The 104,711-nt window shown below is 41.7% G+C and overlaps 2 protein-coding genes, 2 long non-coding RNA genes and 1 pseudogene across 6 annotated transcripts; 2 read left to right on the top strand and 3 right to left on the bottom strand.

Annotated features, from left to right (window-relative positions):
• The first annotated feature begins 16,103 nt into the window (after window positions 1–16,103).
• On the top strand, window positions 16,104–95,734 carry LOC118971097 (uncharacterized). The gene is made up of 3 exons (XR_012133006.1): window positions 16,104–16,769; window positions 59,376–59,522; window positions 95,435–95,734. It is a non-coding gene; the product is annotated as an uncharacterized lncRNA (long non-coding RNA).
• LOC108384444 (uncharacterized) lies at window positions 16,767–23,338 on the bottom strand. Its single transcript, XR_005059364.2, has 3 exons — window positions 21,626–23,338; window positions 21,322–21,359; window positions 16,767–16,906 (listed from the first exon to the last, which is right to left on the bottom strand). It is a non-coding gene; the product is annotated as an uncharacterized lncRNA (long non-coding RNA).
• Window positions 39,628–58,987, bottom strand: PLEKHS1 (pleckstrin homology domain containing S1). Its single transcript, XM_073240061.1, is given in 11 exon segments — window positions 39,628–41,468; window positions 44,069–44,143; window positions 44,145–44,258; window positions 44,743–44,849; window positions 47,011–47,136; window positions 48,917–49,033; window positions 49,920–49,992; window positions 51,340–51,474; window positions 52,100–52,206; window positions 52,318–52,500; window positions 58,982–58,987. Coding segments are annotated over 11 exon segments (1,161 nt in total). The 3' UTR covers window positions 39,628–41,350.
• LOC140850643 (U4 spliceosomal RNA) lies at window positions 61,038–61,162 on the top strand (annotated as a pseudogene).
• CASP7 (caspase 7) lies at window positions 70,701–101,372 on the bottom strand. Of its 3 annotated transcripts, none has more exons than XM_017641426.3 (7): window positions 101,172–101,372; window positions 95,137–95,246; window positions 79,717–79,850; window positions 79,109–79,237; window positions 76,377–76,552; window positions 75,876–76,005; window positions 70,701–72,268 (listed from the first exon to the last, which is right to left on the bottom strand). In XM_017641426.3, exons 2-7 carry the CDS (start codon window positions 95,244–95,246, stop codon window positions 72,039–72,041), a joined length of 909 nt encoding a protein of 302 aa, XP_017496915.2. In that variant the 5' UTR covers window positions 101,172–101,372; the 3' UTR covers window positions 70,701–72,038. The 3 variants fall into 3 exon arrangements, with proteins under 3 accessions (XP_017496915.2, XP_036866966.2, XP_073096494.1); XM_037011071.2 differs by lacking the exon at window positions 101,172–101,372 and adding an exon at window positions 100,453–100,576; XM_073240393.1 differs by lacking the exon at window positions 95,137–95,246.
• Between the last annotated feature and the right edge of the window lie 3,339 nt (window positions 101,373–104,711).

Raw genomic sequence — 104,711 nt, forward strand, 5'->3', positions numbered from 1 at the left:
TGCATATTCTTTCATTACCTCTAGCAAAGAAATGAGATGGGAGATTTCTAAATTTCTTATTAAACGTTTTCTTGGGACATTATTTTCAGTGATGATTTCATGAACTTTATTTTCATATGTTTGAAATTCACTTTGTTATGGAGATAAAGGTTGTGGGGGTCACATTTAGGGAAGGAAAAACTTTAAAGGGCACAGTAGTATTAAAGCTAGTTTATGTTCTCAGTTGACTTCAGTTATACATTTAAGATACTTTAACTTGTTTGGGCTTGAATTTTTTTTTTTTTTTGAGAGGGCATCTCATATTTATTGATCAAATGGTTGTTAACAACAGTAAAATTCTGTATAGGGGACTCAATGCACAATCATTAATCCACCCCAAACCTAATTCTCAACAGTCTCCAATCTTCTGAAGCATAATGAACAAGTTCTTACATGGTGAACAAATTCTTACATAGTGAATAAGTTCTTACATGGTGAACAGTACAAGGGCAGTCATCACAGAAACTTTGGGTTTTGATCACGCATTATGAACTATAAACAATCAGGTCAAATATGAATATTCGTTTGATTTTTATACTTGATTTATATGTGAATCCCACATTTCTCCCTTATTATTATTATTTTTTAATAAAATGCTGAAGTGGTAGGTAGATGCAAGATAAAGGTAGAAAACATAGTTTAGTGCTGTAAGAGAGCAAACGTAGATGAACAGGTGTGTGCCTGTAGAAGACTAAGTGTTAATCCAAGCTAGACAAGGGGCAATAAAACATCCATGGGTGCAAGAGATTTCTCTCAAAATGGGGGGGGGTGAGGTTCTAAGCCTCACCTCTGTTGATCCCCAATTTCTCACCTGATGGCCCCCCTGCAACTGTGCCTGTCTTAGGTTGTTCCTCCCTTGAGGAATCTTACCCGTCTCTGGCTAACCAGTCATCTTGTCATCTTCCGTGGCCATACAGGGAAATGTAAAGTTGGTAAGTGAGAGAGAAGCAATATTGTTTAAAAAGGTTAGCTTTTTACTTCTTTGCAGATTTATGCCCTGTGGCTTTTCTGCCCAGCATTTGTCTTGAGGTATCTTTACCACTTGGAAGAATTATGATACTTGGTAAATTTGATATGAGGCACGAATTCTATTTAAGGGTTGTAATTAGGAAGGAAGAAGAAAAGCTATAGAAGTAGCAGACGGAAGAAAACATGGGAAGATTGATTATTTCTTTGACATATCTTCTTGTAGAGTAACTTAAGCATGTATAGGTTTTAAACTACTAATTAAATTGTGCACACACATTAACATAATAGGAATACAGTTACATAACCAAGGCAGACCTATGATTACCAGCCATCTCCAGTGAAACCAAGAAAACCAGTTAGGCACCCTAGGCATTTGTGAAAACTTATCTATGATATGATGGATATTGTCCAACTGAACTTGAACAGTCTGAGAGAAATCAGACAAATTAAAACAACCCATTCCTGGGAACTGTTCACATCCCGTATGTTCTTTTAACAGTAGATAGTCTGTAGTCGTAAGATTTTGGAGCGCTACAACTTCCACTTCTCCTAATTCTTGGTTGAGTTCCAACAGTATAGATCCAGTCAAATTTGTTGTTTTACAGTATGCACAGGCCAGCTTAGATATCTCCTTCTTCATTCCCATGGCAAGTCCAGGAACCGGTGGGATGAATACAGCTACAACTGCAGCAGCACCTGGATCTTTGTTGAGGTTTTTTAATGATCATCTTCTGGTATGACTCTTTCAGAGAGTGCTGATGTTGGAAGTTCTTCATATCGTATCTTAGTTCATTTTCTGGGCAGCCAAATTAGGCTTTGATCCTCTGTATAAACAGAAACAAACCCTTTGCCCTCACTTTGATATGCCCTTTATACCATTGTGTAGAACTCATTGGAGGTCACCACATAGGAACTGCTGTTTTTTTTTGTTGTTGTTGTTTGTTTGTTTGTTTATTTTTTAAGAGAAAGGAATATTATCAGAAAAATGTACCTCCATAGCCAATCATCTGACACCCTTTAAATGATCAAAATTAAGGATATTTAAAGCATGAATTAATCATTGATTTAGTTAGTTTTATCCTATCAGGGAGTGACGCCCATTTTTTTCATTCTTTTTTTTTGTTATCATTAATCTACACTTACATGAAGAATATTATGTTTGCTAGGCTCTCCCCTATACCAGGTTCCCCCTATAAACCCCTTTACAGTCACTGTCCATCAGCATAGCAAAATGTTGTAGAATCACTACTTGTCTTCTCCGTGTTATACAGCCCTCCCATTTCTCCCACCCCCCCCATTATGCATGCTAATCTTAATACCCGCCTTTCTCTTCCCACCCCTTATCCCTCCCTACTCACCCATCCTCCCCAGTCCCTTTCCCTTTGGTACCTGTTAGTCCGTTTTTGGGTTCTATGATTCCGCTGCTGTTTTGTTCCTTCAGTTTTTCCTTTGTTCTTATACTCCACAGATGAGTGAAATCATTTGGTATTTCTCTTTCTCTGCTTGGCTTATTTCATTGAGCATAATACCCTCCAGCTCCATCCATGTTGCTGCAAATGGTAGGATTTGCCCTCTTCTTATGGCTGAGTAATATTCCATTGTGTATATGTACCACATCTTTATCCATTCATCTACTGACGGACATTAGGTTGCTTCCAATTCTTGGCTATTGTAAATAGTGCTGCGATAAACATAGGGGTGCATCTGTCTTTTTCAAACTTGATTGCTGCATTCTTAGAGTAAATTCCTAGGAGTGGAATTCCTGGGTCAAATGGTAAGTCTGTTTTGAGCATTTTGAAGAACCTCCATACTGCTTTCCACAATGGTTGAACTAATTTACATTCCCACCAGCAGAGTAGGAGGGTTCCGCTTTCTCCACAACCTCACCAACATTTGTTGTTGTTGGTCTTTTGGATGGCAGCCATCCTTACTGGTGTGAGGTGATACCTCATTGTAGTTTTAATTTGCATTTCTCTGATAATTAGCTATGTGGAGCATCTTTTCATGTGTCTGTTGGCCATCTGAATTTCTTTTTTGGAGAACTGTCGGTTCAGTGCCTCTGCCCATTTTTAAATTGGATTATTTGTTTTTTGTTTGTTGAGGCATGTGAGCTCTTTATATATGTTGGATGTCAAGCCTTTATTGGATCTGTCATTTACAAATATATTCTCCCATACTGTCGGGTTCCTTTTTGTTCTATTGATCGTGTCTTTCGCTGTACAGAAGCTTTTCAGCTTAATGTAGTCCCACTTGCTCATTTTTGCTGTTGTTTTCCTTGCCCGGGGAGATATGTTCAAGAAGAGGTCACTCATGTTTATGTCTAAGAGGTTTTTGCCTATGTTTTTTTCCAAGAGTTTAATGGTTTCATGACTTACATTCAGGTCTTTGATCCATTTTGAGTTTACCTTTGTATATGGGGTTAGACAATGGTCCAGTTTCATTCTCCTACATGTAGCTGTCCAGTTTTGCCAGCACCATCTGTTGAAGAGACTGTCATTTTGCCATTGTATGTCCATGGCTCCTTTATCAAATATTAATTGACCATATATGTTTGGGTTAATTTCTGGAGTCTCTAATCTGTTCCACTGGTCTGTGGCTCTGTTCTTGTGCCAGTACCAAATTGTCTTGATTACTATGGCTTTGTAGTAGAGCTTGAAGTAGGGGAGTGAGATCCCCCCCCACTTTATTCTTCTTTCTCAGGATTGCTTTGGCTATTCGGGGTCTTTGGTGTTTCCATATGAATTTTTGAATTATTTGTTCCAATTCATTGAAGAATGTTGCTGGTAATTTCATAGGGATTGCATCAAATATGTATATTGCTTTAGGCAGGATGGCCATTTTGACGATATTAATTCTTCCTAGCCATGAGCAGGGGATGAGTTTCCATTTGTTAGTGTCCCCTTTAATTTCTCTTAAGAGTGACTTGTAGTTTTCAAAGTATAGGTCTTTCACTTCTTTGGTTAGGTTTATTCCTAGGTATTTTATTCTTTTTGATGCAATTGTGAATGGAATTGTTTTCCTGATTTCTCTTTCTATAGGTTCATTGTTAGTGTATAGGAAGGCTACAGATTTCTGTGTGTTAATTTTGTATCCTGCAACTTTGCTGTATTCCAATATCAGTTCTAGTAGTTTTGGGGTGGAGTCGTTAGGGTTTTTTATGTATAGTATCATGTCATCTGCAAATAGTGACAGTTCAACTTCGTCTTTACCAATCTCGATTCCTTGTATTTCTTTGTTTTGTCTGATTGCTGTGGCTAGGACCTCCACTACTAACAGTGGGGAGAGTGGGCATCCCTGTCTAGTTCCTGATCTCAGAGGAAAAGCTTTCAGCTTCTCAGTGTTCAGTATAATGTTGGCTGTGGGTTTATCATAAATGGCCTTTATTATGTTGAGGTACTTGCCCTCTATTCCCATTTTTCTGAGAGTTTTTATCATGAATGGATGTTGAATTTTGTCAAATGCTTTTTCAGCATCTATGGAGATGATCATGTGGTTTTTGTCTTTCTTTTTGTTGATGTGGTGGATGATGTTGATGGATTTTCGAATGTTGTACCATCCTTGCATCCCTGGGATGAATCCCCACTTGGTCATGGTGTATGATCCTTTTGATATACTTTTGAATTCGGTTTGCTAATATTTTATTGAGTATTTTTGCATCTACATTTATCAGGGATATTGGTCTGTAATTTTCTTTTTTGGTGGGGTCTTTGCCTGGTTTTGGTATTAGGGTGATGTTGGCTTCATAGAATGAGTTTGGGAGTATTCCCTCCTCTTCTATTTTTTGGAAAACTTTAAGGAGAATGGGTACTATGTCTTCTCTGTGTGTCTGATAAAATTCCGAGGTAAATCTGTCTGGCCCAGGGGTTTTGTTCTTGGGTAGTTTTTTGATTCCCGTTTCAATTTCTTTGCTTGTAATTGGTTTGTTTAACTTTTGTGTTTCTTCCTTGGTCAGTCTTGGAAGGCTGTATTTTTCTAGAAAGTTGTCCATTTCTTCTAGGTTTTCCAGCTTGTTGGCATATAGGTTTCATCGTAGTCTTTAATAATTCTTTGTATTTCTGTGGAGTCTGTCATGATTTTTCTATTCTTGTTTCTGATTCTGTTGATGTGTGTTGATTCTCTTTTTCTCTTAATAAGTTAGACTAGAGGCTTATCTATTTTGTTTATTTTCTCAAAGAACCAGTTCTTGGTTTCATTGATTTTTGCTATTGTTTTATTCTTCTCAATTTTGTTTGTTTCTTCTCTGATCTTTATTATGTCCCTCCTTCTGCTGACTTTAGGCCTCATTTGTTCTTCTTTTTCCAGTTTCAATAATTGTGATGTTAAACTATTCATTTGGGATTGTTCTTCCTTCTTCAAGTGTGTCTGGATCGCTATATACTTTCCTCTTAAGACTGCTTTCGCTGTGTCCCACAGAAGTTGGGGCTTTGTGTTGTTGTTGTCATTTGTTTCTATATATTCCTTGATCTCTATTTTAATTTGTTCATTGATCCATTGATTATTTAGAAGCATGTTGTTAAGCCTCCATGTGTTTTTGAGCCTTTTTGTTTTCTTTGTAGAATTGATTTCTACTTTTATACCTTTGTGGTCTGAAAAATTGGTTGGTAGAATTTCAATCTTTTGGAATTTACTGAGGCTCTTTTTGTGAGCTAGTATGTGGTCTATTCTGGAGAATGTTCCATGTGCACTTGAGAAGAATGTATATCCTGTTGCTTTTGGATGTAGAGTTCTATAGATATCTATTAGGTCCACCTGTTCTACTGTGTTGTTCAGTGCCTCCATGTCCTTACTTATTTTCTGCCCTGTGGATCTATCCTTTGGGGTGAGTGGTGTGTTGAAGTCTCCTAAAATGAATGCATTGCAGCCTATTCTCCCCTTTAGTTCTGTTAGTATTTGTTTCACATATGCTGGTGCTCCTGTGTTGGGTGTATATATATTTAGAATGGTTATATCCTCTTGTTGGACTGAGCCCTTTATCATTATGTAGTGTCCTTCTTTATCTCTTGTTACTTTCTTTGTTTTGAAGTCTATTTTGTCTGATATAAGTACTGCAACCCCTGCTTTCTTCTTACTGTTGTTTGCCTGAAATATGTTTTTCCATCCCTTGACCTTTAGTCTGTGCATGTCTTTGGGTTTGATGTGAGTTTCTTGTAAGCAGCATATAGATGGGTCTTGTTTTTTTATCCATTCTATTACTCTGTGTCTTTTGATTGGTGCATTAAGTCCATTTACATTTCAGGTGACTATTGAAAGATATGTACTTATTGCCATTGCAGGCTTTACATTCGTGGTTACCAAAGGTTCAAGGTTAGCTTCTTTAGTATCTTACTGCCTAACTTAGCTCGCTTATTGAGCTGTTATATACACTGTCTGGAGATTCTTTTCTTCTCTCCCTTCTTATTCCTCCTCCTCCATTCTTCATGGGTGTTGGGTATTTTGTTCTGTGCTCTTTTTAGGAGTGCTCCCATCTAGAGCAGTCCCTGTAAGATGCCCTGTAGAGGTGGTTTGTGGGAAGCAAATTCCCTCAGCTTTTGCTTGTCTGGGAATTGTTTAACCCCACCATCATATGTAAATGATAGTCGTGCTGGGCACAGTATCCTTGGTTCAAGGCCCTTCTGTTTTATTGCATTAAATATATCATGCCATTGTCTTCTGGCCTGTAGGGTTTCTGTCGAGAAGTCTGATGTTAGCCTGATGGGTTTTCCTTTATAGGTGACCTTTTTCTCTCTAGCTGCCTTTAAAACTCTTTCCTTGTCCTTGATCCTTACCATTTTAATTATTATGTGTCTTGGTGTTTTCCTCCTTGGATCCTTTCTGTTGGGGGTTCTGTGTATTTCCATGGTCTGTTTGATTATTTCCTCCCCCATTTTGGGGAAGTTTTCACCAATTATTTCTTCAAAGACACTTTCTATCCCTTTTTCTCTCTCTTCTTCTTCTGGTACCCCTATAATATGGATATTGTTCTTTTTGGATTGGTCACACAGTTCTCAATATTGTTTCATTCCTGGAGATCCTTTTATCTCTCTCTGTGTCAGCTTCTATGCGTTCCTGTTCTCTGGTTTCAATTCCATCAATGGCCTCTTTCATCTTATCCATTCTGCTTATAAATCCTTCCAGAGTTTGTTTCACTTCTGTAATCTCCTTCCTGGCATCTGTGATCTCCCTCCGTACTTTATCCCATTTCTCTTGCATATTTCTCTGCATCTCCATCAGCATGTTTGTGATTTTTATTTTGTATTCTTTTTCAGGAAGACTGGTTAGGTCTGTCTCCTTCTGTGGTGTTGCCTCTGTGATCTTGGTTTGCCTGAAATTTTGCCTTTTCATGGTGATAGGAATAGTTTGCAGAGCTGGGATGAGTGACGGCTGGAAGAACTTCCCTTCTTGTTGGTTTGTGGCCTTCCTCTCCTGGGAGAACAGCGACCACTAGTGGCTTGTGCTGGGTAGGTGTGTGCTGACCGGGCTCTGCTTCTGCCCGGCTGCTATGGAGTGTATCTCCGCTGTTGCTGTGGGCGTGGCCTGGCTTGGGCTGCCCCTTTGCGAGGCACTGGGTTCTCGCAGGTGTGGATGTGGTGTGGATGTTGTCCTGTGTCCACTGGTCTTTATTCTAGGAAGAGTTATCTTTGTTATATTTTCATAGATATATGTGGTTTTGGGAGGAGATTCCCGCTGCCCATCTTGGCCTGAATCTCCTGGGCTTGATATTTTAAGCTTTATAAGTTAAAAGTTATGATTACAAAAACTTTATAAAGTCCACAATTATAGGTATTTTTAATATAGGGAAGATGACCAAGTCATTTAGCGTCACATTTATTATTTGAGTAATAGTTTTTTCCTAGAATTGTCATTTTTCCTTGGTAAAAGGATTGTTCATAATTAATTTAGGTATGTTATTTAAGAGCAGTGTCGGCCTTTTTAATTATCTGATGCAAAAACATCTTTCTACACAAACAGCACCATTTATAGCTGCTTGGAGTGATTGTTTTGGTTTTATTGATGCAGAATATACAAAACCTCACTTAGGGACCATCCCAAATAGTTTCATAATTAAGTCACAATCAGCCAACATTTTCTAGTCTATATTGAGAGATTCAATTTTAACGTGAAATGAAAGAAGAAATCTACCATCAAACCAAAATAAATGGGTGACATCTCTTGTACATCCTAAACATGTAGAGAAGTAGAATGAACCCAACATAGGGGACAATGTTTTACTGTATATGTATTTGAAACTTTTCAGAACGTTTCTTTACAATCTGACATTGAACATTTAGTTACCAGATGCAGTGACACTTGACAGGGTGATTTCAAGTTCTCATGACCTGTTATAATAGGCAAATCTCTACTTGATGTCAATGGCTTTTAAATCTACATTATTTATTTTATCACTTACACTATATTTATTAATGTCCCTACACATGAATCTGTTTTTTTGAATGACTAATTTAAATTAATTCTTTGTTCAGTTCATTATATTCCTATGAACATATGCATTCAGAATACCTTACTTGGTCCTGAATAACCATCAATAACTAGACTAAGGAACTGAGAAGAGGATTACCTTCAAGTACTAATCTCCAAAATGATCTGTCTTGAAAGAATATTGATACTGGCCTGTAACTTTTCTGGTTGTTTCATTCAATTCATTTGGTATTGATCTAGAAAAAAATTCCAATAAAGTTATTTGAAGGCAGCAAAATCATAAGTTAATTATTATAGATAATAGTTTAGGTATGAGAATTACTTCCAGTTAGCATGGTTGTAAGCCTTTAACTTTTTAATCATTTTAATATGCTAATTGTTTAATTTTTCCCTTCATATCTATCCCTTCCTCCAAAAAGTAGACATACTCTCTTTGTATATCATTCCCCCATGGTTTCACAGTTCTATTTTTGGTGAGCCAGAAATAATCTATAAAACATTTGTTATGGAGTATACGAAGTATAAAAAACCAAATGTAACACCAAACAGTTACTTGCTAGCTGGGCCAGACCTAGGGTGAGGCAGGAAGGGTGTCTAGGGTGCAAAACTTAACATTTAGTTACCAGATGCAGTGGCACTTGACAGGGCGATTGTTCTCATGACCTGTTACAATAGGCAATGACCCCTCATTTGCATGAACCTGGGAGTCTGTGCTTCCTTAAATCTTACACTCAGAAACCTCTCCTGCCTCACTGTAGTCCTAGGCCCTGATTCATAGCATCTAATTATGGGTTGGTTTTTTTTTTGCTGTTTTGGTGAATCCAAAGTGGTTTACTAAATGAAATGTTAAAGTTTTATTTTTGACTGTTCATGGAAGCACAAATATAATAAATATGAATTTAAAATTCCATTTTAAAATGGAATTTCCAGATCATTAACATAGTGCTAATTAGTACCAGTTTTCTGAAGCACCAGAGCCCAGACTCCTCTGCCATCCTTCCCTCAGGGCACTGCAAACCCTTTCACGCAGGGCCCTATCTTCATTTTATGATCTAGTGTCTTTGTCAGTGTCGGGTCCAGAGACAGTTCTAATAAACGGTGAATGCTTGAATGAACCTTGAATAAACAGTGAAAAATTCACCTATGTTCTAAGAATCTGGCTTCCAAAGTTCTGCATGTTTTCATTAGGTGAAAATACTTTCATTCCAGAAGAACCTCTAAAAATAGAAACATAATGAAACTACTCAATTGATTCTTTTGATATGTTAAAACGTCTTTCACCCAAGTCCAGTTCAGTGTAGAAACAATTCAGAGAATAAACATTTTTTGGTCAAGATCTATCACTTAAGTCTGTCACTAAGCTCAGTTATTGAACATGCGAATCCTCCCTGGAGGAACTTATATTCGACCAGTCGCATTTGTTGATTAACTGCCATATGCTCCACACTGTTCTTGGTGTGGTGGGGAAATTAAGGATGATTCAATCCAGCAAGCATTTATTGAGTGATTATTCTGAATAGGGTGAAGAGGATACACACATTATCCTCTTGTTAGGGGATTCATGCTTAAAAAAAATAATCTCAAACATCAGAGAATTAATATCTGGAGGGAAAGACATGTCCCTAGGTACCATTAAGTGAAGTTGTGATAAGTGGCAAAATAGCAAAGTGCCATGGAGCACTTAAAAGAGAGAAATTAATCCTAATAAAAGTCCATAGAGAAAATGACTTTCCATGGTCCTTAAAAGATTAATAGACGTTTCATAGACTGGAGAGCAATGCAAGAGTCAGCAAAGTCTACAGGTGTGACAGAATAAGACGTGGGAGAGGAAATCTGAGGAATTGGTGTGCTGGTATGAAGCTTAGGCTAGTCAGTGAGGCAAGGTGGCAGAGCTTTGGTATCCATACTAAGGAGTTTGGAGGTTATTCTGAAGAAAATGAAGAGTTTTTGGAGATTTGGGAGAAGTGAATGTATATTTATGTGTTGGAAATGAAGTAAAAGTACAGAAGATGATAGCTGATAGATGAAATATACAGTGATAGATACTGATATACAAGCATAAACACATATATTTATAAACAGTATGTACTGTATATGTATTATAGCTTGACAGGAGAACTGGGCCAAGGCTGGACCTTGGGAATCTCATAATTAACAGGGCATCTGTGAGGTTGAAGTTTAAGACAGGGTCCTTGCCTTAGAGAAGCCTAGAAATTCCTTTGGGGTTTGATTAAAAGCTAATATATGTAAAATATGGCATAATTTGTGTGGTTTTAACCTTGAGAAAGGAGAGATTAGGGTAGGTTGGAGTTGTAGGAACTAGTTGGTGAAACTAATTTAGAAACATCAAACAGTAAACAAATTTCATGAATGATCAACTGAACTGGTCTTGAAAAAGCTCATTTAATTTAAATCAGATTTGGCTTACATAAGTGCTGTTCTTAGGTTTGGCACTGTGTTTTGTGGTTTAAATCCCCATATAGCTATTGTAGATTACACAGGGATTTAAAAACACCTCAGAACACTATTTGCTTTGTCCTAAATATGATAGATGTTTTTTCAATGAAGAAATTTCACAAAGTCAAATTACATTATCCGTATAAGTTCTTCTGTTATTTCAAAGTGGAAAACAAGACCTGAAGATCATAAAATGGCATCAAAGCAGTGCTTTAATGCACAATTAGATAATGTTATTAAACTGTTTGTTTAAAAGAACTGTTATAGACTTCCTGTTGAGGCTCTGGGCTCTGATTACATATCACATGGGATAAGCAGATAAAACTGTAAATGAACTAAAAGCAACAGTGTCTGGAAGAGGAATAAAGGGCAAATGCCCTTCTTTTGCTAAATCAGCCTATCTTTTATCCATGAAAGATTGCTGAATTCTGGTTTGTTATTCTTTTTTAAAAAATACCTCTATTGAGATATAATTTACATAACAAATAATTCACCCATTTTCAGTGTAACAATTCAATGGTACTATATTATTTACAGAGTTGTGCACCATCATTAAAATCAATTTTAGTTTTATCACCCCAAAGGAAACCCCATATGCATTAGCAGTTCCTCCCCAGTCTTTTCCCCTCCCCACCAGCATCTACCGCCTCAGCATAGGCAACAACTAATGTTCCTGTCTCTGTAGATTCACCTATTCTGGACATTTCACATAAACGGAACATAATACATGATTTTTTTGTGACTGGCTTTTTGACTTTATATAACGTTTTCAAGTTTCATCCATGTTGTAGCTTGTATTAGCATTTCATTCCTTCTCATGGCCAAAAAACATTCCATTGTATGAAAATAGCACATTTTGTTCATCCATTCATCTATTGGTGGATATGTGGATTGCTTCCACTTTCTGCTATTCTGAATAATGCTACTCCTGACATTTTGTACAAGTTTTTGGGTAAACATCTATTTTCATTTCTTTTGGGTATTACCTAGAAGTGGCATTGCTGGGCCATATGGTAATTGTGTTTAAACTTTTTGAGGACCCATCAGATTATTTTCCAAAGTGCTCCTCCATATTACATTCCCACGAACAATACAGGAGGATTCCAACTCTCCACATTGCTCACCAACGTTTATCATCTACCTTTTTGATTACAGCCATCTTGGTTGGTGTGAAGTGGTATCTCAAGTGGCATCTCATTTATCCACCTTTCCCTAATGTCTGATAATGTTGAGCATCTTTTCACTAAATCTGTTTTGAAAGAAGTCACTGTACAGAAAGCTCACTTACATGGATGTACAAAAATGTATTATTTAAACCTAAGCAAAACAATCCATTTTATAGACTCTGCCCTTGATTTGCCAGAAAATGATACATTTGATAATGACATGCCTACAACTTTGGTCTAATGAAAATTTGGACCAAACTTGAATTAATAACAGGATAAATTTAAAATGCAGAACTGCATTCCAAGTATCACGAAGTGGTTATATACCATACAGATAAAACAAACTTAAGGCCTCAGCTTGCAGAAAGGAAGCAAAATAATCTTCAGAGGTACGAGTTGGAAAGGAAGACTTGAGATAGGAGGGTTTTAAATATCAGGTTAGAAAACAACAGCTGACCTGACATGAGCAATGCCATTTATAAAATGGCCTGCAATGTTGATGTGAATATATACAAATTTAAATCTTTACCCAGTTTAAAAATTTTTTAATTGCAGCATCGTATTTAAGATCTTCCCTGAAAGTTGGATAATGAAAGAATAACTTACTTGTGTCCCATTTAATCCTAAATCCTACAGTTATATAATTCCTGGTTAACATCAAGCTTTTTTTTAAGTACATAATAAAGCATAGTGTTTTAAACAATTCAGCTATTCACATGCCATGGGAACAGATAATCAGCCAAGAAACTTATCTTTTTGTTTTAAAGCTGTTGAGTTTTATAAAAGAACTTTATACTTATTCCAGATTGTCCTAGTAATTTATTCATCTGTATTAAAATTTTTAACAAGTTTCTGACAAAGAACAGGTGTGATAAGTTGGAAGTCATTAGAAGTTCAGCCTAAAGTTCTTTTTGCCACCATCTGAAATCGCTGGACAAGAGGAAACAGATGGGTTTGGTTACATCATCCTTGCAGTGCCAAATAAACAGTTTAAACAAATAAAACGTTAAATGTCCTTTTGCTACATGTCTTCTTCTAGGCTAGGAATGGTGCTGGATGTTAACCACGCTAGTCTTTTCAGCTGCTCAATATTTAATGATAGAAACTTGATCTTTTAAAAATACATGGTATAAAACAGTTTATTTGAATCGTCACTGGATAACTCAGTTTATTCATTACAGGAGGCTAATTATGTGTAAGACACTGACTGTGCTGAGCAGAGGAAGGGGCTTAGATTCCTCAGGGAAATATTCAGGGGCCAGGTAGCATTTGAAGTGGGGTTGTAAACACAAGTACGATCGGGATACACATACGAAGATAAAACTAAGCATGGCAATAATCTAAAAAAATAATAATCAAATATAGTTATGAGTAGAAGCTTCCTGTCAAAGAATAGGTGAATAGCATCTATATATCCAAGAAATATTTAATAGTTCACAAAAGTAGTTTGGGTAATAACTGGAAATAACTAGTTCAAAAACAACCAGAAGGCAAAGATGCATACCTTTACAGGGCCACTGGAAGATACAGAGTAAACAAGAAATCAATGTAAGGGAAATGGATGGTGTGGGCAGAGGCAGTGTCTAAGCTGGGAGTTGAAAGATAGAAGTACAGCCCAATTAAAGCTGTTGCCCTCCTGGCATTCAGTCACGTTCAAAGGAACAACCTGACCAAGACATACTGGAAACCTTTGAATCTTTTTTTGCAACCTCAGAAAATGTCAAAAAGGGAGTCTCATTTCCCGTGTATATTACCAAGTTAAATATTATTGTAAAGTGAGAAAATTTGTAAGCTAAAATGTGAATGGAATTTCACTCAAATTGATGGATAGATCATGCTTATTTTTCTCCTCTCCATGCTAAGAGTCATTAACATGGTAGTAAAGATGTTAAAAGAAATAGATTCACAAGAACAATCTTATCAGTGGATGAGTGATTTCAATAAATTTCTAGAAGACAGAAAAAAGTAAATTAGAATGACAATAGATGATATGGAGAATCTGGAGTGAATTGAAGCTGTGTATGTGTGTGCATATGTGTGCATAATTATGTAAGTGGAAACACATGATATTGTTAACTTGAGACAAACTAAAAGCTATACAAGAGAGCAACTGTAAGGTTAGTACACTACTCGGCTCTGCAATAAACAATATTTACATACTTGTGATGATGTAAGTGGTGGTTAATGATTTCATCAAAATCAGTGATATAATGCCATGAAAGATTAGAGTAAGGGGAAATGTGAGAAAGAATGCTTGACTCAATTCCCTGCTGAAAACTCTCCCATTGCTTACAATTGCTTAGTGAAATTCCTCAGCATGGTTTACAGATCTTTTCTCTGCTCCTTGTCTGCCCCCTGGTCGCACATTCACCTACTTTCCCCTTCTTTAACCACTAGCCTTCTTTCTCTTCTTTAGGTAAGTCAAGGTCTTTCCCTACCCAGAGCCTTTGCCTTGATCTTTCCTCGTCATAAAGTGTTCCTTTGGCAGAAAATAAGTTGATCCCTGATACCCATTCTCCTCTTCTTCCTCAATAATGGGACTTTAGTCCAGTGCCTGGCTGCCCAGAAGGGAAACCAGCATTTTAAGTGGTTTCTTTTGCAGCTGGGTGTGTCTGTGTGACTAAGTTCCGGCTAAAAGTATGAGAGCAGAAGAGATAGACAACTGCTGAGTCAGGGAGAAGAGATGTGCCCTTCTTCTTCCACCCTGGGGTTGGGAAGGTAGATGTGGTGGAGTCATCTTAGACCTTACAGATGAGGAGCAAGAAAATAGAAGGAACTTACACCCCTGGATGGCCTACCCTCAGGCTGTTATATAAGGCAAAATAGACTTCACTTGTTCAAACCGCTGTTATAGGGTCTGTTACATGCATCCAACCCATATCGTAACTACTACAGCTCTTGCTCTAGATCTTCACTATGCGGCTCAACTCACATGGCATTTCAGAGAAACTTTTCTTGACCACCTGTGAATGAAGTGAAGGTTCCTGAGGCCAGGATTCTCACCTGGCCCTGGTTGGCTGGCTCACTACACACATGTGGGCAATACGTTGTTATTGACTCTACATAAAGAGCTCTGCCCAGTGCTCTAGGCAACACAGTGGCACAGCTGCAAGGCTGCAAAAGAACAGAGACGAGACTGGAGTGTTGGCAGTACCGAGAATAGAGGATGAGACGGCTGCGGGGGTAGAGCCGCCCAGATGCAGAGACTGGATCGCTGCATGCAGATTGGCTCTGAGAGGATGGGATTCTAGTGATTGACTTGCCAGTGCGGGAATAAAGTCAGGTATAACCCTTTTACCCCAAGAACGTTCCACTGTCATTCTTTGGTTTCACTGAATCCATAGTGAACTTGTCCAAGGCTGAAACCCACTGGCAAGGTACCACCCTACCTGAAGTTAGTCTGTTTAATCTCTATTACCTTGTTTTATTTTCTGTGTAGCAAGTAGTATATTAAATTGTTTTATTTGGTTGTTTGCTTTGTAATTGCCCTTCTCTTAGAATTTAAGGTTCATGAATGCAGTAATCTTTCTGTTTTTCCCATTTCCTAGGACAGTGCCTGGAACACAGTAGATGAATAATACATATTTGTTGAATGATTGACTATATCACACTGCCAGTCAATAGATAAAACAGATAAATCAATGAAAAGTGTTATATCCATGTTATTTGGAAATACAGAGATAAATTAAGAGAAACAACATCTGAAATGTTCTTAAATGGTTACTTCTGGGGACCGGGGCTGAAGTGGGAACATGGCATGATGTTGCTTTTATTATAAATCCTTTAACACTGTTTGATTTTTTAACTTGTGCATATATCACTTTGGAAAATATCAAATTTAAAAATAAACAACTCAGTAAAACACTGTGCAATTGAAATTGAAGTGATGTGGTAGAAGAATGCTTAATGATGTGGAAAAAATATCCACAAAATGAAAATAAAAACAGTAGGTTACATAACATGTCAGAATGTAAAGCAGAACCCATTTTTGTGTATGTGTGAAGCACACATGTGGGTTAAAAAGATGCTATATTATAGTCAGTGTATATGACAAATTCCTAACTTTAGATATAAATGGGTATTCAATTTTTATTAATAGACTCCTTTTTTCCTGATTGACAATGTTGAATGAGTGTTTAAAGACTGGGTTTGAAGGGACCCTGTGTCGTCTTCCTTCCCAGGGCTTGACCAAGCCCTTCCTATAGGCCATTTAACGATGGGGTTTATCTTTATCCTAAGGGCAGTGAGGAGCCACTGAAGTAAGTGAAGCAGACAGTGTGGTAAGATTGCTTTAGGGTTTCTCTCCCTAAACTGTGGAAATGTTTTGAGAGGCAAGCCCTGAAACAGAAGCAAGAGCTGGGAAGCAGTTAGGCAACAAGGCAGGAAACGCTGGGTTCCTGAAGCAGGAAAGCGGCGGCAGGGTTAGAGCGAAGGGGGCAGGGTCAGAAACGACGCGACAGTGTCAGCCGGACTAGTCGAGAGGCTGTGTGTCCGCAACTGTAAGCTGCGTGAAGATGAGGACCTCTTTGATGTCATTTACTGTTCCATCCCAGGTGTACCCAGCACAGTTTCTGATGCATGTTGACACTCAGTAAATATCTGTGATCTGAAGAAGAGGAAAGAATCAGTATGGCTACTCAGAAGCCTGCCCGGGTTACGTGGGTGAAGGATGGGCTGTTCGCTGAGCGGTAACGTGAATGGCAGCGTGGCAGAGGGAGACGGGTGAGTAGTCTGGACTCCTGGGGTTGTGGATCCCCAGGGCTCTTTCACACGAAGGCAGTCAGTGAGCAGTGGGAACACCAGGGCGGCAAGATCTTGGCTTGAGATAGATTTGAGGGTCACCAGCATAAAGATGGTACCTTGGGTAGGAAAGGGAATAATATTTCATTAGGAGAGTGATATGGCGAGAGGAGAAGGTAGGACAGATCCTCTGAACACTTCCCAAAGTCAAGGATGGGGCCTGGAGGAGAATAAAAGGGAGCTCCCAGAGAGGTAGGAGGGGAAAACTGGGGTCACAAAAGGAGGGAGAGAGTTGGCAGTGAGGAATGCAGCTGGTAGAGCATTAAGGTCGCTTCTGAAAAACACCTATTGTATTTAGAACAGAGACAAAAAGGTTGTTGATGGTCCCTGGAAGAGATTTAGAATATACAGGGGAACTGGAGGCAGGGGGACCGTTTTACTTTGCTAAGGAGACTGATGGAGTGATTTACCACCTTTCCCTCCCTTTTAGTTCTTCCCCTTTAATTTTACTGCATCTCTGAACTTATACCCTATACCCGCTGCTCAGTTGTCACTTTCTTATCCAGGTTCCAATGACTAGCTTGGCAGCAGGGAAGTTTTCCACGTGGTCGCACTGGTAATCAGTGCACTCCTGGTGAGCTGACGTGGACTTGTTTGTGGTGGTTCAGGAAGTGGCTCCTACAACACTGGGCCTCCAAATACTGGGCCTTTCCTACTTAATGATGACATCCACAGTTTGTGTGTGTCTTTTTTTTCATCTTTCCTAAAATAAACATGCAGACACCACACACATACACAGAGAATTCAGAAAAGGATAGATTTTATGACATTAAAAATTATGGCACCTTCACAGTCTTGATCATTGATTGGCATTTGGGTTGTGTCAAATTTTCTTGGAAAAGGATATTTCCAGCACATGATTATTTTCTGAACACAGCTTTCCCCACCCCCTCTTTCTTCCCTCAAGTCATTATTTTTCTTTTTATCACAGCTCCATAATATTTTTCCTTTTCCTTTATAATTAACCAGCCCTATTTCTTGCTCTTACTTAAACACTGCGAAATCTCTCTCTTTCATCTTCCCATCTTGCATTTCATGATTTTTCTCTTTGTAATAACTCTTGGAAGCAATAAGTGATTTGGCAAATTACAGAGGAATATTAAGGGCATGATTGCTTTGTGGTAGAGTATACTGTGTTCAAACAAAATGTTTCTAATTTTTGTTTTGTCATCAAAACATTCCAAAAAGCACCTTTACTGGGCACATTCTAGGTGGTGGGTACCACGTATGCCCCTGAAGATATCAAATGCAAATACAGTCCCTAGCAGCTATTCACAGCTAATAAGTTTGTGAGTAAGTGAGAAACCTCAAGCAGCCACTGATACTGACAGGAGGTTTGGGGGATAGGATGAGATGAGATTAGTCCCCACACTTGGAAAACCTTGTGATAAAGCTCTGACAGCATTCTACAGGGGATGCTGCTCCCTCCCACAGCAGCCCAGACAGGAGCAGGTAAAGTGATGGATGGCAGGTCTTGAGTAACTTTGAGAGATGAATGTGAGTGGGTGACACCCCACCCGCATCCCCCGCTCCACTATGTCTCTTTGATGATGACAACCTTTTGATTGGAAATCCCACCACCCAGAGGAAGAGGGGAATTTTGCCAGTTCCAATTAAATGTGGTGAAATTATCCAAGTGAGCTGGGAACACTAACACAGCTTCATGACGTTCCAAGAGGTGAGGTGTGGTTAGCTCTGCGAAAAAAGCCATCAGTATCGTCATAAACCCGTGATTAATTTAGGACCCTGAGAAGAGATATTGCTCACACAGTAGGTGTAGTAATGAAAATTTTTGGTTTAGGGTCTGGAGACTATAGTTCAGGCCTGGTTCTGCCACTAGTTTTGTGATGGGCAAACTGATTCACTTTCCTGAATTACTGAAACTAGGTCTCAGTTTCCTCTACTACAGTGAGAGAGCTGATTGATCTCTAGGTCATACCTCAATAATTCTGTGAGTCTTAGCTCAGTTGCTTTTTTTTTTTTAGAGTGTTTCAGGCTTTTCCAGGGCTTGGACATGATGGTGTTTATCAAACTAATTATCACAGCGGCTATATCCTAGAACATGAAAATATGTCAGATGAGAAAATGCTTTGAGCCAATTTACTTTGATTAGTACTCAATATTTATTTAATTTTTCTAGTATATGAACAGCAAAAATTCTGCCAGCTTAGGTTTGGGGCCTTGAAGGTAGAGCAATGACCCATTCAGTACCTCATTGTGATATTAACTGAAAAACAGTTCTATCAATTGTAAAATGAGGCGATCAACAGCTACAGAGCAGCCTGACAGGTAGTGAATCAAACAGTGAGTGAGCAAAGCGGGTTCACTCGTTAGCACTCTCAGCAGTAGAGCGAACACACCAGAGCGAACTAAGCCAAGGGGTAGATTATTCATTTTGATAAACAACATGTTGATACAAATAATTGGTAGGACCTATAAATTACATCAATTGCCAAACAATGGCTTATAGTTCAGAACCACAGTTCCCAGATTTACTTAGTGATGCAATGCTTTGGCAGGCTTTGGCAGATCTGCGGCACCCCTGGGTGAGTCTGTGGGTTAATGGTACACTGCAGCATCTGCTCCCCTTCTGCACACAGAATAAATGAGTGGTCCAAGAGGTATCAATGAAGAGGATCTATTTGAAGGTCTGAGGTGGCACTGGGGTGAACTAGAAGTTGAAATATAGAGTAGTTGAGGGAGGCTGAGGAAGACCTGCTCATTTCGTGCTCATAGGAGAGAACTTTTGCATCCCATTTCCTTCCATGTATTCAGGATTCCCTCTCTAGGTTTAAGACAGCCAGGTTCCCGGATGGAAATGGGCTCATTCCCTACAAGGCAAAGTAAGATGGAGGTTCGGCTCCTAATCGGAGTGCAAGAGGACACAGCCATTTTGGAGAAAAGAGGAGCTTTTTAAAGTTCCATTCGCTTCTCTCTCTCTCTCTCTCTCTCTCTGCAGACCTCTTTATTAGCCACAGTGAGGATGGATACAAACACTGCCAGGATTCAAACCCCACTGTTAGTCATGCAGCCGTTCTTGCAACTCCTTTCCTCCCATCCCTACAGCTAAATGTTCAAAAGACAATAAGCATTTCCCTCTGTTTATCCCTAACGGGGTCCATGGAAACATTTTTCTCATCATTTCCTGGCTTGGTGAGAGAGGATATTGTCAACCAGCTGCCATTTTACTGATCAGATTACAGTGTCAAGACTAACAGCAGGGCAGCTGGTTTGCTTCACCGATAAAAGAATGAAAGACCTTGCTTGTAAATAGCTATGTCTGTATTAGCAGCCTCTTAAATTAGCCCTGCTCCCCTCACATTCCCCAACTGTTACTTCAGAAGTTCTGCTCCATTCCTGAGTTGTGAGTTACCGAGGCGACCTCATCTCACTGACAGTCCTGCAGGTTTTCCTTGAGGCATGTCTTGGTTAGCACCTGTGTGTGATGCCTTTGAATTTGGTGGGATGTGTGGCTCTGTAGACAGTTCTATGCCTGTTCCTAAGTGTGTGTGTGTGTGTGTGTGTGTGTGTGTGTGTGTGTGTGTGTGTGTGTGTGTGTGTGTGTGTGTGTGTGTGTGTGTGTGTGTGTGTGTGTGTGTGTGTGTGTGTGTGTGTGTGTGTGTGTGTGTGTGTGTGTGTGTGTGTGTGTGTGTGTGTGTGTGTGTGTGTGTGTGTGTGTAGTGGGGTGGGGGAGGAATGTTCCCTTGCTGGGATCTGAGCTACTGAATTTCTCCACCACTTTACATCTTGCCCTTCATAATCACCTTAAAAATAAGAAAAGTAATTGATTCTCAAGATGCCAAGACTCCAGAGATCGTGGCCTTATGGCTTTTCTGAAGTTCGGACTCTCACCTCTGAGTTCTGCTGGCAGTTGTTACTCACTTACTGCATCTTCTAAAAATAGTCACCTGACAGACTTTGCAACAGCTTCTGGAAAAGGAGTTTGGATGAGAGGAGAAAAGAAGATAGTGCTTAAATGAGCCACAAAAGAAGGGGAAAGGGGAGGGAGAGAAGAGGAAGCGGGGCAGGGAGAGGGGAAGCAGGAGAGGGACAACTGGAAGGCGGAGGAAGAGAAGGCAACCAGAGGATGAAATGAAGGCACTTTTTGAAACAAAGCATTTGCCTTCATCTCTTCCCGAGGTATCCAGAAACTTCCCACTGTGTAATGTTCGGGTCACTTGCAGAAGGGCTTTTTAGCTCCTCATGGGTAGCCTTCTGAACTTACACCGAAATTACTCCAGATGACAGCTTAATAGGTGGGTGGGAACAGCTGAAGCAGCCCTGCTCTGCGCTAGGGGTTCTCAGAGGCCCATCTGGGGGCCTTTCTCATCATAATCACCTAAGGCAAATGCCTGGACCTAAATCAGTATCTCCAGTGGTGGGGTCTGGGAATTTGCAATCTTCAGGGCTTTTCACTTTGTATTTTAGAAGGGCCCCAGATGATTCTTAATGTCAACAAAAATTTGTGACTCACTGCTTTAATCCATAGGACTCAGAGCTCTGCTTTTCTCCCTGTAAAAGATAAAATTTAACAGTTTTTTAGCACTGGAATCCTCAGCCAAGAAATGTGGGTGTTGCCTAGCTCTAAGCATCCTGAAACATTAAAAAAATATGTGTGTACAAATATTGAAAGAGAAAAGAGTTGCCACATTGCTATGACACAGTAGCTATCATAAAAGATGCCAGCATTAATAGGTCACTTTGAAGAATATGCATTAGGATCCTCATCGGCTGGTAGCTTAAGAATGTAAGTATGTATAAAGAAAAAGATGACTCACCGCAAGCACGGTTTGAATAGGAAGTGGCTTTGTTAGGGATCCCTCAGCAGACTGCCCTGCAGTGAATGTCTAGCACAGATAACCTCTGTCCACACTGGAAACATGCTCCACTGCTTTGGAGGGCACAGGGCTCGTTACCCAACAGCTTTTGGGTTGTGGGGCCAGGAAAGGCAGCTGACTTTTAATTGTACTGTACTAATATCTGAGGCAGAAAAACATCGGGATCTAGCATCTAGCCAGATGGCTGGCTTATCCCATAATGCAAACCCACGCTGCCGAGATTTCTCCGCTGTGGGCTCAATATGCAGAAGCTTCCGGAAGATGATCATAAATGACCCAGAGAGGGGAGGGGAGCAAGGATCATGGGGAGAGGACCATTTAGCTAATGGTGTGGTGAAAGATAAAACATGGAGGGCACCCAAAAACCTGGTATCTGAGAATAACCCGAGGCAGCAAACAAATGAGCGACAAACAAAAAAATCCCTTTGCTTTCCATTTTATATTCCATGTTGACCCATCTGTTAACTGCATTTTTCTTGGACAGGAGTAGAATGGAGAGATTCCTATATGTGTTTAAATGTGAACCTATCAAATCGTTAAACTTAAATTCATCAAAAATGGCATCTTTTTAAATAAACAGTGAGACTGAGGAACTGAACATTTATTTCAAGAAGAAAATGGTCAGCACCGGTTCATTTCTGGTATCTGACATTAAAGTTTTTGGATGGTCAATATTCCATGGATTAAATGAACATTTCGTGGAACAATGAATTGGATAGAAAATAGTGCTGTGTTTTATTTGTAAAGGTTTATGTTGACAAATTTGGGAGTTTTCGATTTTTACTCAATCCTAATAGGTTTGGACAAATACTGCCTATTTGCTTTCATGGAAGACCTACATTAGTACTTGGATTCGGTTTTTGCTGACCAAATCCAAAGAGCATTTTTGCTTTCACGGAAAAAGGCCCCAAGTGAGAAGAGCCTTCAGCTGTCGTGGGTTTTGCAGCGAGCCCAGCGAGGCCGCGCACGCCCTGGGCGGGGAGCCGCCCCCGCCCAGCTCCTATCCGGGGGCCTCACTCAGCATCTCAGCGCCAAGTCGCCACAGCTGTGAACTGGGTCTGGGAGCCTCTGCACTTTATCTTCACCTATTTTGTGCATTCGTTAGCAAGTCGTGTCCTAAGGTATCAGAAAAGCCTAAGAGAGGTTATGTTTGGTGTCTGGGAGGGATCAAAAAATTTCCCATATAAATTAATGGTAGTTGCTTTTCACGTAACGCCATTGCAGTTTATGAAAAATTTCATAGAACACTCTACTTTTGGAGAGTGGAGGGAACCTATATGTAAAACATTTACGACCACTTTGGAGGAAACTAAATATGCAGCCAGCAATTGGCACAGGACCCCAAGTTATCATACATACATACCGATTTCTTACTAGTCGTGCTGATCACTCTTCACGCAGTCTGGGAAGGAAATACACAGATAAGGAATATAAATCAATGATGTCTGTAAAACATTATCAAAAGGGATGCAAAAGGAGAAAATGACCACAATGAATGGAAAAGATGGAAAACTTGGTCATAAAATAGTTATTCAATTTCAGAGCTATTAACTACATACAGGAAATCACTGCTTAAGATTTGTAATATTCTTTACTACATCAAGTTTTTATCCATTTACTTCTTTTATTTTCCTATCCTATTAGGCTCTAAAGTAACTGATTATTTGTTACTTTTGTATTTCAGAAAATACAAATGTATTTCGTACACATATAATTTTATACAAATATACAATACATGTGTATATTGTACAAATATATAATTATGTTTGCATATATTTATACAAAATAAAACATATTTGTATTTCCAAATATCATCACTCATTTGGATTTTTCATCCAAGAGCTTAAAGCATTCTTTAGCTCATTTATATTTTCAAAATGTCACTAGTGCTCTCAGTCTCTTCTCTACCCAAGCTCGGTGACTTGGAGCCCCTTCTTTCCGGAGGACATTACAAGGAGAGGCAGAGAGGCACTTTGTACTCCTGGAAAAGGGGTGGCAAAGGAGCAGACACAAGGGGAGGGACACTACCCAGATCCAAACAAAAACAGCCTCTCATGACTAGCTGCAGTCTGGCCTCCTTAGAAAGGGAATCAAAATTGCATGGAAAATCTAAAGAAAGGAGGTTAGCATAGTCCTGGAGTCAAACAGCCTGGGTGGAAATTCTTGCCCTTACTAGCATATAATTTAATCTAACCAAGCCTCAGTTTCTTCTGCTGCAAAGTGGCTAATATTTAGTCCTCACTTCGTGGGGTGACTATGAATAGGAAATGAGAAGATGCAAACCTGCTAGGCACTTAGCGCTCCCTAGAGGCTGTTTGCTGGGGCCTTAAGCACACTAGAATGTTTGCTCTGGTCCACTTTCCAGAAAGTTATCTCTAAGCTTTCTTCTGGAGGAATCCTGGTGTGGCAGCCTCCCAGGCCTTTCTGATGCAGCTTTGACCCCCTTCCAATGGGTCTTGGAGTACATTACAGTTTGTACAGAATTTAGAGTGCACTTTGCATTTTTGTAGCATCTGTTTTAGTTGCAGTAGTTGGAGCTCACCTTTCAGAAAACTCCAATTACAACTTCCTGTAGTCCCCTAATGATTTAAGCATGGTTTCATTATTCCCTTGCCTACATTGAAACTTTTCTGTTTTCATCCTGGCCACTCTCAGAAGTCAACAAGCTCTTCTGCCGTCTGTCCTTAGTAGCTTGGCATTTGGCTTCTGGAAAAACTGAGCATGATGAACAAACACAGAGATTTCAATTCTAAATTATTTATAAAATTTTAGGACTAATTCTAGTGCAGATGTCTTGGAGGTCATTAACATTTGCAGTTTTCTATTCATAAAAGAATCATCCATCTATCCCCAAACTTTGACTGAGCTCCCAGTTTTTCTGGTTTGGGTTTATTTTATCTGAGGACAAAATCCATGGGCCTGAGCTCATTTGCATGTTAGCTTTAGACGGTCATTCCATCTACATCTGATATTTAGCTTTTTTGCAGTTAGCTTTTGGCTCCTAAAAACCATTACTGGGGATTAGCACAGTCCCTAGACTGGAGAAACTAAGTCTTCCTGACCCCCAAGAACACAGACATATTAGCTGTTCAGCTAACATTCCTCCGCTGGGCACGCGCTAACACACACATGCTGGGTCTTCGCTAGGGGGATATGACTTCCAGTTCTCATTGTCTTACTGTCTCTCCTACCCCAGATATTTCTTGTCATGAACAGAGTCACATAGCTGAAACTGATATTTCACAGTGTAAACTTCAAGGGCTGGGATGCTTGAAATCACTACATTTTTACATGAGAATTACCCACACAGATGTCCTTCTGTTCTTAACCACAGGTGGATTGGAATCCAATAAAAGTGACATGCTTCCTATATACCTTAGAATGAGGAAGTAGAGAGGGAACTTCACTTAGAGCAGCTGAGTCTTCCCTGTGATGACAGGAACAAGTGTGGCTGTTCTGTATTTTAAAAGCTACGGTTGAATCCTGTAGCATCCTTTCTACAGTTTTGTTCTGATTCCAAATTCTGACTGTACAAACGAAAGCCACGCCCTTCGTGGATGAAAACAAATGGTGGACAGTAATCTCCCTCCCGCTTGTCTAGTGGTCTGTTTTTTAAGAATCCCTGTCCCACTCATCTCACTTACCCAAACTGTGACTAAAGTGTGCAGATGCCATGAAAGCACTTAGTGAGACTCCGGTAAATGAGTGTGTTCCCTTCCAACAACCAGGTCCGGACAAGCTGGGGAAGCTCCTGGAGGCAGGCTCCCCAAATGCCACTACTTCTGCTTTGGTGTGCTCCTCAGACTTGTAACCTGTGTCCTTCCATCTTAGGGGACCTGCAGGGAGCTGGGGGGCAGAGATGGACTGCATACCTTCTAGTCCTTCTCAATGGCAGCCTTCTTCATCGGGTCTTCTAGGAACCTTTCAACACTTCTTACTAATTCATCCAATGAATTAAGGAGTTAGGACTCCTAGGTTAACATTCTTGTTCTGCTACTGAGTTACCTTGGGCAAGTCTTTTGACTTTCTGGGGTCTTTTAACCTCACTGTGTAGAAGAGCATGTTAGATCAGATGGCCTCACACTTGCCTTCCAAATCCAGCACTCTATGTCTTACAAAGACACTTTAAGTGGCTGCTATGAATGAGACATACAGGAGCCTGTGAGGAGGGACACCCGAAGGGACAGCCCTTCAGTGACTGTAGGGCAGTTGGGGCCTGAAGGCACACAAACAAGAGTCAGGTTTATCAGTCCAGGGCTATATGTTGTGAAATGTCCAAGCAGCTGACTGTGGAGGCTCACAATTTTGATTGCAAAGCTTCAAAATAATACTGAATATAGTTTGTAAACAAATCTGTGAGCTCTTGGGAGGCCAAATACCATCAACAGTCTTTTGCAATTTGTTGGAGTAGAGACAGACATCTGCAAATTGTGGGTATTTATACAGATGAAATGCAATACTCTAAGGGGATTAGACTGTGTCTCCGTTAAAATGCAATGTCCAGTTACCATATTATAAATTTAATTCCAACCACAATCTTTATTAAGCCTTTTGGGGCAAGAGGACTAGATGATATAAACATTTTAAAACTCGGCTGCTTTCCAGAAGCTTGTGCTCTAAAATACATCAGTTCTCTTTCCAGTGGCTGAGAAAAGATATCCTATTTCAGTCACATTTAAGTAACTTTAATTGAACTATTAACTCCTTATTAGTTAGTTCTTGAGACAGCAAGAAAAAAAAATCAACCCATGTACAGGTATTTAGAAGACTGACTACATTTCTGGTGCATATTCTTAACCATACTTGATAACGCATCAGGGTCTTCATGAGGCCACAGCCCTTAGTGTGAGGCTGTGTACATGGATGGCCTCAAAAAATTACTGCTGAGGGATTGACCTTGAAATTCCCATATAAAACCGACTTTAATTAAAGAAAATAATTAACACTGTACACTCAAAAATTTTATAAGTGGTTTGCATTTCCATTATTTTCCCTTACGAATGAAGAAACTGAGGCTCATGGAGATTAACTTGCCCAAGATCACATTGTCAGGGCCTCAGGATTCCTCTACCTCTAATTTAAAATCCTGTGGTTCCTTCTGGAGTCTTGACAGTTTAGAATATAGATAAATGCAGACATATAGATAGATAGATAGCTGTATCTCCCAATAACTTTGCATATTTTGGAGGCAAAGAAGTTCTTGAGAAAGAAAAATTTTTAATCTAGGATTTTTCCCTCCCTATCTCTTCTCCCATTTTCCAGGCATTCACAAACCTTACCTTGCTTGCACTGAGCTTTCCAAATGTCTACCTAAGTATAGGTTTCAGAAAAAGCCAAAGAACATAACCTTGAGAATCATTTTGAAGAAGTTCTTCCATCCTAACAAATTCCTCTTGGTGCCCAGTGTGCATTGGCTGAGCTTCTGAACCCAGGCTGGCATCAGGCCTGGTTTTTTTATTTCCCTCTACTGCTACCTGCTGGTAGTAGAGCTGCAATGGCATCTTCCAGAACACAGACCATGTGATGATTCATGTTTTCTAGGGTCAGATTCTCTGTTCAGACCTAAATCAATGATTCCCAACTCTGGCCGCAGGTTAGAATCATACGGGATGCTTCCAAAATTATTGATGCTCAAGCTCAACACTGAGATTCTGATTCAGTTTGGTCTGGAGAGGAACCCATGCATTTGATGTATTTTGGAAAGCTCACCAGAGAATTCTATTCAGCCATGATAGAGAACCACTGACTCACTTAATCAAATCTCACTAGTACAGATAATAAGGAGGTTAATGTAACCATGAAAAATATACATTCAATTTTGTCACATCTATACCAGTTCTCCAATTTATTTCATACTTTGAATACAACTCATTTAAATTCTATGGGATTTTTACGGATTAAGAATAATTGAAATCAATTATTTTCTCTGCAAATTTTCAGGATTTTCCTCATGACTAAACAGGAATCCAGCCTAAAATACATCAGCTTTATTATTTCATCACATTTCATATTTTAAGCTATTATATAAACAAATACTAAAAGTAAAATGGGTGATGAAAAATGTATAATTCAGAAAGAGGTAGGCTTGCATTTCAAATTAATGTTCCTATAAACTTAGCATTCCTTTACCACATGAGTTCATGTTAGAACTAAGAAATCAGAGGCTTTCTTACTATTTTAGGCAGGCAGATTGAAAAGGCAATTTATTTGAGACTGAATTTTCTTCCTGTTCAGTCATGAAGAAACCTGAAAATCTGCAGAAAGAAAAGATAATACAAGCTTTAAACACACACACGCTCACCACATACATCATGTGTAGAGCCTCTGTATTTTCATAAATTACATGTAAGTGGAAATAGGGTTTGATTTTCTTGGAAGTGAATTTGACATATAATCCAAGAACATCTATTAGAATAAGTGAATGTTTATTCAGGAGTTCCGTAGGCCTGCGGATCAGGAAGTGTCCCCTCAACCCTAGCCAACCCCCGTCTCAAACAACCCAAAAGAAGGGGTGGCATGCTTATTCTATAGATCTTCATTCTTGTTGGGATGCTTTATATCTTGTTAGCACAGAATGTCAGGAAGTGTTAGGACAACCTGTACCTGCGACACCTTAACCCCTCGACCTGCTGGAAACCACAGCTTGGGCATTTTCTCCTTTACTGTGTGAACTTTCTGGAAAAAAACCAAAACCAACCAACAAAAAACCCCCTTGGTATCTTTGGGCCTTTAGACCTTTTCTTAGTTTTAAAAACATGAAGAACATATAAAAATTCACAACTTGTGAAGGAGTGTTTTCCCAGTCTGATGGGAGAGAATTGTCACGGTTAGCTTCCACGGCAATTTCCACTGGGAAAAAAAAATTTTTTTATGTAATGGAACATAAGTCATTCCTTAACAAGATGAATCTGAAATTTTCACAGAAACTTAAAAGATTTCCAATAAATACAGCTCTTACAAAAAACAAGGAAATGTGAAAGGCAGAGTCAATTCAGTTGTTTTTAGTCTTACTGCCTGATTTCAACCTGATTTAAGTTCTGAAAATATTGTGCAATTATTTATTTTCATAGTTAAAGAGATGAGTTACAAAATGAGGGAGATGTGATCTTGGAATAATTTGAAAACAACTCACCAGCCCAGTCGCTCACCCTTGTTTCATCTCGAGGATTAGATTATAGTCCTATGCGTTTCTCGATATTATCATTTTGGATGTAGCCAAGATTCCAGTTCTGATCATTCCAAACAGATCTACGGGAGGTAATGTGATTTTAAAATATCTGTTAAAATCACTTTGTACATGGAAGGAAATAATTTCAATGCCCTTTGGTATTGAAAAGCAGACAGCCAGTTCTAAATTCCTGAGATTAGTGTCAATATCAACCAAAATGCTATCACTAAGGTGAATTGTTCCACCTGGTTCTATTTAAAACGAAATGGGGGTACTCACAGAGATCCAGTCCACTTGATTCAAACGCCATCAAATTGCTTGTGAAGGAAGGCTCATTATTTGGAGGGTAGATGTAGGTTTAAAATGAGAAGGGGGATGAGGACCCCATGAACTTATCACTTACCTAAGTTTCACAGTGAGTGACTGGTGAAGGTCAGACCGGCTCTGGACGTTTTCTTGGTCACCAACACCCCACTGCCTTGGGAATCCCACTGTTGGATTCACTGACAACATTACCCCCTTTTAATTCTTTCAATAAATGCAAGCATCTGCAAATTTTTAACTGACTTCTTGCTTTTCCCAAAGGTGCACTTCATCATTTGAATGTTAAATTCCAGAACTCTTTATATCCAAAAGATGTTGCTAGGAAATATCTGATCCATCCCAACTACCTTGAAAAAATGAAGCAAAATTATGCAGTGAAAAAATACTCAAGGCCTTTACAAGGCTACACATGTGGGCTTGCTACCTCTCAGGGCAAAACCAAGTTATTCAAGAGATTACGTTTGTCAGAGGGGAAAGCCAAGATTTTGCTGGCAGCCGAAACCATGATCCAGCAAGACCCAAGATGTTATTAGGAATAACAGCAAATTCACAAAAGCATTTTGAGATTGTCAGCATGTTAAGCCTATTTGAAAATTTTAAATGATTAATTTAAAATATATGTATTCAATCAGTAGCATAGGTATACTTCATTTTAGGTCAGAACACTATTCAATTTTTTAATAAGGATATAATTAAATAGTAAGCGGCATGCATACTATTTAGAAGAGGTTATTTTCAATTCAGATGTTGGCCGATAAAAATTCTCCCCATCTATAATTGGCAGGAAATACATAGTAGGTGTTAATTTTGTATGGAAAACACATCTATTATTATAATTCCTATGCTGGAGGTGATGAATTTACCAGAATGTAAGTTTTGTGAGAACAGAGATTTTTGTTTCTTTTGTTTATTGCTATAGCTCTGGTGCCCTGAATAGTACCTGGGACATAATAGGTGCTGGAAATATTTTTTGAATACATGCTATTCTTAAACAGATACAAATTGGTCAGCAAGTAGCCAGGACTGGAAATTTGGAGGATTTACCAAGATTAAAGAGCACTTAATATTTGAATCTCATTCCCACTTTCAAGTTGAGGCTGGTCATGAATTTGAAGATAAGGAAGAGATTTTGGCTTTGACATTGATTTGTGTTTTCCAAATCGTCAGCCCATGTGTTGCAGCCACGTGTTCACCCTGGCAGTTTGCAATGCCAGAGATGGCAATAGAGAGAAGTGTTATGTTTCATCCATCTGCATATGTTCAGGGTGTCTTGCACAGGGTAGGTATTCAATACACGTTATTTATAGAGTTGCATTGGACTATGGAACTTAAATTTTAAGTGTAGCTTTCTATTTTTCTTGGCAAAGGTTAATCTGGGAAAGAATCAACATAAGGACTGACACATAGACATACTGTTTTTTAGTTCTGCCACAATGATTAAGTTTGGTTTTACTTCCAGACCTGAAATGAAAAGCAGTTGCCATATGGGAGAATGCTGCACAATCCCTTTCCACCTGCTGGTCGTTATCAAATAAAGTGCTATCTGCATTATTTTTCATGTGGTGGTTCTAGTGGACTTACGTTATAGGAAGATACTTTAGTTAAGCATTTCAATATGAGGCCCCACCAAGGGCCAGGTAGGTTGACACCGATTGGCTAAGCTTGCTCAATGGACTAATCAGGACTAACCACCTAACCAGGACCCATGCCCAGCTGGGGAGACTACATGGCGAGTTTTCACATGAGGGCACCAGGGAGAGTCGGGCACTCAGGAGAGGTGACAGCCAGTGTACTTCCCACCTCCTCACACCTACTTCTGCCCCTGCATATTCTCAGAGGGCGTGCAGATCATTGTTAAAGGCCGACTTCCAACAATTTTTACTTCCTTTCCAAATGGTCATCTTCACATCTAGAGCCATGAGATCAGGAATTTCCCATCTGAGAAGAGTTGTTATTTCTGGGTATTCATTCTGGTTTTTAAAAGCTGGCATCCTGAGAAAGTCAGTTCAGGGTGTAACAGTAGAAACTTTGCCTAATGGTCACGGGATTTCCAAGTGATTGCCTCCTACCATGCGCTCTGGGTCCAGACTCCCACCGAGAGCTGGGGGCCAGCCTTGAAAGCACATTTCTGCCGTGAGGGTGGGTGAAAGGGCCGAGTGAGTCTTTGCTACTGCAAGTGAATAAAAGCAGGTGTGGATGCTTCCTACTGAGGTGGTCATCTAAAGAGTGGTTCTTTCTGAAAAGGGCCAATAAGCGAAGGTTTGATTTGTAGCCAGAATACTTCTTAACCCCTGAAGACACATAGTCATGGCTTTTGATTTTTCCATTTTGTGCAGGGCAGTGAGAAAGTGACTTCTTACATCATGTCATTTCTATATTAGAGATCTAGCTTTAAATTCTTAAACTGCTTGGAGTACAAGGACTAAAAAATATGTAATAGAACCAGAACCTCAAACCTAGAAATTCTTTGACACAGTATAGGAAGAATATATTAAAGAGCTTAAAGACAAGAACAGAGAGTTAAGGGCCTCAAAGAAAGAGATAGAAGGGAAAACCTATCAGTAGGTACATGAGATATGAGTCTTGAAATTGTAACAATAATAAAAAAAACTTAGTGCCCTTGGTTAAACATAGTGAAATAATAACAAATGGTAATCCCAGGGATGACAGAAGCCACTGGCTTTCCATATTCCTCTCCCAAGCTTCTCCAACGTGCACCAACTTTCCTACTTCGTCAGGAGCATGGAATCAGACTCTGGGGTCTACAACTTAATAACTATGTGGACCTGGGTAAATAACTTCACCTCTCATCTCTCTGCTCCTTAGTTTTCCCACTAGTAGAATGGGGGTAATCAAGCAGCTAAGCTCAGAAGACTGTTGTCAGGACTAAATGAAATAATGCTTACAAAATGCTTGGCACACTTTCAGCTGTAGAGTAAATACACAATAAATGATAGTTTTGTTATCTTTATATGCAGTGGCCTTTTCACTGTCATCATTTTAAACTCTCTCCCTTTGCTCGGTCTGCTCTCTCCCTCATCTTTCCAAAGATTATTTATTCCTCCTATTCCCCATTTAGTCCTAGTCTGTTCCAAGGGGCCTTGGGCCTTAGCTTGCATGCATGTTCTCTTCTTCTGAATTCCTGCATCATTTATTGTTTGGTAGATTCTAGCACTTAAATACATTCTTTATTAAGTTTTGCAATACTTGTTTCATGATAATCAGTCATATCTCCCTGCATAGATTTAGAATAATAGGACTGAGGGTTGAAAGTGTTCCTTAAAAGATTAGATTATCATGTCAAAAAAAGGTAATATTATTCCCATTTTACAGATGCAGTAACTGAGGCCCAAGAGGTCAATAGATGTTCGAGGCCAAGGTCAAACAGCAACTAAATGACAGCTCAGTTGGACTCCAAATACCATGCCTCATATGGACACATGGGCTTCAGAGCCAGGCCGACCTGAGTTTGAATCTGTGACCTTGGGACAATTACTTACCTTCTCTGAGCTTCATTTCCCTCATCTATAAAATGAAGGGTTTCATCTGTAAAATGATAGCAATTACCTTGACATGTTGTTGAGAAGATTAAATGGAATAATGTACATAAAGCCCCCTGTGTGGTGCCTACATTGTTGAATAGATGCTCAAACAAATTGGACCCAGCCTTTTCCTTTCTACATTCAGACTTACAAGGCAACTGCTGTAGCTTTTAAGCTCTGTGCCTGTACACAGCAGCACTGATAAAAAAATCAACACACTTTTTTATTGGCTCAGGGGCAAAATGGAGGAATTAGGGTAATGACAAATATTAGGACTCTATTATCCCAAGACTCTCCAAACTGTACAGCCCTAAGAACTTGTCTTTGTAACTAAAACCAAGTGGAGGTTTGCCATACTGTGGGCATTGTAGCTGCATTTCGGGGAAGGCTGTGCATTATGAGATGTTAACGTCATATTTCACTTCAATTTGCTATGCCTCTATTATTCTGAGCACTCTTAAAACCTAACAATACATAAGTGACCAAGCTATGGCTTTGCTTGCAAACAATCCATGGACTTGTGTGAGATAATAAATATGTTGTATTATATTAAAAGTGCTCATGGCACTGTGATTTGTTTCACTCTTATTTTCCCCTAATTCCTATATCACGAGGAATCAGTAAAGCAATTCGGATAGAGTTTTAATGATCTGGATTGTCATCTATGCTTTCAAATGCAGCAAATTGGGAGAGAAAGACTGTGGGGGGGTGGGGGAGACTGTGGATGTGAAAATGCTCTGAAGATAATGAATAATGTGCAAAGGCCTAAGACAACATAAGACCATATGAAGAGAAGCATCTTTCCTGAACTGAGGGTGACACTACTATCAACTCTATTTATATAGCTCAGTAAATAAATAGTGCATTAAAAATGTTCACAGCACTGCCTAATAAATCCACAGCCCAGCTCAAGTGTGGCTTACGTAAGCTGAGAGGAATCCTGGCAGAGCGATTTGCAATTTCACCCACTTTGTTTGGAAGTGTGAGATATTAATTAAAAGAAAAGCTGGATTACAGCATTTCTAGGCTGATTTGAGCTGGCAGCATCTTGTCAGCCATCTGTAATTGGTTAAGACCGATTTCTCCGTAAATCTCCCTCTTCTTGAGTTCAAGCCCGTAGCTCATTGCTAGAGCTTCTGATCTCCTAGCCGGGCTCTCAAGATTTGGTCATTGTTCAGATTTCGTGAAGACCTTTTTACATGGTGTTAAATTTTGTGTGACTTTTTTGTGGCAACATAATGGGTTTGCAAGACAGTTTTTCAGAAACAGGATCAGATTTGTGCATCAGGCAAGAAATATTTGATCAAGTATTACCTTCCTTTGGAACACAACAAATCCTGCCAGTCCTAAATATGACTGAGCAAAAATAGCAAATATGTTTTCTCAGCAGTTCCTATAAGACTGGCTTATAGGAGTTCCCTTTATAGTAGGGAATATAATTTCTGGCTACTTTAGCCAATATCAATAGCTAATTAGTGTAGGGAATATTGAAGTTCCTATGGTCTGGATCCTCACCTGAACCTAATCCAGGATCCTCACCTGAACCTAAACTACCTGATGATGTAACTGGCCTGCTGCTAGGCTACTGCTTCCACACCTGTAGGCAATAAGTTATTATTGACTGAGTCACTATATAAAGAGCTCTGCCCAGGGCTCTGGGTGGAGGCAGAGACGAAGGAGGATTACAGACCTGCAGACTGTTGGATGCAGATGTAATTCTAGTCCTCAACCTGTCAACAGGAGAACAAGCCAGGTAATAAACCCTTTTACCCCAGAATGTTCCACTGTCATTCCTCAGTCTCATTGAATCCATAGTGAACTTGCCTGGGGCTGAAATCCATTGGCAATACACTTAGCTATTGAAAAGTTGAGAAATATGTTATTTGTCTTGGATGATTCATTGGTATCTGTCCTTTTTTCCTGTAGCCTAGCTCTGTATATCCTGCCCTTCTAGGCACTGAATGCTGTCTGGTCTTTTCTTGCCATCCTTCTGTTCTAAAGTAAGACTAGTAGAGTCATTTATACCTTGGCATAAATGAGCCCTTACATCAGCTCCATGGTCCTTGTGGTACTTTTATTTCAAGATTTGATGGTAGTAAGAATATCATCTATAAAGGAGTTAAAAATTATGGTTAATCAGTCAATCAACTGCTGTTTACACAGGGATACTCTTACCATCTTCACATGAAGTAATGTTTAAGAAAAGGCTGCTTAACCAGTCATGGGGAAGGCTGCTCCTGTCTTTACTCCTCATCAAGTATAAATGAGGCCTATCCCTAAGGTGCAGGAACGCCTTGATATCCAACATCTCTACCCTAGTTCAGAGTATATGACTGAATTTTTTGTTTTATGTGTTTTACTGATATCATTTACATACCATAAAATTTACCTTTTATAGTTTACATATCATAATGTACCTTTTAAAAGTGTTAAATTCAGTGGTTTTTAATATATCCACAGAGTCGTACAACCATCAGCACTATGTAATTCTGAAACATTTTCACCGCCCCAAAAAGAAACCCTATATCCACGGCAGTCACTCCCATTTTCCCTTCCCCCTTCCTTTGGCAACCATTAGTCTACTTTCTATCTGTATGAATTTTCCTCTTGTCTATTCTGGATGTTTCAGAACAGAATCAAATCACATGTGACCTTTTAAGTCTGGTTTCTTTCACTTAGCACTGATTTCAAGGTTCATCCATGCTGTAGCCTGTCTCAGCACTTCATTCTTTTTTGTGGCTCAATGATACTCCATTGTATGGATGTAACACATTTCACTTATCTGCATTTCAATTGATGGACATTGCCACTTGTTGACTGTTTTAAATAATGCTGCTATGGATATTCATGTACAAGTTTTTGTGTGAACATATATTTCAATTCCACTTGGGAAATGTTTACCCCTAAGCAATTTTTAGGCTATCACCTTCCTGAGGTCATATATTTTATTTGTGTTAATATCACCAGTGCTTGGCATAGTGCCCTAAACCCAAAAGGTGCTCAGAAAGTGCTGATGGTGACAATTCAAAGGGTTTGAATTACTTGAGGATTAAGGAATTCTACAGGTCTTTGAGAACATCTTTGGACCTGCCAATTATAGTGATCGCTATGCACTGGGGGTTGGCCTGTTCTAGAAGATCAAGCGAATTCTATTAACTCTTCCAGATGTAAAATTCAGACCCCTATACACTGCAAAAAAATAATTATTATAAATATATAAAAGTCACCTTTCCTATGAAGCTTTCCCAAACCAACTAAATAGGATTAGTCTTCAAGTCTTTAACACTGAATTTGAACTTTAACAAAGGACTTAGGATATCTGGACTTGCCTTGTAGTTATCTATGTACCTGATTGTATTAACCCCACTTGATGATAAAGTTTGCAAAGTCAAGGGTTCTTTATTTCTTCCTGTCCAAAGGACCAGCCTCATATTAGCCTTTGTCACTGAAGCACTGCATTAACTGCTTGTTAACTTGAATGTTAAATGAAGCCAGATGGACACCTTAAAGAAGGGATTGCAAAATATGCTAACCAGTCATAAGAGGCTCCTCCAGAGAATTTCCTGGTCCCTGGAACAAATGGTGTGGACTTTTATGGTTCTCCTGGGCAAGAGGTCCAGAAGATGAATGGATTTTATCGAAATCGGAGCTGTATGATAAAGCTGAGTCATTTCACACATTCCTGGTTTCACTTGGAAAGCACGCTCCATGCTCGCTTCTGTCTGCATCACTGCCGCTTGTGGAGTATCTTCTTCCAGACCTCAAGTCACCTCCTCCTCCTCCATGAAGTTTTCAGTGTGACAGCGAATTTGGCTTGTGGCCTCCAAAGCCAACCTGTCTGGTTTAAATTCTGGTACTGTCACGTACAGGTCAGAGCCTAGAGCAAGTGATTTAGTTCTCTGTGCTTTAGTTTCCCCATCCAAAACGTGGAGTGAGAGATAGTCCTGGTTTTACAAGGCTGGAGTAGGATTCGGTAGCATGTTCTCACTGAATATTAGTCCTGATTAACACCCCATTCCCCCATGATTTCTTTCCTCTCTGAACTCCTATCACCACACAGTTTGGTAGCTGATTGTTCTCTAATTTTACTTAGGGAGTAACTTTACTTGGCCATCCTTTTTCTGGTGGTCTCACCTATTTAGAACATGCGTGAGAATCAAGAGACTTGCAAATGACAGTACCACCAACACCACTATCAAAATAAGGGACCACCCCAAATTAATGCCACCAAACCCCTGCACTAAACACTAATGAGCTTTAGTCATAAACTCTCCTCTGCCCGCACTCAGAGCCCATTAACTCTTAGTGTACGTGCATGTAAACAAACTATCATCTGCTTTCCCAGCTCACAGCATAAAGAAAAGCAGTCCAGGATCATTTGGAATGGGGGAAACAGTCTCCCTATCTCAGCATTCCTTAGGAAATAGTTAGGGTGTGGTGAAGAAATAATGTCCATGACCATGACCTTGAGTAGAAAGAGTTTAAAAAGGCAAGAAAGTGTTAACAGATTTTAGAAAGATTATGATTAACATACTCTCTAAACTAACTTTATAGAATAGTGCCTACTCAAATGACATCAGGTAAACAGAAGACCATAGTATGGTCATTTTTCTCTTTATCACCATGTCACAAGCTCTTGGTAAAGATTTTTAGATCTTGTATTTCTATAACAGCTGTCGCAGTCAATAGTGACTTCTTCAAAACACCTGTTAATTGTTGAGAAAACAGCTTACACTAACAATGTCCATATATTGGCTTTTAAATTGATTAGATCTGACCTTGTACCCAAAAAGAAATGCCATCAGAATCATTGCTGTGAATATTTTATTTGAATAATCAAATAGAATAATGCTTATGAATTAGTATTTAATCCCAAATTTAGTGATTCCTTCTTTCAACATGTGTTTATTGAGTACCTGTCATCAGTGATGCATTGTATCACATGCCAGGAATGTGGTGGTGAGCAAGGCATATGTGAATTGTTCCCCTCATGGGGGTTTCACATTCCAGAGCAGTGCTGTCCACTAGAATTGTGATGAGGAAAATATTCTATAGCTGTTCTGTCCAGTACTGCAGCCTCTTGTCTTATGGGGCTGCTGAACCCTTCAAATGTGTCTAGTGCAATTGAAATGCCAAATTTTATATTCTATTTAATTTGAATTAGTTTGAATTTGAAGTCACATGTGTTTGGTGGCTACTGAAGGGAGCTTGCAGCTCCAGAGTCCAGTAGTATGAGTGCAAAGTTCGAGTAAAACCCTTAGTTTTCCAGAACAACCTACCCAAACTTGAGAATGATTCCCAAGATTCTTCCAGATCCTTGATCATTAGACAAAGATTTCATGAACACTAACATTTTCAAGAGCATTTTCCAATAAAACACATTTCTTGCATATCTGTAAATTCAACTTCACTAAAGAACTCTGAGTTAATCCAGGTTCTGAATCTGAAAGCCCTCTCCCTGGGGACTGTTTATGATACTTTAAATTCTCCTTACCATCCGAAGGGAAAGTCACTTGGCATAAGCCCTGAAGAGAAAGAGTTGGAGAGGACATTGTGGTTTTTCATCTTCTTAGAATTATTAATAATAATTATCACTTTGATAAATTATATTATATATTTATAATTAAAAATAATTAATATATTATTCCCTACCTGTCTTTTCTTAGTCTCTCATTCTAGCTCTCTCTTTGCACACACACATATACATATGCACATACACACACATGTACATATATGTAAGCATACAGTGGTTCATTCTCTACGTAATGATGAATGCCTTTCTGGACTGTATGATGATATATATATGTCAGCAGCTTCAAGTCAGGATGGATATATCTGGCCCAGCACATTCATTGCATATCTTACCAGCTGCTATTTAGATTTCATTCTGAATATTTCACATCCTCAGCAGGGAGAATAAAATGGAAAGCTATAGACTCCCTCTGAGGCATATTCTAGAGGCACTGGAATAGGGGGCAGCTGGGGAGGTAGCACCTGCCAATGTCCTGCTGAAAAGTAGCGCAGGTGCAGAAAAGGTGTTGATCTGGGAGCTGGAGGTATTGCCTGGAGCTGGGGTGGCCCCGGTAAGCCTCTTCACATTTCTGGGCTCTGGTTTCTTCCCCAGCAAGACTGAAGAGCTGCAGCACATTCAAGCATGGTTGTGAGGGCCAAGAATAGCTTCTAATCCGTTCTCATTATCTCCTTCCCTCCAGGAACATGCCCAGAGCAGGGCCATCCCTTGCAGGGACAGCTGGGTCCATCACTCTTGCCCTGTGAGTGACGCTCCCAGTCTGCCTGCAGTAGAATTCCCCGGAGCGGTCAATAGAATGCAGACTCTGCTGCAGCAGGATATTCTGGAAGTAGGAAAGGGCCAGGTGCTGGCTTGCTGCCCTCACTGTGGAGTGCTGGGAGGAGCATGGACTGGGGGCCGCGAGTTCTGGGTTCCCCTCCCAGCACTTTTGTGAACCATGTAAAGGATTAACTCCTATCAAAGAGGAGGCTGAAGGGCCAGGTGGCTGCAGTTTGTCCATTTCTCTCATTTTAGCTTTTATTGGCACTGTGGTGTAGGCTTATGAACAAAAGAGGGAAGGATTTGGGGCTTCAAAGCCATATATCCGCCCACATTGTTGGTTTCCAGACAGTTTTACCTAGATGGCTTCTAATTTCCTTCAGTGAGGTGGTTTACTTTCTTACTTCTGGAGGTTTAAAATATATATATACATACATATATATATATATAATATATATATAGAAATATACATGAATATATTTATAACATATAAATACATTAATTTTCCACACTTGTATAAAAGTGACATATACTCATTGCAAAAAAAAAAAGGAATTCAAACATTACAGAAATGCCTCCTCTCATGGTCAACCCTGATCATGCTTCTCAGGGATGATTCTATTAATAATTTGATGTATGGTCTTCTAGACTTAATAAAAAGTATTGTCGGCAGCATAATTAACATTTATTGAGTGCTTAGTATATATCAAGTATAGGTGCCAGGTGACTGACAAACATCATCCATTTAAACCTTTTAATAACCCAGTGAAGTAAGGTATTTCTCTCCCTAATCACGGTTGGGGAAATTTTATAAAAATGAATACTTACACACAAATAATTTATTTCCACAAAAATGGGATGATGTTATACCTCCTGCTCTATCACTTGCTTTTTTGCATTCACAGTATGTTGTGAACATCGTTCTGTGACCGTACATGCCAAACTTTTAGCATCTGGAGACTGTTCAGTTTTATGAAGTCATCATAATTAAGCAATCTTCAAAGACTTTTTCTATTATTACAAATGATGATGCAGTGCTACAGTAAACATTTGAAAAAAATAGGTCTTTGTGTGCCGTGTATTTCTGTGGGATAAATTTCTAGAAGTAGAAACACTAGGTCAAAACGCCTGTCTCAAATCATTATGTTGTACACCTTAAACTAATATGCCACATGTCAGTTCCATTTCAAAGCTGGGGAAAAAAGCAGTCAACTCCAGTCCAGCGTGAAAAAGAAACAGTAGGTCAAACGAGAAATTGTTATACTTTCGGCATAAGCTAGGTAGCAGAAAATGACCTGTTTTTGAATGTTTCTTCAAATATAGTTGGTCGTCTGTGCTGAAAGCCTTTTCAAATCCAAGCTCAAACACAATATGAAGATCAGGCTGTTTCTCAGAGCCGGTTTTATTTATTTATTGGAATAAAGTTGATATGCAATATTATATTGGTTGCAGATGTACAACATGGTGACTCGATAATAATATACACTACTAGATGCTTACCACAAACAGAGCGGGTTTTAGATTCTTGGTTCTGTCACTAAACAGCTACGAAATTGGGTGTCATAAAGGAAATATATTATTGAACATTTGAGGCCTTGATTTTTTTCCCCACACAAGATAACAGCAGGTTAAGATATATTCTCTGAAGCCCGTGTTTGCATTAACATTCATGGATTTTGATTAGTCCTTTAGTTGTCTGCCTTCATTTCTGTATTTATGAAAAAATGATTTGATTTTGGGGGCCTTCCAGGATCCGTTAGTTAGTACATCAACTATTCAAACTTAGAACTGTTAAGTAGTTCTCTTATTACTTGCAGAGCAAACAAATCTTTGCTGGATATGACCTAAAACTGCTTCTACTAAAATACTTCCTGGGTCTTTAAGAAAACAAGGTAATTATTGAACCCAAGAGGCCACTCTGTCTCAGCGTTCTGGACTATGCGCAGGATGTGTTTGGGAAGGCTGACACGGTATCACATCTCTTTCAGGAATCGTGCCTTCCTGGAATGAGTATTTCCAATTGGACAGTCCCAAACAAAGGCGGGTTGTGTGCAGTATGACTTCACAGAACACACTGTTTTATCTGAGGAACTTACCCATCTCTGTGGTGTCTGGGCAAAGTCTGAGATAATAAGGCCTTACATTGTCACAGTGTTCCATAATCATTATCCCACCTGGGACTCTTAATATCCTCAATTCAATAGGCAGAGGGAATAGTTTAGATGCAGATGCAGAAATTCAGAGAGGTGCACTGACTTGCTCCTATCACACAGCAGTGAGTAGCAGAGTCCAGTACAGAGTCCAGGGCCCAGCCTGGCTCTGCTGAGGTGGGTCCTGCATTGCTACTCTCCAGCTCCTTTCAGCTGACCCTCCTGAATGGCCAGACTCCTCTTCAGTGTCCTCTGCAGTCCAGACTTTTCCAGGTGTAGAGGTACAACACCTTGGTATTTTAAGGGGCACCTACAGGTTATGGTATGGAATTTCTCTGAATTTGAGATCCAGCCAGTGGTTTTACTTTCTAAAACTCAAGTGGCTAAACATTATCCTTAGGATTGTTTGTTCTTGGTCTGTCCTCATGCACACCCTTTGAAGCCGGTTTTGAAGAAAATCCTGCAATGAGCTACAATATCTGGGCCAGAGAAAACCAGGATGACTTGTATTTCAGATGGAAGATGGGTTTTTATTCTCTGGCATCTACTGGCATTTTAAGGCTGATACCAGAGAGCGTGAATGGTGCCTGGATGGGCCCAGTTGTACCAAGAATTAAAAAGCGTCTTGAAGCTAGAGAATCCAAATGAGAACCCCAGCCAGGAACAGCCCCAGACAGAATTGTGCTTTTCCTGCCATCTGGCATCTCCTCCCTGCTCCCATTCATCCCTTCTCCCCTCCTTTTAAAATCACACATCTCTCTCTTCACAGTCCCTACCCATCCCCACCCCAGCCTCCCTTTTCTCTCAACTGTAGCCTAACAGGAAGGAAAGTAGGTCTGATTGGTCCAAATGCTCTGAAACTGTGGTTTCCCATCTCCCCTTTGCTTTTGTTCCACATTCTCCCATCTTCCCTTCCAGGGGCCAGCTATGTGAATTTTTAAAAAGAACTGGCCATCCATTTTAACACGAAGAAGAAGTCAGGAATGTAGGAAAGCAGGGGAATTTTTTGATCTTCCAGATAATCACATTGGTGAACCCCCAGATATCTCAATAGTATCTGTTATCCAACCAAAAGTGGGCAGGCAGAAGGAGCCCAGGAGAAGTGCTCTTGTTCCCTTCCAGGCAACTGGCTTCACAATCTAGAAAGGCTGCAGTCAGTAACACCCAGGTAGAATTCCTGGCTCTGCTCCCCAGTGAAAATTCTTTTCTTGGCTTTGGAGCTGATGCCTGGATTTTGGGGTCAGTGCATCATTTGGTAACTTTCAGAAGATTATATCAAACCTTGGTCCCAGTGTGAGTGACAAAGGAGATACTATAGTTACCAGACAGTTATTCAGGGCGCCTGAAAGCTGTCTCTTTTCCACCAAGCAAACACCTACCTAGTCTTTAAAACCCAAGCCAAACACTCCTCCGAGACACCTTTCAGGCCTCCCTTAAGCAGATTTACTGCATTCTCTATGCTCCTGTGGCCCTGGGCTGCTATCTAGGGCACACACTGTATTGTAACTAGCCCATAACATGCTTGTTTCATCCACTAATCTGGAAGCTCCTTAAGCTCAGGCTGAGGTTGTTTTTGCTACTGTAGGACAGCACAGTATCCAGCATACAGCCAGTGTTCAATAAATGGTGAGTGAGTGAATTCATGAACAAATGAGTTTTTACTTTGCCATTAACTAGTCACACATCTTAGACACTTAATCATCCTTACTGGGTTTCCCATTTAGATAGCAGGGATAACACAATTTGTCTAACCAACAAGGTGATTGTGTAATCAAAATACTCTTTGCCCATTGATTGGAAATAATTTCCCTGGGCCATATATATTCTTGCCCATTTTTCCTTGCTTTCAAAAAATCATAAATTTGCTGTTCGCTGGACTTTTGGGTCCTCGTATACCCACCCACCTCCTGGCTGACACTCCCATACATCAATATCTTATTCCTGCCTCAATCAAAGACCTTTTGGGACACAACAGTCCAAGCTCTACTGAACAGCTTTTGCCACCACAGCATTTCGAGATGAAACTGTAGTCTTCATACACCCCATTTAGAATCATGAATCCTCACATCTCCGACCTACCGTATCTGTCCTGCAGCTTCTGTGAGAGGAAGACAACTTATGATGTCAGGAGGAGAAAGGAACACATTGAGTTCCTGCCCGTGGCTTTCATCAGGGACGTTACTATGAGATAAGATACTTGTAAAAGTCATATGATGCAACTCTCTCTGGCTCTGCACATAGTTTCTGAGTAGATTTTGGCTTCCCACCTCTGAGATAGTATTTTCTAGCTCAAGATTGACCAAAACATTTGGAAAATAATATGAATGTAAGTTACTTATTAATGCCCAACCCCTCTTGGGATGTCTAGTGGATGGTAGACAATGGGATGGGAGTCACAAATGGACTAACTTGATTATATATCATGTCAGTTAGCACATTTCTCCACTGGAAATGATTCCAGAGAAGATGATCCTGAAAAGAGTTAAAATTAAGAACAGGTTCATCAAATGCTCTTGGCCTCACTGAAAGCCTAAACATCTCCCTCTTGGTCTGTAAACAAACCTCCTAAGATTTGCATGCCCATAATTTTAACAGGAAAAGCTGGGTGACATGCTATCCAGATCTGTGCGATCCAAAGTTCCAGGACCTGAAAGTCTAGCCAAAGGAGAATTTTAAAAAATATTTGAAAATGCCACCCCACAGCTCAGGGAGCTGCTTTGCTTTTAGCTCTATGACTTAACTGTGCTTGACCATCACGTCAGGGAGAAGGGGAAGCTGGTCAGATTCTGGGCTGACTGGGAGACTTTTAGGAACTCCTTTAATTTGAATCCTGAGTAATGAGGGAAGCCTGCCTTACTCTAAGGGCACATAAAGTTTTAGCAGTTAGAACTTTATTTGTTTCATATAGACAATTGCACAACAGTCAGTGAGGCCGGCTCCTTTTTGTCATCTGTGGTCGGTGCTTCCGCATTGGCAGGTGAAAGACGAGTCAGTTCCTGAACCTTGTTCCTGCAGGGGAAGCCTCCCATTCTGGGTCTCTGGAAGATTCTGTGATTCCTCTTTGCTATCAGCAGACTCATGGGATGTCTCTTCAAAAAAACTAGAATATAAGAAGTTAACATGAACCCTTTTTTAGCATGTCTATTTACAACTTTCCATGGTGTGTGAATGAGATTTAAGTAGTGAACAGCTATGTGAAAACTAACAATGTCTTGACGCATGTCCAACTGTCAGAGTCACAGCCACAGTTAGAGTCAAATCCAATAAACTTCCCTTCTAAAAATGGCTACAGGATCAAAATAACTCTTTACACGGGAAGGTTCGGGGGACAGGAGTGAGAGTGTGAGAGGCGTAGATGCAAAATAGAAAATAACGTCCCCAGAAGACAGAAAATGTCCCGAGGATGTCAGTAAATGGTTTTCTGTGGGTAGAGGAACTATTCTTACTTTTTCTTGTTTTTAGATTACTGAATAATGTGTTGAGCTTGGTCTATGGTAGTGCTTTTGTACTCATATATCAACAGTATTGTTCTATAACAATACATTAGCTAAAGTCAATTTAAAAAATATGTCAGTGTTACATACCAAGATTTCATTGACATGTAATAGTGCTCAATTCTCTTGGAGACCCGGTCTGCACTACCAGGTTCAATGGATTCACTAGAATCACTGGAAGCAGAAACATGGTCCAGCTATAGATGAGAGGAATAGATGTAAGGATGCAAGTCTATCAATAAGGCAGGTACCTTTTCATCCCTTACATGAGGGCTCAGGGCCCTGAAATAGTAACTACATCCACCATCACAGGAACATGGTGCTCATTCTGAGAGACTGAACCAGGAAACTTCTGGCTGACCCAAAGTCTGCTTTTTTCTCCTGGGTTCCCCATGTTCCTGACACAAGTGTCATATTGGACTAAACTGCTAGTTATTTTTCTGTTTCATCACACATTAAATGTTACATCGCTTAATGACATGAACTCTTTTTCCCCAACCAGTGTTACTGTAGAATCATGTCACCTGGTTGGGTCAAAGACTCTGGCATTTTGCAGAACTGACCTCAGACTTTGTTCCCAGGCAGTCAAGTTGCTTCAAGGAATGGTAAGGGTTCTAGAAAATACTGCCCTCAGGAGGCTCTCAAACTAGCTCCTTGGAATTATTTGAGTCATTTAAGGCAATGCTTGCTCAAAAACCTTAAAGGCTTTCAATTGCTTACCTAACAAATTGATCATTAACCCATCACTGGGACACTTCCTTCTGGTCCAGCCAGGTTTTCCGCCCTACACATGGTTCTCTTCTAGTATCAGTTTTCATGCTTTTTCTTCACCTGGAATGCCCCTGTTCTCTTCTGCCTCATGAGGTTGTGTTCAGGCTTTGCTTGAGGTCCCATAGCAGCTCTGACCCCTTAGCCACTGACAACCTCTCCCCTCTCTGAACTTCAATTGCAGTTTTGTACTTAATTTTTCTGGTGGGGTAGGTGTCTTTTAAAAAATATCTTCAAGCATGGTTTTATCTGCCTTACTAGACTTGGCATCTCATGAAGTATGTACCAAATGCCAGGCATGTAACCAGCGCTCAGTACAACCTGGTTGTTGGACTGTCGTGATTGGCTGGTTGCCATCGCCGTGTTCCAGAGAACACTGGCATTAAACTATTTTTGGTGAAAGAAGTGTTGTGTGGGCATATGAGCTTGGGAAATACTGCGTGTTGTATCCTGTTTGGCTATTTATGATGCCCCACTGCATACTACAGGCTCTGAGAACTCTGCAGTTACGAAGTTAGAAGCTTGTTTAACTTACTTTAATTTGTTCTTTCTAGAACTTATTTGACCCCAGAATGCTGCTTCTGTGTGGACATGTCACCACCTTGTAGAAACCCCTAGTCTGAGAAATGTTACAGCACTGTCCCTCCCAATTTTGTCTTTCTACCTTTCATTTCCATTTCTTTTCTTTCTATCACCTGTCTCAAATACAGTTGCTGGGTTAATTGTACTGGAAGATAATTCAGGTTTTGCCACTTCTCAACCCAGAAGCCATCATTGCCCCTTGTGCTGCCTAAAAACTGCAGTCTGTTTGGAATGCAAGACCCATCATGACTGGCCCTTTTTTCTGTACCCTCATGTCCCCACTATGTCAGTCACTCACTTGAGAGCCCAACTAAACTACTCAGCACATATATATATATATATATCAAATGCCACTTCATCACTGAAGCCTTCTCTGACTCCAGTGGAAAGAGAAAATCTGTCCTTTTTCTATTGCTTCCAGAGCTCTTTGACCATACCTCTTGTGTAGCATTACCATGTGGTAACTGGTAAGAGGGTGAGCAATGTGGGCAGGAGCAATACTGGGTCCTTTCTTACAGCCATAATGTCTAGTACAGTATAGAACCTAGTATACAAAAGGTACTCAGTAGGGGCTTCCAAATGATCAATATATTGGCTGGTACATTCCACACAGTTTATCATCCAAGGACCTTTCCTCATATTGTTTCTGCCCAGAATGCAGAAAGATTCCCAAATCAACTCCCAAGTCCAAATTTTACCCATTAAGTGGGGGTCGAATATCATCTCCACAGGACCTTCTCTGGCCTTCTGTCTGGAGGTCAGCTCTTCCGTCTCCCACCCCTTGTGCAATCTGGGCACTTTATAAGCATCTCTCTTTGGCGTGGACTCCAATCTGTCCTGTTCCACGGTTGGCTCCTAGTCAGGTGTCAACACTGTGAACACATTACTTTGGTCCTGATTCACCTCAGTTTTCCACTGAACCCAGCCTAGTGCCTCAGGAATAATGCATGGCAGGCACTCAGTAAACAGTTGCAGAAGGAATGAATAATCAATGGATGGAATGGTTACCTCTGAAAGAATGCGTCTAGGGCTGATACAATGACTCTCTTCCTCTGTAGCTTGAGTGCCCTCTGAGGAGAAGTCATATGGTAGATGAGCTTGCCTGAGTCCTGGAGAACTTTTTCCCAGTAAATGCTGAATAAAGAGATGAAGACAGAATTAATGTTTTTCTTCTTCTTTGCAAGAGACAAAACTAAACTACATACTTTCTGGAAAAGTCATAATAAATGAACTGGGTTGAGAAGATCAGAGGATCTTCCAAGGTCACATCCAGGGACCCGCACAACTTAGACTTGCATCTTGAGTCCCGTCACCACTGATGATGTAAAAACACAAGCCCATCTCCCACGTTTTTCTCTAACACTGAGACATGTAACTCAGAACAAGTGGTTCTCTCCAGTGAGTGATAGTCTAAGTCACACAGCTCCGCCACTGACTTTCCCACCCCCATCTTTTTTCTAGTTTTCATCCAGTGCCACCTGAGAAGGTAATTAGCTCAGATCAAGGCACTGCCCCTTTCTCGCTCGGCTCAATATTCCTCTTTTGTGTTCTGCTCATGTACTTCTATTGTTTCCATAGCAATGCAATTTGGTAGTGTTGGTCATGTGATACTATGAATTATAGGCTTCAAGGTGATCTAGGTTCAACCAATTACTGCCTTCCCTCCCCAGTAGATACTAGATACTCTACTAAAGTAGCTGCTTTGCATGGCAGAAAAATTGGTATAAGTACAATTTAATTCTTCCAAGAACAATGCCTTAGAGCAGGGGTTTTTGAATATTCTCCAGGAAGTCCTTGAAAGAAAGTGATTTTTAAAAAATAGATGTATTTAAGTTGTGTTCTTATTTTGAGCTCCAAGCTCACAGAGCCGGATCATGCTGTGTTGGGGATAAGGAGGGGTCCCCACTTAATTTCAACAAGAACAACAACAATAAAATCCAAACAAGGTAGACAGTGCTCTTAACTGGGGCTGATTGAAAAATCCCCGGATTGGAATACATGGTGTGAAAAGACAAGATGGCCAGTACCGTTATCTTTAGGGAGAAGGGGTATCATGAGTGATACACAAGAGGTATTTACTGAAAAGAGTCGCTCCCATTTCCTAGACCTTTCCTACGAACACCAAATGAGGTGTGTGGCCTGGTGAACTTGACATGCCACGAAAAGCTTTTAAAATAGTTGGAGAGCTCCCAATTAGATAAAACAGGAGGCTGTGCCATATGAAGAAATACCTGGTACCTGGGGAGAAGGGAAAGTCAATGGTCACATCTCTAAAGGACAAAATAGTACCCATGGAAGAAAAGAAACCACTCTGCCTGGTTATTAATAATATCCAAAATCGAGAAGATTGCAAACCCATAAAAGCTGACAGTACAATTACAAGTCACTTTCAAGGGGCAGATGTATGTTTTTCCTCAAAAGGACTTTATTAGAAATGAAGATGAAGTCTCCTACACATGCATACATACAGAGAAGCATGACTAATATGGATAAATGAAGGAAATTAATAGGAACTCTGATTTTGCCTCAGGAATACAGATGGATGGCAGAAGATCAAGTGGTGCTTTGGGAATCTTCTTACAGAGGCAATCTGTGCCCTGTGTGTGAAGGGCAAGAGAAGATTGCCAGCCAGGCTTGTTTAGCTGGTGGGGTCCCCACCCAACATGCCCAGATGCATGTTGAGGAGCATCTCCAAAATGAATGAATATATTTAGGGATAGGCTGGGCAACAGGAAGGATCATCTGCAGTATGAGAAACAGACCGAACATGACATAAATACTAGAGCTAAGAATTATTCGTATGGTGGGTTAGGTTTTGAGGATGTTGTCAGATACACTGTCAGATACAAGACTTTTGAAGCATCAATTGACACCTAGTTATGGCAACCTGAGAGAGAGAGGTAAGCCTCATTACCACGTCTGGAAGACTATTTCCTGGTATGGAAGAGCTGACAACCTCCAGTACTCTGCAAGGATGGCAGAGAGGGCTGGGGTCTGAAGAGGGCTTTTTATCAACCAATGAGAGTTTCTCCTACTTATTGAAAAGGAATATGGGAATCAGGGCACAGGAGATCTCTTGCCTGCAATGAAGGAACAGCCTCGTAACAGGCTTCCTGCCTCCAGTCTTTCACCACCAGCATTTATACTGCTGGCCAGCATTCTCTCACTAAAACCTGAAGAGATCTTGTCTCTTTCCTGCTTCCAAACCCTTGAGGACGCTCAGCCTCACCCTCAGAGATGTCCTGAGCTTTCCTTCAACCTATCATCTCAACTCTATGTCTCTTTGCACCCCATTCCTTTGCTCTAATCGTTTGTGTCTACTTGTGGACACACCTTGTTTTCCCCTCCTTCTTGACCTCTACTTTTGTTGTAGCCTAGAACAATCTAGAAAACATGTCAAAACTGAAGACCAATGTTTCATTTATAAAGGTCTGCCCTAAGAAAGGACTTGTGTAAATTAGCAAAGGTTCTTAAGAAGTAAATCAAAAACTTAAAGCTGCTAGTCCTTACATTAAAGAGACATTATATTGAGTATATAAGATATGTGGAAAGCATTTTTATAGAAACCACCTTAGACTTAGTTATTTAAAAAGTAGCTGTTGTGTACCTTGAATAACAATGATGGAAAACACGATAGTTTCAGCTACTATTAAAAAAAGCGACAGTTAACTTTTCACTCCTCCCACCCTAATAAATGAAATTCTGAAGTGTCTGTATTTTGGGTCTCTTGCAAAACACAGAAGAAGTATTTTTTCCTATTGTTAATAATAAAAATAACAGAAACGAACATTTTCTCACTTACTTATTCCTTGCTAATGCCAGTTGCTAAGAAGGGGGAAAAAAAGCTATCATTGTTTCTTTGTGAAAGAGGACTGCATTCAGGTGCCCTGTTATTTTATTAGTGATAATAGAGTCACCTCTGTATTCTGGGCTGCTTTTACATCCCAGCAGAATGATGACATGAAGGAGACCCAGTCTTTAATCTTCTCCCTGTTGATATGAATAAACTTGCAGCTGGCATGTGGCAATAATAGCACCTGTGCTCCTTTTGAATTAGAGAAGAATTCTTTTATTAGGTTTGGAACAGAGGGTGGGAGAAGGTACTAGGAAATAAGGACATTTTCTTAAGGAGCTTAAGTGACCCACTGGTTCTTCACCACCTCCACACTCGTACACTAGAATCAACCCTCATGCTGCTTCTGTGAGGAAAGCTCAGAAAAATGGGAAGAAAGGTAGAAAATAACAGAACTAATCATGGGGCGGGGAGCTTTGGGCTTTGGCAATGATTGCTTTTGTGCTCTTAAGTGAACGCCTTAACCTGTCAGTGCCGCTTTTGCATAGCTATCCAGGTGTGCCTCCCTTTCGGGCATGCATGTGTTTATGAAGAATGCGTTTGAACAGATTTATAGAAATCACATCTTTTCTGTTGGCACTCATGACAACTTAAAAGAAAGCTTTTGCTTTGGGGGCAACGGATCTAAGTTCTTCATCTTTGGCTTTAGCATTTGCTGTCTCCTCTGCCCGGCTTCCTCCCCCAGCCTTAGTGTCTCTGTTCAGAGATAGTCATCTGTAAAGAATCCATTAGGTCCCTTTGCTGGCATCAGGAGGCCCTTTGCTAGCATCAGGAGGCCTAGCAACTGGACTCTTTTCAGGGCTGGACAGAGCTCCTCTCTAATATACAGCTTGTACAAATGTTTGTGGATTGGGTTCTTTTCTGTGGAATGCATCTGGGGTGATGGTGACTGTTCTGGGTTGAATTGTGTCCCCCTCAAATTCATATGTTGAAGTCCCAGTCCCCATTCCTTCAGCATGTGACCTTATATGGAAATTGGGTTGGGTTGTTGCAGATCTAATGAACTAAAATGAGGTCATACTGGAGTAAGGCAGACTCAGAATCCATTATGACTAGTGTCCTTATAAAAAGGGAAAAGTTGCATCCAGACACATGCACACAGAGCCAATGCCTTGTGGAGGTTGGACTTAGGCTTCCACAGGCCAAGGAACAACCAGAAATTAGGAGAGGCAGGAACAGATCTTCCCTAGAGCCATCAGAGGAAGCATGGCCTTATGACACCTTGATTTCGGGCTCCTAGCTTCCAGAACAGTGAGATGATGCATTTCTAGGCTACCCAGTTTGTGGTGCTTTGCTATGGCAGCCCTAGGAAATGAATACTGTGACATTTTCAAGGTATTCTAACAAAGAATGCCTACCAGGATGGTGTTGAAGGTTGTAGCCATGGATTTCTGCTCAAAATATGTTTATGGCTTACCGATTTAAAATGATGTATTTGTTTTTTATTTTGCACACAGGAGACACTGTGCTATCTTACTACTTACCTGTCACAGCCAATGAGGAAGCATTCCCTCTTAGTGGTTCTGATGGGCATCGCCCCATCAGGGTAGCATTCAAACATCTTCTGAACGGATTGCATTTTTTCATGGCTACTTATGCTAATTTGTACACTGGAGTTTCTAGTAGGTATAGATATAAAGTATTAAACAGATGCAAATACAAAATTAGAAAACTGACTAATGTTTTATATTAGGATTCAAACTAAATAAAACTATAGATCTGATTGATTTAATGATTTGAAAATTGTCTTTTAATTTAAAAAAATAAATTTAGATCTGGTTCATCACTGATTAAAACTAGTTTGTTCCATCAGAAAGTTAATTCAAAACATTCTATTTCAATTGGATTCTTGGTTCCACAAATTATCACATTTTCTAATATTTTTGGTATGTAATTTCTTAAAGAGAAGATAAAAAAAACCAACCTAATATTTTTTAAAAGTCCATCTTGGGTTTATGAAATGATGCTTTCATCTGTTCTCGCTCATCCATAAGTTAAATCAAATCTTTTGTAACTAAATGCTTACTTATTAATGATTTATCAACTATAATATGTATATGCACATAACAATCTGAAGTAAGTGTTTAGCTATTTTTTACTCAAAATGTTGCCCATTTAGATTCTTTTCAGCAACAAATATTATACATGTGAAGACTGGTACTTTCAGTCAATGATTTAAACTTCAGTTTGCATGCAACTTGTTAGTATTGGTTATTATAAGCATTTTCTTGATTGAATGCGTACTGGTCAATTTCAATGGACCCTCGGCATTGATGGTCTTTGTAATAGGAAATGCTAAAGCTCTTTTCCCCACTCTTTGCCAGATTAAAAAGACGCTTTTTCCAAGAGGCCTGAAAAATGAAAACATTTTGCATGTCAGTTAAATCTTAGAGGAAGAGAAAGGATTTAAAAAATGCTCATGAGGCTGGTGGGAGGCCTGTTAAATCATAATGAATACTTACAGCAGAGAAGAAAACCTGAGGAGATGGTGATTTAATAAAGTAATCTTGTTTGCAGAATTCATTTTCATAATAAAATGTAAATTGTTTGCCTAATAAAAGAAAGCAAACAGACTCAGTTTGTTCCCTGTAAATTTCTGAAAAGAACTGCTTCAGTTGGAAAACACTGTTTCTCTCTGGAAGAGTCTTCAAATTATTCCGTTATGGAAAGAAACATCTATAATAGGTCAGGAAAACAAAGGACCCAAAGGACCAAGTGTGTGATTCTTACTCATCCACGGCCAGGACCTTCCCTCAGAGGACATTTGGAAGCTTCTTAATTCAGCTCACACCTGTCTTGCTCTGTTTCTGGAATACTTTGTTGGTTATCCAGTTGTGAGCAAAGGTATGTCTCCATTCCTGTTGAAACATTAGCCACAGGAACTAGATAATGCTGCCTTGTCCTTCAGCTTGAAAAGGAGGTTAAGTCAACAGGTTTCCAAAATGTTAACTGCTTCTTTGTAACTGTTGAAATTTTTTGGTACTTTTGATTTTTTCTTTATTTTTGAAAATGTCTACAAGAAAATGTACTATTTTCATTATTTAGGGAAACACAATTTATGTTGTTAAAATTTATTAAAAAAATAAAAGGAGCTTGGTTTTGCTTTCACATCCAGGTTGTAGTTTTAGTTTGCCTATGGCTTTATAAAACACAGCCTTTACTAAAGAAGTAGGGCTTCTTTTATTAAGTGAAATCAGGATCAGGATTAGATAGTACAGCTGACATGGCTATTATGCTACTATCCAGAAATTCTTAGGCAGCCTTTCTCACTTCAGAAATTCTTAGGCAGCCTTTCTCTCCTTTCCTCCCCTGCTCCTTCCACGGCAACTCTGCCTGCTTCATCACCCTCAAACCCCCAGAAAAAAAGAAAAAAAAAAGAAAAAGAAAACAATACAGCAAAAAGTTTTAGCTCCTTTATTTAATAGTTGTGTGACCTTGGATAAACTCCTGGATTTACTTACTGACCAAAAAATTTTAAAGCACCTTGAATCACCAAATTTTCCCCCGTTTCCTCAAATGTAAAATGGAGACAATGGCACTGACCTCATAAGTCTGTGTTGAGGATTGTGGAGTTAAGGTACGGAAACCTCTCAGTCCTGGGCCTGGCACACAGTAGATCTCATGGAAGAGAGGCTATTATTAATAATAGAGGAAAATTTAGCCTTTATTACTGACAGAATAAACTGGTCTTCAATCTGCCTATAATATAGGTGCTCTTTGGTGGTATTAAGTTTAGAGGGTTCAGCAGATATAGATATTTTATGAAAATTTGGTCTTAGAAGTCTCTGATAACATTAACATAGACTTAGCAGAAAATTAGATTAAAGTAAATGTCTGTGAAGATGTAGCCCAGTTTTGGAACCCTCAGGGTATCCCTTGTATTCACATTGGGGACCCACTCCAGGGCACAAAAGTTCTGATGGTGTTTCTTGACTATGCTGATGGTACAGTTTTCCCCAGAACTTGCACCGAGGAAAATAACCCAGTGGACAATTTGGCCATGTTCATCTGAGCTCATGAAGCAATGCACACCGGGTAGTACCCCTGAAAGCATAGCAATAGGGATTGTAGGAATAAACGCAGAGTGAAAAGGGAACCCAAACACATTAAAAGAGCATCAGTGCATTGTGGAAGAATTTCAAGTGGCCTCATATACAAGCCATTGGAGTCCCTGAAGTGACGCAGGGAGACAGAAGAAATATTTGAAGAAGTAATGCTGAACATTTTACAAATTTAAAACTATAAACCCAGAGATCCAAGCAGCTCAGGAATGCCAAACACAAGATATGTGAGGAAAACTATACCAAGGCACATCATCATCAAATTGTTCAAAACCAGTGATAAAGAAAATCCTTAAATGGAGCCAGAAAAGAAAAAAGATATAATGCATACAGAGGGAAAAACAAAGATGTTAAATTTCTCACCAGAAACGACATGAGCAAATAAACAAACAAAAATAAACAGAAACCACACAACAGGAACAACATATTTAAAGTACTGAAAGAAAAACACTGTCATTCTAGAACTCTATATGCAGTAAAAACGTCTTTCAGAAATGAAGGCATTCATCATCAGAAGGTGTGCACTACAAGATATGTTAAAAGAAGTCCTTCAGGTGAAAAAACAATGATACCAGATGGAGATCTGCATTTATAAAAATGAATAAAGACTGAACACTGAAGTGGTAACTGCAAATGTAAATATATAATTTTAAAATTATTTAAAACATTAAAAAATTCAATGGATTGTTCATACAAAAATAATAACAATGTATTTTGCAGATTATAACATATATATAAGTAAAATGTATGAAATCCAGGAAGGGAAAATGGAAGAGCACTTTTATAAAATTCTTATATGTAAATTGTATAATAAAATTTGTATTAAGCTAGATTGTAATGTGTTGAAACTGTATTCTATAAACCCTAATACAGCCACTAAAACAACAAAACAGAGTTATAATGAACAACCCAAGAAGGGAGGTAACATGGAAACATAAAAAATACTAAATGAGTTCAAAAAATGAAAAAATGAAAAACAAAGAACAAATAAGACAAATAGAAAACAAGAGCATGATAGCCTCAAACCTAACCATATCAATAATCACATTAAATGTAAATGATATAAAATAAAAAACAGAGATTGTCAAGTTGGATAAAAAAGCCAGCCTCAACTATATGCTGGCTCAACTATATAACAAATAGGTTATAAGTAAAAGATGAGAAAAAGATATACTATGATAACATCAGTCAAAAGAAAGCTGGAGGGGCTATAAGAATACCAATGCAGATTTCAAAGCAAAAATACATTACCAGGGATAAAGCAGGTCTTTTCATAATGATAAAGGGGGTTATTAATCAAGAGGATATCATAATCCTACACAGTTATGTATCTAATAACAAAGCTTCAATGTACATGAAGCAAAAGCTGACAGAACTACCCAAAGAAATAGACAAATCCACAATTATAGTAACAGATTTCAACACTCCTCTCTCAATAATTGATTGAAAAACCAGGCAGAAAATCACAAAGATATAGCAGACTTGAAAAACACTATCAACCAACTTGACCTGATTGATATTTATGGAACACTCCACTGAACAACAGCAGAATACATACTCTTCTCAAGGACACATGCAACATTTACCAAGACATTATATTCTGGACCATAAAATAAGTGTCAATAAATATGAAGTCATACAAAGTATGTTTTCAGAACATAATGGAATCAAACTGAAAATCAACAACAGAAAAACCTCCAAAAAAAAAACTGAAACAAATAACCCTTGGATCAAAGAAGAAACCCACAGATAAATTAGATAATTTTTTTGAACTGAATGAAAATGAAATCATAACATGTCAGAATATGTGGCATGCCAATAAAGCAGCACTTAATGAAAGAAGCTAGACACAAAGCCTCATATAATTTAAGATTTCATTTATATGAAATATCTAGAATAGATAAATCCATGGAAATAGAAAGCATATTAACAGTTGATGAGGGCCTAGGGGCTGGGGGAGAGTGGAAGAGAAACTGCTTAATCAGAGTAGTGGTAATGTTTGGGAACTTGATAGAAGTGATGGTCGTATAACACTGTGACTGTACTAAATGCCACTAAATTGTTTGCTTTGTTTTTCCTTAATTTGAAAAAAAATTAAAATGCTATTCCACTCTTGAGTAAAGGAATATATGATAAAAAAACACATACAAAAGTTTGTCATGAGTGTTCATGGCAGCTTATTTAAAATAGCTAAAGACTGGAAACAACCCATATGTTTATCAACAGGTGAATGGACTAACAAATTGTAATATATCCATAGAATGGGATACTACTTGGGAATAAAAAGGAATTAACTCATGATACATATAACAACATAGATGAAGCTCAAAAGAATTATGCTGAGTGAAAGAAGCTAGACAAAAAATGTGCATGATGTGTGATTCTATTTATAGAAAATTCTAGAAAATCCAAGGGAATTTTTAGAGATAGAAAGCAGATCAGTGGATGTCTGGGGAAATATGGGTGTACTGAAGGCTGGGGTCGGGGGGAACAAGAAAACTTATGGGGTGATGGATATGTTCATCATCTTGATTTTGGTGATGGTTTTACAGATGTATACAGATGTCAAAACATGAAATGACAGACTTAAAACGTCAGCATATAAGTGTATGCCAATTATACTTCAATAAAGTTTTTTAAAAAATAAAAAAATCTATTTGAAAAAAAAGTAAAACATACTCTTACCAAACCCAGCCATTCTACTCCTAGGTAAAGAAATATATGATCTTAGGAAATACTACATAGAAATGTTTATACTGGCTTTCTTCATAATAGGCAAAGACTGGAAGCAACCTAGGTGTTCATCAACAGGTAAATGAAATCAACAAATGTGGTGCATCTATATAATGGAATATTACTCAGTGAAAAAAGGGTTAAACAAGTGATGTATGCAACAACGTGAATGAATCTCAAAAGAATTATTCTGGGTGAAAGAAGCCAGACAAAATAATGCATAGTGTATGATTCGTTTATGTAAACTCTACTAAACACAAGAGAACTTAGACAGAAAACAGAACAATAGGGAGGTGGATTGGGTAGTAGAGAGAGGGGTTACTAACGGGCATAAGAAAACTTTTGGGAATGATGCATATGTTCACTATATTGATTATGATGACAGTTTCCCAGGAATACACACATACCAAAACTTAAATTGTACACTTTAAAGCAGTTTATTGTGTGTCAATTATACCACAGAAATTATTTAAAAAATATGACCAATTCAACATGCATCTGATCATGTTATGCCTGTGTTCAAAAGGGCTGGTCATATGGGGTTCAGGTCCGGCACAATATAGTGCCACATTTTTGCAGTCTCAACTACTTTCTCCTGTCCTACCTTATATCCACATTCTTCTCTGACACATTCTGTCCCTAACCCACTCATTACTTCTGCTCATGCCATCCTTTTCTGCTGAGATGGGCTCTCTTTTTCAATCCCTTTTAAAACTCTACACATCCTTTAGGGTCCAGCTCATATGACTTCTTCATAAAATGTGTCTAGATTCCCATAACTACTGGTATGTCTTTTTTCCCTTCAGACTCCAATAGCATTTTGCACTTATTTCATGATTTCTATCATAGCTGGATTGTGTGTGTTTATCTTAACTTCCCAATAAAGCTACTCAAATATATTTATCTTAATTTCCCAATGAAATTATAAACTCATTGAAAGCAATGATACTCATTAATGATCCTATATAGCCTCTTCAATATGAAGCACAATGACTTTTTAATAGGAGCTTTCAATAAACATTTAAAAATATTTGATTTTGAACTGAATTGGATAATTTGGTTTCTAAATTGTTTCATCTTAAACTTAGCAGTTCTAACCACTGGCCTCTAATGAACTATGTAAATATGAGTATGAGCATTTGAGCAATGCACCTTGAGCTACCCCCATAATAAATCCTGATAATAATTTAGGCAGTTTCTCTAAGTAAGAATGTCATATAAAATTAATGAAATAGTCTCCAGATTTCTCTGGGCTATTGTTAGTGCCGTCTCCAAGCAACAAGTGGTCCATGAAAATCATAAAATGCCAGATTTCTAGTTAAGTGAGCTCTTGCAAAACAATTAACTGGATCCAATAACCCAGCTACCTTCCTCAAATCAAGAATCATTGTTCTAGAACGCCAGTCCTTATCCGCACTAAAACCATCTTCTGTGTCCTGGCTAGCTTGATGGCAACTGTTCGTCACTTGCAATAAAAAGTCTTTTCCTTCAGAGAGTATGAACCTTGGGTACCTGGACTCTTCTGAGACTTGGCTCCCATTATGGTTGTCTGTTCTCACCTGTCAAAAAGAAGGGTTACCTGTTCTTTAGTTTCCAAACAGTGTGTTTCACTGACTACCCACTCAATCACCATGTATCAGGGTGGTGCCCACGAATGTGGGTGAGGTGGGTTATCAGCCTCCCCCTGCCCGTTCTGCTCCCAAGGCTGATAGTAGCCATGATAATATGAACACATTCAGGCAGCTAGTGCTCAAGCAGCAGTTGTGTGGGGGTGTTGCCAGGATGACCGAGACAGGGTCTTCCCTGGACTTTCTCTGCTCTTTCTCCTTAAGTGGCTCTGACAAGAGATCCCCTGGGAGAAGCAACGCTGAGGAGGAGGGACAAGAACAGGGCAGGCGCAGGGTGCCAGGGGCCAAATGTGGCTGACAAAACAGTTCTGGATGAGAGAAGGCCCAAGATAAGCCCTTATCCATGCCAGGAACCTGGTTTCTCTAGATGGAAACCTAAGAGCAAGGGCCAGGGCATGCCTCTGTTCCTAAATTGCCTCAGTCTCTGAGTGGCCCTTTCCCAGGGCTACCCGACTCTGGGGGCTGAGCGACTCTGAGAGGTGGAGTTCTTTCTGGACACCCTTGCTGGCGATCCCATGACCAGCATGGGCCTCTGTGAGAAGGGGACTCCCACAGGGTAAAAAGGGCTGCAGGGCAGGTGAGGTGTTGGTGACCAGTTTTTACCTTGAATTACCAAGACTCTCAAAATAGAAGGAAGCACTGAACAGGACAGTCCCAGGGAAAAGAGAGGAGGCGAAGGGCCCTCTGCCACCCAACTGCCCTACCGTCATTCCACGCCCCCGGTTCCTCCCTTTCTTCAGCATAAACTCATTCTTTCCTCCTAAGGCATAAATGGCTCATAGCATATATATGTATGTGTGCATATATATATATATATATATATATATATATATAATTATATATGTATGTATGTATAATTATATACATACATTCTTTAATCATATACATATAAACATATATGTATGTGTGTTTGTGTATATATATATAAATTCTTTAATTATATATATGATTTCTGTATTTTATTTTTTTTATTTTTTATTGAAGGGTAGTTGACACACAGTATTACATTAGTTTCAGGTGTACAACACAGTGATTCAACATTTATATACATGATAATTCTAGCTACCAGCTATCACCTATATGATTTTTTTTTAACAGAGATGGAAGTCCTAAGCCCACAGTTCTCAAAGTACACTTCTGGTGGTTTTTCACAAGCATGTGGAAGCTATCTGAAGATCAGAAGGGGATTTCCTGGACCCTGGACTCACCCCTTCCTGGACAAACCCCTTTCCTGACTGGAGAAAGGTATTTTGCTGTTGAGGGTCTCTTGTATAATAACAATAACAATTATGTGAACAAATATCAAACAGATAACAAGTAAAATATAATAAACTGCAGCCTCTCTGAAGTGTCTTAAAGGCATACTTTGAAGAACTGATGCCCTTAACCCCTGCTTGGTGTAACGTGCACACTTAGATCTGTGCAATGAGCTGGAATGCCTGGGAAAGGCATTGTCGGGGCCGGAAGAGCCATTCTACACAAGGAAGAGGAATAAAACCTATCTAAAACCTTGCCCACCCTCCAGAAAGCATGGGAAATTCAAAAATTTACTATCAAAGGTTTCATATCATGTCCATGAGGTTCTTGCCAGTTTCAGGGGTTTCACTGAAGCAGATTTGGGGACCAGAGGTTCTCAGCCCATCAACCTTCCCTCTATCCATGAGTGTGGGACTTGGCCACCCCTCCCATGGGGCATTTAGCCTAGTGAGTGATGGAGCTCAAAGATCAGATCAGAGGACTGTGCAGGAGGGATTAGCTGAGGGTGAGTTTTTCAAGCAGTGTGTTTACAGCAAGATCTTTGTTAAAATGCTAAAGTCTTTTTGTTCTTGATATAATAATTATTTCAAAAGCCTTTACAGTTTATAAAATGTGTTTGCAAGCATTATCATGCTTGGGTGTCTCAGTACTGTCCTCTGACATAGCTTGTTTTACAAACGTAAAACTGCATGTGATAGAGGGAGAGCCCTATGCCGTGTATTAGGTTGCTCAGCAGAGCCGCACACGGCACCTCAGGGGTGCTTGAGGACACTCACAGCAACACGTGTGCGCCCTGCACATTGTGGATGACAAAGAGAGCTTTGGAGGACGTTTTTGGCCTTCCAATGTCTGTGAAAGTCTCTAAAGTCACGTAGGGACTACTTGTGTCACTTTTCCTCACCCACCAAAAAAATGAGATGACAGATGAAGCAAAGCAGTAGGGTGTAGTGGATTAGACTTAACTCTGGAATCTGGATTTAAATTCCATCTCCATCAGTGATGAGAGACGTGATTTGGGGTACATGATAACACCTTTCTATACTTCTGTTCCTTCATCTGTAAAATGGAAGTGGTGTCAATATTACCGCCTCAAAGGATTACCATCAACACTTGAGATAATCTGGCAGAGAAAAATCTACTATGCACTCAATGAACGCTTCTTGTTAGGTAGCTCAGATATTCTACGATTCTATGATTGGTTAATAATGACTAGCATTTATTGAGTACTTAATATATTCTAGGCACTTCTATGCAAAATTTGTGTAATAGACTTTATATATATGTGTACAGTGGATATCATATATGTAATATATATTTATTTCATATTATCTATGTGAATTTCATATATACAAAATCCAGTAAATGTGTACATATATGTAAAATCCATTATGTACATAGGCATGAAACCTATTACATAGATTTTCTTATAAAAAATCAGCAAAGGTATATATATAAACTATCATTAGATTTCATTTATACTTATATATAAAATATAACAATACTAGCTTTGCGCAGTGGCAGTATCGTAGCCAATGAGGTTTATCCGAGGCGCGATTATTGCTAATTGAAAAAAAAAAAAAATAACAATACTATAAAATTTAACATCATTTTTACAATGGTATAATACCCATTTTATAGCTAAGGAAACTGTTACCAGAGAGATTAAGCAATTTGCCTTTGGTCATATAATTAAAAGAAGCAGAGTCAGAATTCTAACCTGAGAGTTGGTGTTTGAATCACTTTGCTCTCCCTCCTATCTAAGAAAGTATTAAATCCTTTTATAGTTCTGCTTGCATTTCTTGTTGCCCCCAAACAAAAAAGCCTTTCAGATTTAGCTCTTTGGACTCATTCAGGAAAATCTACCCACTATCATTGTCTAACCTGTTCATTGTAATGTCTTTTGGGATTTGATGAGTGTGATACTAAGAGGTCCTGTTTCCCTCTGATTATACAGCTCATAATAGAAGAAAGAGCCCATAATAGCAATTTTGCTCGGTAAGTTCCCAGATCACCCAGCCTTGAGAATCCAAGCCAGTCCCACCAAGCAGTACTTACTGGAAGTCAAGAGGTCACTATTCAGTTCTCAGCAAAGTGCCCTGTCTGTGGATCTCCTGAAATTACCCCTTCTCACTCTGAGCTCTGATTGCCAGGGTGGGGATTAAGTACAAGTTTTGTTTGGAAGGTGAACTAACAGGAAGCTCCTGAACTACTATCTTAGGGCAGATTTTACTCAGGCCTCAAGCTGAAAAGGAAGTTGGTGTCCCAGGAGGAGGTTCTGGGCTTTCATCCTTTTTGCGGTCTGGCACAGAACTGATTCTGGCATTCCAGATGTCTAGAGACAAAACTTCAAAACAAACAAATAAAAAAAAATTCCCTGCAGACTTTGGAACAAAGTCACAATGGTTCTTATTGAGAACAGTGGCAGCCCAGCCTTGACCTCTGACAATGACTACCACTGAAACAATCCCTTTGCTTCCCACGCATCCATACCTTCCCAATGTCTTCCTGGGGAAGGTAGGAATGATTCCTTTGTGCCACGTGAAGAAACAAAAGCCTGGCAAAGCCTGGCTTCTCCAATACACTTGCACATGCCAAGGGTCTCCAGGGAGATTTGCTTAGTCATCCCTAATGAAATTGTCATCAGTAGGGTGGCACTAAGCAGGTTGTCCTGCCCAGGTACCCAACAATTCTTAAAAAGAGTTTTGCTCAAAAAGAGATGAGGGCAGTTGGCCAAGCCTTGTTGAAATTCTCTCTTCCCTTTGCTTCCAAGGCACTCTTCTCATCTGGTGCTCCCGGGCACCGACCGATTTGTCTTGCCTCTACTTGCTCCTCTGCCTGCATGCAGCCCTTCATTTCAGTATCCCCGGAGTTCCTTCCTTAGATATTTCCCCACTCTACAAACATCCCTCAATGCTGGAAGTGCTGAGGAACCACTGGGATTGGTAACCATGAATTTAGCAAGATTCTTATCTGCCTGATGTGTGGCTTTGTCTGAATAGCATTTAGTTATTCAGGAGCAGACACAGGGAAGCCAGGGGGTGAGGTTCATTCCAGGTTTCTGTTTTTGCCAGGGAGATACCACAGGGGGACAAAGAAGCAAGGGAGTTTAGGATACCTGCAAAAGCAATTGGAGATTACTATGGGGAGAATGGATATTGGGTGGGTTAATGTAAAGGTCTAGTATGCATGTCTATGTTCTGTTCAAACGGCATGTGCACAAGAGAAATCTTGATTTTCACCATTCTTATCCTTCTTACCAAACATGTTCCTAGTCTCAGGAAATGGCACCATTTCATCTACCTGCTTGGGGCATAAGCCTAGGAGTCATCCTCAATTTCTAGCCTTTTTTCACATTCCCACTTCAAATCTGCCAGCAAATCCTGTAGGCTCTACCTTCAAGGTAAAACCCCAATCTGGGTGCTTTTCATGACCTCCATGGCCACGCCAACCCACATCATCTCACATGGGCAATTTTAGCCAGAGCCTCCTGCCTGGGCCCCCTGCCTCCTCTCCTTCTCCCTTTAATTCAGTCTCCACAGCATCTCGTACAGCAGTTCTTTTGATCCTATCACTTCCCCACTCAAATCCCTCCAATGTCTCCCCATTGCATTAGAATGAAATCCAAGGTGCTCAGCATGGTTAAAGCCCTAGGTGATCTGCTCTACCTGCCTTTTACTCTTATTTCCCAGCACCTGCTCTGCAGCATCCACTTTCTTGATATTCCTCAAACAGGCCCAGGTGGTAGCTGCCTCAGGGCCTTTGCACTTGTTGCTTGCTCTGCTTAGAAACTTTCTTCACATATCCATGTGGCCCACTCCTGCACTATACCAAGTTTCTGTGTAGACATGGACCTTAGGGCTTTCCCAGCCTTTCTCTTGAACTTAACCTTCCCTTCTCCCACCTCACCATTCCTTAGCTCCTTTTCCTGCTTTTTTTTTTCTTCATAACACTTCTCACTATATGAAATTACATTAACGATCTGTCTTTTCCACTAAAATGTAAATTCTAGGATGACTATTTTGTTACCTACTCTATCCCCAATGCCAACAACAGTGCTTGGCACCTCATTTAATAAATATTCGTTGATTGAAAAAAATATGTACAAAAGTTATTTCCTTTTAGGTGTCTATCATGGTTAGTTAGACAAATGGTGGCTTCTCTTGTAAGTGTGGTTCACTCAGAACATGAATAGGTGCATTTTTACATAACCACCCCACATCTTCTAAATCTTTATGCCTGAAAGAGAAATTGGTCTTCAGCTCCCACAAGTCCTGTCATAAGTTAGAAGAGAAATTGTGAACCATCTGTGATTTTGTGGAAAGTACAAATCCTCCAACCCAGGTTTCTTCAACTACAAATGGACCATTTTGCCCTTTGAAGTGAGAGAGACCTCTGCTCCCAATGGTTATGTGGCTGTTAGGTGCTGGTTGATTAATTATAGAAAATTCTCACCTGATATTCTTACCTAACCCACTACTTCTAGTCCAAATCTCCTGGTTTTAAAAGTAGCCATAATGATTTTCCCTATACTAGGTGTTTTAAAATATAAGGTCTTTCTTTTTTAAGCAGGTGGAATATATTTGTATCTATGTCACCTAGCTGGATCTATCTAAATTACCTCCTTCCTTTTTCCTATTTGTATTTTTTTCTCCTCCCCTTCAGATACCCAGTCTCTGATATCAATCTTATAACCACACTTTTCGTTTAGAAATCTTCCCAGGCATATTTTGCCACAGATTTACAAGCTTGGGAGCAAATTCGAATTCCATGGAGAGATTTCACAACCCTGGTTCCTGGTCCCAACCTGAAATCCTGGCCTAGTTGGTCTGGGTGCTGCCTGGGCACTGTGACTTGAAAAGTTCTCCGGGTGATTCTAAGATGTAACCACGGCTGAGAATCATCATATCTAGTCTCTCTCATTAGGGTCTTTAGAAACCACCTGCTGAATAATCTCCTCAAACTCCTTGGAACTTTCCAAACATCGCCTTAAATCCACTAAGACCTGGATTTTGCTTTATGACTCAGGGTTTTCATAACTGTACATACCAAAGGAAGTGTCTCCTACTTGATCTTAGAGTTCTTTGGAGTTTGCAAAACCTTTCCCACATATTATTTTTCTCCTTCCAACATCCCTGTGAGGTGGGCAATCAGGGCTAAGAGGAAGTGCTGGCAGCTGGAACAGCAGTCTCTAGAGTTAGGGCTAGGAACTGCAAGAGTGGCGCGTGCACACACACACACACACACACACACACACACACACACCAATAACAACAACCACAACAAAACAGGGCAGACAAAACCAGTAAAAAAAATAACCACACCAAAAACAGGATACCAGTTAAATTAGAATTCCAGATAAACAATGAAATTTTTTTAGTGTAAGTATGCTCCATGCCATATTTGGGACTAAAAAGTGATTGTTCTATCTGAAATTCCAATTAAGTAGGCACCCTTGTATTTCATTGGACATCTCTACACTCAGTGCCTGCTCCTCGTTCGAGGCCTGGGCTAGTGGCCAAGCCATGCTCTTGTCGTCCTTTGATCTCTTGGCAACTTAACTTCAGCTCCTGCCCACCTTCTCCCTCTTTTCTGCATGCACAGCCATTATCCTCAGAAAGGGCCTCTTCTGTATATTAGAATTCACTTGCATGTTCTTTTCCCCCTTCCTAATGTTCTTTCTGTGACCCAAATTATTTATAAGGTCAGGCGGGTTGAAAAAAGAAATCAAGCCTTTATTCACTACTTCCTGTGTGCCAGGCATTGTGCCAAGTGCTTTACATTCATTCTTCAATTTACTCCTTACAAGACCCTTGGAGGTTGGCACCACTTCCTATGTACCTACCCAGGACTATGTGCATTTTAAGCTGAAGAAATTGAGTTTTAGAGAGCTTGAGAGATTCGTCAAGGTCATATGACTTGGGTGTGCTAAAGCTGTGATTGAACAGATTTGTCTAACTCCAGAGCCTTTGTTCTTAACTAACATGTTAGGAAAACAAGATGGTACTAAGGATCTTTGCAATTCAAGTCTTTCAGATTGTTCACTTTTGCTCTCTGAGGCTCCTGGGATTTGGCCCAACCATTGGATAAATCTTGTCCATGGCATGTGGGTGGCCTAGGAGATTAAAATTGTCGGCAATATAGCAATCCATAAGATGCATATGTATTTTTGGAAACCTTATTTTTAACCCTGAAAAAAAGAAGTGTCCCCCACAGGCTCTTGAAGAAACTTGAGCAAACATTGCCAGGCAAGTAAACACTAAATGAACCCAGGGACAATGTTCTTTAAACACATTTGCTCAGACCAAGGAGCAAAGAGTTTATGCTGATTCTGGGTAACTGGCCACAAATAAAATGTGTCAGAGAGGCCTTTTCCAAGTGTTCCATATCTTTTTTGGTCTAAACTGCCCATGTGCTTTAGCAGTCTGTAAATATTTGTGCAATTAATATATGCTGGCAAATGTCTCAGGAGGAAGGCAGGCTTCATTATGCCAAGTAAAAGTGTACTTAGCAACACAAAACAAAAAGGATTGTCTCTTTCATCTCATTGCTTAAAGACTGTCAGCACTTAATACATCTGGAAGCTTCAGAAAAGGTAATTTGCAAAAGCTGATTTCCTAAGCTTTTAAAAGTTAGCCCTTTACCCTACTATAAAAAACATTCACTTTAGAATTATTTTTTCCCTTTCCTACTTAACATCAACCCAGTTAATAATTATGAGAGGCATGGTAGAGAAAATTTCTTTGAAAAATATCAGTAATGTTAAAGGGAACATTTTGCACTGTGGTACCTACGAGGTACTAGAGGAGAGAGAAAACATGAGTGACCCTGCTTATCTAGAAATGATTGACTAAGTGATTCGAGAGGAAGAGGAAGGATGGGTGCCTGCTGACACCAGCTGGAAAAGCCAGTGCACCTGCACCCATTCACTGCAAGCTGTCTGCTCTTCTTCTCTTACGCTTCACAGGCTTCCAAGGAAAGTTGCCCTGGGCTTGAAGCTCCTCTTCAGCCTCAGAGAGTTCTTGAGAAAGAGTTCTCTAGTTCTTAGCACGTTTGTGATTTGAATCCTTTGCCGTTCAGTCTGGGGATAAGATAACCAAGTGTTATGGACTGACTGTACTCCCCCCAAATTCATATGTTGGAGTCCTAACCCCCAATGTGACAGTATTAGGAGGAGCTTGGATCATGAGTGTGGCTCCCTCATGAGTAGGATTAGTGCCCTTATAAAAGAGTTGCCAGAGAGGTTTCTTTGCCTTTTCTTCATGTGAGGACACAGCAACAAGGTAAAGTCTAGGAAGCTGACTCTCACCAGATGCTGAATCTGCCAGCAATTTGATCCTGGACTTCCCAGCCTCCAGAACAGTGAGAAACATGTTTGTTGTTCAAGCCGCCTCTCGCACAGTTATTATCATTGCAGCCCAGACTGACGGGGACACCCAGTCTGTGAAGAGCCAGTGCGTCGCTGGCCCTTTGCTGGTCTTTACTGCCATTCGTGCTGATCTGCAAGGGAGCCTTTCGGTATCAGCATAAGCTATCCTAAGACCACCTACATTAGAATCTCCAGGCAAGCTTGTTAAATGAGTAGATTCCTGGTCTCCACCCCAGAAATACTGAATCACAATGGCAGGTGGGATGGGATATAAAAATCTGCTTCATAAACAGATTCTCAAGCAATCTAAAGCTTGGGAATCAGTGGAGTGAAGGAAACGTCGTCTACCTGCTGACCTTAATTTCCCCTTCTCTGCTGCCTCCCTTCAGCCTTTTTGGAAAGTTGAAGTAGAAGAGGATGATATTTCCTCTGGGAACCCCTCTCTGAATCCCCAAAGACAGGGACACTACCTCATCTGCATTCTGGAGTAATGTGCACACAGCGCTGTTAGAGTCACTATTTACTGGAGCGATTTGTTTACCTCCTCTGGGGAAAGCATCATTTTTGGATCGTCTTTGCCCAATACTTGACACAACAATTGGCATTTAGTAGGACTCTAAGTGTTTGCTGCAGAAATCAGTCTTTGGTATAATCGCCGCACTTCTGGTAGACCTCACTTTGTGAGGCAATGACTAGAAGACAAGATTAAGGAAACGGCCCTTGAGGCACAAAGAGTGAGCGGAGGGTCCAGTGGAGCAGCTTCTGTTCTTTCCTTTCCATAAGCTTCTCATCATTGTTATCACCTTTGACCTTTGGCTGAGTATCTCGTGGCAGGCATTGTGCTAACATGCACTTCACATACATTAATCTCATTTGCTCTTCTTGTTGCCATCCTCATGTGTACAGGAGGGAACTGAAGGATTGACTAAGGTCACAGTATTAAATGGTCAAGTGGCAGAGCTGGGATTAGAACTCGGATCAGACTCAGAGCCAAATTTTAAATACTAATGGTTAAAACACCTTTGGTAACCCTAATCCTAACAGGAAAGTATGATGCTATGATTGACATATGCCTTAAACAAGTTAAGCTAGAAATAGCAATCTAGACCAAACCTATCAGACTGTTTGCCCTTCCTTCTCTTTCCCAAATCTTCTCTTTCCCAAATCTTTCCTGAACTTTATGCCATCCACCTGGGTCAGACCATCAAAGCTCAAGAAATGCTCAGCCTTGTACATGTGCAGCCATAACCCCATGTTCCTCAAGTTAAGTCCTTTGACATAGTTTGACTTCAAATGCTTAAAATTAAGTTAGTAGGAAATTGTAATCCCATAAATATTTATAGTGCCTATATACCAAAATTCATGCCAAAGCAACTCATCATATCTGGCTCTTTTTGAATGCTGATCAGGTACTTTTATTCATGCGTGAAACTGCAGGCTAATGGAGTTTCCATGTCCACATCAGTACTATGCTGGTGGCTGGGGCCTTCCAAATACGTTCTTGGTCTGTTTGGGTTAATGATTTATGAATCAAGAAGAATTACTTGCCATCTGATCCCAAAAGAAGTCCTGAGGCCTATCAAAAAGGTGATCTATGGCCTGATCACACTGGCAGGGAGAGGTAATAATTCTCTTGGTGTCTTGGTGTTTATCAGGATCTGAGGACGAGTAGAAAGAGACAAGCTCTGAGGCTTCAAGGTATAACGACTCCTGCCACCAGTGAAATGCAATGAATGGTTCCCTTAATCCTGCTCTGTTTATGAAGATATTTTAAAGGCTGCAATTCACATTTGCAGATACTTTGAGAACATATAAATAATCCTTTTATATCACTCCGCAGAACACTCCTTTAAAATGGAGAAGGGCATAGAAAGTATACTATGTAAATTAAAGGCATCGTGTAGTTTTACAAGAGGACTTTGCTGAAGGTTAAGAGATGCCTGAAAATGTCCCGAAATATGTATGTTCTTTCACTAATTTTCTTTAGGCATATAGTATATTATCAGCTCCATATTCAGTGCAGAGGGGAAGGAAAAAGGCGTAAGTAAGTGGTCCTTGACCTCAAAACAGAGTTTCTCAAATTGTAATGTGCACACGGATTCCCTGGTGATCTGGATAAAATGCATATTTTTGTTGAGTAGGTCTGGGCCAGGGCCTGATATTCTGCATTTCTGACAAGCTCCCAGAGATGGCTGGTGTCACTGTGTGCACACCTGGAGTTGCAAGGCACTACAATATTTATAAGGCAAGCATTGTAAAAGAACCTTTTGATCTGCATATCTGTGAAGAACTCTTAAGAACCACATTCTTTCAGAAATGAGTGATACCTGGGCTACTGCCATTTGTCTCTCTGCCTAATGACACTGAAGAATTGTCACTTTAAACTGATGACAGATGCACCTTCTCATCCAGCAGATGTTTGCTAGAAAAGAACCTGAAAGATGAAAAGCTGGACAGAGAGTCTGGGTCTCCTAGGAAGTCAAAAGGCAATCCTTGGTTACCAGAGTAGTTGGTAACAAGATTTCAAGTGATGCCCTGCAAGACTGGGCAAAATAAGGTGTCTGTACCCTTTCAATGGACATCACTTTCTTTCTCACAAACAGGCTTTGGTTTCCTTGTTTTTAAACCATGTGAATATGCTGAACTCCAGCACTTTATTTTGGGACCAATTTTGAGCAATTCGTAGACATAATAGTCTTATGTTGGTTTATGGAAATTTTCTCAGAGAAAAAGCTCAGTGCGGAACATACTGCTGACTGTGAATGTATTAACAGCTAACACTTAAAGCAGGCCAGTGGCACCTACAGGAACAACAAAGAGCCCACTGAGTCAGCAGTGACACCACAGGTCTGCACTGTCCTTTTCATATGACATCAGCAGTGCTCTGGATACTAAAAGTACCTAGAATAATCTATTCCTACCAAGGGCAGTTTGGTTTCTAAATAATCAGAATTAAGAATGTATACTCACCAGGACTGAGTTTTCCTTTAGTGTTACCTCAGAACTTTGAATTAGAAAAACCCAGGAAGTTTGAGGATGTAGGTGTGACTGAACACATACCCAGCTTAGAATGGGACTTCTGATCTTAATAAACAAGTGTCTGCCCAGTGAAGTATTCAAGGATGAAGACTCTTTCTTAACAGCCAGTCATATCTCTGGTCCAAGGGACATGAGGTAATACTCATTATTTGTAAGCTTAAAAACACTAACTGCTGAGAGAATTAAAAATATGTTCAGTGATTCAATAAGTCCAAATGACATTTGGAATCATTTCTCTCTTTAATGAAACTTACAAGGCAAATAACTAGAGGGCTGTTGTGTCTACTTCTGATGCGCTTAGGCATACTTATTTCCGTGATAGGGACCTGTAATAAAATAGGCTGTTTTCCAAAGAACAGCCTGTGAATTCTGGAAACGGTAAGGTAGGTGCATGTTTATTCTTAACTCATGATCTCCACTTACGTTTTGAACATTTGGTTTATTTTAGATGGCAGGATACCAAGGACAAGTCTAATAAACTGGCCCTAAATTAATTTTCTTATTGAAAGAAGATACTTTTACACCATCTGATTTTGTTGCCAGATTAATAAATGGCAGCCCATCACAAACAGCTTCAGAAATTGATTAACACTTTCGGTAAAGAGTTTCAGCTTCCTAAGTGATTATTTACTTACCGCTTTAATTCAAAAGGAACATGAATTATATTTTGTGTTGAGGTCAAGTCAGTGGGGTCAATTCTTACCTTGTTTTCCCATTTTTTCACTGCCATAAAACTTTAAAAGGAAAGCAAACCAAGAGCATTAAGAATTAAACAACCACATTTTAATCAACAAATATAAACATTTGTTTGTTAACCAGTTATTATGCAGAATAGAATTCAAAAGATAACCTGGAAAGGAACAAAGTGCAGAAATCTTTACTATAAACTTTTCTCTACTTACAGAATTTGAGGTAACAAAAGATTTACTCAGAATAAGGATTAGAATAAAAAGGTCTAGGCATATTTTAAAGCTAAAACAGATTATTTTGTGCATTGTGGTCAATATAGATTATCTGACAACTCAATGAAAAAATGATTCCATGGAGGAATGGCTGAACATTAGGGAATATGATTACTTATATTCACATCGTGGGCCAGGCCTCTCTCCATTTCTTGTTCCTCCCCTGCTTCACTAGCCCTCCCTCTGCTCCGTGCTACGGAAAGTCATATTTCTGAGGGCTCTTGTCAGCTGACCTCCAGGCAGCGCTGGAAGGACAAGGCGCTGGAGGAAGACTCAAGGGCAGAAGGAGGTGTGAAGCCAGGATATTTCTCCATCTCTGGCTCAGCTGGTGTCATCATATCATGGGTGGTGGCTTTGTGCCTGCCATGGCTTCATTTTCCACAACCCCGTGGTGGTCCTAGCTCTTGCCAGGCACCTCCCTCTGTGGTCCCAGCTCCTGAGGGATGACCCCAGCTTCTGGACTAAGGGAACCATAGCTTTTCATAGCCCTTTGTGGTAACAGATTCCTTTCATTTGGCTTCTCTTTTATCACTTTTGTATGTCCATTTCCTCTGTTAAATGCCTTCTGTTCAAACACCTGAAATGGTTTCTATTTTTTTTCCATTATTGGGTCCTGACTGATACATATTAGAACCATTAGCTTTGTTCCCTCTCCAACTTACATGGGAAGTTTTCCATAAGAATCTGTCCTAAGCCAATGAAAAATCACTCAAACCACAATCAATACCCACTTTCTGCAATACGAGTGAATACAGCCTGTGTTTTGTCAAGTACTGGGACTTTCCTTGCTAGGGGCAAATAGGACTCTGCCACTGTTATCAGCAATCACTGTGGACACAGCTGAGAGTCATCTTCAGAGGTCACTTGTGTTGTATGACTAAGTGCAACAACAAGAAAAGTATAAACAGAAAATTTGTTTCAAGAGGAAATACAGTCATCACATGGAGAACACTGAAAAAAGTTTCTGAAAACATAGGAACATAAGACAGCACCAGAAAGTTTCTTTCTTGTTGAATCAATACATTTTTCTGAAATTAAAATCCTTCAGGGTTTCCAGATATTTCAAGAGCATCAAAAATCTGATTCATCAACAAACAACTTCTACCTTCTGGGCTAGAATGCACCCCCCTGGAATGGTTATTTTCGGAAGTACAGTTCCTTGGTGAGCATGGAGACAACACATGGTATTTGCTTCTTCTCATGGAAGAGAGGGTCATCAGAATGAGACTGAAAGTGCCTGGCCACCCTGTTGTTCACTCTGGTGAGGATCTGCAAGATCTCCAGGCTTTTTCCATGCTCATTCAGGATGGAGCAGAGGGCCTGCACAAACCAGGAGCCGCTTCCGGGGCTCCTCCATGAGTAATAGCCTTCAGAGGGAGAGAAAGGAGAAGAGAGTATCAGTGCCCTGGCTGCTGCTCCACTCACTGAGAACTTCTCCCAACCCCAGGTCAGAGAATGAATCCCATACTGAGAATGGGCTCTCAGCGTTTGGGGCCTTCACACCTGCTTTTCTGAAATTATTTCACTCAACTCTGCCTGGAAGTCGCTAATGAGAATGATGTGATGTCAATGTGCTCAGAGAGCAAACAGCTTAGCTTTAGAGGGTTGTGTGAAGATGCTCAACAAGTGCTCCGCTGCTCCAGCACGGACACCCACCAGCTTCGTGAGTGAGCGCAGACAAGTCGGCACAAGGAGCTTTCCAAAGGGAAGGCTGGAGAACCACCCCCAAACTCTAGAACGCCTCCCCGCCCTCTGGGGTGAGTGCCACTTTCTGATCCAAGCTTCAAGAGAGGGATTTGCAGGGGACATTGAGGAATTTTGAGATGTGTTCCTGTCTCATTCAAGGGACACAGAATGAGAGCCTATCTCCTGTTGAAGAAATCTGGAAGTGAGAGGGGATGAATGATCAAGAGCCTTAGGGGTACATTCAGGAGGGCCCACTGCCATGGAAGGGCTGGCACCCTAAGAGCAAGGGGTGTTTCTCATGGGCAACTCATGGCAGAAAAAGCCGGCTTCAGTTTGCCCTGGGTCCTGTCCAACGGGATCTCTTGAAGGGACAAGGAGTCCTCAGCAGAAGGAGCTAGACAAGTACCTTAGAGGATGCTCAGGAGATAAGGGACCCCAGTGCACAACCAGGAATGAAGAAGCAAATCCAAGGGCCGGCGGGGGTGGGGGGCAGGGCCCAGGGAACCCAGGGGCTCATGAAAGTGTCCAAGAGGAAAGCACCCAGCTTTGACCACCTCACTGGTCCAGAGCACAAGGAACCAGGCGACCATGGGACCAAGGTCTTACCCGTAACTCACTTCCCTCCATCCCTGCCTCCCTCCCGACTTTACCATGGGAGAATCTAAAAAGGGATCTGGCAAGTGGGTAAGGAGGCAAGAGAGGTGAAGGATCAAGTCCTCCTACGACCTTAGCCCTGTAGCAGGGCTCACCTGGGATTGGGAAAAATTTAAAGCCAAGCCAGGTTCAGGGTTTTAAGTCACTATTTCAGTCTAAACATTCTGGTTACAGTACTGTGACTGAGTGTGACTTCGGAAGTGACCACAGTATTGTCTAATGTCTTAGCATGAGCAGCAAAGCCATGGCCCTCCTGGTTGTTCATTCAGGGCCAAGAGAAGATTCTACTACCCCCATCCCCTCAACTGAAAGGCCAGCGTGCAACAAAATAGAGTTGTATCTGGTTTACATGAGGAGCTGTTCTTCCTCCTACTGCCAATTGGTCACACTAGTTTGATGATAATTGGGTCATTGTCCTTGTCATTTACAGCAACCAGTTACTAAATAAATGTACAATAAAAAGAAACAACCTATTTGTGTAAAGTGATTGAGGTACACTAAGAAATTCTTTCCTGTAGCATGTATACTGGTAACTATAGCATGAGGATTCAAGCTCTGTGGTGCTATAGTACAACAATGCATTGCGTTTGTAGAGGGGGTAACATAAGTTATCTCATTCAATATAATACCCTGGTGAGGCTGGACAAGTACCACAGTCTCCATTTCATTACTGCCCTTGAGTTTGTGTCCTCTAACCACTGTCCTATGTTATCTGCAGGGAACCATTTGAAAAATGCAAATCTCATCCTGTGACTCTCCCCCCTAAAATAGTTTCCTATTACTCCTTTATCACAGTGAAGTGCAGGCTGCTTAGCAAAGCACATGATGGGGCACCCTGCCTACCTGTCCAGGTTTGAGCCATGCCAGGCCTTGCCATATCCTGTGCTATGGACTGAATGTGTCCCCAAAATTCAAGTGCTGAAGCCCCAACCTCCAGTGGGACTGAATTTGGAGACAGGGCCTTTATGAAGGTATAAAGTTAAATGAAGTCATAGGGGTGGGGCCCTGACCCAAAGGAATTAGTGTCCTTATATGAGAAGAGACACCAGAGAGCGCCCTCCCCTCTTCCTGTCTTCTCTCTGCCATGCGAGGACAAAGCTAGAGGCAGCTGTCCACAAGCCAAGCAGGCCTCACCAGAAACCAAATGGCTGGCACCTTGGTCCTGGACTATCCAGCCTCCAGAGCTGTGAGGAATAAATTTCTGCCTCTGCATGTGGTATTTCATTACAGCAATCCCAGCATGCTAACACAGCCTGTGGTCCAGCCTCGTGAGTATTGCCAGGGCCCTTGGGACTCTGTCTGGTAAGCCATCTTTCTCATCCCCTTGTTTGATTTTCCAAGACTTAGTTACAGGTCTTTTGAAGGAAAGCCTCTCTCACCTGCCTCCCCACAGTTTTACTCTTCCTCCTTTACTTCCTTGAGGCCCTGCTCAAAGGGCCTAGAACTGTGCTAGTCTTTGTTTACACAGATATGTGCCCCCCATTGCAGTGCTTACCTCTCAGGAGCAGGAAGACAAAATCCCTTTTTCACATGATTCTTAACTTTTGTGAAGTTATCATTGTCACAAAATCTCATTTGTAGATCCTGCCAAAGCAGGGGTTTTCCAAATACACCGACCTATTTACTGTGACCAATACCTTTGTATCAAGTATTTGACAAACTACTATTGCAGCTGGGAGAATTCTAACTCAGTGATGCATTTTACCTAAAACAAAGGAACGGCCTTCCCTCAACTAAGGCAAACACAGAGCTTGACAAATAATGGCAGGCTTGCTTATTACTGGAATTTTCTGGTATCTGCTTACAGATTGCAGTGTAAAAGAATCCTGGTCTGAGCTGTTGTGTGCTATATAATCTCTGTGTGACCTTGGGCACATCACTGAAGCTTACCCAAGCTCAACTTTTCTCCATCTGTAAAATTAGGACAGCAATAGCATCTTTCTTAACTTTGTACACAATCATTATAAAATTATTTAATATAAAAGACATGAAAAACACTCCCTAAGTTGTAAAGTGCTGTAGAAATGGTTTATCTTATAATTACCAGTAATAGTAATAATAAGGGAGAGAAGTCAGCTTTCTTGGAGAGAAAAGTGAATACATCCCCATGGTAGGCAGAAAAATGGCGCCCAGGGATGTCCATGCCTAACCCTGGAACCTGTGAGTATGTTACTGGATGTGGCAAAAGGGACTTTGCAGATGGGATGAAGGTTGTGGAAAGGGGTGGGGAGATTATTCTGGGTTATCCAGGTGGGCCCTGCCTAATCACAGGAGTCCCTCAAAGAGGCTGTGCTCAGAAAGAGCGAAGTGAGGACAGAAGAGGGGTCAGAGAGATGCAAGGCTGCTGGCTTTAAAGCTGGAGGAAGGAGGCCACAGAGCAAGGAATGCGGGTGGTTCTAATGTGCTGGAAAAAGCAAGATGTGGACTTTCCCTCCTAGAGCCTCCAGAAGGAATGTAGCCTTGCCAACCATTTGGAATTCTGACCTGCAGAATTCTATGATAATACATTTGTATGTTTAAAGCCACTGTGTTTGTGGTAATTTATCACTGCAGCAATAGGACATGAAAACAGCCCAAGCCTTCATTTTGATGCTGGAATGGCAGGGTCCAGTTAGCAGACAATGGCCTTGATACCTGGAACTGTGGAATAGGCGAAGAGGAAGTCAGCTTCAACTGGGACCTTGTATCGAGGATTGGCGTCCGTTTCATTGATAGGCCCCGAGTCAGCCTGGATCCCATCATCGAGCTCTGTGCCCCGGCAAGCCTAGGTATCAAAACGGAGATCACTTTGCGGAGTTGGAACAGAGACATGTATCCTGTTCACTGCTCTGTTCTAGGCACCTAGTGCCTAAAACTGAGCTTGGCATGTGCTGGCAGCTCAATGATAATCTGATGAAGTAATAAGTGAATGAATGTTGTGTCAAATTAGTAAACAAAGCAAATAGAAGTACTGTAAAGTCTTAAAGAAACCCTCATAATTTGCCATCTGACGCAAGTACCTATGCCAAACTTAGAGACAGAAATGTGAGTACCCCAAATGAAACATGTGCACATAAAGTTGTTCAATGATACAATCGGAGTCACTCTGTCATTTTTTCCCCATTTTCCATTGTATTGTCTTTGGAAAGTGATTACCTGAATGAAGAAGAGTTTGGGTTTCTCTAAAAGGGTTTTGCATCTATCCCCCCGAAAATGGGCTGTCAAGTTCTTTATTGCTGTCACACCATCCGTTCCATAAATTAAATTTTCCTCTCCATGGCTTAGTAAGACACAGGCGAAGCAAGCTGACTTTCTGTGGTCCTCTTCAGAAGCTGCAAGCAAGTGATGTGAACATGGAAAAAGTTAAAACCTAAGTCCTGTGTGAGTCCTCATAGATAGCAGAGTATTCCCTGCGGGCCTGGAGCTGCCACGGACTGCTGGAGATGGGAGAAGCACCTCTCTGGAGGAGAGAGAGAGGATTCTAGAATTCTCTCTCAGTCTGACACCAGAATGAGGCTGCCCCATGAGGAAGGGAGCCCTAAACTTGGGAGGGGTTCAGGCAGCGGCTGAGAGGCAGCATACTGGGGTGCCCAAGAGCATGTGACCCCACTGTAGGTTAGGTCTGTGACACTGGGCATGTTACTTCACCATTTTGTGCCTTGGTTTCCTTATCTGTAAAATGGATATACTAGTACCTATTAAATGAGTTACTATTTATAAAGCAGCCCACGTAGTAAGTGCCGTGCAAGTAACTGTTAAAGAAAATAAAACATCATGCTAAGTGAAATAAGCTAGTCATTGAAGGACAAATATTTTGTGACTTCCCTCGTGAGGTACCTAGAGTAATCAAGTTCGCAGACGCAGAAAGTAGACTGGTGGCTGCCAGGGGGAGGGGAGGGAGAAATGGGCAGGTGGTGGTTCAATGGGGATGGAGTTGCAGTTTGGCAAGATAGAAAGATTCTAGAGATGGAGGGCAGGCATGGCTGCCCAACCATCTGAATGCCCCTAATGTCACTGAGCTATACATTTAGAAATGGTTAAGATGGTGCATGTTGTGTTGTATATTTTACCGCACTTTAAAAAGCAAACAAATAAAATTCCAAAAAAGGAAAAAAACAATGCTAGATTGGCTGTCAGTTTAGGATACTGAGGAGAGGTTGGTTAAACTCAAACTCATCTCAAGTTCAGAGATTCCTACTAGATAAACAGTTAGCTAGCTAGCTAATTAATATAACCTACTCTTTCTTGAATAAGATTTAGATTCTCCTGTGCAGACAGTGATCTTGGTACTTAATCCCTGGCCCTCTGAAGGCCTCATTTATCTATATTTCACTGATAAAAAAAATGGGATCTTGGAGAGGCCCCATAACTTTGCCCAAAGTAGGCACAACTTCTTAGAGCCTCAGAGCCATGCTTTACACCCAGGGAGTCGCAAAGCCCTGCTGTCTCCTCAGTTCCAGACAGACAAAGAGGGGTGGCCTCTCCCATTCTGGTCCTGTGCCCCCTTTGCATTAACCTGTACAGTGACATTGTATTTGCTTTGACAATAGAGGCACAAGGTGATGGACTTCTTTCTCCCCTTTAGCTTGTTTTTTGATCAGATGAATTAAGGCAGAGTTGGAAATCAGGAGCTTTGCCCACACTGGAACCTACTACACGTAACAGTAGAGAAAAATAACTGCTTTGCTATTTTGATAGGACAAGAAATGAGAATTCTGTGATTGAGACATGCTCTGGGCTCAGGTGGAATATGACTCACTGTTCATAAGAACAGAAATGACATTTGGGACAAGCCCTTACATCTGTACAGGCTGTCACCCTTCCCAAAGCACACTCACAAACCTCTTGGCTAAGCCTCACTCTGACCACAGAAACAGGAGGAGCTGGCATCATGATCTGCATTTCAGGAGAGCAAAGAATGAGGAGGACGCAGTTGCCATGCCTCGGTTGCCCAGCTGTTAGAACTGGGATAGACCCCAAACTTGGGCTCCTAATTTCCAGTCTGCTCTATCACGTGGCTACTAGGGTACAGAAGGTCAGCTTTTAAGATTCATGTTTGAAGAAACAAGAAAAGAGGCCTAGTTTTTAAAAATATAAGAGAGGGTAATATAAGAGATGGTGAAGCTCTTTTTCTTCGTTAGTTGTGTAGTTCAGAAAAGCAGCAGTGATTTGAACTCTGTGCCTGTCTGCTGCCTGTGAGTCACTATCTAATCACTTTCAAAGACTTGCCCTAAATGCCAAAGTCCCCTTGGTGGCAGCCTCTAGACAGTGGTGTGACACAAAACACAGTTGTTCTAGAGCCAGAACAAAGCTTGAGTTTCAGGTCTGCCTCTACTAACTGTACCTTTCAGGTCTTTCTCTACTAACTGTGCCTTCCGGATGTCCTTTACACTGTCTAAAGCTCTGTCCCACATTTATGAATGGGACATGATAATATTCTGCTGGCCAGTACTGCAAGGGTTGTGTTAAAGATCTAATGAAACGCTTTTGTGAATGTACTGTTTAAAAAATAAGGCAGTTCTGAAGTATATGGGGATTATTATCCTCTGTCTGCCACAAGGGAAAAGATTACACTTAAACTCCATTCTGGGAAGAATGCCACAGATTTGCTACTTTCCTAGGAATTAGCCTTTTGAAATTGAGACTGTCCTGTAGGTACTGAACCTATTTCTCTTGCCATCATGCAAGCTGACTTCATCTTTTTAGGGAGTGATCTAAGCTTCCTGAAAGAGACCTGCCCTTTCCTGGAGACAGAGCTGGAGTAGCCCGGAGGAAGGAAAGGCTGCCCACGCTGAAATCCCTCTGTCCTGCGAAGGTGTCCGAGACCAGCTGGGGCCCCGCGCATCTGCGGAGCAGGAAGGAGACTGCGGGAGGAGGCAGGCAGGCACCTTGTCTCAGCAGATCTTGCATCTTGGCACACGAGCAGTCATTATGGACAACCACATCAAAACCCAGGTTTCGGAAACACTTGAAAAGGGCCTCGGCATCTTTGTCCGTTCCGTTTCGGACGTCCATACCTGTGGGAAGCAAGCACCCAGCCCACGATGAGCAGTCCTTGGCCGAGTACTGCCCTCCGACATCAAGGGCAGCCTCGCTGGCTCTGGTGAAAATGCTGCCAAGGTTATAAGTGAAATGAGCAACTGAAGTAAGAAATAAACTCAAAGGACAGCATACCTCAGCTCACCTGCAGAAGGGGCTACTCTCCACTCCAGTCAAGGCTACGCTCTGCTCCAGTCAAGGCTAATCAAGAATCTCCTTGACTCTTAGCCATTTGGTGCAGGTCCCGCCCTGGCAATGCACCTGGAGGGCCCTGAGACTGACAATTACCAACTCCCTGCACCCCCTTCCCCTGGACACTCAAATACCACCTTCCACAGGCTGTCTGCCACCACAGATGACATGGTGTTTTCCCAATGAAAATCTGATACAAGTCTTAACACAAGATGAAGAGAATTGAAGCAAGCAGGAGAGGCTGGCCCATGCCCATCCCACCTACCTGTTTCTTTGTTGAAGTTCTTGTTGTTTATTATGATGCATTTTCCCACCTTCTCAAAATTCATGTTATACTGATATGCAGGCTCTTGGTCACGGGTGGTCTTGACTGAGCTCCCTGAGTCATTTTTCTTTTTCCTATTGGGGAAATAAAAAGCCAGTCAGGGGTTGTGGGAGATGTTTGGACAGTAATGGCTTCTTGATTTTACTACTAGCATGGAAGGGGTGCCCAAGAAGACTGCAATATCTGCAAAGAAAGGACCTGGGGTGGACAGATGGCTCTGTTTAATTATCACAGTTAAAAGGAACAGGATCTCCTGTTTAATTCCATTGCATGCTAGAGAAATGCAAATTAAAATCATAATACGATGCCAGCGCACACTCACCAGAATGGCTACAACGTGTCAGGGACCATGTCTAGCACCTGGAGTTAATCATACATTGCTAGTGGGAACCTACTTTGTACATCCATTGTGGAGAAGCAGCACAGTCTACTAAAACTGAGCTTAAACCTATCTTACGACAGAGCAGTTCTGCTCCTAGGCATATATATCTCAAAAGAGAGATCCATGTATGCACAGTTAGCACTGTTCAGCAAGAGTCCCAAACAGGAAACGGTCTGAATGTCCATTTACAGCAGAATGGATCAACTGCTGGATGTCCACATAATGAAATGCCATATGACAATGAGAATGAGCACCATGACAACACGAAGCCCTATAAACGAATCTTACAAAAAACTGAGAAAGAGTTCATTAAAAGAACCCATATGCAGAAAACTTAGATATGATATATTAGAAGTCAGGAGGAGGTTTTCTCTATGGTGGGAGGGTTAGGGGCTGAAAGGGACCTAAGGACTTTCTCAGATGCTGTTCATATTTTGTTCTTGATATGAGTGTTGTCTACATGCGTGTGTCAGTTATTGAAAATTATGAAGTGTGTGCTCTTTTCTATGTGGAATTACGATTCAATGAACATTTATATTAAAAGTGGGAGAAAAGGAACAGTGGTTTAAAAGAGAAAATAGCCCCCTTCCAATATCCAGACTCTGACCATCCAGCTTACCAAAAGTCTGGCATGTAGTTGCTGAGGCTGGAACATGGGGCCTCACTTGGAGGGAGGACAGAGAAAAAAAACGTTACATGCAAGTGGACAGCAGCCTTGTTAGTCATTTACTTGAATGTAAGCTCCATGACAGAAGAGACTTTTTATGTGTTCTGAAAAATCCTGAATTCCCAATACCTAGAACAATGCTTGACACCTAAGTTGCTCAATGAATATTTTTTATAAACTACAGACCAATATCTCTTATGAACATGATGCAAAAATCCTTAACAAAAATATTAGCAAGTCAAATCTGGCAATCTATAGATAAGGTTATACACCATGAGCAGGTGTTACTGATCCCAGGAATATAAGGTTGGTTTAACATCCAAAAATCAGTTAATGTAAGCCAACATATTAGTAGAATCAAGGACAAAATCATATGATCAACTCAGTTGATGCACAAAAAAGCATTTGACAGGCTCCAATGCCATGTTAGGATAAAAATACAGCATAAACTAGGACTCCACCTGAAAAGGGCATCTGTGAGACACTCACAGCTAAGATCCTGTTTAGTAATGAAAGACTGAATGCTTTCCCCTAAGATCAGGAGCAAGTCACGTAAGTCTGTTCTTGCCACTTGTATTAGACATTGTACAAGAGGTTCTAGTCAGGGCAGCTGGGTTTTAGAAGAGTGTTATATGAATGAACAAAATCAAGTTTTATCCTCTTGTTTTATGGATCTGGAAACTGAGGAGAACAGGAGGGTGGGGTTGTCCAAGGCCGCCCAAGTGGGGTGCTCACCTAGGCCTCAGACCTCCATGGCGGCTTCTAGAGCCCTGGGCCCCTGCGTGTTTGTGCGGATGACTTGTCTGCCATTCTCCAGTTGGAAGAGGTACAATGAAAGTGAAAATTAAGCTTGTTAACCTGACAAATGCGGGTCCAAGGGAATTTCACTCTGAATTTTCATTGAGTCTTATTTTTGGAGTTTCTCAGAGCACCTGGAAGGACATGGCCTTTCCTACTTGGTCCAGATTACAGATCAGCTCCGTACACTGAGTCTTCAGACTCCATATTGCTATTTTTCAACTTCATTTATTTTTCAGTTTTATCTTCCACTTTTATGAAGCCCAATTTCTTCCATGATATCACGTCATTTTTTTTTCTTTTTTTCTCCCCTAGCCCAGCCCAGCCCAGTCCTCATCATATCATTTTTCAAAGAGAAAAATGTCCTGCCTCTGTTCTGCTCCCTTCTCTATCTCCTTCCTAGACTCTCCCTCCCTCTAGTTTCTCTCTGTTTCCGGGGATGACTGGGGCCAGGGAGTCTCTGCCCTTCAAAGCAACAACTTCCTCTTCTGCAAAGCAGAGCCTTCTGTGACTGTCACGAGATGGGAGGGTCAGGGCAGCAGGTACTCCCATGGAGTCTTCTCACACTCCCAGGCCTCTCTAAGGCTCAGACGAGACAAATATCAGCAAGATGAGTTCGTTTCTGTACTGTACAGGGTCATGCCATGCAGAGAGGAGTAAGATTTACTTCCTGATTGCTCCCTAGTCGGTGACCCCTACTGATACTGTCTTCTGTGCACATTCAAATATCTGCCCACAGTCTTTCACATGCACACAAAATCTTCCTCAATTGATGCCTCTGAGCTTAAGTGGAGGGGGCATAAATCATACCCATTTTATAGGTATACATTTGTCATTGCTTACTAAGGGCCAGGACCTTGTGACAACTCTCACCTGCATTTTCTCATGGACTCCTGACAGGTCTTAAGCTAATTTCAGGCATTCAAAGACCCTAATAAGAGTAGCATTAAGTTTGGCAGGCTGGAGATCTTTGAGAGATAAAATGCTACTTGTATTTTCTGTACTATTGATTATTTCAAACAAGCTGTACAACAATATCCAAGTAATAAACAAGCTGCGGTTTTTTTAAAAGCTGCCATTAACTCCTTCTCAATAACGGGCAAAACCAAACCAGCAAGCATCTTTTATGAGAAGACAGGCTTGGAATTAAGTTACACAAAAAAGAAAAGGAAACCACTTCTATCAGAATACAATTTGGAAAATTAACTGGTTAAAAGAAAAAAAAGGAACGCAAAAGCAGAAAAAGAAAATACTTTCCATGATTATGAAAAGAATCTTAAATTCAAGAAATGTGATTCTTACCCCTGGTAAGTATCTCAAAAGGGAGTTAATGACAATTTCCCCTACCTATCCCGCCCCTAAATTGAACTCTTATTTTTAAAAAAGAACTGAATATCTACTTCCTCTTTCTGGATTTGAGTCAGTCACTATTAATATTTGCTTCTAACCAAAATAGCTTTTTTTGTTAAACCCAGGTCTTCCTGGACCACATGCGTATTAAAGAGCAATTATGAATTCATCTTCCTAAGGGGCGCTAGCCTGGGGAAAACCCCATCTGCAGTTTAACTTTGAGGAAGCAAACCTCCATGATTAGTTTAAAGCTTTGCACTAGAGAGACAAATAAGAGGAAATGATTGTTGAGAAAGCATCAGTGAGAAAAAGCCAGGGGAAAAAAAATGGACTAAAGTCCAGTGCACAGTCCACAAGAACCAGAGTCTAAGAGATTAGAGTCTGCCTCCTAATAGTTGTGAGACTTTGGGGCACCTCTTCTGGGGTGCACCTTTCTGGTACCTTCTTCGAATCTCCCTTTCAGCCCCACTGCCCCTTCCAGACTCCGGTGAGAGCCGGGCCATTACTTCCATTTTGCCAATTCTTGCTGCAAGGCTGCCACAGAGATACTAAACGTGGCCTTACATTTAGGAACTGATTGCTGAGAGGCAACTCTATTAGGGTAGCCACCCATCGCTGATTCTGCAGGAACACAGGACAATCGTTTTGCTTGACTATTTCTGTTGTGTGTGACACCTGATACTATTTGCAAACACTTTTGAACGGACAAGTTTTGTCCCGTTTTTCCCCTGCCACTCTGATTTCCAATTCTTAATAGTAAGCCTCAGTTAAAAACCCTGGCTGGCTGACATACATTTATTCAATTAGCCACTCACTCCCATAATGGCAAGCAGGACAGGTAAAAATATCTGGCTCAGTCTCTACTTCCTGGCTGGCCCATTAAGAGGAGGGTGTTTCACCAAAATCACACAGGGTTGTAAGAAAGAATGAGGAAACTATGTCCATATGTGGGGTGATTTCTAGTAAGTGGTGTTAGTTTGGAACTAAACGGGCAGAACAATGAGAAGAGTTTGCCACCTTCTGGAAAAAAATTAGGGGAAAATATCATACCTTATATTTGCCTGTATTTACATAAAGAGACTCTTGAAGGATGATTTAATGGATAAATCCATGGGTCCCGGGGCTGGACTGTGTGGGTTTGATACACTGCTCGGTCACGCAGGCTGAGCAATCATGGGCAAGTTACTTAACCTCACTTGTATAGAATTCGGAAAATTAATGGGTTTAAAAAAAAAAAAAAGGAACGCAAAAGCAGAAAAAGAAAACACTTCCCATGAAAAGAACAAAATTACAGGATCCACCTCAGAGCATGTAAATTAGTTAAGATTCACAAGGCACAAGAACGGTGTGTGGCACATGGAAGTGGTAAATAAATGTCATTATTATTACTAATATTATTCATTTATAACATAAATATTAGTTATCTGTGTAGGGAGCTAGGAGCCGGGCAGCAAGAAGGAGGAATTTTGACTATCTTCTTTAGATACGTGAGTATGTGAATAAGTTAATTATTCAAAAGATTAAGATAAAAATTATTATTTAATAGTTAAAAATCACTTCTGCAAATGGATTTCAGATCTGGCCCGTTGTGAAATTACTAGATTCATATTTCTTGAGCTAAATGTTGAAAGGGCTCCCCAGACACCTCGCTTTTGTTTTTCACTGTGACTTTTACCTCTCTCCCCAGCCTTTTCACCTTGCTCCTCTGTGTCAATAATAAGAAAACAATAATAAATACCCTTATAATAATTACTATGTTTTGCATCCTCATCGCTTTATATGTGTATTATCTCACGTGACCTTTACAACTCTGTAAGGCATTAACCTCATTTCATAGAAAAAAGTTACATTAGCTTGCCCAAGATCACAAAGCCAGACGAGACAGAGCCCAGGTTTATTCTGAGGTCGGACTCGGAGTCCCCTATACCGCATTTCTTACCTCTGTTAAAACTTCAGATTCCTGCGCCTTGCACTAGACCTAGAGAATCCGGTCTCGGTGTTTCCCTGGAGATGCTCACCCCCTCTGAAGTCTGAGGGCTTCAGCACTAGCTTGCCTGGCCACTGCCTGGGTCCTCTTGGCTCCGACCTTTCCTTGCTGTCTCTACTCTCGTTTCAAGCCCCTTGGCTGCGTCCATAACCCGTGGCAGCAGAGGTCCCACCTGGCCACTCCTCCCACCAGCTCCCCCAACCTATCAAACCTCACTCTCCGTGTGGGTGCAGAACTACAGAATCCTTGATTCTTGGCCAGAAGGTTGAAAAGATGTGCCTTGTGAAGCATGGCCTTGTAGAAGGCGCCCCTTGGCCAGTGAGTGAGGGTATATTTAGGGTCACGTGTGAGATGGCCAACTCTGTAAAAACCTGCAAGGTCCCCTAGGGGTGACAGTCAAGCTCAACATTAAGCTGAAGTTACTTTAACAGCACAACTAAACTGCACCCAGGAAATGCCACTGCATACACTGCCATCCGCATGCTCCTTGTTTACACAACATTTGGTAAGTCCCCAGCACAGCCTTGGTGGGGCAGTAACTCACTACCAGGGGAGGTAAGCTTTGTGATCCCAGTGGTAGCAGCTCCCAAAGAGTGACTGTCTGTTTGGAAATCAATTCAGAGCCAAGCAGATCATCAGATGAACAACTGCTGTTGGACAGAAGCAAGAGCCTCCAGGGCTCCAAATAAATTGTGCTAATTAATTAGCCAACTGCAGAATGATGGCAGGAGTCCACAGCTCAGCATGGGAGGTGCTCCCGGGGTGGGCTCGGGGAGGGAATAGGAAGGGTAATAAGAAGCTTTCAAGGATCCAGGTTAAAAACTTCTTCAGCTGTTGATCAGCCCCCTGAGATAAGATTTTTTTTAAAGCAGCTGTTCTTGTCCCAGCTTCCAATGACCTTTCTGTAGAAGATGCTGGAACATATGACACAGACTCCTACAGGGCGTGCACTCTGAGCTTCTTTCAAATCAAATCAATGGACACTGGCCTTTCTCCTGAATCTGACAAATGGCATAAAGCTCCCCTAAGTCACCAGGAATAAGTACCAGTGATACTTGGATAGGTTTTTATGCTTTACAAAGTGTATTATTCTGCAAAGTACCGACAAGAGCCATGGAAAGACACAGCAAATAGAAGCTGGCCATGGTATTTTTAAGCCAGATCCTATCACCTGCCCATTCTACCCCACCCTCCTCCTTTCTTCTCCCTTTGCTAATTCTCTTCTGATAAACTGAGACTTTGTCTTGACCTTTTTTTCATGCTGAAGACTTTGGCCGAGATTACTATGCTGAGAAGGAACACAGGATTCTTGGAACCTGCTGTTGAGTGCAAGGCTCATGATAAACTAGACTAGTGAATTAAAAGTTTCAAATCCTCTTAAAAGCTCATGTGTTTCACAACTGGCAGCAGATTTTAAAAAAGAAGTGTGGCCATGAAATCACTGTGCTTGGGGTGAGGCAACAAGATGGTAACAAAGTGCAATAGCCTGGTGCAGTGACTGGGTGAGTGAGTTTAAGTGTGCACTAAAATGCAATGGACAGTTAATTTACAGGAGCAGGTTAGCCACCAGGCTTCCTAACAATCCTTACTGTTTCTTGGTGCTGCATTTCTTCACTAATATGAGCAAGTACCATTATCTTCATTTCCCAGACGCATTCAGATGAGCTCAAATCTCTGCTAGGAACACAGAAAAGGCCAGCATTGATTATCAGGAAGGAACTAGATAATCCTAACTTTGTAGGTAGACAACCATTTTTTGGAACCTCAAATTTCACAGTGCAAGGCCAACTCAGTCATTTCAACAAAGTCAAGAGGCAAAAAATCACAACCAAGCTCTGATGGTTACTTATATGAAAAGACTTCCTTGAAGAGCCTATAGCAACTCAGACCAGAAAACATTATATGATAATAATACTCTTTCTATCTTAACAAGAAGTGAAAAAACCTCTGGAAGTACAAGATGAATTTTATAATCCACTCTGGTGCCCTGGAGTGGATAAATACAGGTTTTATTCTCTTACAGATCCCCCAGGCTTCTCCAAACACAAATTATACCTTTCTAAATTTGGAAAGGAATATATAAGCATGCAAACCCACTATTATTTATTTTCTGAAGCATCTCCATGAATAGGATTCCCAGTAGCTCTGTCTGTTTGCAGACATTCATCAGCATGAAAGTAAACACACCACCGGGCACACATTTCCCCAGGGCTGTTTCATTTGGAACGAGAGCTCTGGTTTTCGTAGCTGCTTTGTCTAAATATTTTTGGGGTGATTCAATGCATGGTTTCAACATTTCAACAGAGGGCATCCCCAGCAGTCCTGACATACCAAGGCACAGAGCAAGACAGAGAGGAGAGGACAGGGTGAAGGTAGATACCTTGCATCTCCATCCAAAAGCAGCCCCCTTTGCATCAGAAACAGGTTCTGCCCTGCGACAATGGGCAGCGGGTTCCCTTCTTCTCTGTAATAATAAAAACTCAACATGCTCAGCTCAGCAGGGAACAGAAGACTGGCACAGCCCGCCTGGCCCTGAAGGCTGTGACTGAATCAGCAGTGAACTGCAACGCTGGAGTTTTCCACAGCACCATTCATTCTGGGGCTGGGAAAGTCACACTGACCTCCCTCTTTCTGCTGACCAGCAGAAATGCTCAGGCTCCACATTGCTGCAGCCCCCACCCCCCAGCTCCCCAGGGACAGCTCCCTAGAGAAAAGGTGACTTTCTAGGAGCACAGGGTCCAAAAAGAAAAAAACAACCCCAAACCCCCCACAAATTTCCACAAAGGTGCATCCACTAGCACCATGTTTGAGAGTGAAAAGCTGGAAACAATAGCGGAATGGCTAAGCAAGAGAATGAGTATCACTAGAACAAAATACTACACAGCTATTTAAAATAATGAGCATGCAGATGCAGGCAACCCACCCAAGTGTCAAAACTACAAAAGGTGGAAAGACAGCACACACAGGAATCGCGAAATACATAAAATTATTGTAAGTAAATGAAGAAAAATAGGAAGTGAGTTCGTGATGAAATCAAAGAATTCGATTTTATTAGGTTATTTTTTTCTTCAGGAGGGTGCTCAAGGCAGTAATGCAAGTAATAAAAGACCTTAGAGTCATACCAAATACCTTGGTTTTCAAATGAGGCATATAACTTTTTCAACGGCCTTGAAATAATGTGGATGATGCAGGAGTTACTACACTTCCCCATCCCACCCATCCCTTCGCAATGAGGAAAATGTGAACACATAAAACCCAAGGCGCCTATTAAGCAAATGGCTCAGCAATGCTTTTCTCAATTTCCTGGTTCAAGGTCACAGCCAATGAAAGTGTCAAGTCCATGAAGGGGTGTGACGCCCCCTGCTGCCCTGGGCAAAGCTCCTCGTCATTTGCCATCCTCAGATCTGTCAGCAAGAGAGGAAAGTGGCTCTGGACATTCTTCTCTGAAACTCAGTTTGCGAAAACATGCTTACATTGGAAAACGAAGTTGGATTAAAATAGGCTCGGGAGAGGAAGATTCCCCTCTCTCAAGCTTAGCCACCCTCGCATTGCCCTCTTTCCTCTAAAGAAAGGAGCAGAGAGACCTCTGATGATGAAAACTGACAAAAGACTTCAAAAAGATCAGCCAGGAGAAACGAAGGATTGAATTCTTTTTAAATAGCCTAAAACTGTTTAAAAAGTAGAAGATACAATGATGTCTGTATCTTGGCCAGAGGCTCCCGAATTGAGAACAGCTGACATGCCTCGGTGGCATTCTCACGCCACCACTTCACTGCTCCTCTTCACTTCCAGCTGAGTGGTGTACAAACTCACCATCACAGACGCATGCCGGCCAGAAAGCCATCAGCCCCGGCGAGCTCGGGGTTTGAACACGCAAGGCCAGGCTGCACATTTCTCACCTGTGGCCCCTTGTTCCCCTGAGAAGCAACAGGCCTTTTCATATTACTTCTCTATTACTACACTTAATTCCATACTAAGTGTTCTAAAATTTCTTTAACTATGAAAACCTGATCATTCACCTCCCTTCCTCCCTTTTTCTTTTAACCTGACAGCTTATTTTTTCTTCTCTAGAAGAGCAATAACTTAAAATAGTTGGAGGCATTCTGTACAGGCAGAAGCCATGGCTTCGAAGGGTCTAGACCTTTTGAATATGTGTGAGAGGGTGGCTTGCCTCTCCTGAGATGTCCACTCGGCCCTCTTTATCAGAAAGCCCACTGCTAGCCCTGTTGGAACACCATCCATAGCCCATCCTTCAGCTGAAGTGAAGCAGAAAGGGAGCAGTTTCAATGAAGAACTAAATCTTGGAAGAAGAAAATAACTGCCCTGATGGTAGATTAATGTGCTTGCACAGCTTGATGCCACTGCAGTTGTGGGTGACACTGATGAAAGGTGGGGAGCCCTGGACCCCAACATAGACCTGGGTCTTGGTCCTGGTTCTGCTGGGTGACCAGGGGTACAGCACTCTGCTGTCTCTCCTGTCTTAATTTTCCTTGATCATTATAGAAGGAAATTGGGTAAGTTACGTTTTAAGGAGTCTTCCAGTTTTAACATTAGCATTCTATGATTTCCTCCTCATCAGGGATGCAGTCTGATTTCTTCCTTATCAGGCAGTTCAGCAAACTGACAGTTACTTTACTTAATTCTCATAAACAATCCAGTGGACAGGTATTCATATCCCTATAATGCAGATGAGGAAACTGAGGTTCAAGGACTTGCTATCATCCCTCAACGAGTGAGTGGGAGGCAGGACCAGGGTCTGTCCAACTCCACCACAGTGCCATTTTAAGGGGTATCATCACCTTTCTAAATACAGCATTCTATCTTTATTACTCTTCATATATACATTTCAGAGACAGGCATTCAATATCCTGAAGTTTGGATTCAAAGTCTTCCTTTATGGGAAAGTAAACTCCCTGGGTATGTTGTAAAGTTCCTTTTATTTTAGGGGGCCCAGACCTGGCCTCTTTCAATCAATGGGTGTGACTGAACAGCTTCTTCCCCTTAGTCTGGAACATATTCTTGGGCATGAGTTAAGGTCTACCTTCTTTCTTCTTTTCTCCAGTTGCAAAACATTGCTTCTTCTGAAACCCCCCTGCATGAATGAAAAGGCAGGACACCTGCTTCTTTCTCTCTTATAATTACACAAATGCATTTTTAGAAGGACCTGTTTACATGTATCATTTACTGTTGGAGAAACTTAAGTGGAGATATGGAAGAAAGAAGATTTATAACCAAGTGGCATTTATGAAACAAAGTGTGGGACACAGAGATGATCTGATACAGAGGAAGAAGCTCATGTGATCTGAGCCAGCACCTCACAAGTGGGGTGTTCGTCCAATTTTGAAAACGAGCCTTTTCTCCTGCCCTCTTCCCTGGGGAGCTGCAAGGATAAACAAACCCCTGTGCAGGGACACATGGGGCTCCACCAATGCCCCGGGGAGATGTGAGAGTGTGTGGAATGTTTGCTAATTTTTATTTCCTTTAATACTGATCTTGAGCAGAGCTCAGAAGGGAGCCTATGATTTCACAGCTGAAGTTTTCCTGGAAAGGACGTCTTCCAGGCTGCGCAGGGCTTGAACTTATTTCTACAATGGCCCGCAGTGGTGCCCCCAGGACCAAACTCACCCTGTCCGCGGGGTCCCGCCCACTTTGCCAGAGCCGGGGCTGCATGGCTGGACCTGACCGTGATTCCCTCTGTGGCCCTGGGCCTGGCAGGCAGGCTCTTCCACTCCCCTGGCAACTCCACTTCCAACCCCTCTACCCCCAGCCTTCCCTTCGCCTCCCAGCCTCCCAGAGCTCCCAGCACAGTTTAGCAGTTGGCTTTGGTGTCCTTAGGTATTTTCTGTAGCTGTGCCTAGACATTCAATAAGAACCTGAGTTGATATCCAAGGCAGGGACCACATTGTGACCTTGAATGGCAGGTAAGCTGTGCTGGGTGCTAGGGTTATCTTGATATCAAGAGGGATCCCTCTTCAAGTTCACAGATGACACTAGGCCTTGTTCCAAAACTACAGCTTGTAATGGATGTAGACTGTGCTATCCTTATTCCTTCTAAATCATGTTCTTTAAAAAGTCCAAACAATTAACGAATTTTAAATATCTCAAATATTTTTTCCCTCGTGGTCTTCTCTGTTTTTCAAGTGCTCACCAATAATCAGCAAATGAGAAAACACTTTAATACATTTTGGGGGTTTTTAAGAAAAATAAAGATCAGTCTGGATTATTTGGGGCTCAATGTAATGGAAATAAACGAGGCTGTCCTGCCATCTAGTGGCAGTGAGACAAAAGCGTCCAACAACCCAGGGCTTGGAACTACCTAGGGCCCGAGTCCCAGCCAGGCTTGCGTGAGAGGAGGGGCGGGCTGCTCTTTCCGTTTCCCAGAATCCTTGGGGTCTCCAGGAGCAGGTGGGTGTCCTCAATTGTAGACAGGCGCTACTGCCCCCTGCACTACCTTACCTGACACCTCGGAGAAGGGAGCTGGGGGTGGGTCAGGATGGGGAAGGTGCCTGCCATCAGTGGAGGGGAGCACCCAGGGGAGCTGCCAATGCACCCCACACATCAGACCTGTGGGATACTTAGTGCCCCGCACATGGCACGGGGGACCATGCGAGGGTCTGCCATCTCCCCACACTCCACGATTTGCAGGAAACAACACACCTCTCAGGCTGTATTCAGTGACCCAATCAGTTAGATGTTAAAAGAATAACAATCCCATTAGAATCCTTAAGGCGTGGGGGTGACAGCGGAGGGTGTAGCTGGGCCAGATGTGCCAACGGACACCTGCTCCTTGGTCAGGCCACGCTGCTCTGAATTGCACTGAGAGTCTCATCCCACTACATGTGAGGTCCCTGACACCACTGAACTCACAAGATCTCACAAGACCAAGGCAGCAGGGATGTTCAGGGGACAATGAAACGTGGCAAATGTTGGAGCAGTTCTGCACTGTGACAATAGGATAGAAATGTCATCAACCTTTTCCTAGCAAGAGGACTCAGTGGTTACTAGAGGACATGAACCTTCCCTGAGGCCCGTCACTTCCTCATGATCTCTCCCTTCTTCAGCCTCTCCCTATTGGTCACAAAGTCCTGTTGCTTCCACATGCCAGGTACTCCTGGGGTCCGGCTACCCTTCTCCACCCACCCCGTCCACTTCCATCCACACCATCCACTCACCCAGGGAACTCAGCAGCCCCTAACTTGCTTCCTCTCCTCAGTGTGTCTTCAACACAGTAGCTCAGGGTTGAGTATGTCCTGTACATATAATTGATCAAGCCACTCCATTTCTTAGACCCTTTAATGACTTCCCTGTTCTTAGGATTGAATTCAAATCTTCAACGTGACAGGCAGACAATCCCTTCTAAAATCTGGCATCTGCCCATTTCCCCCATCTCCTCTTGTGCTGTCCCTCTGCACCCCACACTCCTGCCAGCTAAAATGATCCCCGATCATGCACACTTTCCCCTTCACCAGCCTCTGCCTCCCCATCAAGGCTCAGCACACACATCACGTCTCCAGGGGGCCTTGTTTGACCCCCAAGACCAGACCAGGTACCCTTTTTAATTTTACATTCCCACCGCACTGCTGTGCTCCTTCCTAGCACCATCTCACCTCAATTACCTGGCCCACGCCTGCCTTTCCTACAAGAATGTGAGTGTCTGAGACTGGGGTCCTGTTGATCTGGTTGGTCTTTTCTTGGCTGCTGCCCCAGGGCCAAACACAGAACCCGGCACATGAAGGCCAAAACAGAGAGGCAGGTGAATGCAGTTCAAATCCTGGCTCTGCCACTAATCAACTATGAGGCTTGGTGACAGGCATTTAACTTCTGTCATTCCTTAAGTATTTAATGAATGAATGAGATAATGAATTAGTGACCAAAAATGGCATCTCAAGTGGTTAATTTTAAAGGTAGTGATATTTTACCAGATGAAAGAAACTTCCATCTTACTGAAGAAAAACAAATGGAAAGAACTATATAAATTTTAAGGGTACATCACAAATCTTAACTGCATTTTATACAAACTGACTGCCTCCTGGGAGGTGGCCAGTGCATCATCTAACACATGGGTGGTCAGAGGGCAGCATCTGTTCAGTGCCCAGTAAAGGCAGGCGCAATAAGCAATTAGCAGTTCACAATCTGGAAGAAAAAGATAGCATATTGCCATTGACTGTATCTCAATATCATTTAATAATTCAACGTTCATGTCTTACAACTATTTCAACTAAAATAAGCAGTTTAGAAAATGGAATTTAATTTGAATATTTTACAAGGATATTCATTGTTATTTTGATAATGAAGCTTGATACCAACATCAGCCATGCTATAAAAAATATATAAATGTAGAATGGAATGGGAGTGATGTGCCTCTCGTGACTCGGCCTCTTTCACCCTGATTAATATTATCTCCAAACACACTATCACTGTCAAGCTAGGGTCCTGTGAGAGCAAAGCAAACACTGACTCAAGGAGGTAAACACAGCACCAGGATTTGTGCCCTTTCCTTCTTCCCTTACTACACTCCTCATCTCCACCCATCCAACCATCCATCCATCCGTGAATCCATCCACCCAATAATAAGAGCTCAGAAACAACATGGTTGTCATGAAGCTGCCTAATAACACATTTATCAAATTTGAAAACTGGTATCAGACCTTTACTAATTGAAAGGAAGTCTGGTGTGGCTGACTGGCTTGACAAGGAGGATTGGCTTTGTCAACTGGAACGTACAACAGACATTGTCCATAAATGGATGAGCTACATTTTAAGCTCCAAGGTTTTAACAAAAATATATATTTTAAAGCATAGAGTTTAAAAACATTTTATCAAAAAAGGATACTGACAAATGTTTGTTAATACTATTTTAATTATCTCATCTCTGTTGGAGTATTTTGGGTTAAACAAGCTGCCACTAAGTAAAAGAGCAACAGGTTTAATCAACAACAGTTGTTTGAGAAGTTTTGATAAAGCTTTTTCGGTGTACTTCCCAGAGACTGAAAAAATAGATGTCTTGAAGGGCTAAATAACAATTCCTTTTGTAAGTCAGGTAATTTCCAATCCTCTGTTTTCAATACAATTGAAGAAGGACCCAACTGAGTTGTCATTTCTGGCACAGAACTCAAATGGAATTCGAAGAATTAGGTAACACATTATACCAAAACTCCTGTCACCCTATGCTTATTTATGGTTTCCCAGCACTTCTATTTCTTAAAATGAAAAATAGGAGAATGAGGTGACACTGAGCGCTCTTATTCTAGCAATAAGTATTATTTGTTCATTTATTCAAACTAGCTTTTTAAAAGTCCATTTATCCCAAGTTACAATTTCATTTTAATAATTATTTTGATGAATAATGACTTAAAAGTACTAATGATGTGTCAACATTAATTTTTTTCAATCCACTGCATTAACAATACTGAGGAGGTAAGGCACTGCTCTGCATCCTTGCAGCCCTACTTTTAAATGGAAAACACAGCAGAGCTGTTAGGTGAGTGGAGTTGGTACCACCTGGGTTCTAATCTCAGTTCCACCATTTATTAACCGTCTTGAGAAAGGCAAGCTATTAAACCTCTTATCAGCTCCTCCCTAGCTATTAAAAGGTGATTCCAAGAGAACCATCTCCTGGGATCATGAGGACTAATGTAATATTGAGCTGGCATGTAAAAGTTTAATAAATGAAGCTATTATTTTTGTTGTTGTTGTTAAATGTAAAGTTGAGAATTTTAAAAGTGAAGCCAAGAAAAGAAAGGTGGGAATCAGTAGACAGCCTGTTTACTTCAGTGAAGTGCTGCCCTAAAATCTCATATCCCGTGGCTCCTGGATTCTGCCTTTCAGCCAAGCCTGGTCCCAACTGGCAACAGTGGCCCAGGCACTGCCCTGAAGGAGGCTGGCTGCAAATGCACCCGTACTCCTGGGCAGCTGCCACCCAGATGCACGCCACCAAGCAGGAGACCCCCAAAGCTTGGTTTCCCCCACACCTGGGCTTGCCGCAGAGACATGGGAGTGCACACAGGGGCCCTAGTGTTGGCACACACAGCTGGCAGGATTCTGGGCAAAGCTCCCATGCTCACACAGACCCCCTTCCCAGAATGTCCCCTCCCCATGGGTGGTGGAGATGGCACAGGTATGGCAGGCTGACGTCGCCCAGAGCCCCTCTTTAACCCAGCAAGGAAGGGAACTTACCTCAGGAATGGTGGGACAAAGGAAGACCGGTCTGGCTTAGCATCTACTGTATCTTCACTGGCTGAATACCCAGCTCCCTGCTCCACAACGCAGACTTGGTCATCTGCCATCTGGAAGGAAAGGAACCAACTGGAAAATTGGTATCCAGTGGCATCACTGGTCTCGTGATATTTTAAATAATACTCATTAGGTGACTGAGTTTTAATTAAGCCTGGAGATGAGCAGTCTTGCGTATTTAGGTTCCAGGGCTACTGAACCAATAATCCATTCAAATGTCTGTGTGCTGACTCTATTTCAGACATTGTTCCGGAGACTCACTATACAGCATTGAAGAAAACAAAGTCCTTGCCCTCAGGGAGCTTCTAAACCAGCATCCATGATTTTGCTGAATATTCACTGTGCACAAGAAGCTGTGGAAGGTCCATCAAAGTTTGTAACAAGAAACTCCCCTTAAATTTCTGACAAGTTATTAGCTGCTCATCCTTTGCCTGGCATTGCTCAAACCCAGTTCAAAAACAGCAGCAACCTGGAATGTACAGCTTTTTTTCTGTTTCAGATGGTTTTACATGGGTTTATCAAAATAAATTATATCAAATTATTTTTCTGCTCAAGAACCTTCAAGAGATCCCTATGATCTAAAATTTCAAATCTACACTCATCTTCTTAGATCTTAAGGTACGTCATTATCTAGTACTAGAGTCAGCAAACTATGACCCATCATGTTTTTGTACATTGTTTTACTAGAACACAGCCATGCCCATTCCTTTACACATTGTCGAGGGCTGCTTTCTCTGCACAGCCAGAGTTGAGGAGCTGTGCCAGAGACCATGTGGTCCAAAAAGCTTAAATATTTGCTACCTGACCCTATAAAAGGTGTGCCAACCTCTGATCTTAGGATAACTATCAGCCCATAGGATCCTCTACTAACCTACTACCCCCTCTACTCTGAGAAGTCAGTATAACAATAAGAATTGAACTCATATGTATTATTCCCTGTGCTAATTGTTTTATAAGCATTATTTTATTTAATACTCTCGATAATGCTGTTGTTAGATTAGCCCTATGATCACTACCTTTTGACAGATGAGGAAGCTGAACCTAAAAAAAAGGTTAACTTATCCTGAGCTGTGTAACTAATGAATAGTAGGCCTTGGAGCTGCAGCCAGCAAAGCACTCCAGAGCCCACTCCTCACACCATCCAGCCTTCCAGATCCAAGGTGTCCTCAGGCACACTGTACTCATTTCAGGCTCTTTCAGGGCTCATGGTTCTCCCTTTCTGGAAGCTACCACCCACGTTTGCTGGACATGCCACCTCTGCTCAGCTGGCTAATTCTCAATCTTGAGAATTCAGCTTAAATGGCACCTCTGCACAGAGGTCCTCCTTGATTATGCATACCCCATCAGCTACCCGATCCCCAATTCCCCTTGTATTTGTCTTATTTATATTCTGCCTCTCACTTGGCTCAAATATGACAACAGAAGTTCGCCATGGCAGAGGCACCTGGCACACAGCAGTTGCTTACCAAATAAGCCCTAAATGAATGGAAACAACCATCCCAAGAGAAGAGACTTAACTAAAAGTGAAGTAGCTGGTCAGAAGCAGAGCCTGTACTAGAGTCATTTCTCCTCAATCATGTCCTGTTTCCTTCCCCATGATGGGGCCAACTGTCAGGAACAGAGGGACACCTCTCCAGACTCTAACTTTGCCTGGTCTCCACCTTGGAGAGTTGCCCAGAGAGGGCCGCAGCTGGCCCATGCAGGTCTGTTGCTGCTGGGCTCACCTAGGGATGTCTGCACTAGCTCGGAACCCAAGAAGGCATCTAACTGACAGAACATATTTGCCCCAAAGCATAAGTAAGGGCTTTTGGAGGTGAGGAGAAGTAGGAATCCAGCTGGGGGGAAGTGTCCAAGACAGCAAAGTGACGACATAGTACCCTTGAGCTCCAGGCAGCATTATTAAGTTACCTTGCAGCTTACCTAAGGGGTGAGCTGGACAGTTAGAACTGGGAGGGAGGGAGAGTCCCACGTCAGATCTCTACAGCAACTGCGTGGGAAGTCAGGTAGTCAACTTGTTTCTCAATACGTCATGAACTGTCCACCATTGCCACCCAAGTGTTTCTGGTTGGGCGCAGTTTGATTTTTCAGAATATTTCTCAAAAACAGAGATAATTCTACCCCCAAAGGAGATAAGCTAAAGTCCAGGCACACAGAAATGCTCAGTAGTTTTTTTTTCATCTCCTTTATGTAGATTTAGTTAACTTCCAGTGCGGATTGCTGTTAGTGAAGCACTAAAATATTTTCAAAATTAACAAGTTAAACTTATACAAAATCCACCAGAAAAAGACATTAACTTAAATACGTGGTGTTTAAGCTTTGAGACTTTTGCTAATGCCAATCTTAAAGACTGAATCCAAGATGTATGATGATAAGATAACGTAACCATTATTTTTTAAAAAGGACGGCCCTAGGCAAAATGGTTCCTAAGAGGGCCACACATTTAATACTGCTAGGACCCCTGAGAATTTTGGAGACTCCTTTTAATTCACATGATGAAGATTTACCGGAAGTCTAATACCTCGGGAGCCGGGACTACACCTGTGAGCAAACTGACCTTTCCTGCCTTCCTGGAGACAGGTGCTGATAGAGGAATGACAAAAATATCAAGCTGTAACAGGGGTGCGTGCCATGAGGACTAGCAATTTGTGGTCATATCAGGGGACCCCACTGAACCTCAGAGGAATTAGGGAACTCAGGGGAGGAGATGTCTAACCTGAGATCTAAAAAGGGGAAGAGGACTGGGCAGGGGTAGGGCGAGGCAGGCAGAGGGAATTGCACACTCATTAAACATCTCACATGCTTCCTCCTCAAAGGAGGGGTGTGGTTGATACGCCTTGTCCTTCCCAGCCACGTGTCGGAACCTTTGGCCTTAGCTGCAGAGATACAAAGTACAGGCTGATGTTTATGGCTCTGCAATGGAAGGCCTTCTCTCCCAACATTGGGCCAGCAGTGTCTCCTGTTCGAAACCTACCGCATCTTTTTGGGTTGATGCTGAACACTAGCTAGGGGCACATCAAGGGTCCCTTCTAACAACCTGCCAGAGTGCATGGCTAGAACAAGTTGGTGGGGTGGGACTTTATTCTTTTAAATCTGTAAGGCCAATCATGCAGTGACTTACCTATTCTATGAGGCTGGGCTTGATTTCTGGGTGAAAACAAGTTCACCCAGAACAAGGATGATGACTGAGAGGGGTGCCTGATTTGGTCCCACAGTTTCAGTCAAGCCAAGACTTGGTGTTGATCCCTTATTCCCACTCATCCTCAAAGCCCACTAAGGAAATATAGGCCTATCTCAGCTCTGTGGGGCCTGAAGAGGGCATGACGGGCATTATTTTCTTGTATTCATTCTCTTTGTGGGGCTCAGGATGCAAAGAGCTATCATTCATTCAAGGGACATTGCTTAGTCAGTTGTTAAACATGTCTATCTTCTCTTTAAATGAGTTAATACATGAGCACAGAAAGCATTACCAGTGCCAGGCACTCTAGGTAAGCATTCTATGTTAGCTCTTATTATTACCCTTAATATTATCCACTAGGACTCTTGAGTTCTTATCACTACCATTCAAGTCACAGAAAAGTGCCAGGAACATGGTAGGCATTCGTTAAATATTTCTTTATAAATGTTATAACTGAAACGTACTTAAAATTTTTAAATCCTTCAGTGCTCTGAATAAACTGTTGACACAGGACAGACAACAGAATCAAAGAGACCCAGGAAGGCAGCTGAGAGCCCAGCTGTGGGGGCCAGGGGTTAAATTGGCTACTCCACCCTTTAGCCATGGGACCTTGAACAAAGTACTCAACCTCTCGGAGCCTCAGTTTTCCTCATCTGTAAAGGGAAAACAACAATGCCTAAGTCACTGATGGCTGTGAGGATGAATGCAACAAAGAATTAGGATGAGGGGCACAGTAAAACATTCTAAATTTCACTAAACATTCCCTTTTATCACCACTGTCCACAGAAACTCAAGACTAAGAAAACATTCAGCTGTCAACCTTTACTGATATTTTTAAGTCACACTCATATTTCAAGCAGCTTTTGTGGAGACCGAAAACAAAAATTCTTCTAGTTGTTGTTTTTAAACACTTATAGATGATTGGTACACATCCGGTGGGAAACTCCCCAGCTCTTGGGAACTTTTCTTTTTCAAGTTGGAGTGGAAATGGACTCATTGCAGCTGCTTCCCCTGAAAAATGTCATAATACAACTTGCACCCAAGTCTTGTCACAGTGAACACAATCTTCCTAAAAGGCTCGAAGAGCAGCAGCCCTGAGGACCCCCACCTCTCACCTCTACCACTTGGAGGAGGAGGGGGCTCTGCGGGGCACTCAGGTTCTCCATGGTCACCTGATGCTCACATCACTGCTAGAAGGCTGGAGCCTTTAGCCTGTATTGCAGAAGAAACTTCAGTTTTTTCAGAAAGGTTAAGTAACTGGCCCCAAGCCACACAGCTAAGAGGAGGCAGAGGTGCATTCTGAACCTAGGTGATGGCTGCCTATGGAAGACAGGTCAGGCTAGAGACCCTGAAGGAGGAAACAGCCTGTAAATAAACAAGAGTTGGGGCCACGCAGCCTGCCAGCCCAGGAGTTCAAGGGAAAAGGCCTGGAAATGATTCACAAAGAATAAATCCCGTAAATGGCAAACGAGAACAGCGGTGACCGTCACAAGGCCGCCTGCGGCCTGAGAATCGTGCCTTTTCTCACGTCCTCAAGGGATATTCAAAAGCCCTGCCCAAGGGCACCCCGACGACGATGGCAAGAGCTCCCCCGAGCTATGCCTGACGTTGGCACCGCTGTGCACCAACACCACTTTCTCGCATCCTCGCAGCAATGACCAGCCCGGGGCAACCCATCATCCGCATTTCACCGGCAGGCGCAGAGCAGGCCAAGGCCCCGCGGTGACGATCAGGGACGCGGGGACTGGAACCCAGGGCTGACCGGGAGCCCTCGCTGTTAGCCCTTGGAGGCAACGGACCCCTCCTTCCCGTCTAAATCGACTCCTCCTCCCTTTCCAAATCCCGAAGAGCGGGGTGTTCCCAGCCCGCTGGCCGGGAGGAAAGGGAGGACCAGCCGAGCAAAGCGAGCGATGCTGAGGGGGCGGAGAGCCTTCCGCCCAAGTTCGGGGTTCAGCGCGCGCCGTCGGGGCCGCCCTGTCCCGCCCGCCCGGCTCCCCTGGGGCTGCGCTGGGGGCGGCGGAGGGCCGGGAGAGGAGGGAGGAGACGCGCAGGGGACCGGCGGCGGCGGCGGGGGCCGAAGTTACCGTTCCCGAGGCTGCCGGTGGCCCGAGGCGTCCGCGGTCTCCGGCCCTCCGCAGCCGGGGTCTGGGGCCGCTTTCCCGAAAACGAAAGTAAAAGCCCCAGCGCGGCCGGGGGAGGAGTCGCCCGCGGCGGGATGTGGCGCCGGGCTGGGCGCGCGCGCCGCCCGTGGCCCTGGACCGAGAGCCCGCGACGTTGGCGGCCGGCAAGACGCCCTGGGCCGCCGCGCGCCGTCTCGGGGAAGCGCTCCTGCACCCCGGTGTCGCGGGCGCGGCTCCCGGAGGGCGCCCTCTGCACAGCCGGCGGCGTGCAAGGGGGAGCGTGCGGGGGGAAGTTTGCTGAGCCCTCCGGGATCCCGCCGCGGGGCCGCCAGTCCCGGCAGAGCACGTTCGGAGCTCCGGCGCTCAGTGGCCGGGAGGGCGTGCTCTGCACACCCGCCGCAGGCGGTGCCCCGGGCCACGGAAACTGAAGAGACTTCCTGGCGCTCTTCCGAGCCCCCATCTCCACGGCCCCGCCGCTGCCCCCAGTCTACCCCTCCACTTGGCCATCCGCCCCAGTTCGGGGACCCAGTTCCCACTGACAGAGGGCTCTTCCCCAACCACACCCTGGACCCACCCCAGTCTGTGAGGTTCGTGTCCCCAGCGCGGCTCGGGGGCTCCATCAGCTTGAGTTACCTTCCCTCAAGGCCGAGGCCCTCCGGCCGGCAGTGAGAGCCGCTACTTACCGGGCTCCCCGAAGTTGCTTCCCCTTGAAAGGATGCTCTTCCTTGGCGCGTGGACAGCTGGACGCTAACTTCGGTGTCTCTGAGGCGGGTTCCCTCCTAACAGCCGCCCGTCTGAAGCAGCGCCAGACTCACTCGATCTGTTTATTGAGCGCCCCTTGTGTCAGCCACTGGGTATGTGGCCGTGACGGAGTCTAATACGCGGGAGACCCCGTGCACTTTCGATTCCACCCCTTAATCCCACACCCGCGCTATACACGCACACGCGCGCGCACACACGTCTTTCTTCATCCTTATCCTTGGGGCTCCAACGGAGGCCTCCAATGCCTTTCTCTTCAAGACTCCTCAGGGGAGCAACTACTTAACTCAATCACACCAAGATGTAAATATCTGAGAAGAAATTAGTTTTATTCATACCAGAGGTATTTTGCTGTTAATGAACTATGAACACCTTGAGTGAACGGAGTGGAACCACGATGTCACATCAGGGAAGAACCATCTTGTCTTTCTGTCTTGGCTTCGCTGGGCCTGAGACTTCAATATTGCCTCTAAATATTACCAGGTAAGGACATGTACTTGGTTTAAGAAAGACTAGCCCCAGGTAAGGAAATAATGATAGTTTATTAACTTGTGCAAAATTCCTGAATTCCTGAGTATTTTTAGCATGCCATGTGGTTGAACTATTTCCAGTATACCTATGCATACCCCCCCACCCCCCACTCGCGACTTCTGCGGGTGTGGGGAGGAAGGGAAGAGAGTGGGAAGCTCAGGATACAGGCAGAATTCCCTGAAAGGAGCATTTATGTTGTACTTGATGTTGATTGATTGCCTCTCAGCTACAAATTCACCCTTTTTATCTGTTCTCTGAACGCATAATTTTCCTTTGTTGCCTGCCCTCCGCACCCCCGTGCTCCCCATCTTTGTTAAGCTTTTCCAATAGGAGGTGTTGGACAAAGATTGCAGGAGATAAAGATCTTGCTTTCTGGTTCTGCTGTGCCTGGCATGTACCTGGAGAATAATCAGGCTCTTGCCGTTTCCTGTAGCACCTGGCTTCCCTAGTGCCCACCTACTGCTGTGGCTGGTGTCCAGCAGGACCCAACAGCCAGCAACTTCCCTGGCCCTCCCTTCAGGTGTTTTGTGGCAGAGTGCCTCCATGGAGACACCTCCTAAGCTAGAGAGGAACAGCTCTCTCTAGCACCTAGGGGGTAAATTTCCAGAAAGTTCTAGAGGACCAATTTCAATCAAGTTCCCCTGTGTGGCACTGGCACCACACTGTCTTCTCTGCCATCTAATGAGCCATAGCCATATTCTCTCCAATGAAGTTTGGACCTCAGTCCTGGGGCAAGGCGAAGGTTGGGGGACTCTTTTCCCTTCTATCAGAGCTCTAGGGGTAGTGGCTTGTCAATATTGTTTTGTCATGTTATATGTTATTATGGGCTAGGTTGTGTCCCCTACCACCACTTCCCCCAAATTTATATGTTGAAGTCCTAACCACCAGTACCTCAGAATGTGACTGTATTTGGAGGTAGAGTTTTTAAAGAGGTGCAATGAGATTATTGGGGTAGGCCCTAATCCAGTATGACTGGCGTTCTTATAAAAAGAGATCAGGACATAGATACACACGGAGGGCAGACTGGAAACACAGGGAAATGGATGTCTGCACACCAAGGAGAGAGGCCTTAGAAGAAATCAGCCCTGCTGTCCCCTTGGTCTTGGCCTTCTAGCCTCCTGTGAGGAAGGAAACTTATGTTGTTGAAACCACCCTATCTGTGGTAGTTTGAGGTAGCAGCCCTAGCTAATCAGTATATATGTTATCTGCAAGTATATTATATCTGCAATTGCTCTATTTCTTAGAATTCTCTTGACTTCTTACTAGCCAATCTCTTGATATTCCAGTCCTCTGTTTTAGTTAATAATTTGTTGTATTAACCTTCCCCTGTTCAGATTACTGTATAGTTTCTCTCTCTTGACTGGATTCAGATGGAGAGACCTGTGTATCCCCAATCCAAGGGCTTCTTCCTTTCGATTTTGTGGTTTTCAGCACTAGGAATATCCATTTCTTGACTCAGAAAGAAAGCTCCAGCCCCATCCACAGGGTGTGTCATGATTCCCTGGCTCAGGAAAAGACAACCACAACAGGTGGGTATTATTGTTCACACCTGAGTGAGATTCCATCTGCAGACAGTCAAAGCCTCGGCCAGGTGGGGCTGAGCTGATTCCTCTGCCTTCCTGCCAGTCTCCCCAAAAGAATTCTCTCTGGTTGCTCTTGGTGTCCTGTGAGCAGTCTCTTAGACTAGGGGTTAACAAACTATGGCCTGCGGGCTGTCTGTAGCCTACAAGCATAAGAAAGGTTTTCTTTTTTTTTTTTAGTTGTTGTAAACAACAACAAAGTTTTTTTTTAGTTTGTTTTTTTAAAGTTTTAAAACTTTAAAGTTGTTTAAACAGCTTTTTTGCTGTTGTTGTAAACAACAACAAAAAGACAAAAAAGAAAATGAAGATGCAATGGAGATTGTATGTGGCCCACAAAGCCTACAGTATTTACAATCTGACTCTTTACAGAAGAAATTTGTGGACCCTATCCTAGACCAAAAGACACAATCTCATCTTCATAGCCAACAGCAATTTTCAATTAATGAGTGGTCTCAAACCAGAATTAGGCCTTTCTTCTAAGGCCTCTCAAACTAGTTCTCTGAGCTTTCTGTGTTTGAAGGGAGACAAACTAGTTCTCTGAGTTTTCTGGGCATGGACCTTACCATGGACCCAATTTACATAAGCCAAGAGATTACTTGCTTGATGTCTCAGTTAGGTATCTTCACCCATGTTCAGGCTTTCCCAGGGTGAGGAGAGACTACTGCCTAACTGTCGTCACCACGATCACAGCTACTGAAGTCTCTAGTCCCCTATCAGCAGGTGCCCACCTACTTGACTCTGCCCGTAACCCACATGAACACCCCCACCAACCTCCCCCTCAGGGCACCTGTAAGCCCCTAGGGGTGGAGGTGAAGGTAGGGTGGGAGTTGACCTGGGAAAGCATGAGAGCTAAAGGCAGGGTTCTGCTTGGTGAATTTTCCACTCCAAGTACCTGGACGCAGCATAGCAGAGGAGTGCAAGGATAGAGCAGAACTGATGCCATCTGCCTGCAAGAGCAGGACAGGGGAGTTCATGGCGTATCTCATAAAAACTTTCCTTTGCCCTGGCTGCAGTCAGCTTCCTTGAGTGGCTGACTCTTGGGGTACCTTATGCCACAACTCTGTACTCACTGATAGCTCCATACACATCACTGGGTCCCCTTAAGTTCCTGTAGTAGTGTCCCTCTGATTCTCTGCCTCTGAGCTTCCTCTGAAGCTAAAGTCTGTTCAGCTTACGCAGATAGCTATTCCCTGAGAGGTATAGGGGAGTTAATGCCCAAGAGACAGACTAACAACCAGTGTGAGATGAGAGTTTGGCAGATAAATGTCCCAGCCTCCCATCCTGCAGTGGGACAGTTCTGGGGTACATTCTGCTTGGTTCTTCAGAAGGTCACCAGCAAGACTGAGCCCCAGT

Source organism: Manis javanica, chromosome 7, assembly GCF_040802235.1.
Source record: "Manis javanica isolate MJ-LG chromosome 7, MJ_LKY, whole genome shotgun sequence".
NCBI lineage: Eukaryota > Metazoa > Chordata > Mammalia > Pholidota > Manidae > Manis > Manis javanica.

Bases quoted from the DNA above. Each gene is read 5' to 3' on its own strand.
- CASP7 (XM_017641426.3), bottom strand. From the start codon at position 95,246: ATGGCAGATGACCAAGTCTGCGTTGTGGAGCAGGGAGCTGGGTATTCA. The intron at 79,851-95,136 runs GTAAGTTCCCTT...TTTCCCCAATAG, and splicing joins TTTGTCCCACCATTCCTGAG to GAAAAAGAAAAATGACTCAG. The intron at 76,553-79,108 runs GTGCCTGCCTGC...ACTTGCTTGCAG, and splicing joins GCAAGATCTGCTGAGACAAG to CTTCTGAAGAGGACCACAGA.